General features: G+C 43.6%; 1 protein-coding gene across 1 annotated transcript; it reads left to right on the top strand.

Moving 5' to 3' along the window:
* The first annotated feature begins 51,011 nt into the window (after window positions 1-51,011).
* On the top strand, window positions 51,012-92,296 carry ZPLD1 (zona pellucida like domain containing 1). The gene is made up of 11 exons (XM_009896992.2): window positions 51,012-51,031; window positions 61,290-61,403; window positions 69,682-69,902; window positions 74,326-74,507; window positions 75,871-75,943; window positions 81,344-81,441; window positions 82,209-82,289; window positions 83,927-84,098; window positions 85,666-85,774; window positions 90,010-90,039; window positions 92,121-92,296. The coding sequence occupies exons 2-11, from the start codon at window positions 61,298-61,300 to the stop codon at window positions 92,294-92,296; spliced, it is 1,248 nt and encodes a 415-aa protein (XP_009895294.1). The 5' UTR covers window positions 51,012-51,031; window positions 61,290-61,297.
* Window positions 92,297-144,179: the final 51,883 nt, after the last annotated feature.

Below are 144,179 nucleotides of genomic sequence, written 5' to 3'. Positions count from 1 at the left end.
GGTGTCCCTGCCCATGGGAGGGGGGTTGGAACTAGATGATCCTTGTGGTCCCTTCCAACCCTGACCAATACTATGATACTTCTCATCCAGAAAAGGAGCAGAGCATTGGTGTCACTACCATTAAAGATTTTAAGGCAATGGGACTTCCTGGAGTACTCAGTTTCCAGAAGAACAGAAGTGTCTTAGATGAAGACAGAGATGGCACAGATGGGAATTGAATTCAGACTATTCATTAGTGGCTTACCACCAAAATGGGAGGACTTCTGAAGGCATGTTCTGGAGTCTATATTGTTAAAAAGCTAGGGAAGATGATTGTTAAATCTGCTGCTGTTGGATGTTAAATTTCCTGATCTCATGCATAGGTTAGAAATGAGAAATAGCTTGTGAAATTGGGAAAATCATGTGTGTAATAGAAAGGAATCACACAGGATGGGAAGAAAGAAGGAAAATTCAACTCAGCAGAACAAGTATGAGGTACTTCACTTGAGCAGGAGCAGTGAATTGCACAGAAGCAGGATGGGGGAGTAACTCAGTGGGCATAACTCAGGGACTGGAATAAATCTAGTCCTTTTTACTGAAGAGGATGCAGGGCATGGTAATGTATCACAAGTGGTGTCCTGGTTAGTGCCATGGCACTAGGAAAAGAGGCAAATATGTTACCAGAGTGTACAGCAGAAGGGATTAGAGTCCATCAGGCATGTGAAGCAGAATGTTTCCTTAACATTGCTCTGTCCCAGTAATGCTGAAGTGCTGTAAGCTCCTCTGCACAGAGTGTTCCAGGAAAGATGTGATCTCCTGGGGACAGCCCATCAGAGAGCACCAAGGAAGGTTCAGACATCTGGCAAACAACCTGTGACAGGATGGTGGTTAGCACAGGAAACATCATTCCTCTGTAGAATTAGGGCATGTCTTTAAATCTGCAAGAGGCTGTTGTGGAGAGGAGGGAAATGACCTGTTCTCTGTCTCTGTGATGGGTAAGATGAGACCTGATGGACCCGAATCGCTGCAGTGGAGATTTAGGTAAGGTGTTAGGAGAAACCTGCAGTGATTAAGATGGAAAGGATGGGAAGAGGAGATCCCTGTGCAATCTGAGCATTTGCACTCTTTGTAATTGGAGGTCTTCAAGAATAGACTAAACACCTGTCAAGAGTGACACCAGAAACCTCTGATCCTTCTGTTAAGAGTTTTCCTGTGGACTGTTTCCATTTTCTGTTTCAGTGCTATCTCCATCTTTCTTGATTTTTCAGTCTTGTGGGATTTTCTCCCTCCATTTGCATGTACACCTTCCCTAGCACAATCCATCCCTGCCTGCCAGAGTTCCCTCCTACAGCTGCCTACTGCTGCTTGCTGGATTTCCTCATCTACTCAGCCTCTAAGTGTCCCTATTAGGGTGACCTTAATTGCTCTAGCCCTTGGGGTGATTGCATAGAATCACAGAATGGTGAGGGGTTGGAAGGGATGTCTGAAGATCATTGAGTAAATCACTCAGGAGTATGTTGAGGCAGATATGAAATGCTTCCAGAGAAGCAGCTGCATGAAGACCTTGGAGTCTTGGTGGACAGAAAGTTATCCATGATGCAGCAATGTGCCCTTGTGTCTGAGGAGACTTAATGGTATACTGGGGTGCATTAAAAAGAGTATGGCCAGCAAGCTGGTCAAGAGAGGTTCTCCTGCCCCTCTGCTCTGCCCTCATGGGATCACATCTGGATTACTGTGTCCAGTTCTGGGCTCCTCAGTTCAAGAGGGACAGACAGCTACTGGAGAAAGTTCAATGGAGGCTATGAGGATGATGAAGGGATGGAAACGTCAGATGAGGAAAGGCTGAGAGACCTGGGGCTGTTTAGCCTGGAAAAGGGAAGGCTGAAAGAGGATCTGATCAATGTTTAAAAATACCTTAAATGTGGCTGTCTAGATGAAGGTGCTAGTCTCTTTTCAGTGGTGCCCAGTCATAGGGCAAGGAGCAATCATAGGCAAGAGGGAACATGGGAAGTTCAACCTCAACATGAGGAGAAACATTTTTGCTGTGAGAGGGCCAGAGCCCTGGACCAGGCTGCCTGGAGAGAGTGTGGAGTCTCCTTCTCTGGAGACTTTCCAAACCTGCCTGGACCTAATCCTGTGTGGCCTGCCCTAGGGGATCCTGCTTTGGCAGGGTGATTGGCCTGGATCTCCAGAGGTCCCTTACAACCCCTACCATTCTGTGATGAAGTTTCACTCTCTCTGTGATGAAGAGCAGGTGGAAGGAGCAGAAACTTCTTGAACCTGCCGTTCACACTCTTCTAAATGCACCCTGTGAAGCCCAGGTTGCCCTTCCCTCACTCCTCTTGCTCCCCAAACCTTGTTCAGAGCCAAGGAATCACAGAATGCTAGCGTTTGGAAGCGATCACCGAGTGCAACCTCCTGGCAAAGCAGGACCACTTAGGGCAGGACCAGATCCAGGAGCTGTCCAGATCTCTCTGTGGACGGATGCGTGCAGTGCAGACCTGGGTATTCTGGGGCACGCTGGGTATCTGCTCCCTTCCCATCCGCCAGGAGCCGCTGCCCACCAAGGAACACGAGAAGACGGGAGCGGGAGAAGGGGGTGGGGAGAAATTGCAGCGAGGTGGAGACGGGAGGAGCTCTGCCTCCGCTCCTGCGGAGTGAAACCGAGTCCGGGGAGTGTCAAAAAGGAGCGCCTGGAACAACAGCTCTCCCGCTGCTCCTGATCCGCCAGACAGTGGTTTACCCCCGGCGCTGAGGGGTCGCCGGAGAGCGAGCTGGCAGGCGGCGGGACGTGTGGCCGTGCTTGGGGTGGTCTCCAGGCTGGGCTCTGCTCCTCTGCTGTCAAGGGCTGGCAGTGCTTTTCCCTGCTAGTCGGTGTTCCGGTGCTTTGATGGAGCAAGTCAGGCCCGATCACTTTAGGGAAGAGAAGTCCATGATAGGGGAAGATAATAGAATCATAGAATCAATAAGATGAGTTCTTGATAGGTCTCCTGGGAATGACAGAATCGTTTTGGTTGGAAAGATCTATAAGACCGAGTCCAGCCATCAACCTAAGACCACCTCGGCCGTTAAACGATGTCCCGAATAGCCGAAGAGAAAGAGAAGGGAATAATCTACTGTCCGTATTTGTAGTGGCTGGGCAAGAAGTGGTTACTGAAGTTGCAGCAGAGGGTGTGTGGGTCATGTGCGGGAAAAACATTTTGGTGGCTGAGAAGAGCGAGGTACTGGAAGAAGTTCCCTGAGGCAGGGAGTGTGGGCCCTGTGCTGACAGGCATAGGTAATAAGAGCAGTGCTCGCTCACAAACGAAGGAGGGGAGTGCCTTTAATGTGCTCCTGGTGGTTGCTGCCTTCTGGCTTTTCCTTTTTTCTTTTTCTTTTTCTTTTTCTTTTTCTTTTTCTTTTTCTTTTTCTTTTTCTTTTATTCTTTTTTCTTTTTCTTTTTCTTTCCCGCCCCTTTTCTTCCTTTTCCTTTTCCTTTTCCTTTTCCTTTTTCCTTTTCCTTTTTCTTTTTCTTTTTCTTTTTCTTTTTCTTTTTCTTTTTCTTTTTCTTTTTCTTTTTCTCTTTTTCTTTTTCTTTTTCTTTTTCTTTTTCTTTTTCTTTTTCTTTTTCTTTTTCTTCTTTTTTTTTTTTTATTTTTCTTTTTCTTTCCCCCCCTTTTCTTCCTTTTCCTTTTCCTTTTCACTTTCCTTTTCCTTTTTTCTTTTTTATTTTTTTCTTCCCTTTTCCTTTTCCTCCTTTTCCTTTTCCTTTTCCTTTTCCTTTTCCTTTTCCTTTTCCTTTTCCTTTTCCTTTTCCTTTTCCTTTTCCTTTTCCTTTTCCTTTTCCTTTTCCTTTTCCCTTTTCCTTTTCCCTTTTCCCTTTCCCTTTTCCCTTTTCCCTTTCCTTTTCCCTTTCCCTTTCCCTTTCTCCTTTCCCTTTGCCTTTCCATTTTCCCTTTCCATTTTCCTTTTCCCTTCCCTTTTCCCTTTTCCCTTTTCCTTTTTCCTTTCCCTTTTCCTCTTATTTTTTTCCTTTCCTTTTCTTTCTCCTGTTCTTGAGCATCCAAAATTCCTTACGAATGCTAATCTCATTTTTACAATTAGCTACCCAGACTTGGGGAACTATTTGATAGCTCTGCTCCGGATTCTGAATTCTGAGCCCTTGAGTAGCTTACCATGTGGCAGTCTCAAATGCAATGTGCCACAATTAACTATGGTTCAATATGGGAAGATGTCATCTTTCCTTGTATGAGACCTTCCAGCTACTGTCACCTTCTCAAAGGCTGGAAGCAAATCTTCTGGAGTTACATTGTTTTGCTTAGGTTGCATCCTCTTAGGAAGAACACTTGGAATGTGCTGCTTGTCTCCCAGGGCAGGATTCTGCAGGGCTGACAGACCTTTTGATCTGCTTGCAAGCTGGTCCCAAACTGCAAACTAATCTGCAGACAGCATCTTGCTTCTTGCTCCCTGGAAAGGAAAGGAACCCTTCCACTGTCAATGCATTTTCAGCTACACTCAATATGAATAATAACGATCCCATTAAGGGCTGACAAACCTGTCCTTTTTGGAAACTTTATTTTAACATGGGATGATTTGAATTTCCATGGATAAATTAAATGCTAGACTTGAGTAAGTACAAATTTGTAGATAATTAAAATCAGGATTAGTGAGAGAAAAGGTGAAGAATGGGGGTCAGATGCAAACCACTATGGGTCAGACACTGTCAGTTTTACTCTTGCTTTTTTTCCCCCTTGTGCTGCTCAGAATAAAGGATTCTGCTGGTTAGAACAAGGTTTCTAATACTTTGGTGCACTGAGCTACTCATCTTTAAGCACAACCTTTATCTAGGTGACAGTGATAAATTCTCTCACTTAACTAAAAGGTTTAAGTATGTTCTTAGTGTCCTTCTAACTTTATGGGAAATTTCCAGACCCCTGAAATAGGTGCAAGGGGTTCAACTGAGTTTAGGGAATTTGTTCTTGGTGTTTTGTTGTGAGGGGACATATGTATTCCTCACAATTTGTGTGGGATTTCCTTATAGCTAATGAGATAACTCTCATTTTCATGTCTGTCTCTTCTTTCCTTCTTGCTGCCTATCTCATCTTCTGGCAACCATTTTGTGTGGGTGATAAAAGGGGGTTCAGCCTAATGCAGTTTGAAATGGAACTGTTATTCTTGGAATAAAGTAGAGTGCTTGAGGAAACATGCAAAATTCATGCAGCTTCGGCGTTCAAGGAATGAGATAATCATTTATGAGAAATCCCGGACTTAGAGGTTGTGTCAACCTCTGGCAAATTGCAGTGGTCACAGCTTGAGACCTTTCTGTGAGACAGTCAAGGGTAAATGCTAGAAAATGTAAGCTTCCACACTTCTCATCTGAGGAATAAAAAGTTTTTCCTTCTCACTGCTGCTGTGGATCACTGTTCATGCAAGTTTATCACTCTTTGATGTGCCTTTGTATTGCTACCGATGGCCTAGAATGGCTTGAAAATCCTGAACAGATCTGATCCATCTTAAATCATAGAATCATAGAATCAATACGGTTGGAAAAGACCTCAAAGAGCCTCAAGACCAACCTGTCACCCAACACCTCGTGACTATTAAACCATGGCACCAAGTGCCACATCCAATCCCCTCTTGAACACCTCCAGGGACAGTGACTCCACCACCTCCCTGGGCAGCACATTCCAATGGCTAACAACTCTTTCTGGGAAGAACTTTCGAGAACTTTCTAGAACTTTCCTCACTTCGAGCCTAAACCTTCCCCTGGCACAGCTTGAGACTGTGTCCTCTTGTTCTGGTGCTGGTTGCCTGGGAGATTAGACCAACCCCCACCTGGCTACAACCTCCCTTCAGGTAGTTGTAGACAGCAATGAGGTCTCCCATGAGCCTCCTTTTCTCCAGGCTAAACAATCCCAGCTCCCTCAGCCTCTCCTCACAGGGCTTGTGCTCAAGGCCTCTCCCCAGCCTCGTTGCCCTTCTCTGGACATGTTCAAGAGTCTCAAGGTCCTTCTTAAACTGAGTGGCCCAGAACTGGACACAGTACTCAAGGTGTGGCCTGACCAGTGCTGAGTACAGGGGCACAATGACTTCCCTGCTCCTGCTGGCCACACTATTTTCAATGAAGGCCAGGATGCCATTGGCCTTCTTGGCCATAAAGATATCTTTCTGCTTCAATCAAAACCTTCAACAGCTCATATTTCAGCAGGAGCTTGGAACTGTGCAGAATTGGCAGTGTTTGCACCCTGAGGTCTGCTGTAGGGACTCTCTCTTGAGTTTTGAGCAATGGGGTTCGGGGTTAGATAGCAGAACTTAGAAGAAACTCTATCTTGTGCTTTGAGTGAAGTAATTTCTGAACTTGGAAATAATGCCTAAGGTATCACTCAGAGCTGCTGGATCAACAGCAATATAACCTGTAAAGCAGCCCTGTCAGAAAGACACTAATGAAAAAAAGCATAAGGCCAGAGATGAAGGTTTCCCAGAGGGTGAAGCTGAGGGTCTCATGACAAGCAGTTTAATTGTGTTCTTTGAGTAGAAGTGAAGAATGCCTTAATTCCTGGGTGATTCCCGTGGACTTCAGCCTTTATGGTCAGCATCTGTATATACATATGCTTAGCTCTTGACCACCTTGATACTTGTTTGTGCTCCATAATTATAGCATCCATATGCTACCAGGGACTCTTCTGGTAACAGAAGATCAGCAAATTAAAGAGCCATTTGGGATATCTCCTTTTTATAGGGGCTTGTGGTGATAGGACAAGGGGCAATGTTTTTAAACTAGAGCAGGCAAATTTAGATTGGATATAGAATAGGGCAGAGTAGAATAGAATAGAATAGAATAGAATAGAATAGAATAGAATAGAATAGAATAGAATAGAATAGAATAGAATAGAATAGAATAAACCAGGTTGGGAGAGACTTTCAAGATCGTCACGTCCAACCCATCATCCAACACCACCTAATCAACTAAACCATGCAACCAAGCACCCTATCAAGTCTTCAAACTTAGAAAGAAGTTCTTTACTGTGAGGGTGGTGAGACACAGGAACAGGTTGCACAGCAAAGTTGTGGCCACCTCATCCCTGGAAGTGTTGAAGACCAGGCTAGGTGAGGTTTAGAGCAACCTGTTATAATGGGAGGTGCCTCTGCCCATTGCAGGTTGCCCATTGCAGGGACCTTAAAGGGATCTTTAAGGTCCCTTTCACTGCAAGCCATTCTATGGTACTGAGAGACATGAAGCTTCTGAGAATCCCTCATGAGATGTAGAGTAGAGTGAGACAAGCACTTGAACGCCATTATTGCAGACCTGTTTGTCAGCATAACTGGTTTGTACATCCTGCCCCCTAAGAATGAGAAGGCTTCAGGGATGGCAGGGAAGAGTTGAGGAATCACTCTGATGGGAGTGGTGCTCCAAAGAGGACAGGCTTTTTAGGAAGTACACCAATTCCTTCTGGCTTTACAGGTTTTTAAGGCTTCTCCAGCTGATGCTGTGCTGATGTATTCTGTGGAAGCTGGATTCCTTCTGGATTAGCTGTGTGTATTTATGCCCTTGTGATGACTTGCATATTTACATCTTTGGTGGAAAATAGCTAATGATCATTATTTAGAGTTATTTGACATCTTATGTAGCTATTGACCTTTTAAGATGTAGCTGAAATAAAGCCAGGGTATAAAAACAACACCGCAGGACACTCACTCCTCATAGCTTCTCTGGAGTTTCCTTGTCTTGTGCTGTTTAAAGCAGTGTGTGAGAGAGTTAGAAACCAATGATGTTTCTCTGTAGTGATATAGTTGGCACTAATTCCAGCACAACCAAAGTTCTCTGCAAATAAAGAAGAAGTTGACTCCTATGAATTTACTTCTTGTATTTTAAAGTTGCCACTGCAGTCATAAGTGCTTGGAAAGCAAGATCAGAACATTATCAGAAACGTGTCCCTTGGGGCATGTCTATTATGGTATTGCCAGCAGGAAGAGGTGACTGGGGAGGGAAGCATTTATACTGAAACAACAAGGTCAGAGAGTGTGTGTGTGTATATATATATATGTGTGTGTGTGTGTGGTGTGTTTGTATATATATAAAAGTAACAGTCTGCTGAATGTATGACCAGGTGCCCTTTCACTGTCACAGCAAATGGATGGCACTCTGCCTAGTGAAGGGGATTTCTGACTGGCACTCTGCCCACCCAAGGAGTTTTATATGTGCCCTCTTGCCTGTCTTATTTGTGCACTTACAGTATTTCCTTCTCCACCCCCCCCCCCCCCAATAATTCTTAAGGCATTAGGCATAATAGGGTCTCCAGCTGAACCTATTCAAACATGGCAAATATTTATGGATGTTCTGGAGAGCTGGGGTGTACTTTTTGGTGTTTCAGCATTTTCTCCCCTGGCAGTTTATTGTTGTGTGGCTCCTACAGAGAACTTTCTTCATCCCCCTGACAGTCCATATAAACCAGGCTTTCCATTCTCAGTTATTAGCTGCCTCAAAGTGAGTTTCCAGCAGCACTCCAGCTGTGAAAGCTTCTAGTAGGCTGTAAGATTGAAGAGGGAAGTAAGGGAAAGAATAGGCTGAGGAGGGGATGAAAGGAAGAGCATGGTGAGACCTATTCTGTGGTCTCCATGGTTCTTTCTTAACTGAGTCTGAGTGTTTCTTAACTGAGCTTGTGGAGTCCCCATCTCTGGAGACATTCAAAGCCCACCTGGATGTGTTCCTGTGTGACCTTCTTTAGGTGAACCTCTCTTGGCAGGAGGGCTAGACTCTATGATCTCCAGAAATCCCTTCCAACTGCTACCATTCTGTGACTGTTAATTCAAGGGGTGAGTATGGGCCTACAGAACTAATGTCTTTGCCTGCTGATGGGGATGGGGATCTGTCTTCTGACCCCAAATGTTTTCTGTTAGGTAAACATGGGTAAAACCTTCTAAGAGATGTGTGCTGGCTTGTGATGGACAGTGTGATCCTCATTGCTTGTTTTCCAGTAAAGCTGTGCTTTCCAAGAGGAAAAGCTTTCCCTGGCACTCTCTTTTGATCTAAAACTGTGTCAGTGTGTTCTCTATAACTGTCATTCACGAGGGCTGGAAATTCTCTTTGGAGAAATATGATTAGTTTGCTCATTTAGTTTAGTAAATCCACAGCCCTAGTCTAAGTGCTATACAGAAAGAGGTTGCCTCTCATCAGGTTCTTTCAAGTCTTCAGCCTGTGAAAAAGTGTTTTTGCATGCCCTTTCACAGAGTCAGAGGTTGTTAGGGTTTGGAAGAGACATCCATATATTGACTCCAACCCTCCCTGCCAAAGCAGGATCACCAAAGGAGTGTGTCCAGTGGGATTTTGAAAGCCTCCAGAGAAGGAGACTCCACAACCTCTATGGGCAGCCTGGTGCAGTGCTCCAGCACCCTCGCAGCAAACAAGTTTCTCATGGTGGGGTGGAACTTTCTGTGTTCTAGTCTGTGTCTCCTATCACAGGACACCACTGAAAAGAGACTGGCTCCTTCTCCTTGACAGCCACCCTTGAGATATTTGTAAACCTTGATCAGATCCCTTCTCAGCCTTCTTTTCTCCAGGCTAAATAGTCCCCCAGGTCTCTGAGCCTTTCCTCATCAGCTACATGGTACTGTCGCCAGTGGTTCCCTGTTCCTCTTGAGCTGAACCCAGTTTTCCAGATGAGGCCTCTCCAGCCCAGAGCAGAAGGACAGAACCTCCCTGGGCCTGCTGGCCACACTGTTATTGCATCCCAGGATACCCTTGGCCACAAGGACACATTACTGTTGCATGGATAACTTATTGCCCACCAGAATTCCAAGGTCCTTCTTTGTGGAGCTGCTTTCCAGCAAGTCAGCCACTAGCCTGTACTGGTGCATGGTGTTATTCCTCCCTAGGTGCAGGACTCTACACTTAACCTTGTGGAATTTCATTAGATTTCACTTTGCCCAGCTCTTGTGTCTGTCCTTATGTCACTGGATGACAGCAAGAAACAGCAACACAGCTATTGAATTTCATTGTAAATTTTTGTTTAAAAGGTGACTGTCCTAATACTGAGCTGAAAGAGCAGTCCAGTACTCCTGAAACACCAAAATAGAACGTGTCCAGAGAAGGGCAACGAGGCTGGGGAGAGGTCTGGAGCACAAGCTCTACGAGGAGAGGCTGAGGGAGCTGGGATTGTTTAGCCTGGAGAAGAGGGGGCGCAGGGGAGACCTTCTTGCTCTCTACAACTACCTGAAGGGAGGTTGTAGACAGCTGGGGGTGGGTCTCTTCTCCCAGGCAACCAGCACTAGAACAAGAAGATACAGTCTCAAGCTGCACCAGGGGAAGTTTAGGCTTGAGGTGAGGAGAAAGTTCTTCCCAGAAAGAGTTGTTAGCCATTGGAATGTGCTGCCCAGAAAGGTGGTGGAGTCACTGTCCCTGGAGGTGTTCCAAAAAGGATTGGATGTGGCACTTGAAGCCATGGTTTAGTTAGTCATGAGGTGTTGGGTGACAGGTTGGACTTGATGATCCTTGAGGTCTTTTCCAACCTTATTGATTCTGTGATTCTAGAAGCAAACTGGCTGGGCTAGCTCTGGGTTTTGTCTTGCCTCTACTCAGTGAAAATGTTTGCCAGTTTTAATTATGAGCATTGGATGTGCAACTTGAGGTTTGCAGCATCTGGAGTGCGGTGCAACGATTTCTGTTCTGCGTGAGGCATGCAAATGAGTAGCAGCCTGAACTTGCTCCCTGTTCCTGATGGTACCTGTGTCAGTTCTGCATGCACGCTGCCTCATCAGCCCATACAAATAGCTGCCTCTCTGTCTCCATGTGACAGAACATTTTTCTGACTCCCTTGGCTTCTAAGGCAGAGGGATGGATTCTTTTAGGGGCAAACCCTGCATGGCTTCAGTGCTTGACTTTTCAAATGAAATCAATATGTTCTAATTGGATAAAGCCTAGTGAGTCAAGCAGCTACACACAATAGGGGAGAGAAGACCTGAGCTGAAATGGTTTGTTTATTGCTAATATCATGAGTGATGTTCACCATAGTACCAAGTTTTCACTCCCACTTCCCCATCCCGTCCATCACTTCATATAGTGCTGAGGATAGCTCTCTAAATGGAACAGCTGTGCCATCTGCCTCCAGTATTATGTCTGTCCTCACTGTTTTGGGATAAATTTCATAAAGTGTATTGCAGATACAAACATTTAATTGAACAAATGGGAAGCCTCTCCAGCTAAGAAAGCTTTGCAAATGACAAGCAGTGTCCAATTTCCATTCTAATGGTTACTCTGGGGCTTTAAACTATGTGTGAATTCATCTAGCAGGGGCTGGTGGTGTACTGAGGCAGATGGCTTGGTTCTGCAAAGAAGAAATGTAAGTGGCTTTTACCATATATCTTTTTATTTACTTTTTTTTTTTTTTCCTTTGGCAAAAGTTTAACATAATAAAGATGTGAGCATTACTGAGAGTGCTCTTTAATAATTATGCTACCTTATGTTTTCCCTCAAGAATATGGTTAACTGACTAGAAAAATCTATTCTGAATTTTTATGCTTAACTATAACAAACAGTTTCAAAGCACTCTTTCCTGCCTCGAGTGCAAAGATTGAAGGCTGGGCACGCTATGAAGCAAAAAGGCAAACACCAGTCCGTGGTGTGCTGGGTTGAGGCAGCCCCCTCTCTCCCCACCACGGGCAGGAATAAAACACTCAGACAAACGGATTGCAAAAGTGATGAAAGTTTAAATAGAAAGCAGTGAATGTTACAGAAAACCCAAAGCACAGTGACAAAGAAAGATCCCAAAGCAAACCCAGAGGCATCCCATTCCCACCTGAGGGTACACCCAAGACCCTCAGGGCTCCTTCTTCCCCCTCCCTCTGCTGGGCTAGTCTCAGCTGGCCAGGCCTGAGACTGCCCATCCCCCCGTGGCCTTGGGCCTAGCCAGGCCCAAAGCCAGCAGACATCTCCCCCAGTTACTGGCTGGCGGAGGAGGAAGAAAAGAGAGAGTGCTAGACCCCGCACTGGATCTTATAGTGGTGCAAAGAATTATGGTAGGAAATACACACAATTTCCTGTGTCCACCCCTCTGGGCTGGACTTCTGGACACAGGAAGTGAACACACCAGGGGGCACCCAGCTCAAACTGCAACACGTGGAGAAACACTGCAGCCTTCTGGAAGGGTGTTGAACCTTGGGAGAAATGCAGCTCAGCTACACGTGTTGTCCTTGCCTATCACAGAACATTAGAAGTTGGAAGGGACCCCCAGAGATCATCAGGTCCAGCCCCCTGCCAAAGCAGGATCACCTAGTTTAGTCTGTACAGGAATGCATCCAGGCAGGTCTTGAATGTGTCCAGAGAAGGAGACTTCACAACCACTCTGGGCAGCCTGTTTCAGTGCTCCGTCACCCTCACTGTAAAGAAGTTTCTCCTCATGTGGAAGTGAAACCTTCTATGTTCAAGCTTGTACCCATTGTTCCTTGTCTTCTTATTGTGCACCACTGAAAAGAGATTGGTCCCCTCCACCTGACACCCACCCCTCAGATATTTATACACATTGATCAGATATTTATAGACACTGACCAGATTCCCTCAGTCTTCTCCCCAGGCCCCTCAGTCTCTCTTCATAAGGGAGATGCTCAAGTCCCCTGTAGCTGTTATCTTAGTAGTCTCCATCTCTGGAGACACTCAGAACTCACCTGGACATGTTCCTGTGTGAATCATCCTTGCCAGTGAGGGTTGGTCTTGATTTCCAGAGGTCCCTTCCAACCCCTACCATTCTGTGATTCTTCTGAGCTTTCTAATTGAGAACTTGTGAACACCTCCAGGCTAAGCAATCCCAGCTCCCTCAGCCTCTCCTCACAGGGCTGTGCTCCAAACCCCCTCCTCAACTCTGTTGCCCTTCTCTGGACACGTTCCAGCATCTCAACATCTTTCCTAAAGTGAGGGGCCCAGAACTGGACACAGGACTCAATATGTCTTGAATTGTAAAATATGCTGTGGTGGTTCGAAAGGAAAGGCTCCGCTTTCCCTCCCCCACTGAGAAAGAGACCACGGCTAAACCCAGTCGGAGAAATGAGATTATATTTTACAAGGAAACAGATTCTGTGTAACACAACAAATACAGGTATTTTACAATATATACAGGAATATACAGCAAATGAACTCAACCAGAAACCAGACCCCCCACAGAGGGGGCTTCCCCCTGTGCCCCCTTCACCCCCCTACCTCCCTTCTCCCCCAAAAGAGGTAGAAGAAGAGACGAAAAGGGAGTTAGTACAGCAAGCGGAGGCCTATGCACAGGGAGTTAGTCCTTATCTTTTGGCAAGAAGCCCAGAAGCAGATCCAGCCGAGAGGGACAGTGAAGGAAGGAAGACTGAGAGAAAGTTCCCAGCTCCCCCGGGTCCAATCTGACCTCCCACAATCCTTGGTCAATGAAATTCGTTTAGAATACCAAAATATTTTACAAACATTTAGCCAGTGTGCCCCTTTCTTAAAGGCACAGCGTCAAACGGCCACATATGCTTGTCAGAAGTCATTGTTTAAGAGCAGTCCTGATTAGCACACTTCAAATAGCTTGCCTTTTTTTTTTTTTCTTTCTTTTTTTTCCTGGGTCTTACTTAGGAATAGTTTTACTGGAAAAGAGGCAGACATGATGGAAACCTTGACAGACTCCCTGACTTGGGCAGCATTGGCAGGCACCTGCCTAGTGCTTGTAACTCTCCTCAGTCATTCGAACAGTAATAAGAAAGCATTGACTGCTGTTGCATTCAGCATCAAGAATCATTGACCCAAGAGGTAAATATCGGTGAGAGCAAACCCAGGGTCAATATGACCCTCAAGGGACTGTTAATCTTCTGTAGACTGCAAAGGAAGTCAATATTTGTATTATTACATGATTCCAGAGTAAAACTGTCTGTTGTGTGCACACACAGAGGAAAAGACAGGAAAAGAGCTACCAGAAGTGTAATCTAGGTATTTTGCTGGGCCCTGTGTATAATGTTCATGTCATAAAAGTTGATTGTTTTAATAAGAATATTCTGAAAGTGATGTTCTCTCATGGTGCACTCTGGTTTGGGATCAAAAGTAAATGAAGGTTGTCAGATTGAGTGAGAGGGAAATGGTATTTCCCAAGTACAGTTCCTCCACCTAACCTGGTGGATCTAACCCTCTGAAGTGCTAAACATCTAAATCTTCTCCTGCTGCCTGTGAGAGCTGCTGTTGTTCCTTGCATCAGAATAACTAATTAAGCTGATGAAAGGTCTGCAGAACAAATCTTATGAGGAGTAGTTAAGGGAACTGGGGGTTGTTTAGTCTGGAGAAGAGAAGGCTGAAAAGAGACCTCATTGCTCTCTACAGTTCCATGAAAGGAGGTTGGAGTGAGGTGGGAGTTCATAGAATCATAGAACCACTAAGGTTGGAAAAGACCTCAAAGCTCATCAAGTCCAACCTGTCACCCAACACCTCATGACTACTAAACCATGGCACCAAGTGCCATGTCTAGTCCCCTCTTGAACACCTCCAGGGATGGTGACTCCATCACGTCCCTGGGCTGCACATTCCAATAGCTAACAACTCTCTCTGGGAAAAACTTTCTCCTCACCTCCAGCCTAAGTATCAAGGATACCTCCCTAGTATCAAGGATAGAGAGGAAATGGGCTCAAGCTGCATCAAGTGAGGTTTAGGTTGGATATTAGGAAAACTTTCTTTAACTACAAGAGTGATGAAGCATTGAGACAGGCTGCCCAGGGAGGTAGTGGAGTCCCTGGAGGTGATAAAAAAATGTATAGGAATGGCACTTTGGGACATGGGTTAGTGGGCATGGTGGTGTTAGGTTGACCATTAGACTTAATGGTCTTGCGAGTCTCTTCTAGCCAAAACAATTCCATGATTCCTAAGTGCTTGCTGCTTTGCAGGCTCAGAGGCCACTTTGCCAACAAGAAGGCAGGATCTTATCTTAAATATAACTAGTGAACTGGTATGTGCAGTGTCTCCTGATCAGTCTTCCCAAACAGTTACAGAATCTTAACTGAATCTCAGTTTGGAACAGTACATCTTCCTCGTGTTCCCTTGCTCCCTGTTCTTCTCTCCTGAGGCCTCTACTCAGTTGACTGAATCACAGAATCACTGTAGCTGGAAAAGACCTTCAAGATCATCAGCTCTACCAGGGCCACCACTACACCATGTTCTTGAGCACCATATCTAGATGGCTTTGAAATACATCCAGGGATGGTGATTGGAGCACAGCCTGTTCCAGTGTTGTACTCTGATCACTCTCTATCTCAGCTTGGGTAGAGATTGTAGCAGCTAGCTTACTTGATGAATATTCCATAGTTCTGCATGCAGTGCTGTTTGAGAATGTGATGCATTTATTTTTGTGTAGTGACTTCTGATTCATGATTTGTATGGAACAACAGTAATACAACACAAAGAACTGTGGGGTCGTGGTGATGCCAAATAGCTGCTTAATGAATATATATGAGGTATGTAGTCTTGCCATTGCTGTGGAGAGGCTGGTGGTCTGGAAGCTGCTTCTGGCCTTCAGAAATTAAATACAAGCTGCCTTGAGAGTCTCATGCAGCATTGTGCTGGCTGTTTGTGTCTGAAATGGGACTTTCCTTTTGATGAAGCACGCTGTTACGGTCAATGAGTTCGGTCACATTCCCTGGTGTGCCTTCTGAGGGAGTATCATAAAATCACAGAGTGGTTTGGGTTGGAAGGGACCTTAAAGATCATCTATTTCCAACTGCCCTGCCTTGGGCAGGGATGCTCCCTATGTCATCACCCACTGCTTTTCACTAAGAAATAAAACTGTTCCAGAGTCATCATTTGTTATTCCTCGTCCGGATACAGCAGCTTAAAGTTTCACTCCTTCACTTCAGGAATAGAAACAGTTTTGTGTGATTTGGGAACCTGCTCAAACACACTGGATAATTGGTAGGGAACAGTAAAAACAAACAAGTTTGCAGACAAAGCCTCAGGGCGAATTTCCTTTTGTATAAATTATTCAGTGAATAATTCGCAAACAGCAAATGCATTGGGAAAGAATGGGTCTGGCTTGTGCATAACTCACCTACAGTGGGTTTGAAATCATCAGGCCTTTTATTCACAACAATGCAATTGGGCAGACTCCTGTTCTCCCTTAGAATCATAGAATGGAAGGGCTCTTAAAGATCATTCAGTTCCAGCACCCCTGCCGTGGGCAGGGACACCTCCCACCAGACCTGGTTGCTCAAAACTGTCCAAACTGGCCTTGAGCACTGCCGTGGAGGGGACATCCACAACCTCCTTCAGCAACCTGTTCCAGTGTCTTACCACCCTCACTAATGGCCACCCTTTCTAATGGCCAGTCTAAATCTCACCCTTTCCAGCTTAAAGCCATTGCCCCTTGTCCTATGCCAATAAGCCCTTGTAAAAACTCCCTCTCCAGTTTTCTTATAGGCTTGCTTCAAATACTGGAAGGCAGCTATAAGGTCTCCCCAGAGCCTTCTCTTCTCCAGGCCAAACAGCCCAAACTCTTGCAGCCTGTCCCTGTTGGGGAGGTGCTCCAGCTCTTTGATCATCTTCATGGCTTCCTCTGGACCAGCTCCAGCAGTTCTATGTCCTTCTTGTGTTGGGGGCTCCAGAACTGGATGCAGTACTCCAGGTGAGGTTCCATGAGAGCAGAGCAAAGGGACAGAATCACCTCTCTTGTTCTGCTGGCCAAGTTTCTTGTGGTACAGCACAGGACACAGTTGCCTTCTGGGCTGCAAGCAACCGTTACCAGCTCATGGTAAGTTTTTCATCAAGTGCTTCTCCCCCAAGCCTGATCCCAAGCCAGCAGGATAACCTGCAGCTTTAAAAATTCACATGGTTTTAGAGATACATAAAACTCCCTTTTTACAGTTGGTAACACCCCCTTACCTACCCATCACTCTGCACACACACTTGCTCTGTGATTGCTGTCTGCATAAAGATTTTTCATTCCACTCTTCAAGTAGGGATATAAAACAGAAATGCTGTGGATATGGATTAAAAGAAAACAAAAGCAAAACATTATGAAAAATAGAAACTGTGTCAGAGTGAACAATTTCACTAAACTAGATCTTCAACAGCTCAGAGGATGCAGTCTCAAGCTGTGCCAGGGGAGGTTAGGCTGGATGTTAGGAAGAAGTTCTTCATAGAAAGAGATTGGCCATTGGAATGTGCTGCCCAGGGAGGTGGTGGAGTCACCATCACTGGAGGTGTTTAGGAAGAGACTGGATGGGGTGCTTGGTGCCATGGTTTAGTTGATAAGATGGTGTTGGGTGATAGGTTGGACTCGATCTCAAAGGTCTTTTACAACCTGGTCTATTCTATTCTATTCTATTCTATTCTATTCTATTCTACTCTACTCTACTCTACTCTACTCTACTCTACTCTACTCTACTCTACTCTATTCCATTCCATTCCATTCCATTCCATTCCATTCCATTCCATTCCATTTGGTGGCAGTTTTTCAGGAGTGATAATCATGTAAAATATTCTGATGTTGAGGATGTGTTGGCTTTTTTTTTCATGAGAGGAAGAGGATGGTGTGTTTTCATCTAGCTCTTTCAAGGAGCTTCCTGACACACTGTGGTCATGGAATCATAGAATGGTTTGAAGGCAACTAGCCCCAGAACAAGAGGACACAGTCTCAAGCTCCACCAGGGGAAATTTAGGCTGGAGGTGAGGAGAAAGTTTTTCCCAGAAAGAGTTGTTAGCCATTGGAAAGTGCTGCCCAGGGAGGTGGTGGAGTCACCATCCCTGGAGGTGTTCAAGAGGGGATTGGAAGTGGCACTTGGTGCCACAGCTTAGCAGTCATGAGGTGTTGGGTGACAGGTTGGACTTGATGATCTCTGAGGTCTTTTCCAACCTTATTGATTCTATGAATTGGAAGGGACCTTAAAGATCATCAAGTTGCAATGGGATTATATTTCAGAATGTCAAAAACATGGGTATCCACAATTTCCACTATCATGACAGTGTTTCTACTGTCTGCCATGCCTGGTTAACAGTAATAACAATATATTCTGTTGCATTTTTTTTCCCCAGGAGTGGGGCAATCCATATTCCCTGAGTTAAAATTACTTGGCTTTTAGGCAAGAAAAGCTTGAGCACAAGGGTCATCTGCCAAAACATCCACTTTCAGATCAACCCTACATTAAGGATGCAGACATTAGTGGCAAGGAGTATATACAAAAAGGCTTCTGCACAAAAGCTTCCTAGGCAGGAAACTCTGCTCCAAGTGTTTATTGCTATGTCTGCATTTGCATGTGTCCTTCAGTGCTATACATTGTGAAATGCATGCCCTGTTCATCTGTCATCAGAAGATCAGTTTGTCAAAAATTGATCAGCAGCCCATTACGGATTCATCCATTTAGCTCTTGCTGTGGAAGGGTGGCACAGTGCTGCTTGAAAGATGGTTGCACATCCCAGGTTTCTTCCTGTTTCTTAAATACAAATGAGACTGAGCTGCGAATAACCTGGTAAAAGGGAAGAAGTGCTCTTTTTTTCCAAGAGCTCAATATTTCAGTGCAAACTGTTCATTTGTCCCAGGAGCTTCTTGCTGGAAATGTTGTTGCTGTTAACACTAAATGGATGTTCAATTTCCAGGCTCACAGCAATGGAGCTGAAGAATGTTGCGCCCATATGACAGTGTGAGTCAGACATGCCGCGCAGGACTAACAAATTCCTGTGCTGAGCTCAATGTTAATCAGCTTCTACCCTGTGGATTCCTCACATTTGCTTTTAAAGTACCTACTATCCATTCTGTGTAAAGAGCAGATGTGCATTTCCAACATATGCTGTAATCAGAAACGTCCAGAAGATAGTAGGGTAGACATTGCCCATATTTCATTCAGGTTTGCAGCCTATCAATAGCACATACAGCAACTCTTTCCATTTCTCTGTCACTTTGGAATGCCCCATCTCTTCTTGCACATCACAGTGAGTAATCTATAGCACTTTCATTTTGCTTCCATTTGTCAGAGACTCTGCTCTTTTCAGTTTTCACCTTCTCAGGTTTTTCATGAAACTAGAATCATAAAAATCACAGAATGGTTTGGATTGGAAGGGACCTTAAAGATCCTCTGGTTGCAGCTCCCCCTGCCATGGGCAGGGACACTAATTCAGAATGGTTTGGATTGGAAGGGACCTTAAAGATCCTCTGGTTGCAGCTTCCCCTGCCATGGGCAGGGACACTAATTCAGAATGGTTTGGATTGGAAGGGACCTTAAAGATCCTCTGGTTGCAGCTCCCCCTGCCATGGGCAGAGACACTAATTCAGAAGCTGTAGATGTCTCCCTGCCCATCTCCCATCCCTTGTTTTAGCTTTTGAAACAACGTAAGGTTGTTTTGTTTTCTTGCATGGAAGTCAGAAACAGCTTAGTTCTGTGAAGGTCACTTTGAAGGATGACTGCTCCTCACTGCTGAGTTTGCTTCAGGAACTAAGGGCAGATTGTCAGTCTCATAAGAGCCTTGCTGTGTGAATTCAGGTTGCTTGTGCTTTGGAGACAGCAGTCAGTATCAAAGCTGGTAAGATGTTGCCGTGTGGTAGGCTGTGTTTGTAGTGTGAGGATGATTAAGAGACTGCAACATCTCTGCTAAGAAGAAAGACTGAGAGACCTGGGGCTGAGAAGGCTGGGAGGGGATTTTATTAATGTCTATAAATATCTGAGGGGTGGCTGTCTAGGTGAAGGTGCCAGTCTCTTTTCAGTGGTGCCCTGTGACAGCACACAGGGCAGTGGACATAAACTGAAACACAGGAAGTTCCACCTCAGCATGAGGAGAAACTTCTTTCTTCTGAGGGTGCTGAAGCACTGGACCAGGCTGCCCAGAGAGGCTGTGGAGTCTCTTTCTCTGGAGCCTTTCCAAACCCACTTGGACACATAGTGGCCTGCCCTAGGTGATCCTGCTTTGGCAGGGGGGTTGGACTTGATGATCTCCAGAGGTCCCTTTCAACCCCTACCATTCTATGATTAAATCTAGGGCTGGATCCTTTGGCTATATTAAGTCACCTGCCTACAAAAGCTGTACCCTGAGGCTAAAATGCTATCCAATTTTTTGGGGGGTTGTTTGTTTGGGGCTTTTTGTGGATTATTTGTTTGTGGTTTATTCTTTGTGGGTTTGGGGTTGGGTTTTGGTGTTTTGGGTTGTTGGTTTTTTTTGGTTGGTTGGGTTTGGGGTTTTGGTTTGGTTTGGTTTGGTTTGGTTTGGTTTGGTTTTTTATAGGTTATCCTTGTCACAGGCTGATTGGGCTTTTACCCTTGCTATGCTCTCTTTGGGGCTTTCTCTTTTTCTCTTGTTTCTTTCTGCTCTGGACATGGAGAAAAACAGCAGAAGGTTGTGTGTGTCCTGAGACAACATTCACCTAGCTGCCCCTTCATTCTCCTGATCCAACATCTTGGAATAGGACTTGAGAAACCCTCATTAGGACTTTGGGGTTTTTATTGAAGAACTTCCTTGCTGTTCAACAAAATTAAGTGGCCAGAAGTCAGAAAAAGCTTAGTTAAGGTTGAAAAGCAATCCTTATGCCTGTAATATTTTGATTATACCTTGTATCAGTTTCTCCACAGGTAATGAACACCCCAAATACTTTTGGCAGACAGTGTAACTTCTAACACTTTTGAGTAATGAGCCAGTAATACATGGAAACGCTGAGTGAAAAGGTTATTTCCACAGCCTCATGGATGGCCATTGCCAAATGATGAGGTTAAATGGAAACGCATGCAGAACTGTGTGCTCATTATAAAGCTATGGACAGAGGAGAGTAGTTTGGCATGGCTCAAGGTCACCTTACTGACTCTGCTTGGAAAGTGGATCTAGTTGGGCATGTCTGGCCTTCTTCTACTTTGTTCTCCTTTGCCTCAGTGTGTTAAGGCGAGCGGATCAGAAAATTGAGGTATCATGACTTGAGGCTCTATTGGCTTGACTGTAGGAGGGAAACAGAAGGGAGACTTCCTGCAAAGCTGCTTCTGCAATGTCTCTGCAGTGCTATCTAGAATAGAATAGAATAGAACAGAATAGAATAGAATAGAATAGAATAGAATAGAATAGAATAGAATAGAATAGAATAGAATAGAATAGAATAGAATATTGGCACCAAGCAGCCCATCCAGTCTCCTCTTAAACACCTCCAGTGATGGTGACCCCACCACCTCCCTGGGCAGTCCATTCCAATGGCCAATCACTCTTTCTATGAAGAACTTCTTCCTAACATCCAGCCTAAACCTCCTCTGGCACAGTTTGAGACTGTGTCCTCTTGTTCTGGTGCTGGTTGCCTGGGAGAAGAGACCAACCCCCACCTGGCTACAACCTCCCTTCAGAGAGAGCAATAAGGTCTCCCCTGAGCAACCCCAGCTCCCTCAGCTTCTCCTCATAAGGCTTGTGCTCCAAACCCCTCACCAGCTCTCTATGCTTCTGCACTCAACTCTTGCAAGCAGCTAAAGTAGTTGCGACAGACTGATGAACAGCTAGAAGACTATCATAGAATGGTTTGCATTGAAAGAGACTTTGAAGTTCACTTAATTCCAACCTGCCTGCCACCTGGGACACCTCCCACTAGCCCAGGTTGCTCAAAGCCCCATCCAACCTGGTGTTAAACACTTCCAGAGATGAGGTGTCCGCAGCTTCTCTGGGCAACCTGTTCCAGTGTCTCACCACCCTTGCAGCAAAGAACTTAATGGGTAACTCATGCACAAATGCTGGCATCTAAGCTCCTGCTCCTGAGGCTTCTTCTCACACCACAAAGGGAGGAGTAAGGGCAGAGACAACAGGCTCCTGTGCCTTCTCCCACCATGCTTGTACATTGTCTCTCAAATACTTAAATGGGTATTCTGGGGCCTTGTCTGAAACATGTTTTCTCTCCTGTCCATTACCCAGGTACTGCTATTATGTCTGTATCAATTTTCACCTCTTTCATTTTTTCTTTGCAAACAACCTTTTATCCCAGGACATTTCTGCCTGTCTCATCGTATAGATGAGTGGTGGGAACCAACTGGCCTTTTGTGCTCTGCAGCTGGAAGGAATATGACACCAATGCAGCTTTCTGGGTCGTTACCAAAATTAACATGTTTCCTCCTCTGTGCCTCTCCCACCACATCAGTGGGGTGATTTGCCTTGTTTGTGGGGGTTTTTAAGTCTATGGCAGGAGGCATCAGGGAGAAGTATGTAACTAGATGTTCTGCTCTGGCCCAAAGCTGAGAGAAATGCTTCAAGGGTAATGTTCTCTTCCTAATCTAATAATACTCCATGTTCAGTTTTAGTAGAAAATGACTCTTTCTGCATTCCTTCATGTGGCTGTGTAATAAACAACAGCATAATACTGAAAATATGAAGTAATTTAATAAGTTCAGGCTTTGTTGCAGATAATGGATAACTATGCACAGGAGAACTGTAAATCCTGAATGACAGCTTGATTTGATTACCCAGCCTGAATGCAGTGTTCCACAGCACTGCTTTACCGTAATGCTGTGTCATGCTGTAGGAAGTCTGATTACCCTCAGATCCGACTGAGTAGTTCTTCTGTGGCTTCCTGCCTCATCACATCTGACAGGCTGTGCTTGGGCAGTGCCTGGGTGGAAGACCTCTGGAGAAGATTTATGTTTGGTAGGAAGAAGGTGACTCAAAACCTTCATTTCCCAGGACTAGGGAAATGAAAGGAATCCAAACTGAACCAAAGTCTCTGAGGTAGTGCTAAGTACGTTAAGGTTTGATGGAGGTTGCACTTTCAGATGTGATGTACTACTGAGACTCAGGCCAAATATTGAGTCTTTAAAGTAGATTCTGTGGTTTCACTTCATTTTGGTTTCTAGCTAAAGTTTTCATTATGTGTTATCACGTCCTGTGGCTGCATATGAAGGATCAGTGAAATATTCTGGCCCCTCAGTTTAGGAAGGATGTTGAGTTGCTGGAATGTGTCCAGAGAAGGGCAACAAAGTTGGTGAGGGGTTTGGAACACAAGCCCTATGAGGAGAGACTGAGGGAGCTGGGGTTGCTTAGCCTGGAGAAGAGGAGGCTCAGGGGAGACTTTATTGCTCTCTACAACTACCTGAAGGGAGGTTGTGGCCAGGTGGGGTTTGGTCTCTTCTCCCAGGCAACCAGCACCAGAACAAGAGGACACAGTCTCAAGCTGCACCAGGAGAGGTTTAGGCTGGAGGTTAGGAAGAAATTCTACACAGAGAGAGTGACTGCCCATTGGAATGTGCTGCCCGGGCAGGCGGTGGAGTCACCATCACTGGAGGTGTTTAGGAGGAGACTTGACAGGGTGCTTGGTTGCATGGTTTAGTTGATTAGGTGGTGTTGGATGGTAGGTTGGATGTGATGATCTCAAAGGTCTCTTCCAACCTGGTCTATTCTACTCTATTCTACTCTATTTTCTAATGGAGCATCAAGATGGCAAAGAGCTTTGCTGTATTACGCATGCTAGATCTTTCTTCTTTCTGTTAGAAAATCACAATGATCAAAGCAAATAAAAGGAGATCAGTTTCTATCAGACACTGCCAGGCAGATGGACTATGCTTCCTTCTTTCTTTCTTTCTCTCTGCCCATTTTTCCATTCAGTCTCTTACCACAGCATTACTTTGGCAGTGTGACTTTGAGCAAAGCGAGAAAAGACATTAAGCAGTTTTCTAACAAACCACTGACACTGTCCTTTAATGCTGCCCTGAGAGAAGTCATGGTATTTTGCTCTTGCTTGATAGGAGGCAGCCAAATGTTGTGGCATTTTGTGACATGCAGGAGCTGGAATGAGATTTTGTCCTTAGGCACTGAATTAGTGAACTATTAGATTTGTTTAGTGCCCCCAAAAAGTTGAGCCCTGGTTACTGAAAGCCAAAGCCTCATGCTTCTGGTTTGTTTTATTCCTCACAGGCAGCACCCTGTGGGGGTGGAAGGGACTTGCACTTTAGGCAGCTTGTGGTTTTGTTGATACCAATGGTGGAGGTTGCCAATTTTAACAATGGTTGTGTTGCACTTTGTTACTTTGTAGGATATGTGAACAGTTTGATAGTTTTGATTTGAAGAGGGGATGGTAAATTGGGTTTCCTAGTGCCACAGTTTTACCTAACTTTAATGAAGTACAACAGTAAATGGATTTTGAATGATTTTTTTTTTCCCTGTCATAGATTAGAATCATAGAATTGTTTTCGTTGGAAGAGACCTCTAAGAGTCCAACCTTCAACCTAAGGCCACCATGCCCATTAAACCGTGTCCTAAAGTGCCATATCCACAGGTTTCTTGAGCTCCTCCAGGGATGGTGACTCCACCACCTCCCTGGGCAGCCTGTTCCAATGCCTGGCCACTCCTGCAGGAAAGAAATTTTTGCTAATGACAAATCTAAACCTCCTCTACCACAATTTCATGCCATTTCCTCTCATTCTATTACCTGATACTGGGGAGAAGAGATTGATCCCACCTTACTCCAATCTCCTTTTAGGTAGTTATAGAGAGCAATGAGGTCTCTGTCCTGATCTCTTTGACTCAGATCATAGGACAGGAGGGGCAGAACCCAATTCTCAATTGAAGGATACAGTAGCATCTGTTAAGCCAAAGATTTGGTAGAGATCTTGCTCCATATTAATAGAATAGAATAGAATAGAATAGAATAGAATAGAATAGAATAGAATAGAATAGAATAGACCAGGTTGGAAGAGACCTTCAAGATCACCGTGTCCAACCCATCATCCAACATCACCCAGTCAACTAAACCATGCAACCAAAGACCCTATCAAGTCTCCTCCTGAGCACCTCCAGTGATATTGCTCTTGTGGTGAGACACCACAAGGACAAAGAGGTTGTTCTTCACTAGAGATAGGTTTGAGGCTGTATAACTCACTTGGATGTGCTTCAAATGCCACTGTGAATTCGTAGGACTGCAGTAAGCAGTACTGCATTAAGACTTTCAGAGTGTGTTGAAAATAGGAGCTTCATTATATTCCAGCCACTGGTAATAATTTTTTTTGACTTTCAAAAGGATTTTGTTATAGAAATTCATAAAAGACCAAGGAGGATTCCTGGGTAAAGAGTGAGAGGAGGAGCCCTTTGAGAGAGGGAACAAAGGCCAATAATAAATATCTAATTCCCAGTGTGGAGGGAGGTTAATAGTGGGGCAGGCCAGTGAAGAACTTGAAAGGAGTGCTGGTAGAGTGAGGGAGATCAGAGAGGAATCTGTTTTAGAGAGTCCATCACCTACTCTTCAACATCTTATTCACCACTGAAGCCAACTTAAACATCTAAGGAAACTTCTTTTGTCTTCCTAATTAAGACTGAAAGTTGAAAGCAGCTAAAAGTTCTGCAGCTAAACTGGGGTCAAGTAGATGAATATTGAGGTGTCAGGCTTCCATGAATGAAACAGAGACAGTGTGATGAGGGCACTTGTAAGACAGAGCTCCCACCTTCTCTTAACTCTTGTAAAGGGAATGCAAACTGCAGGATTCGAGTCTGTGTTTTATAATCCTACGTTAAGAGGTGCTTACATAGGACAATATCAGCCCAACTTTTTCTTTCTCTGTAAAATGGGTATTTCTGTATTCCTAGGCTTAACTTTTCTTGATAGAGACTAACTGAACTTCAGGCATTTGCTGTTCCCCACCATTACATGATGTGTTTCACTAGCTGATTTATTTGGATGACATCTGTGCAGAGAGCAGCCGGTAAAGGGACTGTGGAAACAGAACTCCAATGTGATCATTGCTCTAAGGAGCTGTAAGCCAAGCTGCAAAAAACCCAAGATGAGTGTCACCTTTTTATCTGCTTCTTCAGATGTCTCTCATGTGTCTCTTTTTATACCTGATGGGGCTCATTCTCGCAGAATGCCCCAGTATTAGGATTATGCATGTTGTGTGTATGGGGAAAGGAGATAAGGGCTGGAACAAAGTAAGGAGCAGAACCTGATTTACTTCTCATCCCATTAGGTTTGAATGATACTCCCTAAAGTTAAGTAACTGGCTGCAATTCACCTGGCAGAATGAGTTCTTTATAGTAAGGAACTCTGCATTATATACCTCAATATCCTTATTTGCAACCAACTATTGCAGTACTACAGAAGAGTAAATAATTCACAATCAGTGACTTTTTTTTCCCTGCAAATGGCATCTTATTTTTTCTGCTTGTGGAAAATCCATGAGCAACTCTTGATTTCTTGTAGTGATTAGTCAGTAAACTTTATTATTTTGTTTCTTTTCTTTTCTTTTCTTTTCTTTTCTTTTCTTTTCTTTTCTTTTCTTTTCTTTTCTTTTCTTTTCTTTTCTTTTCTTTTCTTTTCTTTTCTTTTCTTTTCTTTTCCTTTCTTTTCTTTTCTTTTCTTTTCTTTTCTTTTCTTTTCTTTTCTTTTCTTTTCTTTTCTTTTCTTTTCTTTTCTTTTCTTTTCCTTTCCTTTCTTTTCTTTTTTTCTTCATTTTGGTTTATTTAATTTAATTTAATTTTTTAAAAAATTATTTTATTTTATTTTATTTTAATATAATTTTATTTATTTTATCTTACTTTATTTTATTTTATTTTACTTTAATTAATAGACTGGACATAAGCCCAGGTCTGTTGGGATTTCTGTGCTGTTTGAGTTGGAAAGATGAGCTGCTTTGGGGTAAGTTATGTGGTGTTACTCTTCCTACATGAATGGATGAGCATGAAGCTTAAATATTTTTATATGGTCATCTTGGCACCAAGAATTCTTCACACATGACACATTTTGTGAACAATTAAGCACCTTAAATCCTGTGTTTTAAGCATCTCTACCCGTGGGACTGATTCAGAGATGTAAAGATACTGGGAAGTAAATGCAAAAGAGGTCCATGTGGTCAAGTCTTCTGTATATTTTCAGGCCAAAAGATCATAGAATTGTTTCAGTTGGAAAATACTTCTAAGATCAAGGTGATAGAGTCCAACCTTTGGTCTGAGACCACCATGGCCAGTAAATCATGTCCCAAAGTGCCATACCTCCACATTTCTTGGACGCCTCTAGGGGTGGTGACACCACCACCTCCTTGGGCTGCCTGTTCCAATGCCTGACTACTTCTGTAGGAAAGACATTTTTTCTAATATCCACTCTAAATCTCCCCTGTTGCAATTGCAGGCCATTCCTGATACTAAGGAGAAGAGACTGACCTCCACCTCACTCCAACCTCCTTTCAGGGAGTTGTAGAGAGCAATGTGGTCTCTAGACTAAACCCCAGTTCCCTCAGCTCAGAACACTTCTTCTCTAGACCCTTCACCAGCTTTGTTGCCCTTCTCTGGACATGCCCCAGCACTTCAATGTCCTTCTTGTAGTGGGGTGTTCAAAAGATGTGTGTGTCTATATACATATAATATTAATATGCAAAATAATACATATAGTGTTCAGTCTGATCTTAACTCTTTTACTCAAAGGAGCAGCAGAAGTTAATGCAGGTCTGCAAAGTACTTGATATTATGCTGCCACAATTAAGGCATACCTTTGGAATGACATATTTTTATCTAAACCATATACTTTGAGTCAGAAATAATAACAGGAATGTAGCCTGATGAGGTAATGGTTCTCTTGTAAAGTTCCATTGGTTGCCTGGAGGGCTACCTGCCTGTTGCAGGCGACAGAGCACTGCAGATACTCTTCTCTACTGCATGTATTTCACCACGGCTGTCTCTTTCTCTCTTCCTTTCTCATCTCTTTCTCTCTTCCTTTCCTCACAGCTTCAAACTGGTTTTAGAAAGAGGAGTTAAGCCAGCAAACCAGAGAGGGTAGCAATAAGCACAGATATCACTGTGTCCTGTGCATGTACAAGTAGAATTTCTCTAACACAGCTACATTTGCCTATAAGTACTTAATAATGTGAGGGGAGTAAGTCATGGCAAATCTTGTTCTTTTCCCTTCAAGTGACTGGAGTTTTCCTACTGCACAAACCACACAACATGCACAAAGAAGGCAGGATATGAGCTTGAGTGATGGAGGAGCTGTGGTATCGCTGTGGAACGTCAGCCAGAATGCTGCTAGAGCTCTAAATGTTGGCCTTTCCAGCTAGATCTGAAGAGTTGTATCCTGTGTCTGGGAGCTGGGTGATGGACTTTCTAATCCTTTGTGTGTTGGGTGTGTAAGGTGGGTGTGTAAGATGCACAAACAGTGCCTAGCCCTCACAGAGAGGTAAAGATGGCAAGCTTTCAGTCGAGTCCATCCTTATGCAAGTAGATGTTCCACGGGGAGAAAACTTACAAGCTATTCACCTAATGCTGTGCATACAATTAAACATCAGGCTGATTTTCAGCTTACTTTTTAAATTTCCTTATGACTGCACCTTCAAGTCACCCCTCTTCTGTGATTTTCCCTTGTTTTTTCTGGTTCACTTGTGTATAGATACAGTACCTTATGCTAGAATGTCTGAAATGAGACTGCCAAGACCATCCCATCTATATTACAGGGAGCTGACAAGCAGCAGAATACTAAGTTGCCTCTTCTTTGGTGCCAGTAATCTACACAACCAAACAGCCTGTGACTGCATTAAATTGCTATGATTTTTTGACAGAAGAGACCTTGTTTGCATAAATCCCTTGAATACTGTAGGGAGTGTGATTACAGCTTTAACAAAGGAGGAGGTTTGAATACAAATTTGGGAGGGCCAGAAAGTGTTTCGTATCTCTTATTGTTTTCATCAGAATTCTAAATCTTATTCATGCAGATGACTCTGATCTTTATATCAATGCACAAAAAGGGGTAGAACAGAGGAGCAAAAAGGCTCTTCTCTTTTTACTGAAACACTGATTTTGTTATCGTGTTACCAGTGAGGGTCCATTTGGGATATTGTTCAAGCACAGAGATCAGTGCTGGCCTTTTGTAAGAGCCCTTAAATGTTTGAAATACATTTGCCCTTGAGGGAGATAATCTACTGCAAAAAAAAAAAAAGTTAGATTCAGATCAGGAGATAGAGAAGGTGGGATTATGCTTAGCACATTGATGCTTGCTGGCAGAGCAGTTCTGCCTTAAGCTTATTACTACCTGCATTCTTTTGCAACCCTTTATACTTAATAGCTGGATTCTGTTTTCTGTGTTGGGTTTTGTTCATCAAACAAATTGGCAATTAGCCACTGGCTGAGGGAACAAAGGCTATCTGTTTGGAAAAAAAAAATGCAGTGATCAGGATGTGTTTTGCTATTTTGGTTTCTTTTGAGATCAAAAATACCAAGTGTGTGTTTCTTTAACCAAATAAGTTAAACAGACTGATTACTTATACTTAGACATTCACTTTTATTTTCTGTACCTCATGTTCTCTCTTGTCACTTCAGGGGTGGTAGTTTTGTACTGAGTGCACAGTTAGGTTGATTTCTGTGGGGTGAGCTTTTTAACCTGTCTTGTGCCCCATGTAATTTGGCCAACCTTCTACTTGAAAGCAGAGTTTCTCTTCCTTGCTAGCATCCTCCTTTCTGAAAGTGCATGAAGGTACTTGACTTCAGTACCTGAAGGGGGCCTACATGAAAGCTGGGAAGGGGCTTCTTACAAGGGTTTGTAGTTAAAGGAGAGGGGGAATGGATTGAAGCTGGAAGACTGAAAATGGGACCTGGACAGGTTTGAGAGGTGGGCTGAGGAGAACAACTCTCTTAGTGAAGAACTTTCTCCTCACCTCAAGCCTAAACTTCTCCTGGTGCAGCTTGAGACTGTGTCCTCTTGTTCTGGTGCTGGTTGCTTGAGAGAAGAGACCAACCCCTTCCTGTCTACAACCACCTTTCAGGTAGTTGTAGAGAGCAATGAGGTCACCCCTGAGCCTCCTCTTCTCCAGGCTAAACAATCCCAGCTCCTGCTGCATAGCAGGAGAATGCGCTTCAGTAGCCTGATACTCCTCTGAGCCCCCCATCACCAAGTGAAAGATGCACTCCTCATCTCTCCTCTCCACACTTATTTCACAGCTTTAAGACTTAAAAAAAAAATGTAGTCATTTGGTAGTGCTGTGAAAAACAGCAAGTATGGGTGCACTCAGCTGCACTGAGCAGGAGATTCATCTACCAGGCGAGAGACAGCTCCAAATTCCATTCCCACTTCATAATTACAGCACACAACTATGGAACAAAACATGAAACAACTGCCCACTCCACACATACACACACACACACACAACATTTGCAATCCTCTCTATTCAAGGAAACAAAGCCCTAAATGACCTAAAGTACATTTCCATATGTCAATAATGCATTCTCAATGGGAGGCTCCATCATCCTTCTCTAACAGCCCTTTTATTATGATTGCTATTATGATTGTTATTATTGAAGTACCCTTTTCCCAGGCTGGACAACCAGCAGAGGCACCAGGAGTGATGTGACAGCCCTACCCAAGCAGGGAAATGACAGCTGTGCCACATGCCAGCTAACAATGACACAGGCTTTTTGTCATCTAAAATGCCTGCAGCCATAACTACTTGCTGCAAGGTGTGAAGGCTCTATGATTCTATTTGCACTGGTAAGGGGCTTTCCCCCCACCCCTTTCTCCCTTAGAAGTAAAAACAAACCCACACAATGCTGCTTGCCTGCAAGATAGGCAGCAAAAGGCATTGATGTAACACCTCATCTGGATGCTCTGCTTCAATATTTATAACCTACATTTCTCCTACAACGCTCAGAGGATACAACAGCTTCCTTCCTCTCCTTTTATCCTACCTCCAAAACAAAGACAAAGCTGACTGTTACAAGGCCTTTCCCAAGGGCTTCAAAACATTGTTTTCTGCAAAAGATGCTTGCAAAAAGAGGACAGTATTTCCCTTACAGAGCTCCACCATAGGTAGGTTTTCATAGCTATTCCACTCTCCCTGCTGATTTAAATGCAATTCAGTGCAAGTTGAGAGCAAGCCAAAGCAGATGCAGACAATGTTTTGCTTTCCTGGGAAGATCCTAGCCCATATCAGAACTGCAAAGGCAATTTCTGGTAACTTTCAGGGCTGAGACCCACAGCAGTGTATAGTTTGCCATCAGCTAACCCCAGGTCAGATGCAATTCTTCGATCCACAATGGCCTTCTGTAAAACTCCTGTGAAGAAGTAAGCTGGCAAGATGGGCTTGTGTGCAAGCCACCATCACTGGAGGTGTTTAGGAAGAGACTGGATGGGGTGCTTGGTGCCATGGTTTAGTTGATTAGATGGTGTTGGGTGATAGGTTGGCCTCAATGATCTCAGAGGTCTTTTCCAGCCTGGTCAATTCAATTCAATTCAATCCAATTCAATTCAATTCAATTCATTTCAATTCAATTCAATTCTACTCTACTCTACTCTACTCTACTCTACTCTACTCTACTCTACTCTACTCTACTCTACTCTACTCTATTCTATTCTCATACATGTAACACCAAGAGTAAAAAAAGTGAGCAATATTCTGTCTCCAAGATTAAAGTAGGAGGGATCCTGCAGGCAACTCCCCCAACATGTTTTCACTCCACTGCTGAGTTTCAAGTCATAGCCATGTTTGGCACTTAGCTAGGATGTGATGTCAGGCATCAGCCTGAAGCATGTTCCTCAAATTGACTGATTTCATAGAATCATAGAATCAATAAGGTTGGAAAAGACCTTGTTGAACTTCATTGGGTTCCCCTTTGCACAGCTCTCCAGTCTGTCCAGATCTCACTGAATGGCTGTGCAGCCTTCTGGTGGATCAGCCAAGCCTCCCAGTTTGGTCTTATCAGGAAACTTGCTGAGGGTGAGCTATTCTTTGTCTAGCCCAGATCTGAACAGCTCCTGTGATTAACCTGCATATATTCAGGCAGTCCCAATCTCTCCACACAAGAAAAAGACATTAATCACTGCTTATATACTGTCTACAGACAATTATCAGGCTCCCCAACGAGCTAAATATTGATGCTCATAATTTTGCCTAGTTGTGGGTACTGAGAGGAGTGCTTTGGAATTCTAGAGGCTTTGTTTGCACTCAACTTATTTTGCTAGGTAAGGAGCTGAAAAAAGCCCAGAGCAAGCTAATTAAGGGCTGAATTCTGCCTTTGTATACACAGGCATCTCTCTGCTAAAGTCACTGAGAGCTCTAGTACTCAGGCATCAGCAGACCTAAGTTTTAACTAATGTCAGGACAGAATAGGTGCTCCTGGATCAGCAAAACAGATGGGAAATTATAAGCCTGGAGACCAGATAGTTTTACTCACACAAAAGCAAAGCCAAGACATTAGAAAGTCCAAACTGCAGAGCTGGTTCTGAAAGAAGAGAACCACTTTCAAGATTAAAAAAAAAAATAGTATTTTTAATCAAGGAAAAAAATCAACCAACCAAAAACAACAACCAAAAACCCCAAACAAGCAAAACCCACAAAAAATCCCCCACACAACCGAACCCAACAGACTACAGGCTGATATTTGAAGAGCCAGGAAGACCTTTCAACTTCCAAAATGAGAGTGTTAATCAGATGTGTGGAAGGTACAGCATTAACGACTAGAAATACAGAAGATGATGAGAGAGGAATGAATCATAGAATCAGTCAGGGTTCGAAGGGACCACAAGGATCATTCAGTTCCAGCCCCCATTGCCATGGGCAGGGACACCCCACACTAGATCAGGCTGACCAGAGCCTCATCCAGCCTGGTCTTGAACACCTCCAGGGATGGGGCCTCAATCACCCCACAGGACAACCCATTCCAGGGCTTCACCACTCTCATGGCGAAGAACTTCTTCCTCACACCAGTCCAGGACCTTCACAGATTCACAGAATGATAGGGGTTGGAAGGGACCTCTGGAGATCATGGTGTCCAAACCCCACCAGCAGAACAGGTTCACCAAGATCAGGCTGCAGAGGAACATGTCCAGATGGGCTTTGAAGGACTCCATCACCTCTCTGGGCAGTCTGTTCCCGTGCTCCACCACCCTCAACAAGAAGTTCCTCCTTGTGTTTAGATGGAACTTTCCATGTTCAAGCTTGTATTCCTTACTGCTTGTCCTATTGCTGAGCACCACTGAAAAAAGGCTGCCCCCATTCTCCTTCACTCCTGCTTTGTGCTAGGATGTAGGCTTCATATGGCTAAAATTGCTAAGAGAAGAAATCAAATGTAAGGAAGAGGAGGAGAATTCTCACCACACACCACTCTGATTCTTCACATACCCTGTACTCATGTAGGCACGTCTGCATGAGTTTCAACCTACAAGAGCTCTGCTGAAGCATCCAGCTTTGTCAATGCTGTCAACAGCAACAGCATAATCCATAACTGCGTCTTGAGCTGGACTGATGATTGACTTCCCCAGATATTCTTGTACCTGTGCTTGTGATCCCCAGGTAATATTGATGGGAATGATCCTATGAATAACAATGCCAGAGAAAATATGAAGGCTCAGACCAGCATGTACTGGAGGAAGTGGGCAAGATATATAACACTTGTGTCCCCTTTGCAGTACATTAGCTGCTCTCGCTGCTAATGCCTCAGAATCATTATGTGATACTAATCGGAGACATAAACTGATAATATAATTTAGAGTGGATCTTTTCTATGATGCTATTTAATGATCCATGCTAATGCTTAAAAAAAGGTTATTTGAATTATTCTGATCTTATTCCTTGAAGGAGAAATGCCAGGTTTTTGGCAGCTCTTCTAGCATGGAAATGCGCAGAAGGGATATAGGCAGGAGGAAAAGACAGACAGAAATAGGCTCAGTCCAACTGTGGAAGTCCATGGGAAAAATCTGTATGTCAGTACAATATATGATTAAGTACATCATTATATTGCCTACATGGAGAGGAACTTTGGATTCAGATAATTTCCAGGAATCAGGGTAGTTCTTAAACACCTTTAAACAATCAAATGGAATGGAATGGAATCGAATAGAATAGGTCAGGTTGGAAGAGACCTTTGAGATCATTGAGTCCAACTTATCACCCAACACCATCTAATCAACTAAACCATGGCACCAAGCACCCCATCCAGTCTCTTCCTAAACACCTCCAGTGATGGTGACTCCACCACCTCCCTGGGCAGCACAATCAGAGAACAGTTTGGGTTGGAAGGGACCTTAAATGTCATCTAGTTCCAACCACCTGCCATGGGCAGGTACACCTCCTACTAGACCAGCTTGCTCAGGGCCTCGTTCCACCTGGCTTTCAATACTTGCAGGGACGGGACATCCAGAACCTTCCCGAGCACCCTGTTCCAGTGTCTCATCACCCTTGCTCTAAAGAATTTCTTCCTAATATCTAATCCAAAACTGGTACTTTGCCTAGCACCTTTCTAGTAAGTACAGCTGTTAGAATTCTCTCTGGAGGTCATGCCTGAGCACCAGACTGATTTTAGTGTCTGTGTGCAACTCTGATGGTGTTTGAAAGATCCTGCTGTACAAAACTAGATTTAATGGCTGTGTTCTATTGTGAGGCTACGCTGTATTTCCATCATAGCACCAGAACAAGAGGACACAGTCTCAAGCTGTGCCAGGGAAGTTTAGGCTGGAGGTGAGGAGAAAGTTCTTCACTGAGAGAGTTGTTAGCCATTGGGATGTGTTGCCCAGGGAGGTGGTGGAGTCACCATCCCTGGAGGTATTCAAGAGGGGATTGGACGTGGCACTTGGTGCCATGGTTTAGTCATGAGGTCTGTGGTGACAGGTTGGACTTGATGATCTTTGAGGTCTCTTCCAACCTTGGTGATTCTGTGATTCTGTGATGCTGTATGGAAGTGTTTTGAATCTAGTTTTACAACTGGACAAATGTTATAGCATTGCAAGTTAGGCATGTCTCTACAATGACTGTTGGGTTTACAGAATTAATCTTGAGGCCTGGAAGGGCTTTGTAAATGTATCTTTTTCACCCACTGTGCCTGGCTGAGAGCACAATTTTTCATAGAAGTTAATGGAGTTTAAACAGGAACAAACAGAGGAGGATTTGCTGGCTCGTTTCTCACATCTTTTGCCTAGATAAAGAAACTTTATCCAAATTCAGGATATTTGTGCATAACATATTTAGGTTGTCTGAGCCTCAAATGTCTTGGCATTTCATACTGAAGTACAAGGACTTTTTTTTTACTAAAAAAAGAATCAGATTCCTTTACCTTGACTCTTTGATCTCGAAGCACTCTATGTACAAAGAGAAAACAAATTTATTTCCTTTCTTTCTTTCTGAGCTCTTGTCTCTTCCATGGAGCTGAAGTGTTTAATAATTGGTACCTGGAAAAAAAGAAAAAGTGGATTGAGTAGGTGCAACTAGTTCCAGCAGATAATATTTGATCCCCTTTTTATTACTGTAAAGATCAATCAGTTTTGTAATCAGTTCTTCAGCTGTGTAAACTCTGAGGCTGTGGTTTGCACAGTGCATTTAAATAAAGCTGTACATTAAATGCTTCTATAATGCTACTGAGTTAATCTCAGATTCTAGAGGCATAGCCAAAAACTGTAGGGAGAGATGCCATGCTTAAGCTTTTGCCTTTCTTAAGGGAAAGCTGCTTCAAATAGCACATGACACTGTTGGAGCTGTACTTCTAAAAAAGTCTGAGGTTTTTTTTTTTGCACTAACTTTTGCTCTGGCCTTTAATACTGGTTTGAAGTTGGAAGTAAGATTTATGGTGTTCTGAGGCTGAATCACAGCCTGGAGAGGAAAGATGCCAATGTTTCTAATTGTGGTAGAGATACCAATGATTGAATTCATGCTATTCTGAACAGCCCTTCCTCACCCTTCCTATAGGTCCCCTTCAGATATTGAAATGATTCTATGAGGTCTCCTTGGAGCCTTCTCTTTTCCAGGCTGAACAGCCCTAATTCTTTCAGCCTGTCTTCATAGGAGAGGTGCTCCAGCCCTCTGATCACCTTTGTGGCCCTCCTCTGGACCCACTCCAGCAAGTCTATGTCTCTCTTGTGTTGGGGGTCCCATAGCTGGACACGGCTATGAAATGAGCTATGAGACTGTTCTTGTTCTTATGCTCAGTATCTTATTCTAATAATGAGAGCTGCATCATTTTCTGTAGGGTTGCTGAGTGCCTTCATGGTGTGCTTGTATTCTTCTAGGATACTAAAAGCATGGTTTTAGCTAGCAGTGCCAGGCTGCAGGTATGGTGTTGCCTGTTTCTTTGACTTGCTGCTGCTTTCTTTTGCACCAATTTCTGTCTGTGCTCTTTGCCAAGGTCCTTCACAACTTAAGCTTTTGTAGCTTCTTCCTTTCTCACGCTCTCAGTACTGAGAGTGTTGTCTTCTCCCTGCAACCAGTGAGGTGTCCTGGTTAAATCTGTGAAAAATATCTTCTTCCTTTTCATTTCACAGAATCACAGAATGGTGTTGGAAGGGATCTCTGAAAATTGAGTCCAACCCCCCTAGAAAATGACTCTAAAGCTACTTCACTGTTCCTCTCCCTGTTAACTCTTTATCTGAAGGCTTGCACAAATCATGTCTGGACTGTTCGTGGTCTGAAGCATTTCTCTTCCATTCTCAGACTCTGTCTGCATCAGCATGACAGGAAGAGCATGGGAAGACTGAGAGTGAGGGGTTAGGGCTTTAAAGAGTTGGAATTGATTTATTTCCCCCATTTCCCCAAGAGAAGAGTCCAAGGAACCACAGCCAAAGACCACAACAACTCACACTGTCTAGTGGGATCTCTTTCTCTTTTTTTTTTCTTCTATCTGTACCCCTGTGTTCTTGTGTACTGCAAATATAGTCAACAAGTTTTATGGATATTAGAAAGAAATTCTTCACAGTGAGGGTGAGGAGACACTGAAACAGGTTGCCCAAGGAAGTTATGGATGCCCTGTCCCTGGAAGTCTTCAAGGCTGGGTTGGATGAGGCCTTGAGCAACCTGGTCTAGTAGGAGGTGTCCCTGCACATGGGAGGGGGGATTTGAGATAGATGATCTTTAAGATCCTTTCCAACACAAACCATTCTATAAGTCTATGTAAAGCTTGGGTATAGATGCTTGGTGTTTATGTAGTCTCTGCCTCAAATGCACCATTATTACAACTGAAACACTATGTAATAATGCACGGGTTTTATAAAGGAAGCTTAAATTAGATAAAACTTTTTAACTGGAGCTTCAGCTGGCAGAAAACACAACCACAAAACTGAAAGAATCTGAAAGCTTGGTGGTTATTTAAGGAAGAAAAATCAATTTAAGTGTTGTTTTTGTTTGGGGTTAAACTTATGCATAATGCTGCAGATTCCTTCCATATATTATTTTTATCCCTGCTTATAGTGTCTGGTATTAAACTAGGCAGTAAATTCTCCAAAGCACAATTGTTTTCCCAAATGTATTTATATTGCATGTAGCATGCTTTCATCAAGAAAGAGAAGCCTTTTGCACATAATAATAATAGTAATAATAAACCAACAATAATAATTACTTTTGCTTGGAAGTGAAGTTGAAAATTGCTGGGACTATGTGGAAAAAGTGTTTTCTTGCATGAAGTGTCTAAATGAGTTGCTTTCACTAGCTTAAATTCCTAGTGCAGTTGTAGTCTGTGGACATAGTGCTTTAAAACAGGCACAAGATCACATCCCGATGCATTTGTTCAGAGCTGTTTTCATCATCAGTGATTACAGATTTACTTGAATAGTTTTCATCTGCTTTCTTGGATTCTTTTTTTTCTTCTTTCTTTCTCTTTTTACTCTTGGTAATGTTGTTGCCATGAGATTACCTCTATTTTGACCTCAGAACAGCGATTCTTTCTCTCTTACGTGACTGCCTCTGAGGTTGCACACAGGTGCTGTAGAGGACAGAGTACTATATTTTTATGTATACAAGGATTGAGTCTTACTTGAGAGAGATTTTATGTATGTCTGATACATTTCTAAAACCTATGATCTTCAGTTTCTGTAGCTCTGCAAGGAGCTTTCTAGCTGTCTTCTGTATTTAAGTTCAGTGTAGGTCTGCAGCTCTCCTTTGTTACAAGGACACTCTTGAAGCTGTCACTTGTGTGTTTTATCAGGAAGAATATTGCTAAAGTTCTTGCTCCTTCTGTTTTGTGACCCACTGCTATTCTTTCTTTGTTCTGATTTTAACTCTGTCTGCATTCCAATTTAGCTGGAGCCTTCACTGTATTCTTTTTTACACAACAAGTTACTAGATATAAATATCTAGTAGTGGCTTGATTTCAGTGAGAGATGCAATGGAACCAGCTGGCTGTGAAACAGATCCCTTCATTTCACAGGAGAAAAAAAAACTCTCCCATTCTTATTGTAGGAAAATTATTTCCTTATTTCTCCAGCATCCTGATTTAAAAACAAAAAGCTCAAAATTTTCTATGGAATTCAGGTTCTGAAGCATCTGTCAGATAAATTAGGGTAAAAATCAAAACCACACAAACAAACCATGATGACCTTTTGATCATTATGTTAATATTTGCATAAGATAGTCTCAACTACCAGCAGACTAATGCTTTGACTCCTCTTAATCTGGCTTTGTTTTCACTGCTTCAAAATGTGGAGTGAAAAGAATCAGGTCCCTTCAGACACAAGATACAGAAAACTCTTCAACCACAATGTGAGAATCACAGAATCACCAATGGTGGAAGAGACCTCAAAGATATCAAGTCCAACCTGTCACCACAGACCTCATGACTAAACCATGGCACCAAGTGCCACGTCCAGCCCCCTCTTGAACACCTCCAGGGATGGTGACTCCACCACCTCCCTGGGCAGCACATTCCAATGGCTAACAACTCTCTCAGTGAAGAACTTTCTCCTCACCTCGAGCCTAAACTTCCCCTGGCACTTCCCCTGAAGCTAAAAATAGCCTCAAAAGTTAACTTAACCACTTAGCACAACAATATTTCTTTCAGCCAAATATGTTTTAAAACAATCTTGCTGTTCAAGATATGTTTTGTCAGGATAGACAAAATAGCCTCTCACTGACTGTGTTTCAGCCTGTCAAGACTGTTTCAAGCTACTTCTGAGGTGAGTATATAGTATTCATGTGCAATTTCTGATGACATGGATAGTTTTATTTGGGTAGGCTTTAGAAGAAATATACAACTACTCTTCACTGTAGTGTCCAGGCACCTCACAAATCCAAGGATTCATCTAAATATCCCTGGTTTGGGTAGGATTCTTTCCTTCCTACAGCTATTAATGAATCTAAGAAAGCCTGCAGCTAGCCCAGCATTGCTTTGGCTGCTGCTATTCTGCACTCAAAAGCAGTGACGTCTGCAAACTCTGCAACCACACCATTGTTTAGTCCATGCTAATATGCCACATACTTACCTGATTTTTGGGTAGGACTTTCAAAATTATTAGGATACCCTAAGGGGCTCCTCACAGGTAGGGTTGCACGCTTGAAATTTGCCAAAGCTGGATTGTTTCACCTCACAGACTAAAACTCTAAACTATGGTTGGTGGTGTAGCCTGGTCGGCGTGGATCCTGGGGGTCCAACATAAAGGGGATTCCTGCCTCTCACAACAGTGTTTCTTTATTTCAGAGAAAAGACATCTCCTTTTCACACCACAGAATTACTTTCTCAGCTGGAGCCATGTAAATGGGTCCTCAGTACAGCTAGATTTTGCTTTCTGGTTTTTTGTGCTGCTGTACATTCCTGTGGGCTGCAAATTGCTGGGATCGGTTACCACTGCATTTAGCACTGCTTTCTTTCAAAAGCAAATGGCTTCTGAGAGGCTATCTTGATTAAGACACTCAAACAATGCAGTAGACATAAAATTGAGGGAAGAACTAGATGAAATGGGGCTGTAATTCTTGAAAGGCTACAGTTTTCTCACGTTTTAAAATGGGTTATTTAAAAGAAGCATCTCTAAATCACAACGGGGTTTTGGGGTAAGATGTTCATTTAGTGTACTGGCCTTTGCTATTGTACTTAAAGAGCTGGGTATGTATCCTACAGCATCTTTCCATAATGCACAGGCTAATGAAGATTTGCAAGAAATAATATCCTCCATCTTTTCTCAAGAAAATGACTGTGAGGTTCAGAACTTCAACTCCTTAGCTCTTTGCACTGATCTTGTGTGGAGGAGAAGATAAAAATGTACATCTTGAATACTATACCACCAGCAGATCTAGGGTGGTTCTTCTCCCACTCTACTGTGCCCTGGCGAGACCACACCTGGAATACTGCATCCAGTTTTGGGCTCCCCAGTTCAAGAGAGACAGGGATCTGCTGGAGAGAATCCAACAGAGCCTACAAGGATGATTAAGGGACTTGAATGCCTCTCCTATGAAGAAAGACTGAGACACCTGGAGCTGTTTAGTCTGGAGAAGGCTGAGAAGGGATCATATTAATGTCTATAAATATCTGAGGGGTGGGTGTCAACATGAAGGCGTCAAGTCTCTTTTTGGTGATGCCCACTAATAGGACAAGGAACAACGCATATAAGCTGGAACGCAGAAGTTCCACCTCAACATGAGGGAAAACTTTCTTCTTGTGAGGGTGCTGGAGCACTGGAACAGGCTACCCAGAGAGGTTGTGGAGTCTCCTTCTCTGGAGACTTTCCAAACCTGTCTGGATGCATTCCTGCCCTAGGTGATCCTGTTTTGGCAGGGGACTTAGACTTGATCTCTAGGGATCTCTTCCAACCCCTAACATTTTGTGGTTCTATGTCTTCAGTCTTGAGCAGTTTACAGAGACTCAAACCATAACAACAATGAGTGGGCATAATCATGACTGTTTCTGAGAATGGCAGTTATACCAATTCAGACGTATCTGCTAAAATCTGGGGATGGGCATGGTCAGCTAATGAACTAAAGAAGAAAGCTACAGAATCTCCAAGTTGTCTTGATGCAGAGCTGGGAGTAGGTTGTTTCTTTTTCTGTGTGATGGCCTGTGTTATCAAAACCACATGTTCAAACAATACAAGGACAGAATGAGTAACAGGATTTGTCATAGATGTCATAACATCTCCCTGTACACAACTCAAAGACTGTCTCTCTAAGCAACTCAACCAAACCTCTTTTAAACAATCTTCAGTGACTTGACCACTTCCCTGGGCAGCCTGTTCCAGCGTCCAATGGCCCTTTCAAGTGAAGAAATTTTCCCTAATATCTAACCTGGACCTCTCCTGGTGAAACTTGAGGCCATTTTTTTCCTCCAAGGCATCTAGTCCTCCATATCTGGTCTTATTTTGCCAACAAGGTTTCTCATCCTTATTATCCATTGTGACAGAATGAAAGGAAGGATATATGCCGAGACCAGAGCCCCAACCTTTATAAGTCAGTTCCTTTTGCTTGAAGAAAGGAAAAGATCTTTAAGTGTTAATAAACTTTTGAGTGCGGGAGAAAATGAAACAAAAACCCAACCCCCAAATCTGTTCAGCTGCTCCAACCTATATTTATTAATTACTCTAATTTCTAGCAGAAGACAAATAGCTCCTGAAAGTAAGCAATGTTTTATTAATTGAATTTGGCCCTGGCAAACAAGTCACTTGGAATGCAACCAGGTCTTGGGATGAGGATAACTCTTAACAAGAGACAGCTTTACTACACAGTAAAGAAGTGAGGTAACAGGACATCAGTTAATACTCCGTGTAACTCACCCACAAGAGCAGGCTGCAACTAAACAACAGAAAAGAACTAGAGGGTGAAAGAGCTGAGAAGGGATTAACATTCAATTTTGTATCTGTCAGTGTAAACTGTAAATAAAATACAGAAAGGAATGAAAAGATCACCATAGATAGAGGTATCAGGTGACAGAACTGTTCCTTCAGATTCCAACCTTTCCCTCCTGAAAAAATCCACTCAGTCCTATCAGCACAGTGGTAATGGAGTGTGACCAGCAGGTCAAAGGAGGTTCTCCTGCTCCTCTGCTCTAGTGAGGCTTCATCTGGAATGTTGTGTCCAGTTCTGGGCTCCTCAGTTCAAGAGGGACAGGAAATTGCTGGAGAGAGTCCAACAGAGGGCTATGAGGATGATGAAGGGACTGGAACATCTGTTGGAAGAGGAAAGGCTGAGAGACTTGGGGCTGTTTTATAAATATCTGAAGGGTGGGCATCAAGAAGAAGGAGCCAGTATCTTTTCAGTGGTGTCCTGTGATAGGATGAGGGGCAATGGTTGTAAACTGGAGCACACAAATTTCCACCTCAACAAGAGGAGAAACTTCTTTGCTGTGAGGGTGCCAGAGCCCTGGACCAGGCTGCCCAGAGAGGTTATGAAGTCTCCTTCTCTGGAGACTTTCCAAATCAACCTGAACACATTCCTGTGTGGCATACCCTAGGTGATCCTGCATGTGGGTTGGACTCGATGATCTCCACGGTCCCTTCCAACCCCTGCCATTCAATGATGCTGGGAGAGAGGAAAGGAAACCAGGTCTGATTCACTGTAGCAAGGGTGCAGATGCAAAGCAGAAATCAAATGTGAACTTGAATCAAAGTACTTGTTTTTTTAATAACCTCACTCATGTGATATATAACAAATCTGGGATGCTATGTCTGAAGCCTGCTTACTCAGTAGATCCTCTGCTAGTTGATCCAGCTGCTTGACTTAGATGTAGAAGACTCAGGTTTAATACTCCTCTAGCCTGAAGGCTTGCTTTCAACTTCATCCTGCATCTCAGGACAGTGCTTTAGGTCCTGATCTCAAACATGCTACAGTGAATTTTCTCTCAGCTGCTGTAACTGATATTTAAGAGTCTTTGTGTGAACAAAGAGTTGGGGGGGACAAAAACTATTGTCTAATCCAGTAGTAGCTTTCATCCTTTGACTTAATGGTGCTGTCTACAAGGGGAGATGTGCTCCCATAAGCAGAGGAGGGACCTTCATTCTGCTTTCTTATGCACTGAATAAATGCCCTAATAATTATTGGGCTGGAGGGTAATGAGGACAGTGCCTGTGGGGTTGCTAAACCCACAGTGATGGCAGAACGACCCATGTTGTGACTATTATGATGAGCCCTTTGCTGTCTCTGTGAAGATGCACAAGAGGGGAAGAAGGATATGACAATACTTTCCTTCAGCGACCATGAAATATCCACCTTAAGCAGATCCAAATCCTTGGCCTTTTTACCTCATGCAGCCATTAGCCTGGTAACTCCTCCTTGAGTGTACTCATAGAATTATTTCAGTTGGAAAAGATCACTAAAATCATTGAGCCAATTGTCAATCTAAGACCATCATGAACATTAAACCAGGTCCTGAAGTGCCCTGTCCACAAGTTTACCTCCAGGGTCTGTGAGTCCACAGGTGAAGCCTGATCTGCCAACATGCCTCTCCTTAGTGATGGGGGCCTGGGGCAGAAAGGTGGTCTGATGGTGGATGCTCATAAAAGACCTGAAGACCAGTGAAAATCGATGCAACCTTGGCAAATTATGATTTGGGAGCTCATTATCTCTGTTTGAAACTAATTTTCCAGCCTACTGATTAAGCTTATAAAAGCACAGCTTTAATATGCCTCCTGCCTGGTTTTTAATTCCCCAGATGACAGTAAAGAAAATTCTGACCAACTCTCAGGACAATTTATGCTCTTCTCTTGTCTTGATGGCATATTGATCCTGCTGAACATTCCTTCTGCAAAATAATGAACATGAATCTGAAATCTAGTTCATAGAGGTCGTGTTGTGTGGGTATTTTTTCTTCCTAGGGGCAGTTTGATGGTTTTACATTCCAATAGGAGGTGCAAGGTAGGAGGAAAGTGTCAAAGCTCTCCCATGGTAAAAATCTTTATGATATCTGTCACTTTTTCTGTCTCCTTGATTAATGTTTCCTGACAGCTAAGATCTTGGTGGTTTGAAGTTTTAATTTCACATTAAAATCTAGAAAGCTGTCCTGGTCACCAAAGTAGTGGCTGCATTTACCTACAGAAAGCTCATGAAAAGTGGTCTTAGAAATCTGTCTGTGGCCTTAGAAATCTGTCTGTGGCCTGAATAAACATGGAAAGCTCTGATTTTATTCAAATAGCTCTAATCATCCTTCTTTTATTCCTTGAAGAAAAATACCTCTAAAAAAAAGCCCCAACTACTCCCCACAAATACCCCCAAAGGAAGCTTCCAGGGCAACGGAAAAGAAGCTCCAAACCAAACAAAAAAATCATCTTTGCACCAAAGGAAGGAGTGGCGAGAGCCCAGATGACTTGGGGAACTTCACTGGTGTATTAAAATATGTTAAACTTCGTCCTACCTTAGGCAGAGCTGACTTTCCTCCTTGGAGAAGCCCCAAGGTGTCTGCAGCAGTGCTTGCTCAGGCAGTCAGCCCTTTGCTTCGGTTCCCTTCAGACTCTTACGGAGTGAGAGCAGCAGCTGGGAGCCTCTGCACGTCATTTTTTTCACCATTGTGAGCAGGGCCTGAGTCTCTGAAAAGGCTTCAGGAATAATTCAGACTTCCCTGGAATAATGGCAAATTCAGGCATATTTCTTTGCAATACAAGCTAAACTTACCTGTATTTTTCAAACAAATAATTATTGCCTCACTCACCCTCCACTCTAGAGCCTAACAGGCTCCTGATCTTCTGAATGAGGTAATCTTTCAGCAACTTAACACTAAACTTGAGAACAGGTGAAATAAGGAAACCACTTAGAGGAAAATAACCTCTCTGTGCTGGCCCTTTCTCAGAAATACAAGATTTGCTGTTCAGCACCAGCAAGTGTGTAGGGAACCAGCTGAATAGGAGAATCTGTCCACTCCTCTAAGTACTTAATGGGACACTTATTTCCCTTTGCTAAAGAAAGGCTGGTGACATCTGCATTTAGCTGAAGAAGCTAATGGCAGAGGGAGACAAGGAAAGGCTATGCTGTAACACCAGAGGACCAGATTAATGCTCCTTTCAGGTCAAACCCCTCCTCTTTTTCTCATCTGAAAATCTGCAGACCACAGTATAAGAGAAATGCTTGAAGCACCGAAAGATTAAGTGTAATCTAATTGTTATAGGAAAGCAAAAGGGCCCGTGGGTTTGGTTAGGAGGTGGGAATGGGTTCACATAGGAGTGTGGAGGCTTCATCTAATAGGCTGAAGGATTAGATTCATAGAATTCATCTAATGCTAATAAAATGTAGGTGTATTTACAAATGATGGTCTTAAAAATAGCTTCACATCTTTTATGCGACCAGCGTAACTTTCTACAACTAACGACACGACGGCAAGTGGTAGCAGCTTCACTCTCTGTAGATATGGCTGAAAACATAATTTTCTACAATCCAAAAGGAAGTCTAATTCCAGTTTTATTTTCACAGCAGATCTGTTAAAGGCAACACAGAACCTCTTTTCTTTTCAGAACGCTTATGGGCGAAGCTCACCTGTGATACTAAGCGGAGATTCTGCCAGCGAGGGCCTTAAACATCTCAAGTAAAAAGGAAAAGAATCAAGTTTTGTTTCACAAATTTTGAAACCAGGAGGAATTTTAGAGCAAGAAATGAACTGGTTTTTTAATGCTGTTCTAATGCACTGAGGGAATACATTTTTCTTCCCCAGAAAGCAGGCAGGATTCTGTGTAGCCAGAGAAGCTGAGGAAGTCTTGCGTGTGGGTTTGTTTTGTGGGGTGGGGATTATTTCAAACCCAATTCACATTTTTTTTGTAACCACAGCCATTTCTTGTTCAAGTTTACCTCTGCTAATACTGAAACATGTTGGTCCTTTGATGTATTTTGTTGTGTTGCTAGTATGACTAACAGAGATTTATGTATCCCGCTCCTCAGGTCCGTACCCAGATGAAACTGATGCTAAGATGATTTACAATCTGTTCAGGTCATGGTTTTGCCCGTGGTAAAACTGCCTAAACTGGATTTTGGGGTTCTGTGTGATGTTTTTTTTTAGTGCAAATATAATTTCATGATCATTTTCTCTCACTTGTGCTCCCTCTTCTGCTAACAGTTTGCATTAGAGAGATTTAAATGACAGTTGCTTTGGCGAGACCAAAAGTGAACTGGTTGGTTCTGAGGCTGAATACGGTTCAGTTATTTAAAACTGGGGCACGCTCTCTCAAGGAGCCAATGATGTAAATAGCCATGACAATTTTGAAGCCATGTGCTTGTGTGAGTCTATTTGATTATAAGTAGGGAGCAATTTTTCATGCCATATTGATTTTTTAAGTTTTTTTCTTTCTTTCCTTGTGGCTACAGCAGACATTGAGTAGGTATAGTAAGAATGATATGAGCTGTTAATCTACATTAGCTGGGCTCTGAATTAAATCTGATCTCACAGAAAAGAAACCTGGGTAGTTGCATGAATTATGTATCCTGAGCAGCTTAATGTGCACTGAATACTGAGAAATTACTTCAAAAGCAAGAAAATATGAGTATGAGAAACAAAGCAAGTGGAAAGGCTAGGATGCATCCGGAGGGGTAGGGAGTGTTTGGAGGCTTCCAAAATGTTGTTGTAAAAGCTGAAGGTACTAACATAGGCTGGGCTGGAAAAGAGGCAGGTATATAGAGGTATATAAGAGGGGATATAATTGCTATACACACATGATGATAATGTCCAGAGAGGAAATCTATGAGGTGCCTCCAAAATAAAAGCCTGGATATAGCCCAAATGTAATCCAGCTTCTGTCAGGTCAGGTCATTTTGTGGTAAAGGTTTGCTTGTTTGTGCTTTGTCAGTTGGGCTTTTGCACCTAGCTATTTTTTATTCCTGAACTCTTTGGAAACATTTTGTGCTGAAGTATATTCCAGTCAAGGCACAAGGGTAGATAAACTACTTACCTAATCATCTGTAAAACTTCCTCTGTTCCTAAAGAATGGAAATGTTCTTTAGTTGAATTGTTCCCTTAGAAGGACATTTAGCTGCCGGATTCATTTCCCTGACCCTGCTGCAATCACCATGCACTTTCAGAACTCATTCCCCCCAAAAAAAGGCAGAGAGAAAAGCATTTCACTTCTGAACTAAGCATGGGAATTTCTTATGACTTATAAAATTGAAGAGTATTTTGTTTTGAAATAGCCTTATTTTTGTCTTACTGCTTTAAAAAAAAATCACCAACCCAAACCCTGGCAATCTGTCTGAGCTTTATGGAATTACAAACTGATTTTAAAGTTCTGATATTGACTTATATTTGGGAAAAGAAATTCCAGGATATCTCCAGAGCTCTGTACTAGATGACAATAGTGATACAAACTGAAAGATTATATACATATAGATATATTTCTGGTAAGTAATAAATGATAATCTTCTCTCTCTCTCTTTTGTTTTGTGTGGGTTTTTAAAACATTTCTTTTTATTTAGAGAAATGCAAATCTGGCAAATCCTGTAGTTATATCATGGGCAAAGCAGCAAATTAGCAGAGAAATTGGCTTGTAGATGGACTAGTTAATAAACTTTGGGCTTGCCCTTTTGTTTGGAATTTGTTCTCTTCTGTTACCATTTTCTATCCTCTCTGCCTCCTTACAGGGATTTTAGATATCAGCAGCAAGTTGTGGGTGAGCAGAGGCTTCCCAAACCCCGGAGGAGAGGGGAGGAGAAATAGTTTTGCTTTATGCATCATGTCTTTCTGCAAGAGAGAAAGCTTCTTACATGCTAATTGCCAAAACTTGTCATCAGGCTGTGTCCAAAACTCCTCTAAGATTAGTGTTTTGGAAGAATGGGCTTGCATGATCTCAAATAATATACAAAAGAGTGAGGCAGGCAGAGTAGGATTTGTGGGATGGAAACAAGCATTTTGGATTTGGAAACGAGCAAGATGGTCTTTCAGCAATAATGAGGTGCATTTGGAAAGCTCCTTATATGATCTATTCACAACAGCAAGGTCTTATATTTGTTCTGGCCAGAAGAACTGTTTGAAATCATACTGAGAGCTTGCAATGCTTGCATACTGAAGAGCTATTGAATGTTATACAGAGGGAAAATAATTTATTTATGAATAATCTGTGTGAGATTAGAGAATCAATAACTGGGGGCAGGTTCCTTTGAGAATGAATGGTGAAATACTTGGGTTTGTTTTTTCCATGCTAATGAAATTGGGGATTTCTTTTTAGTTGAAATGTGAAGAGTAGATAAATAGCACATTCTGCAGCAGTGCAATTACTGAGTTGTCTATTATTGAGAGAGAATTTGAAACAACCTTGTCTGTGTGGTGTGTCCTTCAGATCACTCCTATGTCCAGTGTGGTGCATAGATTCAGAGGTGATTGTCCCTCTGTACTCAGCATTGGTGAGGCCACACCTTGAGAACTGTGCTCAGTTTTGGGCACCACAGTACAGGAAGGACGTTGAAGCACTGGAACAGATACAGAGAAGGGCCAGTAAGCTGGTGAAGCACCTGGGGAACAAGTCCTGTGAGGAGTGGCTGAGGGAACTGGGGCTGTTTAGTCCACAAAAAAAGGAGACTGAAGTTAGCCTTATTGCTCTCTACAACTACCTGAAAGAAGGTTGTAGAGAGGTAGGCACTGGTCTCTTCTCTCAAGTAACAAATGATAGAATGAGAGGGAATGGCCTCAAGCTGCACCAGGGGAGGTTAGGACACCAGGAAAAATTTTTCATGGAAAGGGTTGTCAGGCTCTGGAACAGGTTGCCCCGGGAGGTGGTTGAACAGCCATCCCTGGACACGTGCAAAACCCACACAGATCTGGTGCTTGTGTAACGACAGACTGGGTGGAGTGGGCAAAATGGCTGGACTTAATGATCATGGAGGTCCTTTCCAGGCTGGATGATTCTGTGGTCTGTATTGGTCTGGAAGTGAGCAATTGACAGCAGTGCAGTTCCCCTTTCTACTAAGCACAGAGATTGGTTGATTGATAATTCTCCATAAATAAGAGTTTCTAATCACAGCTAGAACATCTTGGGGCTGTTTCTCCCCTTGCCTATGGAATTGTAGTAGATTGAGGAGGGAACTGCTGTTCCCCCAGGTTCTGAAAGCTGTTTGAGGTTGGGAACATCTAGCTAATTGCTCTTTGCCCAAGAAGCATGTGGTGAGTGAGGGGTATGTCAGCAACAATTCTCATAGGGTGCATGAAGAGCAACGAAGCTGGTGAAGCTGATTTCATGTGTTTTAATAATCTCACCTAAAGACCAAAAGGCAAGAGCTGACTTTTGCTATTATAAATGCCTTAAATAATAAAATCAAATTGAGATTCTCATTTTGGAAATCTGCCCAAGGGGAGGCTGTACTTTAAATACTTTTATTTTTGAAGCTGGTATGGCACTGAGGTATTTCATTGTGGATTTGGGTGATGAGGTATCAAACGTGGCTAAACACTTAATATCAAGTAAGACTGGAATGTGCCATTGCTACATATCTCTTAATTTATCTTTTTATTAGTTCAGGGCTGCCCTAGTCATGACTGCATTATGTTATTCATGTGATAAGGTCCAGAGGAGGGCCATGAAGATGATCAGAGGGCTGGAGCACTTTTTCTATGAGGACAGGCTAGGAGACTTGAGGCTCTTTGGCCTGCAGAAGAGAAGTCTCCAAGGATTCCCTATAACTACACTGAAGGAGACCTATAGGAAGGCTTGGGAGGGACTGTTCACAAGGGCTTGTAGTGATAAGACAAGGAACAATGGTTTGAAACTGGTCCTCAGCTCTTCTGGAGCTGTGCACAGTGCTGTTGGGTGATGAGTCCACTGATCTCCCATGTGTAGAAGAGACTAGCAGAAGATAGCTCAGGAAATGTCAAAGAGCATCTCTGCCTCTGGAGAAACTGGGAGCAAGAAAGGGGCATACAAACCTGTGAGCCCTCTGTGATTCCTCTAGGAGCTCCTTCACTGAAGCCTGTGCTTCTCTGGGATGGTTCAGTGTTAAAAGAGGAATCTTTCTTTTGTCAGTGCCCTGACGTGCTAAGATCAGGAGGAAGAGGATGGTCAGTGCATCTTATCACTGCTGCTTCTGACATGGCTGCTCTTGGGGGCCTGCCCATGCTACCATGAATGTTCACTTCATGCAGAACTGCACTTTCACAGAATCACAGAATTTTGGGGGTTAGAAGGGGCTTCTGAAGATAGAGTCCAATCCCCCTGCCAAGGCAGGATCAGCTAAAACAGATTACACAGGCACATTCCAGGTGGGCCTTGAAATTCTCCAGGGTTGGAGATTCCACCAGCTCTCTGGGCAGCCTGTTCCAGTGCTCTGCCATGTTGAAAACAAAGAAATTCCTCCTCATGCTTAGATGGAACTTCCTATATTCAAATTTATGCCCACTACCTCTTGTCCTGTCACTGGGCACTGCTGAGAAGAATGGGGCCCCACCTTCCTGACACCCACTCTTTAGGTATTTGTGAGCATTAATAAGATCCCCCCCTCAACAATTTTGCTGTTGAAGAGAAGCTGGCCCAAGTGAAGTCATGGCAGAAGCAGGGCTTTCCTGTCCTAAAAACTGTCCTAAACCCCAACAAGTCCAGGCATCTCAAAGCTATCTCTGTGCTGCCAAAGATTCTAAACTACCCTTCCCTGAGCAAAGGTGTAACAAAAGCTTCCAGGCAGAGATGGTTGCAATAGAAACTGAAAGGAGGGAGTGAGAGGAGGAAGAGGAAAAACCAATGTGACAAAAGAGAGTTAAACACCTCCCCCCCCCCCCCCCCCCCCCCCCCCCCCCTTCCAAATCCCAGAGCTAGGGGAGTAGATATTATGAAGCAGGTTTGGTTTCTAGCAGCTTGATCTTTGCCTTTGTGTGTGCTTGGCTTTGTGTGCATTGATGTCCTGTTGGTAATTATCATTCTGTTGTCACCTGCATTCAGGATGACACCCCCTATATCACATTTTCATCGCAGCGTGAAATGTTGCTCTTTTTGCCTTTGTGCTGCTTAGCACGAAGAATTTAGCCCAGAACTGGAAAAAAAAAAACCCAGCCCCAAACCCTACCAGACACTTCTCACAACACACAACGGGACATTGATAACCCTGCAGTTTAGTTACTGATCCTATCTCAGTGTTTCCATTTCTCTCCTCCCTCCTACCCCCTCTTTTTAAGCAGACAAGGTTTTTCCCTCAACAAGCCGATGACAGAGTAATTTCTCCAGGTTGATTGTTTTGCCCCACATGGTCCTCTGGAGATCTTCATACAAGTGGAGAGAAGCAGATCAAAAGGCTGCAGAGGAGAAAAAAAAAGACCAACAGCAACAACAACAACAACAAAAAAGGGCAGAGAGCTGAAAAGAGCCACCATAAAGATCACTCTCAGGTTTCAGACTGATGATGAACAGACTTGTAAAGCATTCTGAGACCTGTCAAATTTTCCCATCTCAAATCTAGACCTATTTTAAAAAGAATTTTTTTCATAATGAGTGTCTCTTTTCCCCCCCATCCACAGGCTGAGAGTGTTTTCTGAAAAAGTTCTGCAGGGCAGAGGAGTCAAACACTTGATCACATGCAGGAGCACAGGATAGATGGAGTACAGCTGACTCAACAGCTACAGGGGATTTGGGTAAGTGCCCACCGTGTCAGCCAGCTAGAACTTAGCTAAAATAGTGGGGAATGGCAAACTGTTGGTTGCTTTTTAAAGGAAAATTCTGACTTTTGTTCACCTGTGGGACAAATTTAACTTCCCTGGGAAGTCTCAGTGGGAGCTTGTCGGGGAAGAGCTTTGCAAGGAATGGGGAGTGAAAGCATGAAGATCCATCTGTGAGAAGAGGCGATTATTAATGTATTTCCCCCCCACCCCCAACTTAGCTTTTACCTATAGGTACCCAGGCCAGGCTCATGCGAGGGCAAGAAGGTTACAGAAACGTTGTGGTGCTGAGGCTATCAGCAGATCTCCAACGCACTCATGTTGCTTTCAGGAGGGAACCATGCAATTACTTGGAGGAGACAATGATAGCCAGCTTGTAGTGTCAGTCAAGCTGTTCCCACAATCCTTGCATTGATGGAAGAAAGTTGTGATAAGCGAGGCTTCTTCTCTGGCTCGGCGTCCATCAAATGACATGGGCTAGCTGACTGGAAATCACGTTGTCTCTGGTCACAAAGGTGCCTGGACATGATAATTGCCCCACCTTTGTTATTTTTAAAGTAATAAGAGCAGAAATATATTCTTGAATGAAAATTGCAGGGATTTGAAATCGAATCTTCAGTTAAGCTGCTAAGCTGATACAGTCCAAATTGACATAGTTACTATGATTGCTTTGTGCCCCGTGAGGGAAAGCTTTGTCGTGTTGGCCATCTTGATCAAACAAGATTTCCTACCAGTCCATGGCATTTTGTCTTCTTTCAGATAGGTCTCGAGCAGCACACCTTAAGCTTGCTTTAGAGATGGGCTCGAAAATCACTTCAGACCTTGCTTTAATTCCATAATGGCTGTGACTTAAGAAAATATCCATAAGTTAGTATTTTCTATTTCACAATAGATTTATTTTTTGGGGGTCTTTTTAGAACATAAATTGAAGAACAGTGCAAATGTCCTCTGATTTCACAATGTTTATGTGATCTGTGATGTTACATCCTTCCTTAGACCAAGATATTAGCAGCATCATTTCCTGCAAGCTCGTTTAACTTTGAAGGATTCTGTCAGGCCGAGCTGTACTGCAGCATTATTCTACAACTTTACTGCTTAATTTCTATTCCTAAAAGTAAGGAAATTGAAGTCATTATGGTGGCATAAGCTGTTGCTGATTTTTTGTCAGAGAAGTCTTATTTTACTGGTGATGTTTCAAGCCGCAAACAGATGGCTGCTGTATAATCTCCTTGCTAGTGACATCAAACATTATTTACTGAAGATTTATATTTATATTGCTCTCTTCAAAAGCGTAAAAAAGAGTAATTAAGTAGAATGATACTCATCTAGATCTTTATCTGCCCATGTGACTGCAGGCCTCTGGAGGCAGGCAATAGCTTTAAGAGCATTTCATCACTAGATCAGTGTGCTTGAATCCAGAACATGGTTAGAGGCTACTGGAGGCCATTACGATGTGATGAGTCTTCAGTGGCCTATAGCAAGTGATGGTTTCTGTAAATTTGCTAGCTGATGGAATCTCCATAATGGTCAGTGGTCTGAGAAAGAGATCTGTAGACTGAGTGGGAGTGTGTTGAGAATGTTATTCCAGCCTCAGAACAACCTCTTCATTCCAGAATTTAGGGACTGGAACTGGACTCTTTGTGCGCTCCCAGTACAGGGGACTGCACAAAACTGTTGGTTTTGTGTTTTAGTGCAAGACAATCCTGGGCTTCCTTTAGTCTCAGTGATCATCAAATTTCCAATGCCTCCCCTAAAAGAGGAGCACAATGTGAACCAGCTGCAGGAGAGAGAAATGAGTCCATTCTTTGCTCTGCGTTTTAAAACCGCCATTGCAGTGTTCGCTAGAGGTGCTTCTGGGTCATAGAATCGTAGAACAGTTTGGGTTGGAAGGGACCTAATTAATGTATAGTACCTGATGGTACTTTTTGGTTTGTTTGTGGGGTTTTGTGGTTGTATTTTTTGTAATAGGGCAGTTTTAACAGTTAAATAAGCAAAAACCCTAAAAATATAATATTTAGTTATAACAGTTTGGATCTGAAGTGAGAAACCCGAAATGACTTACATCCACAGTTATTATGTATGACTTGATCCACAATTATTATCTACAAACTCAACTCACATCAGTTTTGTTAAGTGTAAAACTGACTCACAGTAGTTTTGCAATGTGAATCAAATGTGCAGTGACTTTTAAGTTATTTTTATTAATAAAAGTTAATTTTCTTAATAAATCCACTATTGTTACTTACAAGACCAACTCACATCAGTTTTATGCTGTGAGTCAGGTGTGCAGTGGTTTTAAGAAGAAATCTACCTGATTTCAGTAGGTTCAGTAGGCATTTCATTTTGGATACCCCAAGTCACACCAAAGAATGCAACTTCTAGCACCTGAGATCAAAATGATGTTAAGCTAAGCACAAAAAAGCCAAATTTGATGGATTTTAATGATTAAGAAGGGGTTGTGGGGGTTTATTTTGTTTGTTTTGGGCTTGGGTGTTTGGTTTTGGTTTTGTGGGAGTTTGTTTAATTTTGTTGTTGTTGGTTTTATTCTTATTCTTTTGTCATGAACGTCCCCATTTGGGCTCAAACGATCTTTCAGAGCGCTGCAGTACTCTCCAAACCTTACACTGAATTTCCTTTCTTTTTTCTCAGGTCTCTTGTTGATGCCATTTTTTCTTTCTTTTTCTTTTTCCAGATGAAATAGACAATGTGAAAAGTATGAAAGAATTTATCCAAAATTCTTTAATTCAGGTCCAAAAGTTTTGACTATAAATCACTTAGCTTGGACCTGTTTCCCCCTCGAATCTGCTCTTGCTGACTTCGTTCTGCGCTCCGTATCTGCATGAATATCCCGCTGGAAACAGTGGTTAATTCATGCAGGTTGGAGGCACAGAATAAAACTACTTCTTTCCTGCGAGGCTCAGGGGATGTAATTTTGTGCAATTTTAGACCTGGAACTTTAAGCTCATTTGTGCTTTTATTGAGGTGTCAGTGAACCATGGAGCCAGAAACATAATTTCAGGTATCAGCTATACAATTCTAGTTTATTAGATACATATTTAGGTACTTTCATTGCGTTGTAGGCTAGGCATGATGTGCAAAATGCTAGCATTTCCTTAGCTTGATGAAATTAATGCCTGGAAGAATATTGGCAATATATTCTGTGGAAATGAATAAAGAAAGGTCTATATGTCCTATTGAAGTGATCTTTGTGGGACACCAGTCCAGGTATTTTGGCAATACTTCAGATGACATGCAAGTGTTCCATGACTAAGCACCACCACAGTAAAAATGATATGGAATGGGGTGAGGGAAGGTGGTGTATATGAAGACTATTAGTACTTCGTTATGTTACTATTTAATATTTAACAAGATCATCTTTAGGGTCCCTTCCAATCCAAACCACTAGTGGATGAAGGAGAATCATAGAATCAACAAGGTTGGAAAAGACCTCAAAGATCATCAAGTCCAACCTGTCACCTCATTGCTAACTAAACCAGGGCACCAAGTGCCATGTCCAATCCCCTCTTGAACACCTCCAGGGATGGTGACTCCACCACCTCCCTCGGCAGCACATTCCAATGGTGAATGACTCTCTCTGGGAAGAACTTTCTCCTCACATCAAGCCTAAACTTCCCCTGCCACAGCTTGAGACTGTGTCCTCTTGTTCTGATGCTGGTTGCTCTTGGCTCATGTTCAGCCTACTATCAACCAGTACCCCCTGGGACCCTCTCTGCCTGGCTGCTCTCCAGCCACTCTGACCCCAGCCTGTAGCACTGCACGGGGTTGCTGTGGCCAGTGTGCAGAACCCGGTACTTGGATGTGTTCAGTCTCATGCCCTTGGATTCTGCCCATCTGTCCAGCCTGTGAAGGTCCCTCTGCAAAGCCCCTCCACCCTCCAGCAGATCAACACCTGCCCCCAACGTGGTGTCATCTGCAAATTTACTGATGATGGACTCAATGCCCTCATCCAGTTGCACGAAATGGCACTATGGAGTCTGAAATCAGAGAGATCTGGGAGAAAATAAATGCTGTGTTTCAAAGCCTCAGCACTAAGAATTATCCACAAGCAGATGGAAATTTTACAGTTGAAATGTGACTTAAAGTTCTTCACATCTTAGGCAGCATTTTTCTGTAATAATCCCCTTGAAATAAAAAATAAATAGCAGCTATCACTGTTTTGTAGGCTTGTCCTCAAAACACATTTAAGATCCAAGTCCTAGGAATTTCATCTGCATCAGAAAAGTCAGGGTAAAGATGAAGTGGAAGGCAGTAGTGAAAATGTGAAATTAATGTCAATGCAGTGTACAAGCTGAAAGAGAAAGTTCCACTGAAGGACTTGAGGTAGAGAGGTACAGGTCACATCCTTCACAGTTATTCCCCACTTGAGTGCAGATGCAGAAGCAAGTGTGGCAGTGAGATGAATGTACACCAGAACAGTAAGGAACTATTGTGTCAGGAGATTCATAGATTAATAGAATGGTTTGGGTTGGAAAGGACCTTGAAAATCATCTAGTTCCACGCCCCCCACCATGAGCAGGAACACTTTCCACTAGACCAGCTTATTCAAGGCCTCATCAGACCTGGCCTTGAAGACCTCCAGGAAAATGGCAGCTATGACCAACCCAGGCAAACAGTGTCCCAACACCCTCACTGTAAACAATTTCCTCCTAATATTTCTAAATCTCCACCTCCTCAAGCTTAAATCCATTCTCCCTCATCCTATCACTAAAAGCTCTTGTAAAAAGCCACTCCCCAGCTTTCTTGTGGCCCCCTTTAGCTACTGGAAGGCCACAAAAGGTCTCCCCAGAGCCTGCTCTTACACAGTCTGAACAGCCCCAACTCTCACAGCCTGTCCCCATAGGGCAGGTGCTCCAGCCCTCTGATCATCTTCATGGACCTCCTCTGTCCTGCATCCAGCAGTTCCATGTCCCTCCTACTATGGGGGCCCCAGGACTGGATGCAGCACTCCAGCCGTGATCTCATGGGAGCAGAGTAGAGCAGGGAGAATCACCTTCCTTGTCCTGCTGGTCACACTTCTTTTGATGCAGCCCAGGACATGGTTGCCTTCTGGGCTGCAAGTGCACATTGCCAACTCATGTTGAGTTTTTCATTAGCTGACACCCCTAAGCCCTTCTCCCTGGGACTGATGTCAAGCCACTTTTCTCCCAGCCTATGTTTGTGCTTGGGATTGCCCTGAACCAGTGGAGGAGCTTGCATTTAGCCTTGTTGAACTTCATGGTGTTGGCATGGGTCCGTCTACAACCTCCCCAACTACCTGAAGGAAGGTTGTAGCCAGGTGGGGGTTGGTCTCTTCTCCCAGGCAACCAAAGCCAGAACAAGAGGACACAGTCTTAAGCTGTGCCAGGGGAGGCTTAGGGTGGATGTTAGGAAGAAATTCTTCACAGAAAGAGTGACTGGCCATTGGAATGTGCTGCCCAGGGAGGTGGTGGAGTCACCAGCAATTAAATTGGGGGCTGCACGTTGCAACTCTTAACCTCTGCAGCCTTCAGTGATAAGCAGCACACAGCAGCCAGACCTGAAGTTGGGTGCTGAACATGTAGACAGCTCCAATTCAGCAGAGATTCAAACCCTGACTGTTTCAGCATTCTGGAAGTTTAATTTTATTGTGCTGAGACTTGGATATGCTGGCCTACTTTTTAATTTGAATTCATTGTTTTAGAAATCTACATGAACCAGGCCCTGAAATTAATTATGTTTGATAGGTCTTTAAATCCCAGACTGATCCTTTGCCTATACCTGGCCTTTAAAGGTCTTCTGTTCTAGTAATATTTGAGATAGACTTCATGCAAACTTCATATTACTGGAAATCCTGCACGTGGGTCTTTACCTCCTCCCTCAAGTCAAGGGAAAGATTAATGCTAAATATGAAATACCAGGCCTTGTTTGGAAGAGTAGTAGAATTACTTAAGCGACTGAGAGGAATTTTTGAGGTGATTTCAGCATTTCACTATACTGTGATTGCCATAAGCATAACCTGGTAAATCATGTAAACACAGAGATCCTTGTAGATGCTCAGCTGAAAAAAAATTTAGAGGTGTGGTCTAAAGAACACAGAAGAGACTTCTGCATCAGTGAAACCTGGTATGCATTTGCCAGTTAAGAGTTTCAGAGAAAGGATCACATTTCCCTTGCAGAATGTGTTGGCACCTTTGGAATCATGAAAGTTTCTGTAACAGCCAAATAACATACAATTTCAGAATGCCAGGTTAGATGGGACCCCAAGGATCATCTGGTCAAACCTTTCTAGGTAGAGTTGAAGTGAGATCATAGAATCATAGAATCAATAAGGTTGGAAAAGACCTCAAAGGTCATCAACTCCAACCTGTCACCCAACACCTCATGACTACTAAACCATGGCTTCAAGTGCCACATCCAATCCCTTTTTGAACACCTCCGGGGATGGTGACTCCACCACCTCCCTGGGCAGCACATTCCAATGGCTAACAACTCTCTCTGTGAAGAACTTTCTCCTCACCTCAAGCCTAAACTTCCCCTGGTGCAGTTAGAGACTGTGTCCTCTTGTTCTGGTGCTGGTTGATATGGCCCAGCATCCTGTCAAGCTGAGTCTTCAAACTGTCGAGTGTAGGGGAATCCACTGCTTCCCCTGGGAGATTATTGCAATGTCTAAGTGTTCAATACATTTGCTGTTAGACCAAAGAAACACTTTGTTGGGAGAGCACCAAAGGTTTAGTGCTCAAAAAAGGCTGAAGAAAAAAAGAGAAATACCTCCCACTTGAATTTGTGGACTCCAAAGAACCACAGAATGGTGGGGGATGGATATTAGGGAAAATGGACAGAAAGGGTTATCATTCATTGCAACAGGCTGGAGGTATTCAAAAGATGTGTGGATGTGGTGCTGAGGGACATGGTTTAGTGGTAGTGGCTTAGCAGTAGTGGCAGGATTGTGAGCTCTAGGCAAGCATTTGGACTTCATGATCTCAAAGGCCTCTTCCAACCTCAACAGCTCTATAACTATTTGATTCTGGAGATCACATAGTCCCACCCCCCTGCCAGAGTAGGTTCACCTAGAACAGGTTGCACTGGATGGTACTTTCATAGTGCCTTCTTTTTAATATACCAGGAACTGATGCTTTGATTCTTGCTAGGCTGTGTTGGTCTCTCAAGGTGCTTTCCAGACCTGCAATTCCCTTGAGAAATGAAAAATAAGGCTTGTTCCTAGCTTAACTGAAATCAGCAGTAGTCAGCTCAGCTGGAGATGTGGATCTGCATGTTGATGCAAATGCAGATGAGTCAATAGCCAGAAAGCGAGTAGAACAGTATTGGTTGTCTTAAGATCTGCCTCGTTCTGAATATAGAAAGAGAGCTGAGGTTATAAATACTTAATGTCTTAATTCAGCTTTGTCTCTGAACAATCATCTCACCTTCCTCTGAAACACAGCAGCAGGAGTTAAGTTGAATAATTAAAATTTCAGGATTTATTCTAAATTCTGCTTTTACTCTTAATAGCTACAACTGTGCCAATGTCATCTGTCCTTACATTCTTTTCAAAATGTGGGGTTTTTGATAGCAAAAAATGGTTAGAAAATTGAAGTCAGGTTTACATGTTGGTAAACTGCCCCTGATTTAGGCCACTATAATAGACATCAGAAACAAGCTCCCGTACAACAGACTGGTAATAGCCACTTTATTGATGTAACTGTTGCACAAGCAGAGGTAAAGCTCCAGCAGAGTGGAGAAATGGCTGTTTTCCCAAGGAGCATAAATATTTCTTTCAAAACAAAGTATGAATTCTCATTCTAAACAAGCAAAACACCCCCTTGCTTCTCCGTTTGAGAATAATGGAGAACATGAGATGGTGACAATACAGAGGTTTCAGAGGAACCTGGCTAGACATTTGCTTTTCTTTCTTAGGATCTCATGATTTTTCATCAGCCTTTGCTGCAAGTGTGGTCAACCCCAACACGAATCTGATGGAAAAGGAGTAGAGAGGGTCAAGGAGTGCTTTCATTTAGAGTTTTGTAGCCGCCTGAAATAAAAGTTTAGGCTGGAGGTGAGGAGAAAGTTCTTCACAGAAAGAGTAATTGGCCATTGTAATGTGCTGCCCACGGAAGTGGTGGAGTCTCATAGAAGAGGAGGAATGTGCTGCCCAGGGAAGTGGTGGAGTCACTGTCCCTGGAGGGGTTCAAGAGGGGATTGGACGTGGCACTTGGTGCCATGGTTTAGTTAGTCATGAGGTGTTAGGTGATAGGTTGGACTTGATGATCTCTGAGGTCTTTTCCAACCTTGTTGATTCTATGCTTCTGTGATTCTAAAGGAGATTGTATTGTTGCACTTTGAGGAAGCTGTGGAGAACTTGCTAGCAAAACTGCCTTTGGAACAAAAGTTATACCTGCATGCTTAGCAGGAAGCTGGCATTATTCATTTTTATTCCATCTACTTCAAAGCAGAATTACACAGGAATGAGTGGCCAGACATTTGGATATGCCTTTAACTTTTTAGTAGAGTTTGGCTCTGTGTTCTGTTGTAGTTGCTTTGTTTGCTGACCAAGAGCACCTGGGAGTGTCCTTTATGGTTCTATCTTTCAAGACAAGGTTTTAAATTGCATACTAATCTACTGTATGACTCTGGCTTGAGAACTGGTTGTGGATGCCCCTCCCTGGAACTGTTCAAGGCCAGGCTGGATGAGGCTTTGGGCAACCTGGTCTAGTGAATGTTGTCAGTGCCCATGGCAGGGGGCTTGGAATTAGATGATCTTTAAGTTCTGTTCTAACCCAAACCATTCTATGAATTTGGGCAGAGTTCAGCTTGGACTGCTGTGTAGCCACGAGAGATTCAGTTAAGAGTGAAGGCTTGTCTCACACATTCTCTCCAAGTGCTGTTGCCAGCTCTTCTCAGCAGTACATGACAGTCACTTGCCATTGCAGATATGGTTGCATTTAGGTGTGTACTGCATCTATAGAATATGCAAATGTTCTTTGATGTCCACCCGGAGAAAGGTGGTCAGCATCTCTATAGCTATAGTCTTGGAAAACCCAAACCTCCTAAATCTAGAATTGCTCAATTCCTCTCTAGGTGGATGTAGATCATGACTGTATCCCTGGAACCATTCCAGGTCAGGTTGCTGGGGGCTCTGAACAACCTGCTCCAGCTGAGAATGTCCCTGCTGACTGCAGGGGAGTGGACTAGATGGCCTGCAAAGTTCTCTTTAACCCAAACCATTCTATGATTCAAAACACTTATTTGTTTTCTCTGTTTATAATTTTCAGGCTGCAAGGTCTGGGACATTATAAGAAACTTCTTCACTGAAAGGTTTCTCAAACCCTGGAACAGGCTGCCTCAGGGAGGCAGCTGAATATCCATCCCTGGAGGTGCTTAAAAGATTCAGAGATGCAGTGTTGAGGCACATGGTTTTGCATCAGACTTTCACAGAGTTAGATAACAGTTGGACTCAATGACCTCAAAGCTCTTTTTCCAATGAAAATGTTTCTACTGTTCTGTGATTTGAGGTCCTTATCAGCAGAGATACTATCTAGGAGCATGACATCTCAATATTTTGGGATAATTTTTTTACAAGAGGTGAATCAGATAATTTTTTTGGCTGTGCTAAATACCACCAGTAATACACCTTGGAGTTTTCCACCCAAGAGGAGTAATTACTTACTACTGTAGAAATCTGTGTGTTCCGATCCCCTGATCTGGTTGTCAGATACATTTCAAGTAGATGTGAGCCTCCCTGCCAACTCTGTACATATGCTGAAGGCAGCTGGATGCATGCTTCAAAGAACAGATTTTTTGGCAAAAAGATATGGATGGATTTTTATGCTAGGATCTTGACCCTGAGAATTGTTTAGCAAGGCATTTGTCTGTGTGCTTTTCAAGGACTTGGCTAAAATGAAATTCAGAGACGTTTTCTTCCCCAAAGTTTTGACACTGGATTGTCAAAAAAAAAAAAAAAAGTCAGTGGAGTCTAACTAATTAAGCAATCTTAATCTATCATATTTTGTGTTCTCCTTGAGTATCTCTTCTTTGCCACAAGTTATGGTTGCAAGCTGTAGAAGTTAATAGAAATTACACATTACTCAGAAGTAGAGAAATGGTCTCTGCTGCCTGTGGCCTCTTTCCCATAAGCTTCTGAGCTTTATCCCTGATTCCTTTGCTGGAGACCATCACCTCCTGAGTGGTTAAATGTCTGCACTGAGTATCTTTAATGCAATGAACAGATGTGTGTAATAACCACCTAATGTTTTGCTAGGTTTTGCAATGGAACAGGTATGGTTACTGCTCCTGCTGACGATTAAAGTGTTCTCAGTGACTGCTCAGTTCAATGGCTACAACTGTGATGCTAACCTCCATAGCAGGTTTCCTGGTAAGTGTTTAATAGACTTTTTTCCCCCCCTTTCCTTTCTCTCTTTTTTTTTCTTTCTAATGGCTTCTTTATTGTCTTGGTTCAAAGCAGGGCTTGTTTTTAAATACAGAGCTTTAAAACTGCCTGAAGCCTGGGGGTTAGAACTCCACATTGAGTATTAACTATCTCAGTGACAATGAAACTCCTCCACTCTTGCACTTTACTTTCTCCTTAATTGCACAGTGGGTCAAGTTCAGTCTGGTAGCAACAAATACAAGTCCCCTCACATCAGTGTGGTTTGACCTGCTTTTGATAGGGTTCTGTCTTGTCCAAAGAATTCACCAGAGGTCATGTTGTCGTAAATGATCTCTATAGAAATTAAGCACTTTTCCTATGGGGACAGGCTGCAAGAGCAGTGTCTATTCAGCCTGGAGAAGAGAAAGCTCCAGGGAGACCATATAGCAGCCTTGCAGTACCTGAAGGGGGCTGCAGGAAAGCTGGGGAGAGACTTTTTACAAGGACTCCTAGTGACAGAATGAGAGGGAATTGATTTGAGCTTGAGCAGGCTACGTTTAGAATGGATACTGGAAAGAAATTCTTGATGGTGAAGGTGGTGAGACATTGAAACAGGTTGCCCAGGGTGGTTGTGGATGCCCCTCTCTCTGGAGGTGTTCAAGACCAGGTTGGCAGAGCAGTTGAAACTAGATGATCTTTAAGGTCCCTTCCAATCCAAAACATTCTGTCACTCTATGATTTAAGACCCTGAAGCGACTATCTGGGTTTTCTTTCATATTTCCTCTGGGTAATTATGTTCTTTCAGTGAAATGACTAAATATCTATTTTTGAATAAAATGAAGTTGATTGCAAATTTTAGTGCCTGACTTTAGCATTAAGTGGTTGGCTTAGGTGAAGCAATGGCACATATGCAATGTACACCCATACCTGTGTGAGAAAATGGGAATTACAGAATCACAGAATCACCAAGGTTGGAAGAGACCTCCAAGATCATCAAGTCCAACCTGTCACCATAGACCTCATGACTACACCATGGCACCAAGTGGCACGTCCAATCCCCTCTTCAACACCTCCAAGGATGGTGACTCCACCACCTCCCTGGGCAGCACATTCCAATGGCTAACAACTCTGTCTGGGAAGAACTTTCTCCTCACCTCCAGCCTAAACTTCCCCTGGCACAGCTTGAGACTGTGTCCTCTTGTTCTGGTGCTGGTTGCCTGGGAGAAGAAACCAACCCCCACCTGCTACAACCACCCTTCAGGTAGTTGCAGTGAGCAATGAGGTCTCCTCTGAACCTCCTCTTCTCCAGGCTAAACAACCCCAGCTCCCTCAGCCTCTCCTCGTAGGGCTGTGCTCAAGGCCTCTCCCCAGCCTCGTTGCCCTTCTCTGGACACGCTCAAGAAACCAGCTCTCTGGAGCTGTTAATACAAGGAGAAATAGAAATGAAATTTCAGTCTTAGTGACATGTGCATCAGGGTTTATTCAGCTAAAAAATGCTTTTATTCTGTGCTGCATTGCTTACCCTTCCTTCCTCAGCTGTTTCTTGAACAGAATAATAATCATAATAATAAAGGCTGTGAATACATCTGGTGTTTGAGGTAACAATTGAATTGAACAGTGTAGTGATGAACTCTTTGTGTAGTATTATGCTGTAATACCTTTCAGTGTTGTTGCTTTCTGAAAAATAATAATAATAGTTTTGATTTTTATTATTTTGGTTTTTTTTTTTTTTTCTGGAAGGATCCTCTCTTTTATTAAACTTAAGTCAGCAGAAAGCTGACAGCCTGTTTATTGTCTCCTGTGTTTCCACCACACTGCTAGGTGCTTTGTTGGCAGGAAAAAAACCCACACACAACAGTGGGCTTGAATTTGATTTAATTTGATTTTTTTTTTTTTTTCACTTAATTGGTTTAACTATGAAAAGCAGAGCAATAAGGCATGCAGAGATCAAACATCCTGACAGGCTGAAAGAGTTGGGGCTGTTCAGTCTGGAGAAGAGAAGGCTCCCAGGTGACCTAATTGTGGCCTTCCAGTATCTGAGGGGACTACAAGAAGGCTTGGGAGGGACTTCTCAGGATCTCAGGTAGTGATAGGACTAGGGGGAATGGAATGAAGCTGGAGGTGGGGAGATTCAGGCTGGACATGAGGAAGAAGTTCTTCACCATGAGAGTGGTGAAGCCCTGGAATGGGTTATCCAGGGAACCCCGTCAACCATTCCTGGAGGGATTCAAGAGGGGATTGGACATGGCACTTGAAGCCATGGCTTAATTAGTCATGAGGTGTCAGATGAGAGGTTATCCAGGGAGGTGATTCAGGCCTCATCCCTGGAGGTGTTTAAGAGCAGGCTGGATGAGGCTCTGGCCAGCCTGGGTCTTTTCTCCCAGGCAACCAGCACCAGAACAAGGGGACACAGTCTCAAGCTGCACCAGGGGAAGTTTAGGCTGGAGGTGAGGAGAAAGTTCTTCACAGAGCGAGTCGTTTGTCATTGGAATGTGCTGCCCAGGGAAGTGGTGGAGTCACCATCCCTGGAGGTGTTCAAGAGGGGATTGGATGTGGCACTTGGTGCCATGGTTTATTCATGAGGTCTGTGGAGACAGGTTGGACTCGATGATCCTCGAGGTCTCTTCCAACCTTAGTGATACTGTGAACTGATCTAGTGTGGAGTGTCCCTGCCCATGGCAGGGGGGTTGGAACTAGATGATCCTTGTGGTCCCTTCCAACCCTGACTGATACTATGATACTATACTATGCTGTCTCCATCTCTGACAAAGTCACTGTTTAATAGGGTATTGCACAAATTATTTCTATATTCCCTTTCTCAGGTAAAGGTTTTACAGGCTGGTCTGAAAACTGTGTGGGTGAATTGTGCCCACCTGCCTCGGATCCACCTTTTGTAGTTTGTCATGTAATTGTTTTTCTGTTTCAGGCTTCTTGAGAGGATTGCAACAGCTGAAGGGAAATTTAGATGCTTCTTTCTCTGCTTTTAAAATTTTTTCTCTGGTCATTTATTTTTTTTTCATGAGGCCTGTGCCAAGGTTTTATATTTGCAATGTGATACCCATGAATTGACTCCAGCTCTTATTGTGGATATTTAGGGGCCTCTTGCAGTTCTGCCTCGTAAAAAAAAAGGGGCATATCAGATTCCATTCCTGCCAGATATCAGGGAGGGGTTTGGAACACAAGCCCTATGAAGAGAGGCTGAGGGAGCTGGGGTTGATTAGCCTGGAGAGGAGGAGGTTCAGGGGAGACCTTACTGCTCTCTACAACTACCTGAAGGGAGGTTGTAGACAGGCTGGGGCTGGTCTCTTCTCCCAGGCAACCAGCACCAGAACAGCAGGACACAGTCTCAAGCTGCACCAGGGGAGGTTCAGACAGGATGTTAGGAAGAAGTTCTTCATAGAAACAGTGATTGGCCATTGGAATGGGCTACCTGGGGAGGTGGTGGAGTCACCATCATTGGAGGTGTTTAGGAGGAGACTTGATAGGGTGCTTGGTTGCATGGTTTAGTTGATTAGGTGGTGTTGGATGATGGGCTGGATGCAATGATCTTGAGGGTCTCTTCCAACCTGGTTTATTCTATTCTAGTCTATATATATCTGACTCAGGAGAAAATCTCTTTAGGTTACAAGTACAGAGATCACCTTGTGCTGCATGTAGGAGCTGAGACTAGAGTCCTGCTTTTCACTCTCTGCATTCTCAGGTAGTAAAGACTCAAAAGCTGGAATTTAATCAACAGTCTTAGTGTGGCTTTTGAGAGCTAGGGAGAAAAATAATGCTTCTTGTCAGTCATGCACTTGAGATAGAGGTAAAAACCAGAAAACCATTTTATCCTGCCTTTGTTCACCTCTTCTATGAAGACTGGCTGAAAGAGTTGCATCTGTGCAGCTTGGCGGAGAGAAGGCTCTGTGGAGACATTATAGTGACCTGAAGGGGACCTACAGAAAGGCTGGGAAAGGACTGTTTAGAAGGGCTTGTGGTGACAGCATGAGGGGCAGTGGTTTGGAAATAGTTCAGGGTAGATTTAAGTTGGGCAGACAGAGGAAGTTCTTTACAATGAGAATGGTGAAATACTGGAATGGGTTGCCCAAACAGGTGGTTGTGGCCCTATCCCTGGAGACACTGAAGGTCAAGCTTGATGAGGCCCTGAGAAACCTGATTCAGTTGGAGATGTCCCTGTTCACTTCAGGAGTATTGGACTAGATGACTTTTGAGTGTCCCCTCCAACCTGATGCATTCTATGATTAGATTCGACAGGTACCATTTTTAGAAAGCACAGGGAACTGCTCTGTAATGGGCTGAGGCTAGTAGAGCTGAGTGAGGCTGCTGGAGCTCCTTTCTGTGGGTTCAAGAACTGCAGAAAACAGGTGAGAGAGCATCTACAGGGATAGGAGGCTCACTGTTCCTGTCCTTGCTTCCCCTGTGCCTGACTCATGCTGCAGCTTTGAGAGTGCTGGTCTCACTGCCTCCAGAGTTCAAGTGTAAGTGGAGTGGTGAGAGAGGTAGAAAAGGAGAAGAGTTTACATAAACCCCTCTCTGGGCTGAGGTACTGTTCACAGAAACTGGTATATCCTTTCTTCCCATTTGATATTTGTTCCACACAAGGACTCTTCATTGATTATTGTCATCTGAAATTCCAGGCATGGAGCAAGAACGAACTTTCTTGCTGAGGTCTGTGGGGTGCAGATACCAGAGAGGCCATGGATTTGGAAGTTGTCTGCTTTATTTCCCTTCAAATGTTGTGTAGAACAGAAGTCCTCTTCAGCAAAGATGAGAAATTAAGCCTTCCTGAAGCAACTTTGGAGCTCATCCATTTTTCATTTGTTTGTGGTTTTGTCATTCATTGCTTAGATGACTTTTTGCACAGGGATGGTTCTGCATAAGCAGGATGATAAATAATCAGGTGGGACTGCTGTTTCTGCAGTTTGCAGTTTTGTTTTATGGTCTAGGGATGCAACAGTCAGCAAGGATGAAGGAAATACCCCATATTTGGTAGGTTGAAAATTCTGTGATTTTATATCCCCAAATCCAGACATGTTCTAGAGAGGAGGTAATAAAGTCCTGCTGTCCTTCAGAGAGAAGAGAAGAAGCAGAGAAAGGCTTTAATTCTGTATTACAATAAAGCTGGGCTTTTAGAATAGGGCTTTTTGGAGCATGAAGCCATCTCAAACAGCACCAGAACAAGAGGACACAGTCTCAAGCTGCACCAGGGGAGGTTTAGGCGGGGTGTTAGGAGGAAGTTCTTCATAGCAAGAGAGATTGGCCATTGGAATGTGCTGCCCAGGGAGGTGGTGGAGTCACCATCACTGGAGGTCTTTAGAAAGAGACTGGATGAGGCACTTGGTGCCATGATTGAGTTGATTAGATGGTGTTGGGTGACAGGTTGGACTTGATGATCTCAAAGGACTTTTCCAACCTGGACTGGTCTGGTTTGGTCTATTCTATTCTATTCTATTCTATTCTATTCTATTCTATTCTATTCTATTCTATTCTATTCTATTCTATTCCATTCCATTCCATTCCATTCCATTCCATTCCATTCCATTCCATTCCATTCCATTCCATTCTATATCTGTCTTCAAATGGGAAACACACAGTTCTTTTTCATGTACACTGTGCATTTTAATTCCCTGTCAAAAAGGAGATTGTGCAAGAGAAGCTGGTTTTGAACTGTAAGTGTCTTTGCATGCCTGTTCTGGTAGGATGAATTTTGTCACAGAATTGGTTCCATTAGAAAAGGCCTCTAAGATCTGCTTTCTGGGCTGCAGGTGTACATTGCTGGCTCATCCAGCCTGTCCCCACAGGGGAGGTGATCCAGGTCTGTGATCATCTTCACGGCCTCCTCTGGAACCACTCCAACATTTCTATGTCCTTTTTGTGTGGGGGCACCAGAACTGGGTGCAGTACTTTGGAAGGGGTCTCATGAGAGCACAGCAGAGGGGAAGAATTTCTCTTGGTGCCAAGTGAAAAGTTTGCTGTGGTACCTTAACAGGTGAAGTGATATCCTGCTCTTTAAAAGGCTTGAAGTGAGTCAGAAAGCAGCTCAGTTAATTTTATGTTGCATCCTGTAATTTCTTACCATCTGACTGTGCATTGGTCCAAGGAAGTGGAAAAGCACACTTTGCCATTTGTTTTTTTTCTGTACTATTCTGTCTACCTTAGTTATAACCATTAAATGGATCATAACAATCATCATGTAGTGAAAACCAAGGCATGCTGCCTCTTGGTCTTTCTACCTTATATTAGTGGAATTATGTATGTATACAATTTCATGCCAAATCACTTCAAGTCCTGCCTTGCCTCCAGTACCTTCCTACCCAAATTTACTCCCAGTGAGTAATACTTATCACTACATTAGCTCAGGACTGAGTTTAGCCTGTTATTTCCTGCACTTGATTGTTTTGTTTTTAAAGCCACCATTAAAGCTGTCAAAATTAAACTGCTTGTGCTCCCGTACCATGGGAAGGGGAAGAGCTGGTTCCAAGGTAATGGAGGTTTCATTTCCTCTCTGTTGTGACAATACAGTGAAACAACTCATTTCATCAGGCTTAATGGCATAGTATTGAGTGAAGTTGTTCTGCCATTTTTAATAGCACTTAATCTTAAAGCAGATGTAAGAAATGAGTTATTACAGAAGGGAGTAATGTCTGTGTTTAACAGGATGCTCTGGGTCTTTTTGTGAACCACCAGGCATAAAAAGAAAGCAGAGAAGAACCTAGAGAAAACTTATGTTAGATCTCTAAAGCAAAACCAAACTTGCCTGTGCCCATGTCCTAACACGATGCTTTCCCATAAAAATCTGCAGAACTTTCAAATAAAAGGTTAAATTCACCCCAAAAGATATCTTTTCCCCCCCCCCACAGCTGTTAAAAAAAATAAACCACAACAAACAAAACCCAACAGTTACAACAATTGCAGTTTTCTGGGTCTTTTGTGTTGTCATAATGTAGAGAATGAAAGATTGCAGGCCGCTGTGTGGTATTGATCATTGTCTTTCAAGAGCCAACTGATTTTTCATTAAAGCTCGAGTTGATGGTTCTTAGAAAACCCCACAACTTTGAAGGTACAATGAAAAATTGCTCTGATATGCTGTTGATTGTACTTCAAAGTCTGCACAGGCTGAGATTGCAGTCTCGTACAAAGTGGACTCCGGACAAACTCGCCCAATTTAGTTGCCAAACTGGGCTGGAAGGCAAAGATCATCCTCCTAAGTTGCTCACAATCACTTCAGTTTCTCAAAATCATTTCTGTTCCAGGAAGGGGCTGTTTAAACAGAGTCCAAATATTTAACCATTTGCTGTTGTCCATATTGCAATGCTAAGATCTCCCCATGAGCTGCTAAATCATTTGCTAAGGGATTGTAGAAAAATCAGCTTTGTTGTCTAATAGAATAGAGTAGAGTAGAGTAGAATAGAATGGAATGGAATGGAATGGAATAGAATAGAATAGAATAGAATGGAATGGAATGGAATGGAATAGAATGGAATGGAATGGAATAGAATAGAATAGAATGGAATGGAATTAACCAGGTTGGAAGAGACCTCATCAAGTCCAACCTGTCACCCAACACTATCTAATCAACTAAACCATGGCACCAAGCACCCCATCCAGTCTCTTCCTAAACACCTCCAGTGATGGCAACTCTACCACCTCCCTGGGCAGCACATTCCAATGGCCAATCACTCTGTCTATGAAGAACTTCTTTCTAACATCCATCCTGAACCTCCCCTGGTGCAGCTTGAGACTGTGCCCTCTTGTTCTGGTGCTGGTTGCCTGGGAGAAGAGACCAACCCCCACCTGTCTACAACCTCCCTTCAGGTAGTTGTAGAAAGCAATAAGGTCTCCCCTGAGCCTCCTCTTCTCCAGGCTAAGCAACCCCAGCTCCCTCAGCCTCTCCTCACAGGGTTGTGCTCCAAACCCCTCCCCAGCTTTGTTGCCCTTTTCTGGACACCTTCCAGCAACTCAACATCTTTCCTAAACTGAGGGGCCCAGAACTGAGTTACAGAATGTTACCTTATTAAATTCTGTGGGACTTTAAAAAAGTTTATATTAATTTTGGGTTGCTTTTCTTTGGCTGTTCTTTTTCTTCTTCTCCTCAAACTGTAGAGTCAAATCTGTTCTTCAAACTAATGCAATTCTGACCTTTATATTCCAATATTTTGCTGTGACTGGGGTCTAAAAAATTGATTCGATCAGGATTCACATCAGGCAAACTGCCACAATAATTGCATGGTGATTAGTTAAAACAGAGCTTCTTACACTGTTTCCCCCTTTATTCTTCCTGCAGCTGAACGAGACATCAATGTTTTCTGTGGAGTGCAGACAATCACAATGAAGATCAATTTTTGCACAGTTCTTTTCTCCGGTTATTCCGAGACAGACCTGGCGCTGAATGGGAAACATGGGGATGCCCACTGCAGGGGCTTCATCAACAACAACACCTTTCCAGCAGTGGTCATTTTCATCATCAATTTGAGTACTTTGGAATCCTGTGGAAACACCTTAGTGGTAATGTAGTGAAATGGTTTGGGGTTTTTTGTTGTTGTTGTGGTTTTCATTTTTTTTTTAATAAGGTTGGAAAAGGCCTCAAAGATCATCGATTCCAACCTGTCACCCAACAACTCAGGACTAGTAAACCATGGCACCAAGTGTCATGTCCAATCCCCTCTTGAACACCTCCAGGGATGGTGACTCCACCACCTCCCTGGGCAGCACATTCCAAAGGCTAACAACTCTCTCGGTGAAGAACTTTCTCCTCACCTTGAGCCTAAACTTCCCCTGCCACAGCTTGAGACGGTGTCCTCTTGTTCTGGTGCTGGTTGCCTGGGAGAAGAAACCAACCCTCTCCTGGCTACAGCCACCCTTCAGGTAGTTGCAGAGAGCAGTAAGGTCTCCCCTGAGCCTCCTCTTTTCCAGGCTTAACAACCCCAGCTCCCTCAGCCTCTCCTCACAGGGCTGTGCTCAAAGCCTCTTGAACACCTCCAGGTCCTGTAATTCTGTGATATGAGGGAGGCTTGCTGACTGATCTTGCATGTGCTGTGATAAAGCAGCGACTTCAGGGTGAATATTACAGAGGAGACAGTCTGGCCAGAGGGCCCAATCTACACTGATCACCTCTGCCATGAGGGGTTTCACCCTCTTGAAAGATCTCAGCGCAGTATGAAACTGCTTGGCAACAAAACGAAGTTTTCCAGCAAATTTTGAATGTTTGACATTAAAAAAAGAAAATGTTTGTAACACCTACAGTCAATTCATGACAAAAATGTCAGAGTGTGAGACTGAAGTTGGGATTTGTATGTTTGGCTCTGATCTCTTAGAGCATGGGCACTCTGTGCTATGGTGTTTTACTCTTTCGCCTGGTGTTGTGGCTTCAGTGTCTCCATTTTATGTTTCATAGATTGGTTTAGGTTGGAAGGGACCTTGAATATCATCTAGTTCCAACCCCCCTGGCATTGGCCACCTTCCACATGGCCAGATAGCTCAAGGCCTCATCCAGCCTGGCCTCGAACACATCCAGGGAGGGGGCATCCACATCCTCCCTGGGCAGCCTGTTCCAGTGACTCACCACCCTCACTGTAAAGAATTTCTTTCTAATATTTAGTGCACATCTTTGTTCAGCTAATGACTAAATCTAAGACTTAGCTGTGGGTAAGGTTTTGGAACGAGAATCTGTTCCAGGAGCTGACTTCTGATCTCAGAGAGCTGGGCAGCCAAGTCTGTTTTGCAGCTGTATAATTTAATTTTCCTCAGTAAAGCTGTCTCCCTCTGGATGGGTGGAGTGTGGGAATTCAGGTCTCAAGCCTTCCAAACCCGGGGAGAGGAGAGCTGTACAGTTTGTGTGTATATCACACTGTGCAAACAGCAAGGAATTGTATCAAGGATCTATGAATAACTTGCAAGTCCAAAAATTTATTACTTTGAAGGCTCATATTCTACCTGGAATTCATAGTTGCACTTGATGATACCTGTCAGCTTTTATAGCCCCCTTGATTTGTTGCTAAGAATTTTGCCAAACCGGGCTGAAATATTTGATCTGCTCTGTGACCTTTTTGCCTCAGGCTGAGCTTTCTTTTAAAAATCCAGCAACAACAACGACAAAAAAACACCCCCAAACAGTTCAGCAAGTTTGAGGTTCTCTTTTCCTATTTTTCTCCCTGAAAAGTGGTAGCATCTCCATGACTTGCAGTCAGGATAATTTGCCAGGAGGTCACTTCTTCGTTTTCCATCACAGAATCACCAAGGTTGGAAGAGACCTCAAAGATCATCAAGTCCAGCTTGTCACCCAAGACCTCATGATTAAACCATGCACCAAGTGCCACATCCAATCCCCTCTTGAACACCAATCCAACACCACCTAATCAACTAAACCATGCAACCAAGCACCCTATCAAGTCTCCTCCTAAACCCCTCCAGGGATGGTGACTCCACCACCTCCCTGGGCAGCACATTCCAATGGTGAACAACTCTCATTCTGTGAAGAACTTTCTCCTCACCTCAAGCCTAAACCTCCCCTGGTGCAGCTAGAGACTGTGTCCTCTTCTTCTGGTGCTGGTTGCTTGAGAGAAGAGACCAAGCCCCACCTGGCTACAGCCTCCCTTCAGGTAGTTGTAGAGAGCAAGAAGGTCTCCCCTGAGCCTCCTCTTCTCCAGGCTAAACAATCCCAGCTCCTTCAGCCTCTCCTCACAGGGCTGTGCTCAAGACCTCTCCCCAGCCTCGTTGCCCTTCTCTGGACACTTTCAAGTGTCTCAATGTCCTTCTTAAACTGAGGGGCCCAGAAGTGGACACAGTGCTCAAGGTGTGGCCTAACCAGTGCAGAGTACAGGGCACAATGACTTCCCTGCTCCTGCTGGCCACACTATTCTTGATGCAGGCCAGGATGCCATTGGCCTTAGCCACCTGGGCACAATTCTGGCTCATGTTTAGGTGGCTGTCTCCCAGGATCTCCTGTTTACCACATTGTAAACTTGCTATTTGATGGTCAAACCATTAAAATGATGTTTAAAAAAAGCCCACAACCCAGTAAGGCCAAATGGTTGGAACTCCCTGTGAAGCCCCAGCAAGGCTGCCCAGGATGCGAAGACAAAGCAGCAGCAGCTAAAAATAGAACCAAAAATTCCACTCATCCTCCCTCTCTTTATGCATGCTGGGCCACAAGCAAAGTGGATAAAGGAGCAGGGAGCATTTCTTATCGTGTTCCCCACATTGGAGGAGTACAATCCTATGCATTTCTTGGCTGTGTTTCACAGCAAAGACCTTCAAACTCATTTGCAGTAAAAATAAACACAACAGTTCAGGCAGAACTTGGGTACAACTCAGGCCTGTCTGTAGATGCAACTTTTGATTCTTTTGGAGATGGGGTGGTGAGGAAGCTAAACAGAGGTGTGTAAGTGTTCTAGCCTATGTTTTATAGGCAAGGAATAGATACAGGAAAATTTAATTTTCATCATTTTCTTGAGTACTGTGTCCAGTTCTGGGCCCCTCAGTTTAGGAAGGACATTGAAACACTTGAAAGTGTCCAGAGAAGGGCAACAAGACTGGGGAGAGGCCTTGAGCACAAGCCCTACGAGGAGAGGCTGAGGTTGTTTAGCCTGGAGGAGGCTCAGGGGAGACCTTATTGCTCTCTACAACTACCTAAAGGGTGGTTGTGGCAAGGAGGGAGTTAGTCTCTTCTCTCAAGCAACCAGCACCAGAACAAGAGGACACAGTCTCAAGCTGCACCAGGGGAAGTTTAGGCTCGAGGTGAGGAGAAAGTTCTTCACTGAGAGAGTCATTTGCCATTGGAATGTGCTGCCCAGGGAGGTGGTGGAGTCACCATCCCTGGAGGGGTTCAAGAGGGGATTGGACATGGCACTTAGTGCCATGGTTTAGTCATGGGGTATGTGGTGACAGGTTGGACTTGATGATCTTTGAGGTCTCCTCCAACCTTGGTGATTCTGTAATTTGGTACTATTGACAAAGTGTGTAGCTGCATCTGTCTTCCAGCCATCTTTGCTGAAGACAAATCAAAATGCCTGCTGTGTATCCTGTACTAAGTGCAAGATATTACAATTTGTGCACCTCAGAATGATTATTCTGTAATGAAATGGCCTTTAAAGAAACTCTGTATTCTAAAGCTGTTGAAAGCATCTGTTTTGCCAATGCACTTACACAACAGAAATGTTGTGTTGGAAGTCCACTGCCATGTTAATTTGCCTTCTGTGCCCAGTGAGACAGTAATTTGCTGTTAGCAAACCTCCCCTGTATTCAGATCAGCAGCTCTAGACTGAGTGCAGCTGGGCTGTTACCAGGAGGACAGTGTCCTTCAGTTTTCTGGAGAGCTGCAGGTTATTGCTGGCTGTGTACACGGTGAGCCTGAGCAACACAGGCGAGCATGTGTCCAGGAACTGAATCACAGAATCAAAGAATGGTAGAGGTTGGAAGGGACCTCTGGAAATCACTGAGTCTAACCCCCCTGCCAAAGCAGTATCTCCTAGGGCAGGCCACACAGAAACATGTTTGGAAAGTACCTACCCAAAGAAGTTCTTCCAGGATCACAGAATCATAGAATCAATAAGGTTGGAAAAGACCTCAAAGATCATCAAGTCCAACTTGTCACCACTAAGCCATGACACCAAGTGCCATGTGCAATCCCCTGTTGAACACCTCCAGGGGTGTTGACTCCACCACCTCCCTGGGCAGCACATTCCAATGGCTAACAACTCTCTCTGTGTTTTAAGAACAGGGATATCCCTTGTGAGTTGTATGTCCATGATTTTGGGGAGGTGAAGAAAAGGACACAAGGAACATGTTATTAAACTAAATTAATTTTTGAAGGGTTTCCTGAAGATATCTCTGGGTAAATTATGGGATAAAGCATCAATGTCCTTAGGTATTTCCTTTCTGATCCACATTTAACTTTATGATAATAGTCATTTCCCATCTTCCTCCACAGGTATCCTCAGCTCGAGGTATCAATGCTTATGGAAATACCTCAATGGTACAGATAGGTAATGTCTCAGGATATATTGACACACCAGACCCTCCAACAATTATCAGCTATTTGCCTGGGCTTCTGTACAAATTTAGCTGTAGCTATCCACTGGAGTACTTGGTGAACAACACACAGCTTGCTTCGTAAGTGTGCTTTTCATTTCTATGTGTTTATTACCATCTTGTGCAAGCCCATATATATCTCTGTGTGTATATCTATTTATGCATGGGCACCTGAACAGAATAGAATAGAATAGACTTCCCCTGGTTGGAAGAGACCTTCAAGATCGTTGTGTCCAACCCATCAACCAATCCAACACCACCTAATCAACTAAACCATGCAACCAAGCACCCTATCAAATCTCCTCCTAAACACCTCCAGGGATGGTGACTCCACCACCCCCCTGGGCAGCACATTCCAATGGGCAATCACTCTCTCTGTGTAGAACTTCTTCCTAACATCCAGCCTAAACCTCCCCTGGTGCAGCCTGAGACTGTGTCCTCTTGTTCTGGTGCTGGTTGCCTGGGAGAAGAGACCAACATCCGCCTGTCTACAACCTCCCTTAAGGTAGTTGTAGAGAGCAATAAGGTCACCCCTGAGCCTCCTCTTCTCCAGGCTAAGCAACCCCAGCTTCCTCAGTCTCTCCTCATAGGACTTGTGTTCCAAACCCCTCACCAACTTCGTTGCCCTTCTCTGGACACATTCCAGCAAGTCAATCTCCTTCCTAAACTGAGGGGCCCAGAACTGGACACAGTACTCAAGGTGTGGCCTAACCAGTGCAGCTTACAAGGGCAGAATAACCTCCCTGCTCCTGCTGGCCACACTGTTCCTGATGCAGGACAGGATGCCATTGGCCCTCTTGACTGCCTGGGCACACTGCAGGCTCATGTTCACCCGTGGCAGCTTTCTCAACATTGTTATTTTTAGCTCTGCAAGAGTCCAAGGAAGGGAAAAAACACTGGAAAATGAAAAAAGGAAAGAGGTGATACACATGACATTTTGTAGAATCATTGTGTGAGAGAGCACAGTTTGTGAAGAGAGCCTCAGATAATGTAAAGCTTCCCTTAAAATTCAGGTGCTCTGATGACAAAGTGTCAGCAGAAATAAAATGGAAGTGCTTCACAGAATAGTTTGCAAGCATGTGAATGCAGAGTGCAACAGAAAATATTTCCATGAGTAACCCTTCTGCATCAAGAGGAGGGTGCTTCTTTTTTGTGTGTGTGTCACTTTGCCTCTCTGCTAATTATTTTTCTGATTTGTGGGTTGTTTTTTTTTCCCCCCACAGTATCCATTACTTTCTGCATAGTTAAGGTTGTCACTGTTCCCACTATAAATTCCATTTCCTGAAGTTTATCTCTCAGATGCATAAATTAAGTCCATGTGCTATGACTCATTGAGGTTGTGGGGTTTTTTTTTCTTCTTAATGATAAAGAGCACTGAAGTATGTAAACACAAAAATAAGCTACCTTTCCTTATGATGATTTTTGGTTTCTGGTTCTGTTGTAGGTCATCAGCTGCTATTTCTGTAAGAGAGAACAATGGGACATTTATCAGCACTTTGAATTTGTTGCTTTACAATGTGAGTATAAAACATGCCAGTATAACCTGGAATAAATTAATCTCTGCAGTGTGTGAGTACAAGCTGTGTTAGAAGAGCAAAGTGTAAACTCCTCTGCATTCTTTGATATTAGAATCACAGAATTAGGGAGGGTTTTTTTGGTTGGAAAAAACCTCTAAGTTCAACCAAAAAGCTAACACCCCCATGGCCATTAAACCTTGTCTCGATGTGCCATATCCACACATCTCTTGAACACCTCCTGGGCTGGAGACTCCACCACCTCACTGGGCAGCCTGTTCCAATGCCTGAGCACTCTTGCAGGAAACAAATTTTTCCTAATATCCAACCTAAACCTCCCCTGACAAATTTGAGGCCACTTCCTCTCTGTTGCTTGGTACTAGGGAAAAGAGTCCAACTTCCACCTCACTCCAACCTTCTTTCAGGGAGTTGTAGAGAGCAATGTGATCTTCTCTTCTTCTCCAGACTAAACAACCTTAGCTGTTGCTCATAAGACCTGTTCTCCAGACCCTTCACCAGCTTTCACACTCTTATCTGACCATGCTCCAGCACCCTAATATCCTGCCTGTAGTGAGGAGCCCAAAACTGAACCCAGTGTTTGAGATGTGGCCACACCAGTGCCAAGTACAGCAACACAATTGCTTCCTTACTCTTGCTGGCCACACTATTTCTGATCGAAGCCAGGATGCTGGTGGCCTTCTTGGCCACCTGAGTACACTGCTGGCTCATCTTCAGCTGGCTATCAACAAGCAGCTCCAGGTCCTTTTTCTTCTGGGCAGCTTTCCAGGCACTCTGCCCCAAGCCTGTCGTGTTCCATGTGGTGGTTGTGACTCAGATGCAGCACTGAGCACTAGGCTTTGTTAAAGCCTACAATTCCTTGTTAAAGCCTAAAAGAATTCCTTGTTAAACCTCATACAATTCTTTGTTAAACCTTATACAATTCCATTCCTACTCCTCCTGTTAACCAGGCCTTTCATAGAATTGTAGAACTGTTGAGGTTGGAAGACACCTCTGAGACCCCTTTCACCTGAGCATTTTTGTTTCTGAATTCCCATGTCTTTTTTGTCTGCATTTAACTGTTGTCTTGAATTTGTATGGCTGGTCTTGGGAGGGATGGAACACCTCCCCTATGGGGACAGGCTGCAAAAGTTGGGTTTGTTCACACTGTAGAAGAGAAGGCTCTGGGGAGAGCTTATAGTGGCCTTCCAGAACCTGAAGGAGGCTACAGGAAGGCTGGGGAGGGATTTTTTACATGGGCTCGTAATGATAGGGCAAGGGAGGATGAATTGAAGCTTGAGCAGGGTAGATTTAGACTGGATATGAGGAAGAAATTCTTTACAGCAAGGGTGGTGAGACACTAGAATATGTTGCCAAGGGAGATGATGGATGATGTCACCTCTCTGGAGGTTTTCAAGGCAAGGCTGCACAGGGCCTTTAGCAGCCTGGTCTGGTGGGAGGTGTCCCTGCCAATGGCAGTGGGGTTGGAGCTAGATGATCTTTAAGCTCCATTCCAACCCAAACCATTCTATGATTCTGTGATTCTGTGATACACAGTCTTTTTGTTCTGTGCTTATCTAGTTCCTTGATTTGCAGCTCTGGCTTTCAGGTTGTAAAGCCATGTGACAAATCAGTTGTAGTAGCAATTAGCATACTTCAGAGTGCATGCTTGTGTTTGCTTTTATTGTACTTATGTGTGTGTGTAGTGTGTCCAGTGTAGTGTGTCCAGTGTAGTGTGCCCCTCAATTTAAGAAGGACATTGAGACTCTTGAACATGTCCAGAGAAGGGCAATGAGGCTGGGGAGATATCTCAAACACAAGCCCTATGAGGAGAGACTGAGGGAGCTGGGGTTGCTTAGCCTGGAGAAGAGGCTCAGGGAAGACTTTATTGCTGTCTACACTACCTGAAGGGAGGTTGTAGCCAGGTGGGGGTTGGTCTAATCTCCCAGGCAACCAGCACCAGAGCAAGAGGATGCAGTCTCAAGATGCACCAGGGGAAGTTTAGTCTTGAGGTGAGGAGAAAGTTCTTCACCAAGAGAGTTGTTAGCCATTGGAATGTGCTGCCCAGGAAGGTGGTGGAGTCACCATCCCTGAAATTGTTCAAAAAAGGATTGGTTGTGGCACTTGATGCCATGGCTTAGTTAGTCATGAGGTGTTGGGTGACAGGTTGGACTTGATGATCTCTGAGGTCTTTTCCAACCTTATTGATTCTATGATATTACTGTATATATGTGTGTGTATAAGTACATAACACTGCTAGTGCTCTGCAAAATCCTGTAAAAATATTCCAAACCTGTTCCCTCAGCATGAAACTATCACTTTTCCTGGTGTATTTTTGCATTCAAGCCTCATCAGAGTCTTTTGATCAACTGTAATTGTAGCAAGGGATGTAAGATTCGTTCCAAATCTGTAGCCCACTGTACTCGGTTCCTCCTTTGAGGGGCTTTCAAGATTTTTTAAGGGTTAAATAATTTTCACAGCTTTCAACCACCACTTCTCCCATATGTTTTAGGTGATTTAAGTGGAATGTGCATTACTGTAAAACCTTTTATTACCTAAATATGGCTGGTGACAGTAAAAACATGAAAAATGCACAGACCTCTACTTAACATTAATCCAGGAAATTATGTTTTCATGTTGATTAAACCTTTTCTTCATACATTTTAAATACCTGATTTAAAAATCAGATTTTCAATCTATCAGGCATCATTATTGTAAATTATGAATCCTTTTTTTTTTCCCTCTTCCCCCCCCCCCCCCTTTGCATTATTATTCATGCCATCACGATGCAGAGTTATAATTCATGCATCTGATTTAAAAGTCAGTGCTTTTATGCTTTGAACATAATGAGCTATAAATATTGTAGCAGGACATTTTTTCCAACAGCATGGTTTAGGAAAGGGAAAAAAAAAAATCATGTTTGTTTGGCAGAGCACAGCTCCAAATAACAGCCTCTAATCTGTTAAAATGAAGATTATGCTTCTCTCTCTACAGCTACCTGAAGGGAGGCTGTAGACAGGCGGAAGTTGGTCTCTTCTCCCAGGCAACCAGCACCAGAATGAGAGGACACAGTCTCAAGCTGTGCCAGGGGAGGTTTAGGCTGGATGTTAGGAAGAAATTCTACACAGAGAGAGTGATTGCCCATTGGAATGGGCTGCCTGGGGAGGTGGTGGAGTCACCACCATTGGAGGTGTTTAGGAGGAGACTTGATAGGGTGCTTGGTGTGGTGCCATGGGTTAGTTGGTTAGGTGGTGTTGGATAATAGGTTGTACACGATGATCTCAAAGGTCTCTTCCAACCTGGTCTATTCTATTCTATTCTATTCTATTCTATTCTATTCTATTCTATTCTATTCTATTCTATTCTATTCTATTCTATTCTATTCTATTCCATTCCATTCCATTCCATTCCATTCCATTCCATCCTATCCTATCCTATCCTATCCTCATTTTTTTAAAATATAATCCTGGGACCAGAAAGGTGGAGCAGAAGGAGGGTAGCCAAATTTCTCAGTCTTCAGGACAAGCACTGGCAACCACGTTTGCTGTCTGTCAGGGTCCAATGCTGCAAACAGGTATCAATGCTATTGATGCTTGTACTGAGCACATTTTTTCCCTCAAATACCATGTAGAATCATAAAGTGGTTTGATTTGGAAGGGGCCTCCAAAGGTCATCTAGTCCAAGCCCCTTGCAGTGATCAGGGACTTCCTCCATTAGATCAGGCTGCCCAGAGACCTGTCGAGCATAGTTACAGCTCTCCAGCTGGACTTAGAATCATAGAATCAATTGGAAAAGACCTCAAAGATCATCAAGTCCTACCGTCACCTAAGACCTCATGCAGTGACTCCACCACCTCCCTGGGCAGCATATCCCAATGGCTAACAACTCTCTCTGTGAACAGCTTTCTCCTCACCTTCAGCCTAAACTTCCCCTGGTGCAGCTTGAGACTGTGTCCTCTTGTTCTGGTGCTGGTGGCCAGGGAGAAGAGAACAATCATTCTTGTTGCTGTCAGCTGTGACTCTTGGTCTTACCTGCCCCACTCTATCTGGTCAAAATTCTGTTTTAGAGAATTTATTTTATGTATTGATTCTTTTGACCTTTTAGAAGAGGTCCCAACGTGCTGAATCACTGTGCTTTCTGGATTCACAACCTATTTGACATAGGTGATGCTACCACAAAGTGCATTTTGCTGTGCTGAATTAATACTTGTCACTCAGATCTGTGTCATGCCTTTGTGGCTAAAGGGACATTAATGATTCAGCATTTGAACCAGAAACCAATAATCCAGGTGCATCTCTGTCATAGCATATGGGGAATTTGTTATATGCAGCTTCCTTGAAGCAGCTTTAGCTATTAGAATTTAAATGAAAAATTTGTTACTTGTAGTCTTCAACAAGCTAATCTTGATAGAAACTACACTTTGTATTATACAATGTATGGTAGAATGGCTTGAGTTGGAGGGAACCTTGAACATGACAGAATGGCTTGAGTTGGAGGGGACCTTAAAGATGACAGAATGGCTTGAGTTGGAAGGGACCCTAAAGATCATCTAGTTCCAGCCACCCCTGCCTTATGGGCAGGGTCAACTCCCACTAGACCAGGTTGCTCAAAGCCTCATCCAGCCTGGTCTTCAACACTCCCAGGAATGAGGCATCCACAACTTCTCTGGACATACCACTCCTGTGTGTCCACAGCTTCATATGTGTTCTCCCAGACTGCAGCTTAAAATGTATAAAACCTTGTGGCATTTTTATCCCCACTAAATTAAGCCTAAACTGTCACAAACCTTAACAACCTTTCCTGGGAAAGGATGAGCTGTGATAGCCCAGTTAACCCTCTCCTTTGGAAAACCACAGTAGCTGCTACATTTGCCTGTAGGCTCCAGGAGACTTAGTAAAGTATCAGTGAATGATGCAGGTGATAGGATGAGGGGAAATGTCCTGAAATTGTGTCAAGGGAGGTTTAGGATATTAATAAGGAATATTAGGAAAAAGATTTTTCCTGCAAGAGTAGTCAGGCAATGAAACAGGCTGCAAAGGGAGGTGGTGGAGTCACTACCCCTAGAGGTGTTAAGAAATGTGTGGCCATGGCACTTTGGGAAATGGTTTAGTTTTCATAGTTTTGGGTCAATGGTTGGACTTGGTGAGGTCTTTTCCAACCAAGACAATTCTGTGATTCTATAAAACAGCATCCACAAAGGAGTTTCATAGGATAAGGCCAGTCAGGTGTCATTATCTTTAAAGACAAACTTGTAGGCAAATGTCCTAGCACTGCATTTTGGTTCTCCCCTTATGGAGGTCAAAGTGAATTCCTGTCTTACATAGAAAGGCCAGAAGAATGGACATTCAGTCTGTGGATGCAGATGGGTGGCATTCCTGGTACACTGAAGCAATGTTTGTTTTGCAGGATTCAACCTACAGCCAGCAACTCCTTATTCCAAGTACAGGTTTACCTTTGAAAACCAAAATATACGCCGCTGTGAGAGCAACCAACCTTGACGGCAGGTACTCTGAAGGATGCTCTTTCCTTTCTTGCTTGCTCTTCAGCTCTTGGCTTTGCAAGTTTCTCCTGGTTTAGAAGCAGCTGTCTTTCTTCATAATATTTTGTCTGTCAAAATAATGGTTGGTATTGGATGATGACTGCTCTTAGCTGAAGGGTATCAGATCCTTGTTGCCATGGTTTAGTTGATTAGATAGTGTTGGATGATAGGTTGGACTCGATGATCTCAAAGGTCTATTCTATTCCATTCCATTCCATTCCATTCCATTCCATTCCATTCCATTCCATTCCATTCCATTCCATTCCATGATGGCAAATACATATCTTGCTGCTGTCCTCATTGCAAAAGTTTTCCCACATTATGCTTTACATCCTATAGTTCTGTTATTTAAGACTGGGCCTCTGTAAGATCAAGTGGGGCACTGCAGGGCTTTGCAGAGTGGCCTGGATTTGATTTCTAGTTCTATGTGGCTGTGACTTTTGAGAGGAGGTATTCAACATGTGCTGGTGTGGTAGCTAACTTGCACGGTTGACTGCTGTGCTGTGCTGTTGAGTTTAAGTGGTGGGAAGAAACAGATGATACACAGGGAATGCAGAATACCTTGTACATGGCCTGTCAAATGCAGTAGCACAGCTTCAGTGTCACAGCCTGCAGCCTGCATTACCAGTCTGCATGCTTGCCTGCACTGTCCTTTAATCTTATCTCACTCATTCTCCAACCCAATTATTATGTTGCCAGTTCCCCTCATCTATCACTTTGCTCTCTGTGCAGGTGGAATGTTTTGATGGACTACTGTTACACCACGCCATCTGGTAATCCTAGTGATGAACTTCGATACGATCTCTTTTTCAGGTAGGTCCTGTGAAAAGCCAATGCTCTGTGGGTCCTCCCTTTGAAAAAGCAGTAGTGTTCTGAACTGTCTGGAATGTCTAAGCTGGTGAAGGATCTAGAGAACCAATGTGATGAAGAGCAGCTGAGGGAACTGGGGTTGTTTAGTCTGGAGAAGAGGCAATTGAGGGGAGATCTCATTGCAGTCTACAACTCCCTGAAAGATTGAAGTGAGGTGGGGTTCTGTTTCTTATCCCTAGTATCAGGTGATAGGAAGAGAGGAAATGATAGGAAATTATGGCAGGGAAGTTTTATACTGGATACAAGAGTGGTCAGGCATTGGAATAGTTTTCCCAGGGAGGTGTCAGACACACCATCCCTGGAGGTATTCAAGCAATGTGTGGACATAGCACTTCAGGACCAGGTTTAATGGCTGTGGTTGTCTTAGGTTGATGATTGGACTCAATGTTAAAGGTCTTCTCAAGCCATAACAATTATTTTATGATGATATTAGAAGGGAGGAGAAAAGGCTAGGCTTACAAATAGCATGTCAGGACTTATCTTGTTTGTGAACATAATCACAGAAGCAAGTGCAAAATCGTAAGTATTAGGAAGGCAGAGAAGCATATCTTTGAAATGGTTCTAGGAGAGATACCATAAACACACTAACTGAATGGCTAAGCTGGCCTTTATTTTAGCAAAGGTACTCTTCTGGTGAATGACAGTGATATAAAACATTGTAGACTCCAGTTCAGGAAAGCAGTTAAGCAAATGATGACAGATAAATAGATGCTGCTGCTTTTACTCCCAGCCATAACATTTATTTGAGTTAGAACTTTGAAAAACATCTTGGCAGTATCTCAGATTAAATCCTACCTGTGACACTTGCTGGAGAGATACTGTCCTCACGTGGAGTTACCTGTCTACACCAGTTAGCAGACCTGATTACTTTTTGCTTCAGACCTCTTAGTTTCTTTGGGCACTGGAATTAAATGGTACCATGGTTGTAGCTGTTATTTTGCAAAACAAAACAGAATGGTTTTATAGGGGCAGTGGCTTTTAAATTGGAGCAGGGTAGAGGTAGATTGGATGTCAGGAAGAAGTTCATTCTTGCGAGGTTGGTAAGACACTGAAAGAGGTTACCCAGAGAATTTGTGGATGCCTCCTCTCTGGGAGTGTTGAAGACCAGGTTAGATAAGGCTTTCAGCAAATGGGTCAAGTGGAAGGTGTCCCTGCCCATGGCAGGGGGGTTGAAACTAGATGATCTTTAAGGTCCCTTCCAACTCAAGCCATTCTATGAATCCAGGCTCTGACCACAGAATATCCACCTCATGGAAAAGAGTTTGAGCCACACATTGAACTGTGAGGAATTATTGTTGACCCCATTACAGATGTGAGTAAACAAAAAAGGTAAAGGCCATATCTGACCTCTTGTCAAAGTCAAGCCTTCTACTATAGAGTCAGGTAGGGCCCTATGAATGCCTGTGCAGCCCAGCACACAGGTTGTTGCTGCCCATGTGACACATGAAGGCGCTGTGTCCTATTCCAAGGAGCTGAAGCACTGATCTTGCTGCTGAGGTTATCTTATTCTCAGCTAGGAGCTTCAAAACGCTAATACAGCTTCTTATCCTATTTTTGATCTTCTCTACACAAAACCCCAGCTGTGACAAGGACCCACAGACAACTATCATTGAAAATGGCAAGAGCCAAATGGGCCGTTTCTCCTTCGAGGTGTTTCGCTTTGTGAAGCACAAGAACCAGAAGATGTCTACAGTCTTCCTTCACTGTGTGACAAAGCTGTGCAGGGCAGATGACTGTCCCTTTCTTGTGCCAGTAAGTTTCAGTGGACAGAAGATGCTGCTAACTGTCTGTATCTAAAATAGGCAACACTGGAGTTACTCTGCAGACAAATACTATTGAAGATTGGATGGCATAGAATGAAGGTGACTTGTAAAGTAAGAATGTTTTGTGTGTGTCAGAGTGGATATTCTTAGTCTAACAGCTAAGAAACAAGGTACCCATGATCACAGTGGATGAATAGAAACATCTCAGAATAAAATTGTTTAGAATATCTTAGGATAAAATTCACTGCTTTCTTGAGACCCCACCTGGACTACTGCATCCAGTTCTGGGGTCCTCAACACAAAGAGGACTTTGAACTGTTATAGCAGGTTCAGAGCAGAGCCACAAAGATGACCAGAGGGCTGGAGCACCTCCCCTATGGGGACAGGCTGGGGGAATTCAGGCAGTTCAGCTTAAAAGGCTCCAGGGAGAATTTATAGTAGCCTTCCACTACTTGAAGTGGGCTGCGAGAATGTTGTGGAGGGACTTTTTACAAGAGCTTGTAGTCCAGGGAGGAGGGAAAATGGATTAAAACTGGAAAAGGGGAGATTTAGACTGGTTATTAGGAACAATTCTTTACAGTAAGAGTGGTGAGACACTGAAACAAGCTGCCCAGGGAAGTTATGGGTGCCCCTTCCCTAGAGCTGTTCAAGGCCAGGTTGGACAGGGCTTCGAGCAACCTGGTCTATTGGAAGACGTCCCTGCCCATGGGAGGGGAGTTGGAACTAGCTGATCTTTAGGATCCCTTTCAACCCAAACCATTCCATGTTAATTAATGGATAACTTAAAGTTATATTAAGTGCTGTAATGTTTAGAATGAAAACCTGAAAGAATTTCTGATAGCGAATCCACTTGCCTTATAGTTTGGAAACTGCTCTTTTGTTCCTGAAGTTGGAACTAGATGATTTTCGAGGTCCCTACCAACCCAAACCATTCCATGAATCTGTGAATCTATGTTAAAGATGACCTCCAGATTACAAGAAGGAGGAAAACTGTTTTACAAAGCATGTGGCCAGGGCACTTTGGCACACGGTTTAATGGCCATAGTGGTGTTAGGCTGATGGTTGGACTCAGTGCTCTTGGAGGTCTTTTCTCACCAAAACGATTCTGTGATTCGGTGAATGTGGATCAGAGCTATGCAGAACTCTCTGGAAGATGTGTAAACTTCAACTCACAAAGCTTGCTAGAAAAGGGATTGTAGCATGTTGCCTATCCCTAGTCAAGCAAAACACATTTCTTGGGGAAAACTGTCTGTAAACAAAGCTTTGGGAAATTAACTACTGAAAATTTAATATCCTATAAGACGGATCTTGTACACAACAGCAGTGTAGTCCTGTAAATGAAGTGAGGCAAAATACAAGAGGAAGCCAGGCATTTATAACATACACTTCTAGGGAATATTGCAACTGGGTTTATGGCAAAGTAATTTAATGTATGCTAAGAAATAAAATCTATGTTGCAGCATTGCTTATAAAATAGTTTGCATTAAAGCAGGAAGCATGGAAGAGCAATAATTTAATTCCACTCTGCAGCTGTGATTGTTTTATTAACCATGCAGATTTGCAGTAACAGAGAAAGAAGAGATGTTGGTGGGAGGACAACTTGGAGCCCTCAGAGCACCTCTGGCAATGCTGTCATCTCCGCCGGCCCCATCATTACGAGGAGTGGTAGGAATCACCAAACCTCTTCTGTGGACTTCAGGAATCTCAGAAACCTAGGGAAATGTTTTGCAGCTCAATGTGACTTTGCAGTGACTTAGAGAAAGGGTGGCTTCTCCAGGAGTTTGCTGTGTATCTTTTTTTTTTCCTTACTGTTGGGGTTTTTGAGCTGATATTTATGTTTGACTCTCACATCCTTCCTCTCTACCCCAGCAAGATCACTGTGGGATGCTGTCATGTATATAAGGCCATTATAAAAGCCCAAACTCAGTGGTCTGACTGGAGGTGGTGGAGTTGCCATCACTAGAGGTGTTTAGGAGGAGATTGGATGAGGTGCTTGGTGCCATGGTTTAGTTGATTAGATGGTGTTGGATGATGGAGAAATTCAAGGTCAAATCTGATGGGGGCAGCCTGCTCTGGTTGATGTCATGTCTGACTGCAGGGAGTTGGGACAAGATGACCTTGGAGGGTCCTTTCCAGCCTGATTCATTCCATAATGCATCTCTGGTACTATAGGCTTTAGCCTTCCCTAAACCTCCTCATATATAGCAGCCTGAGCAAGAGTTTTATGATGATGATGACCTGATGGTGTTGAAGAAAGGATTGGACGTGGCACTTGAAGCCATGGTTCAGTTGTCTTGAGGTGTTAGGTATTAGGTAATAGGTTGGACTTGATGATGTCCGAGGTCTTTTCCAGCCTGGTTGACACTATGATTCCATGATTCCATGATTCTATGATTCTAGATCTGATTACTGTGGGCAAAATAAGAGAAAGATAGATATGTGGAAAAGTTTAATACATTCTGTTAACAGATACTTGTATGCAGTTGCAGTTAAGCAATGGATCTCAGCAGTCTGACATGAAGACATTTGAGAGCAGTACTGGTTCCTACCTAGGAAAAGTAACTGAAAAGCCTGAGAATAAAATCTTTCTTCATGTGCAAAGTTGTTGTGCCCACATGTACAATGAGGACAACTAACACTTCAGAGTGGGGAACCATCTAGCACGAGGCCATTTTTAGAGCAAATACCCTCTGTTATAAGCAGCAATGAAAATCAATTGGATTTATTGGGGTGGAACTTTCTCCTCACCTCCCCTGGTGCAGCTTGAGACTGTGTCCTCTTGTTCTGGTGCTGGTTGCCTGGGAGAAGAGACCAACTCCCTCCTGGCTACAACCTCCCTTCAGGTAGTTGTAGAGAGCAATAAGGTCTCCCCTGAGCCTCCTCTTCTCCAGGCTAAACAACCCCAGCTCCCTCAGCCTCTCCTCACAGGGCTGTGCTCAAGGCCTCTCCCCAGCCTCGTTGCCCTTCTCTGGATACGTTCAAGTGTCTCAATATCCTTCTTAAACTGAGGGGCCCAGAACTGGACACAGGACTCAAGGTGTGGCCTAACCAGTGCTGAACACGGGGGCGCAATGACTTCCCTGCTCCTCCTGGCCACACTATTCTTGATGCATATACGATCCCACTTTGGTTACTGCTATCTGATTAGTCAAGGAAAAGTGAAAATAACAAACTTCAAAGTTGCATATGTGAGTACTTATGGGAAATGGCTGTTAAATTTGCTCAAACCTGTGTGCTAGAGAAATGCTGCCTTAGGCAAGGAATTGAAATTAGGTAAAGCTGGCTATGTGACCAACCCCGATTAGGTAATGCAGCTTATGGCTGCAATGCTGTGAAGGTTATTTTTACTATTAAAAATAGTAAAAATATTTCACTATTTGAAAAAAAAACCCAATGATACCCATCATCTACTTGCAAATACTGTGTAGCTTCAAATAAAGAGACCTACCCACAGGTGTTCAGTGACCTCAAGGAAATGGTGAATGCTTGTAGTATTTGTTGGCAACTGTTGAGGTTGTTGTTGGGCTTTTGAGAATAAAAACATAAATGGTGGAAAAGGAAAATGATACTTTCTAAAGGTGTCTTTTACTTGAAATATGTGGCTAGAGCTTTTAAGGACAGAAATAGGACTCTAGACATGACACTTGAGGGCATGGCTTGGTGGGCATGCTGGTGTTGGGCTCATGGCTGGATGCAATGATCTTAGAGGTCTTTTCCAGCTGAATGATTCTATGATAGTTCTGCATCTCCATAGCATGCTTTTGAGAAGCATCCCACTACTGTGAACAGAAGGATGCTGTGATGAGGAGTACTCTGATAAAAAACCCCAAAGCGATTCAGTGCTGAACTCTGCCACCGATGTCCTGAGTGGCATTGGGCAAGTCCCTTAATTTAACTTGCACTTCACTCTTCTGGAGTGGAAAGAAGGAATTAGTATCTCCTCCCACTGTCCCTTCCCATTGTGAAGAAAAACACAGGAAAAACGTGAGGTTCACCAATATTACAACCACAGAACCTCTTTGGCTTGAAGAAATCCTCAAGATCATCCAGTCCAACCTTTGACCCAGCACTGCTAGACTACCACTAAACCATCTCCCTAAGCACCAGGCCCACACACTGTTTAAACATCTCCAGGACAGATGACTCCACCACTGCCCTGGGCAGACCATGCCCATGTTTGCTAAACCTTTCAGTGAAGAAGCATTTCCTAATGTCCAGGGAAAGAAAAAGGGAAAGTCATGAAAGAACTTGAATAGATTTGAATGAGTAGAGCTGAGATGCAGTGCTGCCTCACTTTGGTATGATGCTGCACAGAGGTGCTGGTACTACTTTTGAGGGCAATTCTGGTCCAGATGTAGTACAGAAACATTTGTACAGGGCCCACCAAACCTGCTCTATCTGTTTCACTGTGGCATCTATGTCAGCATTAGGTCTGCAGTTGCTATGGGGAGGTGCAGCCCCTCACTTCCCTCTTCGAGGTTGCTGCTGGATCTGTCCCAGAGCTGGTCCTCTGCACATGGATGTCCGTGGAGTCACCTCAAGTTATCCATGTCTCCCCATTGCTCTAGTCACCAGTTGTTCTAGTAGCAGAGCCATTTATGCACTTACTGTGATAGTGCTACTGCACATGAGCAATGCTCCTCCTGTATGCTTCTGAACTGATTCTTAACATTTTCTTATTTTCTAGTTTTATACTAGAGCAGAATGGATTTAGATTGGACCTCAGGAGGAAGTTGTTTACTAGGAGGGTGGTAAGACACTGGATCAGGTTCCCCAGAGAAGTTGTGGAGGCCAGATCCCTGGACATGTTCAAGGTTAAACTTGATGGGGCTCTGAGCAGCCTGATCTAGTTGGGGATGTCCCTGCCTACTGCAGGAGGTTTGGACTAGATGACACTTAGAGGTCCGTTCCAACCCAGTGCATGCTATGATTCAAATATTTTATCCTTTTCAGAGAAACTCTATTCTTGTTTGTTAATCCAAAACAAGCAATTGCAGGAGCCATGCCCAGAAGAAAATGTTTTGGTCTCTGTGTTTAGAAACAAGCAGCTACCTGCTTGTGAAGGTGAAACCGTGAAGCTTTTGATAGATGTCTCACTTAGGTTTAGGAGACAGCTGCTCAAAACAAATGGCTCTGTGAGCTGTGCTTACAAGCTGCACCAAAAAAGAAAGCAAAAAGATTGGCAAGAAATGTAGTTTTGAAATGGACAATGGTAAACAAGCAAAAAACTGAGGACAAAATGAAGGTGTTTCCCTGAATGCAATACCACTGTGCACCTGGGAAGAGAAAAACAAGCATGGGGAAAGGGCATTTTTGATGCTTGTAGCCATTTCTGGTCACTGAGGTATTTTTTTGAAGTTGAAAAACTCATGTTATTTTTTCTTTCCCCTACATAGATCTCCTTGCAAGACAATTAACAGCGAAATGATTTGCATAACATATTATGGCTGATTTTGATTGAAAGACAGAACAGAACTGGAGATCTTTTCAGTTAGAATGGAATGGAATGGAATGGAATGGAATGGAATGGAAAGGAATGGAATGGAATGGAACAGAATAGAATAGAATAGAATAGAATAGAATAGAATAGAATAGAATAGAATAGAATAGAATAGAATAGAGACATCCCTGCATTGTGGTGGGGTTTGGGTTTTGTGGTTATTTATTTTTGGCCACAAAATCCTAGGTAGCTTTATATGAATGAAGCTAAACCATGTAATTAATTTTTTGGGGCTGCTCATTTTACCAGAGATGCTAAAAGCTACTGCACAACATTGCAAGTGTATCTAATCTGTTTTGAAGATAAAGCTAGGCCTACTGGCTTTTGTGTTGCAAGGAGGGGAGGAGGTTGACAGAGGTACTTGTGAAATATCATGCATCTCTCTCTTTGTTTTCTGCAGATGAGACACCAACCAACAACTCACAGCTTGGTAAGTTCATCAGAATCCCAAGAAACATAAAGAAAAGGCTTTATGAGTGAAAGAACTGAAGAGATGAATCATTTCAGTTCTGCTCTGTGCACTGAGCTGGAGTGTTGTTTTTTTTTGGTGGGATTGTTTGTTTGTTTTTTTGGGTTTTTTTGTATGTGGTGTGTTATTTTATATATATATATATATATATATATATATATATATATATATATATAATTTTTCTTTGTGCTTTCTTTGTCATCTGAATCAGTCAGTGCTGACATGCCAGCAAGAAAGCAATTAGTGAATTTGGAATGCTCAGTTTAATCGGAATTTAATTCATTTAATAGAAAGTTCATTTTATTAATGTCTACAAATATCTGACAGGTGGGTGCCAAGAAGAAGGTGCTAGTCTCATTTTGGTGGTGTCCTGTGATGGGACGGGGGGCAGTGAATACAAACTGGAAGACAGAAAGTTTCATCTCAGCATGAGGAAAAACCTCTTTCCTGTGAGGGTGCCAGAACACTGGGACAGTCTGCCAAGGGAGGTTGTAGAGTCTCCTTCTCTGGAGACTTCAAACCCTCCTGGACATGTTCCTGTGTGGCCTGCCCTAGGTGAAGGTGTGAAGACAAGCTTGGAGTAGCTCAGAAATCTGGAGCTTGACACCTGCTAAGGATTTTATCTACACTTTGTACAGAGATGTGAACAATTGTATCAGGGAATAGAGCCTTAAAACAACTTGATTAGGCCACAAATCCTTATACCACTGCCTTGATAGTTTTGGGACTTTTTTTGGTTTGTTTATTTGTTTATTTATTTTAAATTTTTTTTTAATATGTTTATTTATATATTTATTTAAGTCTTGTCTTACATAGCACAGGTCAAGGATGGTGAGAAGCCAATGAGAGATTATGCCCTAGAAGCATCCTTACTGTCTTTATCCCCCAGCATGGTGAATATTGAAAGAACTTTTCCAAGCACACTCAGATAAGCTTTATCCAAGGAGACATGTGCTCATTCTGAAGCACAGTTTTAGCTTCTTGTCTCAGTCCAGAGACAGAAAGAGCCTCAGTTCTTTTGAATATTCCCATGTTATGAAATTAAAGGCACAAACGAGGCCAAAATAGCAATATCAACAGCTAGACTATTTATTGCACAAATGAAGTGGATGGATCAGGAGGGGAGACAGAAAAAATAGAGAGGGAAAGAGAGAAGTGAGAGAGAGAAGAGGAAAAGAATTATTTTACCACACCCCTCACCCCCCAAGACAGTTTGAGTCTGTGGAGGAAAGGTGCTGGAGGAGATGTTGGGTCTGTAGAGGAGGGATGCTGTGGCTTTGGCTGTACAAGAGATGTTGTCCTCTGTGCAGCCTCTTCAGCTCCATGAGTTGCAGCAGGCAGAACTTAGGACATGGAGAAAAGGCTCCTCTTGGTCTGCTTCTTCCAGGCTCCATGGTGATGTCTCTGTCATTTTTTTCTCTCCTGGTGTTCTCTCCATTTTTCTTCAGAGCAGCATTGCCCCAGGCTTTCCCTTCTCTCCTGTTTTCTTTCTCAGAGGCATTGTCCTTCTCCTGTGTTTTATTTCATCTGTGTTTTCCTTCTCCCAGCCAGTAGTTGCTCAAGTCTTTTATACAGTTTTTAGCCCTTAGGTATGTGTCCAAGTATTGTCCCCCAGGAAATTGTCCTTAGATAAGTGTCCAGGTATTGTTCCCTAGGAAATCTTCCTGTGTATTCCTTTGTGTTTGGACAGGGGTCTGAAGGAAGGAGGGGGCCTCTGCCTCCTCCTACTCCATTTACCTGCTCACACACCCAACACATATCAGGGGCCAGGTGGTGAATCCATTGTCCACCATCCTCCCTTTCCGGGGTAGCTGATGGGTGGGGATGATCTTGTCAATGGCAGTGGCCCGTTGTTGTCAGGCCAGCTGCAAAAGTGATTTTATCTTTGTTGAGTCACATCAGGAGAGATAAGATTTGGTCTCTCACACTACTTCATTGCACTTATTCTGTATCTAGGGTGTTGTGATGGAAAGAAAGAAGGGTTTGACCCTGCTGAGGGCTTGGAGCCAGATCATAACTGCGCATTTCTCTTCTCCTTGCAGCTCACCCCAACGGACCTCCTTTCCAGCTGAACCCGGTCACCAGTGCACTCATTTCAGGCATCGTTGTCCTAGGAATCACAAGCATTTGCTTTTTTGTGTGGTCTCTAACTCTTCTGCACAGGAAGTGGCCCAACAGCTCAGTCCTGAGTGGCATCCGAAACCCAGTTTTCAACTGAAAGCGATGGTTAACTTGCACTTTTCCTCTGGAGCTGCCTTTCTTGCCCATGAGATATGGTTCCATTAAAGAAAACCAAGGCAACCCTCCAGCTGTATCCAGCTTCTCTTCCAGCTATCCTATATTTGTAGGTTTGCTAGATGTTTTGTGTAGGTGAAGAGCAGTGGTATTGGTAACAATCCTAGAAAATTATGGGAATCTCAATTGTGTTTGTGATCAGACTCTATGACATTAAGCCCATGGGTGTGCTGACAGTAGAGCTTGTGTCTCCAGCTTCCCAATAAGGTCTCAAAGCTGAAGATTCTATGATTCTATGATGCTGAAGGTAAGAACCTTTCCACGTAGGCCATTCTTACACACAACCTGACACGTTAAAGAGCATTCAGACATTCATAAACACCTGCTAAGATAAGCCCAATTTCTGTTTTGCCATGGTACCTTTTAGAAATGTGATAAAAGAATTGTCTCAGGAGGAACTTTGTTTCATCTATCTTCACTACAAATAACCCCAGAGAGACTTAGAGTACAGGACTTTCACTTATTCCTTTCAAAATGCTTTCTTGGCTGTATATTCCATCTCATTTTGGTGACATAATGTGAAGGACACGATTTGCCAAAGTGTCTTTGAGTCAGAGTTTAGAGCAAACTGCAGTTGGTCCCAGGGAGCAAAGCTGAAGTTCTTGAGGTGGAAAAAAAAGACATTCCAGCAGAATAATTGAGAATCAGTGAGAGTTTTCAGTCTGTCTAATGTTCAGCAAGAAGTTCATTCTGCACAGAATTGCCACAACTGCAAATTCTTCAGTCAAATTCTAACCCTGGGAACTGATCCAAGGGGATAAGTGTTCTTTTCCCCCACTGACTCCTTGAACAGGCAAGATAATACAAAGAAGGAATGCCCAAATTTTCCTCTCAAAACTGTACTTGTAGCATGATTTGGCAGTTGAGTCAAACTGTCCTTAATATCCTGATTTGTAAGAGCCAGATTTACCATGTGAGTTTTGCAGGTCTCTGATAAGGCTTTCCTTTCTACATAGAATTGTAGAACAACAGAATTGTTTCAGTTGCAAAAGACTTCTAAGATCATCAAGTCCAACCACCAGCCTAACACCAGCATGGCTGTTAAACCATGTCCCCAAGTGCCATGCCTATGTGTTTCTTGAACACCTCCAAGGATGATGACTCTACCACCTGGTTAACCTATTCCAGTGACTGACCAATCTTGCAGGAAAGAAATTTTTCCTAACCTCCAACCTAAACCTTCCCTGGCACAATTTCAGGCCATTTCCTCTCATTCTATCACCTGATACTAGGGAGAAGTCCACATCATTCCAACCTTCTTTCAGGGAGTTACTGTAGAGAGCAACGAAGTCTCCCCTCAGCCTCCTCTTCAGACTAAACAACCCCAGTTCCCTCAGCTGCTCCTTACCAGACCTGTTCTCCAGACCCTATGCCAGCTTTGTTGCCCTTCTCTGGACACACTCCAATGTCCTTCTTGTAGTGAGGGACCCAAAACTGAACCCGGTACTGGAGGTGCAGCCTCACCAGTGCCTTTTACAGGGGCATGATCACTTCCCCCACATGAAGAGCTGCAAGTCAATACTTATCTCTTTAGTAGATGTGCTGCATGGATTAGATTTCTCCACTACATGGATGAGGGGAAGAGGGCAACTAGAAGGATAGCAGTCCACAAGCAGGACCATACTGTTGGCTCTAGACATGATAAACATCAGAAGCATCTGAAGGCCAATCAGATCCTGGGCTGCATCAAGAGAAGTGTGGCCAGCAGGTCAAGGGAGGTGATTCTCCCCCTCTACTCAGCTCTGGTGAGACCCCACCTGGAGTACTGCCTCCAGTTCTGGAGCCCCTATTACAAGAGGGATCTGGAGGTGCTGGAATGTGTCCAGAGAAGGGCCACGAGGATGATCAGAGGGCTGGAGCACCTCTCCTATGAGGACAGACTGTAGGAGTTGGGGCTGTTCAGTCTGGAGAAGAGACAGCTCCAAGGTGATCTAATTGTGGCCTTCCAGTATCTGAAGGGGGCGACAAGAAGGCTGGGAAGGGACTTCTCAGGATGTCAGGTACTGATAGGACTAGGGGGAATGGAATGAAGCTGGAGGTGGGGAGATTCAAGCTGGATGTGAGGAAGGAGGTGTTTAAGACCAGGCTGGATGAGGCTCTGGCCAGCCTGATCTAGTGTGAGGTGTCCCTGCCCATGGCAGGGGGGTTGGAACTAGATGATCCTTGTGGTCCCTTCTAACCTTGACTGATTCTATGATTCTATCAATGACCTACCAGATGCCCTCAAGAGGAGCACAGGGCAGTGGCATTGCTGTGTAGGATAAACCCAAATGCTGGTCCTAGCAAGGCTACCAGAGACACAAGGTATATGAAGCTGGACTCAATAGCCAGTTGGGATATTTGGTCACACATACAGCAGTTAAATTGCATTTTTTGTGTACTGTACATGCTGGCCTAGAAACACCTCATTGATATTTATCATCATCCTGTGTTAACAGTGTCTGTGTTTTCATTGATGTGATGCAGTTGGGTGATCAGCAGGGTCGGGTTTTTTGTGGCTCTGAAGAATAAAGACAAATGCAGACTTGTTCTCACTTCTCTCTGATCCTGCAAATGCTGTATAAAGGCCTCTTGTTCCCAAAGTGTGCTGTAATGTGGTATCCCTAACAACCAATACTGTGCCTGTTTTCCTCCAGTCATAATACCTCAGAAACATTTTTGCACTTCAGGGGTTCAGTCTGATGACATGTAAAACATGATTGTTTAATAAAATCATTTGAACCATTTCAGAATGGGTGCTTTGTCTCAACTGTTTGCCTCGTCCTATCAAATGGTTACCATTTTTACCTGCTTTCAGTGACCTCATTTTACAACCAGGAAAATTAGGAGTCAGGGTGGACAGCAGTATGACCATGAGCCAGCAATATGCCCTTGTGGCAGGAATGCCAGTGGCATCCTGGACTGCCTAAAGAAGGCTGTGGCAAGCAGGTCTAGGGAGTTTCTCTTCAGCCTCTGCCCTGCCCTGGTGTGGTGGGTTGAAAACAGCCCCCCACAATAAAATTGCCAGACTAGCTCAGCTGGAAGCAAATGAAGCTGTATTTGCAAGTGAAACTACAATCTGGAAATATGGAATGCAATGAATATAGAATCATAGAATCAATCAGGTTGGAAAAGACCCCGGAGATCATCAAGTCCAACCTGTCACCCAACACCTCATAACTAACTAAACCAGGGCTAAAAGTGCCACGTCCAATCCCCTCTTGAACACCTCCAGGGACGGTGACTCCACCACCTCCCTGGGCAGCACATTCCAGTGGCCAATTACTCTTTCTGTGAAGAACTTTCTCCTCACCTCCAGCCTAAACTTCCCCTGGCACAGCTTGAGACTGTGTCCTCTTCTTCTGGTGCTGGTGGCCTGGGAGAAGAGACCAACCCCCACCTGGCTACAACCTCCCTTCAGGTAGTTGTAGAGAGCAATGAGGTCTCCCCTGAGCCTCCTCTTCTCCAGGCTAAGCAAACCCAGCTCCCTCAGCCTCTCCTCATAGGGTTTGTGCTCAAGGCCTCTCCCCAGCCTCACTGCCCTTCTCTGGACATGTTCAAGTGTATATATGTACAAAATATACAATATTTACAATTTATAAATGACACAAATACTGGACAACACCAGGGGGTTGCCAACAGCTTCTCCCTCCCTCCTCCCTCCCCCCACTGTACACAAGGTAAAAGTGAGAGAAGAGCAGAGGGTAACCTATCAGTAACTTAGCCACAATAAAGAGATGCAGCCAAGGTCAGCAAGCTAGCAGAAGCACCAGCTAGAGAGAAGAAGCTGAATAGGGACAAGGAGTTACACAAGTAACTTTATGTTGGTTTCCAGACCAATGAGATCATTTAGACCTTATCATTATTTTCCTTTTTACATCCCATAGCAATTCATTTACATTCTACCACCTTTTGCTCTGGATCTGTGGGAACATTTTCTAGGCATAGTCTAAATCTACCACACCTGGTGAGGCCACATCTGGAATGTTGTGTCCTGTTGTGGGTTTCCCAATTCAAGAAGGACAGGGAACTGCTGGAGAGGGTACAGCAAAGAGCTCCAAAGATGATCAGGGGACTAGAACATCTCTCTTAAGAAGAAAGACAGAGAATCAGGTCTTTTTAGCCTGGAGAAGAGACTGAGAGGGGCATCTCATCTATGCTTAGTAATATTTAAAGGTCAGGTGTCAGGAGGATGTAACTAGACTCCTTTCAGTGGTGCCCTATGATAGGACAAGGGGCAAAGGATACAAATGGAACACAGGAAGTTCCGTCTCAGCCTGAGGAAAAACTTCCTTGCTGTGAGAGTACCAGAGCCCTGGAACAGGCTGCCCAGAGAGCTTGTGGGGTCTCCTCTGGAGACGTTCCAAACCCTGCTGGACGTGTTCCTCTGTGGCCTGCCCTAGGTGATCCTGCTTTGACAAGAGGGCTGGACTCAGTGATCACCAGAGGTCCCTTCTAACCCCTACCATTCTGTAACTGTGTGCTTTTTAAAGTCAGTTTGTTAAGGACTTCTAGCATATAAGATAAATTAGTATAATATAGATTCAGTAGCCTTTAAAGGAGACCAATAAGCTTTGGAGATTTATAGACCAGTCTGGGGAATAAATAAATTCAGATAATCTATTTTAATTTACTCATAAAGGCTACCACAAAAATTCCATTAATGTAATTACTATTTCATAACCAGCAGCTTAAGCTGAAATTTTCCAGTGATGGAGATAGCCATTACCATCCACAGTAAATTGTTCCAACAGTTAATTGCTGCCTTCAGTACTTTAAAACAGATTATTTCTAATGTGGATGTGCCCAGCTTCACTTGCCAGCCTTTAGAAACTGGTGTGCTTTTGGCTGCTAGGCTAAGGGAAACATTTCTAACACAAATCTCACATAATTTGGTTAAGACCACAGCCGGGGGGGGGAGGGGGGGGGGGGGGGGAGAATAAAAAGGTGTTCCAAAGTTAAAATGGTCCCAGTTCAATCTCTGTATTACTGCAAAGACAGTTAATTGCCTTTAGAGAGAGAAATTTACAGTAATTAAAGACATAGTGACCAAACTTTTTGAGGCTTGGGTGCACAGTCTCAAGCTGCACCAGGGGAAGTTTAGGCTGGAGGTGAGGAGAAAGTACTTCCCAGAGAGAGTTGTTAGCTGTTGGAATGTGCTGCCCAGGGAGGTGGTGGAGTCACCATCCCTGGAGGTGTTCAAGAGGGGATTGCATGTGGCACTTGGTGCCATGGTTTAGTAGTCATGAGGTGTTGGGTGACATGTAGGACTTGATGATCTCTGAGGTCTTTTCCAACCTTATTGATTCTATGATTCTTATGACAAAAACTGTAGTTATTACCCAACAGTGTAACATGCAGTGTGGTTTTTTTTCTTACAGCAGTTAAAATTATGGCCTGAAATTGTGCCAAGGGAGGTTTAAATTGGATATTAGGAACAAAATTATTTACTGAAAGGGTGGTCAGGCACTGGGACAGGCTGCCCAGGGAGGTGGTGGAGTCACCATCCTTCCAGGTGTTAAAAAATGTGTAGGCATGGCCCTCTGGGACATGGTTTAATGGCCGTGGTGGTGCTGGGTTGACGGTTGGACTCTATATGGAGATCCTTTCCAACTGATACAATTCTATGGGTTGTCTTTGTGAAGAACCAGATAAGATATTCTTTGTGCAACTTTTCCTGAGTGAAAATAATTTGTTACCAAAGGGTGATTTTAGAACAGTTAAGCTAATGGGCAGAGGTCCTACGTTCATCTGCAGGAGTCATTACTGAGCTTGCTACACATTGAATGTATTTCTCTTCATCCTTCATTAAGGTCAGACACTGTAAGCACTACAGCTGAAAGACTGGATCTGTTGGAGAGGGGCCAGAGGAAGGCCACGAAGTTGATCAGAAGGCTTGGAGCAGCTCTCCTATGAGGACAGGCAGAGGGAGTTGTATCTGTTCAGCCTGGAGAAGAGAAAGCTCTGGGGAGCCTTACATCAGTCTTCTAGTACCTGCAGGAGGCTACAGGAGCTCTGGAGAGGGACTTTTTATAAGGGCCTGTGGTGACTGGACAAGGGGCAATGGTTTGAAGCTAGAGCAGGGTAGATTTAGATTGGACATTAGGAAGAAGTTCATTACTATGAGGGTGGTGAGACAGGAAGAGAAACACTCAAACAGGTTTCCCAAAGTAGTTGTGCATGCCTCGTGTGTGGAAGTGTTTCAGACCAGGCTGGATGAGGCTTTGAACAACCTGTTCTAGTGGGAGATGTCCCTGCCCATGGCAGCATTGTTGGAATTAGATAACCTCTGAGGTCCCTTTCATCTCAAGCCTTTCTATTATTCTAAATTAGATCAATACCTGTTCCTCCTTGATAAAACAACATGGAGATTCACAAGTGAAAATTATGTTGAAATCCAGGCTTATTCATTTGCAGATAGAATAGAATAGAATAGAACAGAACAGAACAGAACAGAACAGAACAGAACAGAACAGAACTGAATTGAATTGAATTGAATTGAATTGAATTGAATTGACCAGGTTGGAAAAGACCTTTGAGATCATCAAGTCCAACCTATCACCTAACACCATCTAGTCAACTAAACCATGGCACCAAGCACCCCATCCAGTCTCTTCCTAAACACCTCCAGTGATGGTGAGTCCACCACCTCCCCAGGCAGCACATTCCAATGGGCAATCTCTCTCTCTCTCTGAAGAACTTCTTCCTAACATCCAACCTAAACCTCCCCTGGCGCAGCTTGAGACTGTGTCCTCTTGTTCTGGTGATGTGGAAATTCATCCTGAGTGACTTTTACTTGGGAAGAGAAAACTTGAGCTAGGCTGCCCAAGCATTTTTTGCAGGGAGATGACTGACAGTATTGATTGACCAGTAATGTTCTAGTTTGTTTGCAAGAAGTATAGAGGTATTTAGGGACGCAGGGAGGTCATAATTGGTGTAGAAACAAGTTAGGTAAAAGCTGGGTGAATGTGCATGAAGGTTACACCATCCTTTTTGAAGGTGAGAGGGAAGGGGGAATGAATTGAACCCATAAATTACATGCAGTGGGCAGGCACTCCTGGCACTCGAGATACCAAGATTTAAACGCAACAGTGAATTAAGAAGACACTTTGTCCTCGGGATGAAGGAACCGTGGCCAGACCCATAATGGAGGTCTCACAGGTGTTAAGTGAATTACTAGAAGAATAGTTTCTCTGCTAATAAAATCTCTCCTATTAGGAGCGCCCATTATATGTATTTAAATGTAATTTTTTGCACAGAAGTCATAGTTCTGCAGGTAAGTACAGAGTACTGAAACGTCCTCAGGTCTGTGAACCAGGCAGGAAAGAAACCGAGCAAGACTTCAAAGTAAGGTCTAAATCCATTCAAATTTAATACACCTATGAAGAGGTGACAACACTTCCTGGGTCCCTGTTTTAGGAAGAGGTAAATGGCATGTCCAATTGGAGCTGTGCACACCAATGCTTCGGGTAAATTCAGCTGATATTTGAGGGATGGGGCTTGGAAGCAAGCCACATTTCACACTTTGTTCCCCAGGCAATATTTCTTTCTCTTTATGTCTTAGGCTCCACAAACACACATTACCCTGTTAAGCTCATCTCTTCATCTGGAGGAGACGTAGGCAGGAGTATTGTGATGATTTAGAAAACATTCCAAGCGGGGCAAATTGGTTCCTCCCCGGGTTAGTCCCAGGTTTTATTTCAGTGCCACTTGGAGCTTTCTCTTCAGGAAGATGATGGAGGTGGAAAAAACAGCAGAGAGCAGCTGTCCTGACTTTGCTGGGATAGAATCATAGCCCATCCATGATATGCAGGCTGCTAGCAGTCTTCAGTCATCCAGGAGCTCAAGCTGAGTGAGGTAAAAGCCAGGGCAGCTGGCCTGAGCTGGCTAAGCATGTATGTCCCACCCCATAAACATCATGCTCGTTGTAAAGGGGGAAGTTTACTGAAGGTAGGTGTTCTTCCTCCTCTCAGGGGTCAATATGCCTGGAGGGATTTGCTCAGGCAGACTTCTGCTGCTGATTGCTTTCCCATCTTCTGTGATCACTGGGCTGAGTACAGCTTTCTAGTAGCATTAATATTTTCATTCATTTTGCTGTTTTGTTAAATCTGTTTTCATTTCCAACCACTGCCTTCCTCTCTTTTTCCCTGTCTGCCTTCCTGGCTGGGGACAGGTGACTGGATGGTAGAGCAACTGTTGAGTTTAGCCCTGGATATGAGCTAAATGTAGACAGTAGCTCTGCACAGACATCAGAAGCTGGACTGGCTGTTTGATGTACCAATAATTTCAGGACTGGATTGTGGCTCTTGGCCAAAATGTCTCTTTTGAAAAGCTTTTATAACTTTTCTGTTATTTGCTACTTCATTAACTCTTTGCTAGTCTTTAAAAGGGAGATCATTCTGCCCCTGTTAGGCCACACCTTGAGTCCTGTGTCCAGTTCTGGGCCCCACAGTTTAGGAAAGATGTTGAGTTGCTGGAATGTGTCCAGGGAAGGACAACAAAGCTGGGGAGAGGTTTAGAGCACAGCCCTGTGAGGAGAGGCTGAGGGAGCTGGGGTTGCTTAGCCTGAAGAAGAGGCTGTCCTTGTAGGAGAAGTGTTCCAGCCTTCTGGTCATCTTTGTGGCTTTTCTCTGGACCCTGTCCAACAGGGACATGTCCTTCTTGTGTTGTGGGCTCCAGAGCTGGTTGTAGTACTCCAGGTGAGGTCTCACAAGAGCAGAGTAGAGCAGGAGAATCACCTCCCTTGACCTGCTGGCTACTCATCTCTTGATGCAGCCCAGAACGTGTCTGGCTTTTTGACCTGCCAGCGCTCACTGCCGTCTCGTGTCACGATCCTCATTCACCAGCACTCCCAATCCCTTTTCTGAAGGCAAATGAATGCATACAGCGACTAAGTCCAGAAAACAAGCTCTTATTTTAGTAAATGTCAAACTCACTGTTCCTCTGGGTAAGTCTTAAGCCAGTATATCTTGACACTCAACATATTAACCATGGTCATCTGCTGTCATACTGAAGAGAAGCAAGACAGCCAATGAGGAAGCAAGAAGTGTTAAGTAACAGCAAAACCTTATGCTAATATTTTTGCACTGACCTCAGTTAGAAACTGAAATTTATGTATTTCAGTAGTTTTTAATGGTCTGTTCTGTTTTGCCCTGGAGTTGTCACTGATACACTCTGATTTATGTAGGTGTGAAACAAATATGAAGGCCCTCTATGGTTAATAAAATCAAGCAAGATACTTCTGTTCTTTGAAGGCATCCCACTTACGGCCTTCCTTAGCTATTTGTTCATATGATTTGTGCAGGGTTTGCTCTGGTGTTGCACAGGCTGGTTGCTGTTGTCATTCCATTATGATTTTTGCAGTGGAGATAAACCTGCAGAGAGACTTAGATCCTACTTGCTGCTGTTTCTATGATTGACTGGTTAATTTGTGAGTAAGTGTGTTGGGACTGCCAATAATCTCTGTTAAGTTGGGTATAGAGATCACTTGTCTTTATCTGCCTGCAGACAAAGCAGCTGAGCTTTGCAGCAGTTGGGTTGAATGGAAACAGCTTCCCCCTGTGAGAAATGCTCTGTTATGATTCCAAGGCAGTGAAGCAGCCTTCCAGCACCTGAAGGGAGCTACAAGAAAGCTGGGAAGGGACTTTTTATGAGGGCTCATAGTGATAGGATGAGATGGAATGTATTGAAGCTGGAAGAAGGTAGAGTCAGACTGGGAAGAAATTCTTTACACTGAAGGTGGTGAAACACTGGAACAGGTTGTCCAGGGAGGTTGTGGATGCCCCCTCCATGGAAGGGTTCAATGCCAGGCTCAATATGACCTGGTCTAGTGGAAGGTGTTACTGTTCATGTGGTGGTGGGGTGGAACTAGATGATATTTAAGGTCCCTTCTAAGCCAAACCATTCTGTGATTCTGTGACAATGAATATTTAATGACATGTATAGATATTGATTCAATGTGGTAAAACCAGTCCAACTTCTCAGAGCTGCCTCACAGGCAGTTTCCTTTTGACTTGCTGAAAGGAACATTGAAATGGGTGTATTTTAGAGAGATGTGAATTGAACATTGAAATGGATGTATTTTAGAGAGATGTGAATTTTATGGTGTGAGCTGTATGCCTCCTTTCCCTCTCTTGTTTTGCTCCATATATGGTTACTTTCCTTTTGAACTTTTAGGGTGTTTTTTAACTCAGAAGCTCTCAGAAACCTCTTCCTTTCTCAAGTGTTTACCTTTCAACACCATGCTCAGCATTGCCAGAGTGGAGTTCTTCACTCTAACTTCTGCTATAACTCATTGGTGTTTATTGTGGTTGTTCTTCTGTTGTTCCCCCACCCCCTCCTCTGCTTTAGAAGTTGCTAAGGGCAGTAGGAAAGGTATCCATGGAGAAAAAAGAATCAACAGCATTCTGATTTGTTTTTTTTCTCTGTTGATTTTTGCAAGGTGTCCTTGACTAAGTGTTTGTTAAGATGTAGAAATGAAATCCAGGATTAGCCAAGTGTCCTTTGGGTATGCTTTTATTTAAAAACCAACCAACCCAACAGAAAATTCTGTGCATCCTTCCAGCTTGGCTGAAACAGAGTCCTATAATGGTAGGGACTGGAAGGGATCTCCAGAGGTCATACAGTCCAACCCCTTTGCCAAAGCACCTAGGGCATGTCATTGCCAGGTGGGTTTGCAAAGTCTCCAGAGATGAAGGACTCACAACCTCTCTGGGCAGCCTGTTCTAATGCACTGGCACCTTCACAGCAAAGAAGTTTTTCCACATGTTGATCTGGAACTTCCTGTGTTCCCATTTGTCTGTAATCCCTCATCATCTTTTCTGCAATTGGGAGAGTTGGCTGGTCAGGCTTTCTTCTAGTAACCTATACATTAACATTTTCCTAGTGAAACATAACTTCTAATTCTCACTATGGCTTTGGTTTAGTGGCTGAAAGGCAGCAGGAGCAGGTACTGGGAGCACTGATGTTATGTGTATGTATTCACCCCTGTCATGAAGACAGGCAGTGTAGGAAAGGCTATGTGTGGTCATGTTAGAGGATATGGGAAGCACCCATTACTTACCTCTGATCAGAGAGTGGGAGATAATTCACTGCCAAGTATTGCTGACATGAAAAATCAGGAAGAACATTCCTGCACCCTTCTTGTTCTCCCCTCTTACTCTAACTGGCCCTGAAATGAAGAAATAAATGTGTTTAGCCTCTCTAACCTGCAAGTCTGTAGTATGTTGTGGAGCACCTCCAGCAGTAAGGAGATGCTTCAAGCAGAATGGCAATGGATTTTCAGCTGGTAAAGTGTTACCACAGGCGCCCTGACAAAGAGTCAACTCACAGCAATTTCCTCTATGATGCCAGATATGGTTGTGACAAAGAAGCTCACTAGGCTCATCATTGGACTGCAAAGAGCAAGGAACTCCTGAACCCTGAGCTGCTTCTAATATGAGGAGGTATCCTTGTGGACTTTGGGTAATGATCTCTGGTTAGTCTGCCCTGGAATGGCAGAGGGTAACACACACATGAGCTTATTGCACTCAGCATTTTTCTCATGTTATTGGTGTCCTCTGATAACAGCAGGAAGCAAAGAGAGGGCTGGATGTGGCACTTGGTGCCATGATCTAGTCATGAGGTCTGTGGTGACAGTTGGACTTGATGATATTTGAGGTCTCATCCAACCTTGGTGATTCTGTGATTCTGTGAAAGAGTACAGTGCAGAGCCCTGTTAATATCCTGGTCTAGTAGGAGGTGTTCCTGCCCATAGCAGGTGGTTGGAAGTAGAAAAGGTTTAAGGTCCCTTCCAACCCAAACCAGCCTGCAATAGTCAGTTGTCCTTTGCAAATCAAGGAGTAACCTCTCTCTCCACCCGAGAGTAGACAGAAACGCTGGTTGATTTGTAAGATGATGGTAGGTGAAGTGTTGGAGGAAAAAAAGCATCAGTATGAGAGCATGAACTTAATCCATGCTTAGGAGTGAAAGTGAGGGTATTGTAGAAGCAAAAAGGAAAGTATCTTAGGGATATCTGACTCAAGGCAACAAACTCTCTAAACATCAAAAAAAAGTCTGAGAAACTCAGAACTGTTATTTGAAGAAAGATACACTCCCAGTGACATTCTTTCTACTTCTTATAACAATTATCTGTCACTAGATACTGCAAAGTCAGGACTGCTTTCATGAGGAGCCACTGATGTTTTAGGAAATTGCTTCTCTCTGGTGTTTTGCCCTTTGCTGGAGAGTTGCCTTTTATTAGCCCAGACCTAGCAGTGATTGATTCTTGGAAGTAAGGAGTGACATTTGAATAGTTGGAGCTGCAGTGACCTACTTCTTGTAATAGCTTGATAAGAAGCTGCACAATGGGTTGTTCCTCTGAACAGCTGTATCTTTCAAAAACATTTGCTTCGTGGGAATTTTAATCTCATCTCTGTCCCTCTGTAGTTAACGCAACGTGTGAAAACATAAAGATTTCCCAGGGAGTGAGCTTGCAAAACTGCATTGGAAATCAGTGAAATGGTGCAGAAAGTGGGTCCTGACTGATGGGTCAAAACCTGAGAAGCGCTGTAATGTCACAGCAAGTTAACTCTCATTAGGAACGGGGTGTGGAAGTGGTGCTGTGTGTCTGGGGCTTGTCTGCCTCCATCTTCTGCCTTTGGAGAAGTTTCTTAGCTGTCAGCACTGCTGCTCCTGGCCTTCCTTCGCTGTTCCTACAACTAGCTGAAGGGAGGTTGTAGCCAGGAGGGGGTTGGTCTCTTCTCTCAGGCAACCAGCACCAGAACAAGAGGACACAGCCTCAAGCTGCACCAGGGGAAGTTTAGGCTCAAGGTGAGGAGAAAGTTCTTCACAGAGAGAGTTGTTGGCTGTTGGAATGTGCTGCCCAGAGAGGTGGTGGAGTCCCCATCCCTGGAGGTGTTCAAGAGGGGACTGGACGTGGCACTTGGCGCTATGGTTTAATAGTGATGAGGATTTGGGGTGACAGTTTGGACTTGATGATCTTTGAGGTCTTTTCCAACCTTATTGATTCCATGATTCCTCCCTGCATTTCACAGAATCATAGCATTCTTTCTCTTGAAAAAGACCTCCAAGATCATCAAGTCCAACTGCTGACCCTTCCATCCTCACAGTCTTCTTCCCACTTCCTTCTCTCTTAACCATTGTGTACAGGGAGATGATAGGTTATGGTTGGGCTGGAGCTTAAGGTCTTTTCTAAGCAGTGATACTATGATTCTGCCTTCCCCACTGCTTCAAAGTCAGAGTACAAATGAATCTAGAGACCTTGTATTGACAACTTTAAATCATGTCTTAATTTTGAGATTAAAAACTGTGTTCTGAATTTTTCTCTGAGTAAACACATGCAACTGTACAGGCTATGGGTAGAGTGGCTGGAAAGTTTCCTAGCAGAAAAGGATCTGGGGGCACTGGTTGAGAGCTGTCTGAACAAGAAACCCTACAGCATCTGAGCCTGGATCAGGAGTACTGTGGTCAACAAGAGTGGGGAAGTGATAGTAACCCTGTACTCAGCATTAGTGAGGACTCAAATACTGGGTTTGGTTTTGGGCCTCTCATTACAAGAAGGGCATTGAGGTGCTGGAGCACATCCAGAGAAGGGAGGCTAAGCTGGTGAAGGGTCTGGAGAGCAACTGTGTAAGGAGTGGCTGAGGGAACTGGGATTCTTTAGCTTAGAGAAGAAGAGGCTGAGAGGAGACCTTATTGCTCTCTACAGCTCCCTGGAAGGAGGTTGGAATGAGGTGGGGGTTGGGCTATCTTCTCTTTAGTATCAGGTGATAGAATGAGAGGAAATGGCCTGAAATTGTACAAGGGTAGGTTTAGATTGGAAATTTTATTATCTGAAAGAGTGGTTAGGCACTGGAAAAAGTTGCCCAGGGTGGAGTCAAGAAATGTGTGGGCATGGCACTTTGTGGCATGGTTCAACGGCCGTGGTGGTGATTAGGTTGATGATGGGACCCCATGACCTTAGAGGTCTTTGCCAGCCAAACCAATTCTCTGATTCCCTATGTTGTCTATTAAATAGTTTACAGGGGATTTTTTAAAAAGGAAATGAAAGAATATAAAATCCTTACTTTCTCAGGTTTCTGATACCATTTTTTTGGTTTGGTTTGTTGGGGTTTTTTTTGGGGGGAGGGTCAAATGATGCTCAACAGATCTTCCTAGCGTTAACTTTCTATCAGTTTAACTTTGAGGCCACATCAATACCTTACTGTGATGGCACAGATTTGCAAGAGGCTCAAGACAATGATCTCTTTGGCTGCTTTTCAAATCAATGGGAAGAAATGAGGCATTTCAACAGTTATTTTATATTTTTTTTTGTTCATTGAAATAAAAGCTGCATTTCACTCAGGAATAATTTCACGGCGATAGGGCCGCTACAATTAGCACGAGCTTCAATTAGCGAGGATCCACTTGACAAAATCTTCCCCCCTCCCACCTCCCCAAACAAAATCAGAACAGAACAAAAACAGCCTCTCTTCAATAAAAATACTCAAAAAATATTAAAAATCAAAAATCTTTGTGTTTGTGTTTGTTCATCTGACTAGGGAGGACAGGAGGGGGGAACTGGGGGAATCAAACTCAATTTAGCATTAAAGCTTTTCTATCATAGTATCAGTCAGGGTTGGAAGGGACCACAAGGATCATCTAGTTCCAACCCCCCTGCCATGGGCAAAGACAACCCAACACTAGATCAGGCTGGCCACAGCCTCATCCAGCCTGCTCTTAAACACCTCCAGGGATGGGGCCTCAACCACCCCCCTGGACAACCCATTCCAGGGCTTCACCACTCTCATGGGGAAGAACTTCCTCCTCACCTCCAGCCTGAATCTCCCCACCTCCAGCTTCATTCCATTCCCCCTAGTCCTATCACTACCTGATATACTGAGAAGTCCCTCCCCAGCTTTCTTGTAGCCCCCTTCAGATACTGGAAGGCCACAACAAGGTCACCTCAGAGCCTTCTTTTCTCCAGACTGAACAGCCCCATCTCTTTCAGTCTGTCCTCACAGGAGAGGTGCTCCAGCCCTTTTTTGCATAAGAAAAAAAATCCACCCTCAACAGAATCAAGTTAGTGAACAGAAAAACTCTTTCTCTGCCAAGAGGCTGCATCATTAAACTGGGAATTATACAAATGAGATCCTAATGTGTTTTAATAATAACAATATATTTCTCCCTTCATTCTGAACCCCTGTGGTCTTGCATAATTTGTTGTGCTCTGGCTACCAGCTATGTGGAGCTACAGTTTTAATTGTTCACCTTATAGCTCCTTGTGACACTTACACCTAGAGCAGATTGTGTTACAAGAATGCACTCAGATACATTCTGAGTGCACAGAGTACTGTGGGGGCTATTCTAGAACTAAGTTCAAGAGAAATGATGATAATTTTGGATGGTTCTTCAACAAAAGTAGAAATCTGTTATTTTATGCACATCTTACTATTCTGCATTGTTACATGAAAAAAAAAAAGTGCATTTGGAAAAGTAATGACAGCATCTGGGAACAGTATTTTTCTGGTAACACTTCCGTTCCTTCTCCATACTGAGCCACGTTTCCTTTTGTGTGTAAAAATGAGTGTTATGACTTTTGTGTCCAATTTTAGGCCTTTCATGACAAGGAGGACCCTGAGGCATCAGAGCATGTCCAGAGATGAGAAACTAAGCTGGTGAAGGGCCATGAGCACAAGCCTTGTGGGGAAAAGCTGAAGGAACTGGAGTTGTTTAGTCTGGAGAAGAGGAGGCTGTGAGAAACCTCATTGCTCTCTACATATCCCTGCCAGGAGGTTGGAATGAGGTGGAGGTCAGCCTCTTCTCACACGTAACTAGACTAGAAGAAATGGCCTTAAGCTTGGATACTAGGAAAAATTTCATTACAGAAAGGGTTCTCAGGCTTTGGAACAGGCTGCCCAGAGAGGTGGTGAAGTCAGCATCCTTGGAGGTATTTAAAAGATGTCTGGATATGGTGCTGCAGGATGTGGCTTTAGCAGTAGTGGTGGGATTGTGAGCTCTAGGTGAGCAGTTGGACTTGATCTCAAAGGTCTCTTCCAACCTCAACAGCTCTATGCCCTGTATTTCATTTACTTGCAGCTACCATTGAATGATGAGCCAAATCCTTGTTTTGAGCCATTTCACTGCATTCAGCATTCAGGATGCACAGAATGTTCACAGGTAATCAGAGCATTGAAGTTCCTCTGCTATGAAGAAAGGCTTGGAGTTGGGCTTGTTCAGTCTGTAAAAACAAACAAAAAACCAAGCAACCAACCAGCCCAACCAACCAACCCAACCCAACCCACCAACCAACCAAAAAGGCTCCAGGAAGGACTTAGTGCAGATTTAAAATACTTGAGAAAGCCTACAGAAAAGCTGGGCAAAGTCTTTTTAGCAGGGCCTGTTGTGACAGGACAAGGGGTGATGGTTTTAAACTAAAAGAGGGGAAATTCAGAATCTTTGCTACCCTATTCCCCAAAGCTACAGAGTTGTATAAAGTATAATTGTGTGCTTCCCACAGTGAACTGTGGAACTTGTTTCTCTTGACACCAAGCCAGAGGTGAAGCTTTTTCCTTGCTTTGTCTGTCACGCTTTATCTATCACAATAGGACCCCCCCCCCAAAACAAGGTGTCATGGTTTTAATTCAACCCAAATATAAGCATGGAAATTGCCTGCTAATGACTATCAATGTCCTGTGTCTCCTATACAGTACTTATTTGTTTATCATGCATTTTTATTGCAGTCTTCTGAGCAGTGCTCATGATCAATACCCATAAAGGAAGGAGGTAGAAAATTCAAGGGCTGGACAGCAAAGCCTGGTTAAAAGTACTGTAGTTTAGTTCAGCCCAAGACATATAACATGAGAGCATTGCCAGTTTTGTTACCCTGCCCTAGGTTCTCAGATACAAAACTGTCCTGAGTGTCTGAAGGCTTTTAATTTGTGAAATAGTGTAAGTATATAAACCTGGAATAGGTCTTGGGATGGTGTTGTAATTCCTACTTCATTCGCTTTCTTCTGGTGCAGCTCTGCATGTGAGTCTCCCTCTTCACTCATGGTCTTTACCTATGAATCACAGAATGGTAGGGTTTGAAAGGGACCTCTAGACATCATTGACTCCAACCCTCCTGCCAAAGCAGAATCACCTAGGGCAGAACACTGGAATGCATCCAGTTAGGTCTTGGAAATCTCCAGGAAGGAGACTCCGCAGCCGCTTTGGGCAGCTTGGTCCAGTGCTCCAGCAAAGAAGCTTTTCCTTATGTTGAGGTGGAACTTCCTGTGTTCCAGTTTTAATCTGTTTCCCTTCATTCTGTCATAGGGCACCACTGAAAAGAGCCTGACCCCATCTTCCAGCTCTGGCCAGGCTGATCTAGTGTGAGGTGTCCCTGCCCATGGCAGTGGGGTTGGAGCTAGATGATCCTTGTGGTCCCTTCCAACCCTGACGGATGTTTGTAAACATTGAGCAGATTCCCTCTCAGCCTTGTCTTCAGGCTAACCAGCCCTGTGTCTCTCAGCTTTTCCTCATCAGACAGATGTTCCAGTTCCTTAATCATCCTCATAGCCTCTGTTGGACTCTCTCCAGTAGTTCCCTGTCCCTCTTGAGACAATTGCACAACAAAGCAGCTAAACAGTTTCCAGAGCATGGCATTGTAAAGCAAATGCCAAAGCCAACCCCTTGTGCACCGTGCAGCTGCTGAGGTGGTATGCCTTTCAGCTCCTTTGCCATCCCAACTTTTGGCTTGATAAATCCCTTGATGATCATTGGAAGAAAATGCTTGTGTCAGAGCAAATTATTATTACTGCTGACATGATAATAGAAGGTGAAACCAGACATTGCTCAGAAAATTGGATTCCTGCTATAAAGTGCCACTGTCAGGGCTGTGCACTGCACAGTACCTGCATTTGCTCATTTAAAGTAGGATGTCAACTCCAGCTCTACAGCTGGCTTTCCACTCTTCCCACCCCCTCTGTAATAATTGTCAAACGATGGGATGTGATTACATGGCCATTTTCAGCACTTATTAGCAGTTCATTTATAATGTTATCATCTAAAACTAACTTAATTTCCCTCTGTGTGTAAACATTTGCCTTTTTTGGTAAATGACAACTCCATTCACTTCCCTGCCACTGAGGAATACAGTGCATTGCTTCTCAAGAAAGAAAACACAGATTTGTCACGGGCTGCTACATCCACTGTATGTGAAGAAGAAAGAGCTTCAAAGAGGATGTGGCTCCTTGGGAGTACAGAGAAGGATAACAACATAATTTGCATGCAGATATTTGCATCTATGGTGCAGTCATTTGGCATGGCTTCTTTTGGTTTTTTTATCTCAGAGGAGGGAAGAATTGCAAGTTTTCTGCTTAGTCTCCCCACCCCTCCTCAAAAAAATCACAAAGTCTAGTGCTGGAGAAAGTATTTGCAAGAGCATCCATGGCCTTGTTGGTGTAGAATTGTTCCCAGTAGAATATTTGCTCAGTCTGCAAATAAACATAGCAATGGATGGCTTTGACATTCATTTCTCTTGGAGGATATTCCAGACTGGCAATCTTTATTTTCTTGGTGTTTAGCCCTACATTTCATTCCAGTTATCCTCTCTTCTTTCCTTGGTGTCTGGCCCTAAATTTCATTCCAGTTATCCTCTCTTCTTTCCTTGGTGTTTAGCCCTAAATTTCATTCCAGTTATCCTCTGTTCTTTCCTTGGTGTTTAGCCATACATTTCATTCCAGTGCATGGGTATGATCTCTGCTTCAGGAGATGTTGCTGGGATGCCCTGTCATCCTCCCTAAGAAGCCATCTGCATTACCTGAAACAGACACTGCCCTCCCTGCCTGAGGTGAGACAACACACAAATGGTGTCAGCCTTGTTTTTCCCTCCTCTCCTGCAGAAACCAGATAAGTTTGTACTCTTTTATCAAAGTCCAGCAATGCATATTTCCATGGGAGACAGAGCTAGCTGGCTGATGTCCTTTGCATCAGCAAGATTGTTAATTCAGATTTCCTTCTCCTGTCAGCTTTTGTCCAGAACAGTTTGATTCATTTTGATATCTTTCTTACTGACCTTGCAGGATAATTTTGTCAACTGTCTGTTAGGAGAGAGCATCTTTGGGAACAAACTGAAAATGTCATTACCATAGAATAGTTTGGGTGGGATTATACATGAGAACGTGCAGTCAGGATCTGAAGCACCTTTTTGATTGCTTTTGTGTTGTTTTCCATAAATGAATGAATATGGAAAAAAAATCTTTGAGAAAAAATATCTCACCTCAATCCTGGAGGTGTTTAGGACCAGGAAGGAGGCGGTGAGGAGAAAGTTCTGCACAGAGAGAGTTGTTAGCCATTGGAATGTGCTGCCCAGGGAGGTGGTGGAGTCCTCATCCCTGGAGATGTTCAAGAGCAGATTGGAAGTGGCACTTGGTGCCATGGTTTAGTAGTCATGAGGTGTTGGATGACAGGTTGGACTTGATGATCTTTGAGGTCATTCCCAACTCGAGCCTTTCTATGATTCTGTGATTGATTCAGGACATGGTTTAGAATGGAATGGAATGGAATGGAATGGAATGGAATGGAATGGAATGGAATGGAATAGAATAGAATAGAATAGACCAGGTTGGAAGAGACCTTTGAGATCACCGAGTCCAACCCATCATCCAACACCATCTAATCAACTAAACCATGGCACCAAGCACCCCACCAAGTCTCCTCCTAAACACCTTCAGAGATGGCAACCCCACCACCTCTCTGGGCAGCTCATTCCAATGGGCAATCACTCTCTCTGTGAAGAATTTCTTCCTAACATCCAGCTTAAACCTCCCCTGGTGCAACTTGAGCCTGTGTCCTCTTGTTCTGGTGCTGTTTAATGGTGATGTTAGGTCAGTGGTTTGACTTGATTGTGTTAGAGGTCTTTTCCAGTAGAAACAATTCTGTGATTCTTTGATTAGGAAGGGGATAAGAATATAAAAAGAAAGAGATATGAAATGAAAGAGGAAGGTGAAATGAAAAAGGGACACCTCCCCTATCCTTTCAACCAGTGGCACTTTGGAACGTGGTCTAATGGCCACAGTGGTGCTGGGTTGACAGCTGGACTTGGTCTTGCAGGTCTTTTTCAAACAAAACAATTCTGTGAGTCTAGGATTAAGAAAAAAAAATCAAAAATAGATGGAATAAATGTGAAATATTTAGTGATAGTGGCTTAGGAGTAATGGTGGGATTCACAGATTACATTGGGCTGGAAGGGACCCCTCCGAGGTAATTCTGGCTCAACCCTGCTGTGGCAAGCTCAAGACTGTGAGCTCAAGACAAGCAGTTGGACTTCAGAGTCTCACAGGACTATTCCAGCTGTAACAGCTCTATGGCTCTACGAAAGAGGAAAGAGAAAAGAAAAAGCAGCACCTTCCACCTCCTTTGCAACAAATGACAAATAGGGATTGCAGTGGTCACGTATTTCATGGCACATTCCTAAGGATGCACTGCCACCTGCCAGCCTTTAAACAAAGCACAACAGAATAAAAGGTGGATTCAATCCAAAAGTTCCACTTGGCCTGTATATATCCATTTTTAACAATAAATCTGCACTCAAGGATTTCCATTTGTGTTTTTACCCCTCTGCTGCCCATTAAGCAAAGCAGCAGAATACATTTGCAAGGTGAAGAGCCCTGACCCCCACTGGAGGTGGCTGTGCCTGTGAAGCAAGTCTGGGCTGCAGCAGGGAGCTGGGAGTTCCCAGAGCACCTCCTTCCCTGCACTCAGCTCAGGGTGATGAGCAATTTAGGGGGAAAGCCACAAATAGTGGAGGTGCTGAGAAGAGTGCCTTTTTGCTACTAGAAAAGATAAAAACTGCTGCATGTTAAAGCAGCTTTTCAGTATCTGAAGAGGGGACCTACAGGAAAGCTGGGGAGGGACTTCTTAGAAGGGCTTGTACTGATACGAAGAGGGGCAATGGTTGGAAACTAGAGCAGGGTAGATTTTGTTTGGATATTAGGAGGAAGTTCTTTACCATGAGGGTTGTGGTACGCTAGAACCGGCTGCCCAGAGATGATGTGGAGGCTCTCTCCCTTGAGACATTCAAGGCCAAACTTCATGGGACCCTGAGCAACCTGATCTAGTTGGAGATGCCCCTGCTCTCTGCAGGGTGGTTTGGACAAGATAGACTAGACTGGACTGGACTGGACTAGACTAGACTAGACTAGGCTAGACTAGACTAGACTAGAATAGAATAGAACTGGACCAGACCAGGTTGGAAGAGACCTCCGAGATCATCGAGTCCAACCTATCATCCAACACTATCTAATCAACTAAACCATGGCACCAAGCACCCCACCAGGTCTCCCCCTAAACACCTCCAGGGATGGTGACTCCACCACCTCCCCAGGCAGCCCATTCCAATGGGCAATCACTCTCTCTGTATAGAACTTCTTCCTAACATCCAGCCTAAACTCCCCTGGCACAGCTTGAGACTATGTCCTCTTCTTCTGGTGCTGGTTGCCTGGGAGAAGAGACCAGCACCTGCCTGTCTACAACTTCCCTTCAGGTAGTTGTAGAGAGCAAGATGACCTTCTGTGGTCCCTTCCAACCTGATGCATTCTATGATTCATATTAAGGGACTGTTGAATGGGGGCAGGAGGAATGGGTTTCTCAGACTTGGTGACAAACAATGGAAGGAAAGGAAATATGGATTTAGGGTGGGTGCCCAGGAGTAGTGGGCTGGAATTTCAAAGGGAAATAGGAGTGCTGTGTAGTAGGAGACTCTTCCTCATCCTGAGATCTAGCAAGCTGTGAATAATATCCCAGAGGAAGCTTCTTCACCCCAGGCACTTTTAAACTAGATGAGAATAAACAATATGAAATTATTATGGAGTGAAATGTTATAGTGGTAAGGGGGTGAAATAGATAACCTAATAGGGGTTTATTCTCAAATTTTTTTACCCTATGTTGTCCTGCATTATGAAGCAGCCACAACCTGTTCAAGTTTGCAAATCAAGAAGCATACTACTACTGCTATGCATACAAGCATCTGCTGAGTGTTACATCTGTTGTACAGCCCCTGAGAAAGGAGTACAGCTTCATCTTCAATTTGTTGTAAGTGGCAATGTAAAAGGTATTTTTAACCTTCAGTCTCTTAGTCCTGTTTCAGAGGTAACTTTTCATACAGTCATAGAACTATTGAGGCTGGAAGAGACCTCTGAGATCATCAAGTCCAACTGCTCACCTAGAGTTCACAATCTCACCAGTATTGCTAAGCATGTCCCTAAGCACCACATCCACATATCTTTTAAATACCTCCAGGGATGGTGATTCTACCACTCCTCCAGGAAGCCTGTTCCAATGCCTGGTAGCCTTTTCAATGAAGATTTTTTCCTAATATACAACCTGAATCTCTCCTGGCACAACTTGAGGCAACCAGCTTTAGCACACCAGGCTAATAATTCACAGGATCACAGCATCACAGAATGTTAAGGGCTGGAAGGGACCTTGAAAGATCATCTAGTCCAACCCCCCTGCCAGAACAGGATCACCTATGCCAGATCACAGAGGAACACCTCCAGGAGGTTATTGAATATCTCCAGACAGGGAGCTATGCTTGATAAATATTAGTAGGACTTTCTTCTGACTTGGTTATGTCAGTGTCAACTTACTCAGCAGACTGGTTTATTTGTAGTCTCTGCAGGTCAGGAATAAAAATGAATACCCACCTCATTAATTTTAATGCAATGTATGGAAGAGCTAAACAAACTTGTATGGTTCTATTTCCTAATAAACTTTTCATAATGATTTCTTTGTTTACCAACTTTACATTGGTTAATTGTCTGCATTGTTTTACTCTCGTTACATAGCCTGGAAGAATAAATTAAACTTAATCAGCCTTTATTAAAGTCCTTCTTAACAGTGGTGGTGTTTAGAATTTCCTTACCAGCTCTGTAAAGCTCTTCACGTTGCCAGGTTCTCAGACTGATCTCCCAGCATCTCTTGTGTTTGCCTATATGGGGAACTGAAAAAAAAGGGGAAAACCTAGTTCTCTTAGATATCCCCTCTGGGATTAATTACACTCATTTGACTAGACTAGCATTTAGATCTGAATTGTAGTCATGAATAAGTTAGATCCTAATTAAAAGTCATGTTTGGGTGCAAAAGGCAATGTCAGACATGCAAAGAAACGGCTTTGTAATGTGCAGAAATTAGTGTTAATAATAATTTGTGTATGGGATTTGGATTTCAATTCATCCTTCAGATTGCTCTCTCTGGCAGGATAACCTTCTTGTTCCATTTTCCATATTTCAGTAGTCTCAAAAGAGGTAAAATATGGCAAAACTGAAAAAAAAAAAAAAAAAAAGAAGAAAATGACCATGTGGGGCTTGGCCTCTTCTCCCAGGCAACCAGCACCAGAAGAAGAGGGCACAGTCTCAAGCTGCACCAGGGGAGGTTTAGGCTGGATGTTAGGAAGAAGTTCTTCACAGAAAGAGATTGGCCTTTGGAATGGGCTGCCCAGGGAGGTGATGGAGTCACCATCACTGAACAACATTGAAATTATTGTCAAGTGATGGGTGGTCTAAGATGCCAAAGGAGCACATGGATGCACCTTGCTGTGGCTTTTTTAGGCCCACCACACTTGCTGTGCTGGGAGTTCAGCTGCCCCTCTTCTTTGGTCTTGCACGTGATGATGATGTTCACACTTGTTACTCAAATTTAGAACCATGAATCTGTTGAGGTTGGAAGAGACCTTTATGATCATCAAGTCCAACTGATCACCTCTTTCAGATTTTAGTTTTATGCTTGTTTGTGGATTATCACATGATCACTGCCAGTAATGTATTTCCTTTTGTAGAGCTAGGTAGATCCTAGTAACTTCCTACACTGGTTTATGTATGCAAAACAATCTTCTGTCTGGAGATAGTTTAAGGGCAAGCTGTCTGAAATTATATAACTCCATGGAAGTAAGTTCTGAGATGAAATGTTGCCTACTGTACACATTTCTGTGAGTATTTTCTTCCAGAAACACTAATGGGGATTTTAAACTTATTTCTTGAATGCTGCCTGGTGACACTGACAGATGGTGCTACACTTTGGAAAGTCACTGGTGCAGAGGGAGTAACTGGAAAAGCTTTGTGAAGTTTTGTGGAACTTACCTTACCCATCAATAATTAAAGGGTAGGGGACAAGAGGATGAAGTCAGATTCTTTCCACTGGTGCCCAGCAACAAGGCAAGGAGCAGTGGGCAGAAACTGCAATCCAGGAGGTTCCACCTGAACATGAGGAGAAAATTCTTTGCTGTCAGTGTGCTAGAGCCCTAGAGCAGGCTGCCCAGATAGGCTGTAGTCTCTGTAGAGATTCTGAACCCACTTGCACATAGTGGTGCTGGGCATCTGCAGTGGGTGACCCTGCTTTGACAACAGGGTTGGACTAGATGATCTCCCAGAGGTTCCTTCCAACTCCACCATGCTGAGATTCTGCTGAGATCCACGGCTGTTTCAAGGTGCTTTGCTCCTGTTGGCAAAGGCAGAAGCACTGTGATTCCCATTCATGTGAATAAACCCAAAACACAGCTCAGGGGCTGATGTAATTAGAGCACATTCCTGCTTGTTTTCCAGCCTTGGTCTGCTGAACAGCAATTACTTTGAGAGAAAGGCCCTATGCCTGATGTATTTTGGGGTTTTATTAGCATTATTTTGCTTTTCCAGTCTTCCTTTTGTTCAGCCACAGTCTTGCAGCAGACAGATGGAGGGACCTGAGAGATACAAAGTGCTTTGCTATTTGTTGGTGAAATGAAAAAGAATACAACATACCCAATACAATAATTTCCAAGTATACAAAGATAGCTGCAAAGGGGAAGGACCTTGAATGGAAAAAAAATTCTCTGAGAGATGACTAGGAATAACAGGCAGATATTTCACCAAGGGAGATGGAGATTGGATATTTAGTACAAACTATCACTCCTTGAGGAAGACATTGGTTCCTGCCACTGAAAGTCTTTACAATATGTTAGACTAACTGATTGTGATGCTTGTGAGTAGTTAATTCTCCCCAGTCCAGAGCAATAAATCACAGAATCACTACAGTTGGAAAAGACCTTCAAGATCATCAAGTCCAATTGTTACCTAACTCTTCCAGGGCCACTACTACGCCATATCACAGAATCAGAGAATCACAGAATCACCAAGGTTGGAAGAGACCTCAAAGATCATCAAGTCCAACCTGTCATCACAGACCTCATGACTACACCATGGCACCAAGTGCCACATCCAATCCCCTCTTGAACACCTCCAGCGATGGTGACTCCACCACCTCTCTGGGCAGCACATTCCAATGGCAAACAACTCTCTCAGTGAAGAACTTTCTCCTCACCTTGAGCCTAAGAGCACCATATCTAGAGGGCTTTTAAATACATCCAGGGACAGTAATTCAACCACTTCCTTGGTCAGCCTGTTCCCATCTTTGACAACCCTTTGGGCAGAGAAAGTTTTCCTAACGTGCAACATAAACCTGCTATGGTGTAACTTGGTGCCATTACCTCTTGTCCTACCAGTTGTGACTTGTGAGAAGAGACCAGCCCCCACCTCTCTACAAACTCCTTTCAGGGCAGTGAGGTCTCTTCTCAGCCTTCTCTTCTCCAGGCTAAATGACCCCAGCTCTCTCAGCCACTGCTCATAAGACTTATTCTCAATAGAATGGAATGGAATAGAATAGAATGGAATAGAATAGAACAGACCGGACCAGGTTGGAAGAGACCTTCAAGATCATCATGTCCAACCCATGATCCAACACCATCTAATCAACTAAACCATGACACCAAGCACTCTATCAAGTCTTCTCCTAAACACCCCCAATGATGACAACTCCACCACCTCCCTGGGCAGCCCATTCCAATGGGCAATCACTCTCCCTATGAAGAATTTCTTCAAATGACCTCCCAAAGCCACCTCCTGTTTTCACGAAGAGGATGTAAGTTTCTGTTGCACTGGGCTTCAACCCTCTCTGCACAAAATTCCTAGAATCTAGTTGCTGTCAAGATCTGGCTGCTCCTGTGGTAATGCCAAACACTGTCAAACAGCAGAGCTTGCAGCAGAGCAGGAGATGACTCTTAACTAATTATAACAGTGATGACTACAGGGTTCACACACAAACAAGCCTACCGCACGCCATCTGCTTCAGCGACGTAGATATAAACGCTTTGTGCTGGTCCAGAGCTTTCATCTGAGGATCTCAAAAGTATTTTACAAAGTAGAAATAGAAAGTGACATTATCCTAATTGCCCAGTCAGATGAGCAGGGGTGCCACCTTCCTTAATTGCGTGACAGTATTGTAGCCTGCTGCCTTCTTGAAGAGATGCTACTTGCTTAGGGCTCATCCATGTGCAAAAGCTGTTTCGCTTAATAGTCCTGGGGATGCTTGGAGGTGAAATTGTTCTCTTGTGCCTCAGGCTGTATGCAAGTGTGTGTATAAGCACATTTACTTGCTATATGAGGAAAAGGTGAGAGGACTGGGTTTGTTCAGCCTTGAGAAGAGAAGGCTTATGGAGGACCCTGTTAGTGTGCACTAGTGTATCAAGTATGGTTACTAGGATAACTGAGACTCTCTTTTTACGAGGAGTCACATGAAAAAGACCAGGGGTGACTGAGTTGCTGTGGTTGGTTGGTTGGGGTTTTTTTCCCCCCTTAAATTCTAGCAGTTACAAGCAACTTTTGCCATCTCTGTACGTATGGAACTTTTCCTTTTTTTTGTCCTCTCTTTATATGTATTTATTTATTTTTACCCCAGGGAAACCAAGCAGTTTGTGCTCGTGGTAAAACAGGAGATTAGCTGCAGCAGAACGTGAAGTACAAGTTGACCCAAGGCAAAGCACAGCTGAGGAACAGCGCTGCAAACTTCCCCTCGGTTCTGGTGCCAAAGGTCTCCAAAGATAAAACTTTGGGGGCCATTAAGTTGAAATCAAGTATTCTGTCAAGGTTTTCTCTTTTTATTAAAACCAGTAAATATGGCTGAATATCTGATAGTAAAAAAAATTCCCTGCAACTCTCTGCACAAAAAGGAAGATTCTGAAGGGCAGCAGGTGCTTGCTCTCAGAAGAAACAGTTCTGAGGTGGTTGGAGGCAACAACTGCATCTGTGATCAGACAGGTCAGTGACATTAATAATGTTTCAATACATATTTAAAGGCTACCTGGCCTGCATACAAATATTGTGGACACCTCATCTCTGGAAGTGCTTAAGACCAGGCTGGATGAGGCTCTGAGCAACCTGGACCATGGGAGGTGTCTCTACCCATGGCAGCAGGGTTTGAACTAGATAATCTTTAAGGTCCCTTTTTCTACAGTCACTGTCCCCTCCTGGGGACATTTGGAAAAATAATGCTGTGGGATTAAAGCAGAGCCCTGCCAAAATGTCATAGAATCAATAAGGGTGGAAAAGACCTCAAGGATCATCAACTCCAACCTGTCACCCAGCACCTCATGACTACTAAACCATGGCACCAAGTGCCATGTCCAGTCCCCTCTTGAACATCTCCAGGGACAGCAACTCCACCACCTCCCTGGGCAGCATATTCCAATGGCTAACAACTCTCTCAGTGAGGAACTTTCTCCTCACCTCCAGCCTCTCCTCAAGGCCTCTCCCCAGCCTCGTTGCCCTTCTCTGGACACATTCAAGAGTCTCAATATCCTTCTTAAACTGAGGGACCCAGAACTGGACACAGTATAATGGCTGGAAAGCAAGAGGACAGACATGGGTGCAATACTGCAGGGCCAGAGAGAGCCATTTGTTGATCATATCACTGTACAATAAATACCACAGCATCTGAAAGCATACAGCATTGAAAAATGTAGCCACTTAATTTTATGTAATCAGTACTAATTAAAAGGCAAATTGGAACGGGGAGCAGCTGAAGAGCATCCAGCTTATTTCTGTGATCAGAGCTGCTTTCAGTAAAGGCCAGATGAATAAATGTTGTGTTTGAATTGGCAAACATTCATTGCAGAGCTTCAAGGCTGCTGAGAGAAATTAATTTGAAGTTTTTATTTTTTAAACAAAGATGCATTTATTATTCTTCCTGCTATTTAGTACCCAACAGACTTAGCACATGCAGCACAACAAGGGGGCTGCTGTATTAAACCCCAAATAAACCTACAATAGCCAGGTATTGTAACATGCATGTTTGAGTGGGACACTTCACTGAATAGCCCTCATGGGGCTTTTTTTATCTTCAGAAGAGGAGGCTGAGGGGGGACCTCATTGTTGGGAGACCTCATTGCCCTCTACAGCTACCCTCCTGAAAGGAGGGTGGAGTGAGGTGGGGGTTCATCACCTGTCTCGGTCCAGAGAGGAAAAGAGACTTGGTTCTTTTTTGAACATTCCTGTGTTATGATATTAGAGGCACAAATGAGGCCAAAATATCAACAGCCAGGCTATTTATTAACAGAATAAAGTAGACAGAACAGAAAAAGAGAAAGAGAGAGAAGGAGAAAATGGAGAGAGAAAAAATGGAGAGAGTAAGAAGGAAAGGAATTATATTATCACAAATTCTCCCCCTTCAACCCTCTTCCCCTCTCCCAAATGATATGGGTCCAAGGAAAGGTGCTGCCACTTTGGCTTGGAGGAGATGGCATTGGAAACTGTATGAGGCACTTGGTGCCATGGTTTAGTTGATTAGATGGTGTTGGGTGATAGGTTGGACTTGATGATCTCGAAGGTCTTTTCCATCCTGGTTAATTCTATCCTATCCTATCCTATCCTATCCTATCCTATCCTATCCTATCCTATCCTATCCTATCCTATCCTATCCTATCCCATCCCATCCCATCCCATCCCATCCCATTCCATTCCATTCCATTCCATTCCATTCATCCTTGTTGGCTTGTGCTTTCTGCCCTTGAGGAGGGGAGGGAGAGATCCCAAAGTCCAAGTCCTTCTCTGAGCAGTCTCCAACATGTGGTGTCTTCAGTAAAGATGTCCTTTCTCCATGAGTTACAGCAGGCAGAATTTAGGGCATGGCTTTGCTGGTGGTGCTGAAGAGAAGGTTCCTGGACTGCTTCCAGGCTGCATGGTGTCATCTTCTCAGTTTTTCTTCTCCTGAGCAGGCATTGCTCAGGTCTTTCATACAGTTTTTCAGTCCTTCATCATTGACCTGCCCATACACATCAGGGGTTAATCCATTGCCCCTTTCAGCACCCTCCCTTTCTGGGTTAGCTGATGGGTAGAGATGATCTTGTCTGTGCACATTCCAGAGAGTCATTATCCAGTGGCGTCTGCCCACTACACATTTCTGTTGTCTGGGAGCAAAGGTGATTTTGCCTTTCTTGATTCCCATCAAAAGAGACAAGATTTAGTCTCTTACAGCACTTCTCACGTGCAACAAATGACAGGACAAGAGGAAATGGCTTCAAATTGTGCCAGAGGATGTTGGGGTTGGATATTAGGAAAAATATTTGGATATTAGGAAAAAATTCTTCACAGAAAGGATTGTCAGGCATTGGAACAGGCTGCCCAGGGAGGTGGTGGAGTCACCATCCTTGGGTGTATTTCAAAGATGTGGGGATGTGGTGCTTAGGGACATGGTTTAGTGGCAGTGGCTTAGCAGTAGCGGTGGGGTTGCAAGCTCTAGGTGAGCAGTTGGGTTTGATGACCTCAAAGGTCTTTTCCAACCTCAACAGTTCTATGATTTTTATGCTCCATTTCCAAATGCCTGCAGCTAATGGCCCTGCAAAGTACCCACACTTAAACTGGCGTCAGCACAAAGTGGGTAGGGGGGGCTTTTGGCCAAGGGGAGACTCACTTCCTGTCTCCAATGCTGTGTGTAAATACAAGAAGTTTGGGGAGGAGTGGAAACCATGGTTTAGCAGCAAGGTGCAGCTACTATGGGACATGCTTCCTTTTAAAGCTGTGATTTTCTGGCATCACCACTTGCTTTTGTTGATGCTAGAAGCGTGTGGGAAAGTATTACACACCTTAATATTTGTGTCTTTGCTGAGGTGAACAGTGATGTACTGCAAGGGCTCTTTAACCTGGATTCTCTTCTGTGACTCTGCAGAGCTGTCTCCCTTAATCTTCTTCACATTATTTTTAGGTTCTGCCTGCAAAAAAGCTAGCAGTCTGCTGGAGTCAATTTTCAAGAACTGCTAGTGACAGAGAAAGAATTTCTGCCAGTCTTCTTAACTTGCACTGAGAGCCCTACAGTTTCATAGGTGGCAGTGGCACAATAGTGAGGAAAAAATGGCAGGCATCAAAGCATGCTTTTAATAGAAATGGTCTGCTAGATTTTGGACATTAGGAAGAGGTTAATTGCTATGAGGGTGGTGGGACACTGGAACAGGTTGCCCAGGGAGGTGGTGCAAGTCCCAGCCCTGAAGATATTCAAGATCAGGTTTGATGGGACTCTGAACAACCTGACACTTGAACATGTGCAGAGAAGGGCAACGAGGCTGGGGAGAGGCCTCCAGCACAGCCCTATGAGGAGAGGCTGAGGGAGCTGGGGCTGTTTAGCCTGGAGAAGAGGAGGCTCAGGGGAGACCTTATTACTGTCTACAACTACCTGAAGGGAGGCTGTAGCCAGGAGGGGGTTGGTCTCTTCTCCCAGGCAAGGAGCACCAGAACAAGAGGACACAGTCTCAAGCTGCACCAGGGGAAGTTTAGGCTGGAGGTGAGGAGAAAGTGCTTCACTGAGAGAGTTGTTAGCCATTGGAATGTGCTGCCCAGGAAGGTGGTGGAGTTCCTGTCCCTGGAGGTGTTCAAGAGGGGACTGGACATGGCACTTGGTGCCATGGTTTAGTTAGTCATGAGGTGTTGGGTGCTAGGTTGGACTGAATGATCTCTGAGGTCTTTTCCAACCTTATTGATTCTATGATTCTATGTCGTGGCACAGGGGTGGTCTGCGCTCCGAAGGTTCCTCAGTGATGGTCATGCTGTACATGCTGGTCTTGGAAAAGCTTGTGTGACAACTCAGGGTTCTGTAGTCACTGTGGCTTCTGCAAGGAGTTGCCTGCAGTGTGCACAGGCTCCATGCTCAAAACATAAAAAAATGGGTGCCATTTTACTTGGTTTGAATTGTTTTCAATGGTGTGGAAATGAGATGCTTAGAAATAAGTAAACTGCCTGCTAATGATGCCTATTTTTGCTTTTCTTTTTGTTTTAATGGCCTGTACTAATTAACTGGATCCTGCCTAATTTCTCACGAGTAGGAGTGACAGGAGCACAAAGATCACAGGATGGCGTTTGCATTACTCTACTTTGCTAAACAGAAGAAAGCTTCCCTTCAGCAAGAGACACCTCCAAGGAAAACAATGCCAGAGGAAACAAAACTCTTTCTGTGCTCCTGAGAAGAGGGTTTCAATCCAGCAGTCTAATTAAGATGGTTATCTACTGGTAAACAAACAGAGCTGACTTCTGTACAGTGGACAGGGGAATTTAAGGAGAAACTGTATTGATTGAGTCTGGAAGAAGAGCTACAGCTCAACAATCCACACATAACACTCTCTCTCTTTCTTTCACACTGAGAAGATCCAGCGTGCTGAGGAAAGTTATTTTTTCTCATCTGTGGCTTCCTTTTACTTTTGTTGGGGTGTTTTTTTTTCCTATCAGGCTTTTCTGTGAAAGGCTTTGCAGCCATGGCTTGGCAACATGGATCAGCCAGTTCAGCTCTTCAGTGAATCACTTGGTTTAGTTCCTTATCCTTCGATTCTGTCAGCCCTGCAAACACTGTTGGTGCAACCTTGGTTGAAATTTGCCTGCATGTCCCCGCTGTGAGAGTTAAGATTTGTGCATCTGATGGCTGTGCTGATAAAATGATGCCAAAAAGTTCTTCTCTCTTTTCTAAAGCTAAGCAATGGTCTCTTAAATGAGAAGTAGGCAGCTATTATGATTTTGATGGCTTTTATTGCTGCTCTGTACAAAGGTACAGAAACCCTTTGGCTGCCTCTTCCACTTGTCTAATTTGAAAAAAAATAAAGAAAGAAAGAAAATAAAAGTAAGACCTCCTCAGAAACTGGTGGGAGATATTAGAAAGAGGTAGAACTTAGACTGGCTATTATAAAGAAATTATTTACAGTGAAGGTGGTGAGACACAGGAACAGGTTGCTGAGGGAGGTTGTGGGTGCCCCCTCCCTGGAGGTGTTCAAGGCCAGGTTAGGCAGGACCTTGAACAGCCTGGTCAGTGGAAGGTGACCCTGCCATGGCAGTGGGGGAGGAACTAGATGCTCTCAAAAGTATTTTTTAATCTATTCTATTCTATTCTATTCTATTCTATTCCATTCCATTCCATTCCATTCCATTCCATTCCATTCCATTCCATTCCATTCCATTCCATTCTAAAAGCAACAGAATCACAGAATGTTAGGGACTGGAAGGGACCATATATAGAAGGTCTTTTCCAACCTGGTTAATCCTATCCTATCCTATCCTATCCTATCCTATCCTATCCTATCCTATCCTATCCTATCCTATCCTATCCTATCCTATCCTATCCTATCCCATCCCATCCCATCCCATCCCATCCCATTCCTATTCTATTCTATTCTATTCTATTCTATTCTATTCTATTCTATTCTATTCTATTCTATTCTATTCTATTCTATCTTTAAGGTGTCTTCCAACCCAAACCTTTCTATGACTATTATTTCAAAATCTCTTAGAAATCATAACTCTAGGATGGGACATATGTTTGGATGTGAAGCCCTATCTGGATCAAAGGCACTCAGGAATGTAAGGGCTGATGAGGCTTACCTAAGTACTGCTAGAATCTGATGGAGCAGTGCCCAGGCATTCCTGAGCAAAGCCTGGGTGAAGATGCTGCAGAAGGCAGCTACTGAGAAACCACCTCAATGATGGGCGCTTGGGAAACTGTCCCTGGAGGATTAATTTCACTTGGGAAAGGACATTTCCTGTTCTGTTCTAACTCAACAAAGCATATCACAGAATGACAGAATCACCAAGGTTGGAAAAGACCTCAAGGATCATCAAGTGCAACCTGTCACCACAGACCTCATGACTAAACCATGGCACCAAGTGTCACGTCCAATCCCCTCTTGAACACCTCCAGGGATGGTGACTCCACCACCTCCCTGGGCAGCACATCCCAATGGCTAACAACTCTCTCTGTGAAGAACTTTCTCCTCACCTCAAGCCTAAACTTCCCCTGGCTTTTCCTCATTATTTTAAAATAAACTGTAGCTATATCTGCATCATTCATCCAGATGTAGCCAAGCTGGCTCTGAACAAGGGGAAGTACACCACAAAGAAACAGGACATTAGTGTAAAAAGCATTAAACCTTTGTTTAATCAGGTCTTCCTCTACCCATAATTTGTATTATTGACTTTTAGATTATGGAATAGGTAATTTGGGTGTCTGCAGGAAATCTTTCTGGTCTGTGAACACAGGTAAGGCAGGGAATTGGGTTATTCTCAAGTTGTAAAGAGGGCAACATGAATCACCTCCACTTCCTAGTAGTCTGCTTTCCATAAGTTTCTTGCAATTGAGACCTCAGATCTAAAGCTGATTCAGTGAGATGTGTTGAACAAAGCTGAATAGAATTTCTGTGTGAGGAAGGGTAGGTTTAGACTGGATATTACACAGAAATTATTTACAGTAAGGGTGGTGAGACACTGGAACAGGTTGCCCAGGGAGATTTTGGATGCCTCCTCCCTGGGGGTGTTTACAGCCAAGAAGGTTGGCCTTGAACAACCTGGTCTAGTGGGAAGTGCTTTGCCCATGGCAGGGGAATGGGACTAGATGATGCTGAAAATGCCTTCCAACCCAAACCATTCTATGATTCTATGAAACTCAATGGTTTGGACTGAACATCCAGCCAAGGTGTGGGAAATGCTATGTTGGTCAATTGACCATTCACAGGCCATAACAAATAGGAGATCAAGGAGGTAGCTCCAGTGGCTAGCCCACAGACAGAGTCCATGTGCTGAAATATGTTTGCATTACTTTTTGCTGAAGAATAGAATAGAATAGAATAGAATAGAATAGAATAGAATAGAATAGAATAGAATAGAACAGAACAGAATAGAATTAACCAGGTTGGAAAAGAGCTTTGAGATCACTGACTCCAACCTATCACGCAACACCATTGAATCAACTAAACCTTGGCACCAGGTGCCTCATCCAGTCCCTTCTTAAACACTTCCAGTAATGGTGACTCCACCACCTCCCTGGGCAGCACATTCCAATGGGCAATCTCTCTTTCTGTGAATCTTGAATGAGAAGGAGATTAGTAAAAATCCCAGCTCTTTGTAATGAATTATGAAGAAGAACAGAATCAGGTAAGCTAGGTGTGGTGAGTTGGAATTTCCTCCCCCAGCATTAAATTTGCCAGACCAGCTCAGCTGGAAGCAAATGAAAGCTGTATTTACAAGCAAAACTACAATCTACAATGAAATGCAATGAATATGTATAAAATATATTCAGGATTTACAATATTTACAGGTATTTACAATTAATGAACACCCCAAGGACCACCCTGAGCAAAGACCAGGCGAGCTGCTAATAGCTTCTCCCCCCATGCCTCTCCCTTATCCCCTTGTACACAAAAAGGGACAAGAGAAAGAAACAGAGAGAAGTCAGAACTTAGCCCAAACAATGCAGCCAAGGTCAAGCAGAAGCCAGCAGAAGCACAAAGTTAGTATCTCCCAGAGCAAAGAGGCGAGAAGAGAGAGGAATTGTTTACATTGCTAGCTTGAGTCCATTATATCTTCCAATGGGATTGTTTGGAACTGTCATTTTTTTTCCCCCTTTTTGCACCCAATAGTGATTTATTTACATTCTACTACTTTCTGTTCAAGACCTGTGCAAAAAATTTTAAAGGCATGGCCTAAAACTACCACATTAGGAAACTGCTGATAATTCTCATAGCAGTCCTTGTTGGCCTGTAGAATTCAATCAGTGCCTAATATTATAGAGCTGCCTTTAAAAAACAAAACAAAGGAAAACAAAACAACTAAAAAACCACCAAGCCCTCCCCAAAATACAACTACAAAGAACCCCCTCCCCCTAAAAAACAACCCCAAGAAAAGGTGGTTTAAATACGTTCAATCCATCTGGCACAGCGAACGCCATCAAAGAGGCCGGATGGTTAAGAAAATGCCATGCAATAGCAAAGGGAGATAGCTGCATGTAAAAGCTCTCTGATGGTGCCTTTTTGTATCTTGTGGCATCTTTCAGTGTAAAAATGTGGGTGAGAATTGGCAGTGAGGAGGGAATAGAGAGCTGCCAGATAAAAAGGGCTTAGCGGATGCAATCCTGAGAACGCTTGTTAAATCACAGAGTTGCGGAATGGTTTGGATTGGAAAGGACTCTAATGCAGAGCCACAGGCATCCTAACTGATCAATTCTCTCTGGGCTTCTGTGGCACAAATTACATCTGTATCATCTGGGAGTCTTCAGCTCTCTGGTTTAGGCTGGATGTTAGGAAGAAGTTCTTCACAGAAAGACCGATTGGCCATTGGAATGTGCTGCCCAGGGAGGTGGTGGAGTCACCATCACTGGAGATGTTTAGGAAGAGACTGGATGAGGCACTTGATGCCATGGTTTAGTTCATTAGATGGTGTTGGGTGATACATTGGACTCGATGATCTCAAAGGTCTTTTCCAACCTGGTTAATTCTGTTCTATTTTAATACTCTTTGTCTTAAAATCATCTTATTCCAACCACCCTGACATGGACAAGGACACCTCCCACTAAATCAGGTTGCTCAAGGACCCATCCAGCCTGGCCTTGCGCAGTTCCAGGGAGGGGGCATCCACAGCTTCCCTGAGCAACCTGTTCCAGTGTCTCACCACCCTCACTGTAAAGAACTTCTTCTTAATATCCAGTCTAAATCTACCTCAATGAAGCTTAAAGCCATTGCCTCTCATCCTATCACTACAAGCCCTTGTAAAAAGTGCCTCTCCAGCTTTCCTGTAGCCCCCTTCAGGTACTGAGACACTGCTGTAAGATCTCTCTGGAACCTGTCCAACAGGATCTTGAGCTGTGATGAATGTTTTGCAGACTTGTGTGTGTTTCCTCTTTGGGGAAGTCCCACTTTTCCTCAAGTTTCCAAACGAGTTACACATACATAAAAGGATGAGAAAATGCTAAAAATCATAGATTTGCTCAGGCTGTAAAAGACTGCTAAGATCATCAAATCCAACCACTGACCTAACACTACCAAGCTAGCTGCTAAGCCTAAGCACCACACCTACGTGTATTTTATACAGGACCTCCTCTTCATATTTCACTAAATGTTCCATGCACTTTCACGTCTGCTGTACTCCAGGCAGTTTCTTTGACTCAGGCGCAGCCTTCTTTTCAATAATACCTGAGTACCATTCATTCATGGTAGAATAAAGAAGTATGAATCCAGGAGCAAGTCCTTCTGAATGTCTTCAACATCTCCTTTCTGAAGAGAAGCCTCCTGAAAATACAGATGTCTGACTTCTTCATTGTGTGCCAGTTCCTCTGACAACACTTGACAGAGTTCAGCTGCTTTGGGAACAGGCTCTGTGAGTTTGAAAGCTGTTGAGACACTTGGGCCCCTTTTGCTGAACTTCTGCTAACTTTTCACACCACTGCCATAGAATCATTTTTGTTGGAAAAGACCTGTAAGATCATCAAATCCAACCATTATCTAATTCTCCCACGTCTGGTGCTAAACTATAGTCCTCAGCACCACCTCTTTCCCTCTTTCAAATGCCTCCAGGCATGGAGATTCATCCACCTCACTGGGGAGCCTATTCCAGTGTTTGAGAACAAAACACAGTACTCATCATCCATTTATTGTCCATCTCAGCCTGAAAGAAAAACTTCTAGTCTGCAGCACAACTTTGTCTAGCCATATGCCCTTTATCATTGCACTGCATTGTCCTCTTTGGAAAGAAGGAGAAACAATCAGCCATGACAATGTCATTGACATGTGTTGGCGTGCTAAAGTAAATATATAGAGAGAGTTTTTAGAGGAAGACCAAAGGTGAGGCTCTTCAGGAAGAGAAGCAGCTGACTGAATCACAGTCTAAGAAGCAGGGTGAAAAAAAGGAATAGAGAGATGTGTGTGCTAAGAAAGAAAGTAGTGTTTTCAAATCTGTAACCCTGGAATTGGTGTTCTTCACCTTTGAATGACGGTGCCTGGAGCAGCGTGAATTGCATCAGGTGCCTGAAAAAGCAGTTTAGTCTTGTCTTGAGTGTGGTGGGAGGAACACTGCAAATTATGTAAACTTTGGGTCTATAAAGCCTGGAGAGAAGAAGACTCTGGGAGACCTTTTAGTGGTCTTCTAGTACCTGAATGGGGACTACAGGAAAGTTGGAGAGGGACTTTTTACAAGGATTTGCAGAGACAGGATGAGGGGGAATGGATTGAAGCTGGAAGAGGGGATACTTTGATGGGATATTAGGAAGAAATTCTTTACAGTGAAAGTCATGAGATACTGGAACAGATTGCCCAGGGAGGTTGTGGATAACCCCTTCCTAGAGATGCTTAAGGCCAGGCTGGTTGGGGCCTTGAGCAACCTGCCATAGTGGGAGGCGTCACTGCCCATGTCTGGAGACATTGGACCTAGATGATCTTTAAGGTCCCTTCGAAACCCAAACCATTCTATTGTTCTTATAATGTGCTTCATTAACATGTTTTATCACAGACAGCTCTAAATACTTGAGTCAGTAAATGAAAAGAGGTCTGATAAATGCATTTCATTTGTTCTGTGCTGTAGCAGACTGACATGTTGCATCACAGAATCACAGAATGTTAGGGGATGGAAGGGACCTCAAAAGATCATCTAGTCCAACCCCCCTGCAGAGCAGGATCACCTACACCAGATCACACAGGAACACCTCCAGGTGGATTTTGAATATCTCCAGAGGGGGAGAATCCACAACAACCCTGGGCAGCCTGTTCCAGTGTTCCATCATCCTCACAGTGAAAAAGTGTTTCCTCATGTTTCCATGGAGCTTCCTATGCCTCAACTTCCACACGTTGCCCCTTGCCCTGTCATTAGGCATCACTGAGAAGAGCCTGGCTCCATCCTCGTAGAAGAAAAAGATTGACAGCTTCATAGTGGAAGCAAATTGTCTTCAGCTATTAGACTGAGTTAATGAAAGAGGGAAAAAAAGGAGAAGAAAGTTTATATTAAGTGCGATGCAATCATTAAACTAATGAGAGGAGCATTATTTCGCCATTAGCTTAAAGACTAGGTATTTATAGCAAACAAATGTGGGAACTGCATTGAGTTGTGTTTCCATTTCTTGGTGAAGCAGGAGAAAAATGAATCTTCATCTGTAGGAACTTGCCTATTTTGTGCACCCTTGTGTGCTTGTATGGGTGCATGTTGGCTTAAAGGTATAATATTTACCTTAGACCTAGCTGTGGCGGGTTGAAGTTTCCTCATCACGGACTAACCCTGCTCCTATCCCACATTTATAGAATCACAGAGTCAATAAGGTTGGAAAAGGCCTCAAAGATCATCAAGTCCAACCTAGCATCCAAGACCTCATGACTACTAGAGCACAGCACCAAGTGACACATCCAATCCCCTCTTAAACACCTCCAGGGACGGTGACTCCACCACCTCCCTGGGCAGCACATTCCAATGGCTAACAACTCTCTCTGGGAAGAACTTTCTCCTCACCTCCAGCCTAAGCTTCCCCTGATGCAGCTTGAGACTGTGGCCTCTTGTTCTGATGCTCCTTGCCTGGGAGAAGAGACCAACCCCCACTTGGCTACAACCCCCCCTTCAGGTAGTTGTAGAGAGCAATAAGGTCTCCCCTGAGCCTCCTCTTCTCCAGGCTAAGCAACCCCAGCTCCCTCAGCCTCTCCTCACAGAGCTGTGCTCGAGGCCTCTCCCCAGCCTCGTTGCCCTTCTCTGGACACGTTCAAGAGTCTCAAGGTCATTCTTAAATTGAGGCACATTGAGACTCTTGAACGTGTCCAGAGAATAATCTTTTGTTTGCCTTTTTACACCCAATAGTGATTTGTTTATATTTCTCTACTTTTCTGCTCAAAACCTGCAGCTAAATATTAAAAGCATAGCCTAAAACTGCCCAAAGTGACCACAGAACTTACCATGTGGGTAGGGTGGCCACTTGGTGGTGGGTAGCCTCAGGATTCCTCACCTGCTTTACTAAGAGATATAGATATCTCCTAGTAAATATGATGAAAGATTAAATTCCAGAACCGTAGTAATGGTTACCATATCAGTATTAACCTCTAGACCTCTGGATCGTATAAGCAAATGCATATCTTGAAAGAGACCATTTTCTTGAGGGGAGTCACACTGAAATAAGGCAAAGAGCTGCAAAAATACTTTAGGTTCTGCCAACCTAGGTTCTGCCTATTGAGCCCCTCACTACAGGGAAGACAGGGAAGTGTTGGAGCATGTCCAGAGAGGGGCAACAAAGCTGGTGAAGGATCTGGAGCAAAGATCTTACAAGAAGTGTCTGAGGGAACTGGAATTGTTTAATCTGAAAAAGAGGAGGTTGAGGGAGGACCTCATAAAGGAGTTTGGAGTGAGGTGGGAGTCAGTCTCTTCTCCCTAGTATCAGGTGATAGAATAAGAAGAAATGGCCACAAACTGTACCAAGGGAGGTGTAGATTGGATATTAGGAAGCATTTCTTTCCTGCAAGAGTGGTCAGGAATGGGAACAGGCTGCCCAGAGAGGTGGTGGACACACCATTCCTGGAGGTGTTCAGGAAACACGTGGCCATGTTGCTTTTGGGTTTAATGGTCATGGTGGTGTTAGGTCTTTGACTGGACTCAATGATCTTAGAAGTCTTTCCCAACCAACCCAATTCTATGATTCTAAATATCCCATCAAAATGCTAGATACAAAATCAAATAAAATGGTAGATAATATCTCCCATCCTAATTAGATTTATTTAATAACTAATGATCAGGCATTGATAGTACAAGATTAGTAACTGAATTAATGAGTATCTGTCAATACTCAGCTGAATCCTTACTCTAGGTCTGTCTTGGTACAGAAAAAAGCATTTGACAAGCTAGGCTGACTCGTTCCTTTTATATAGATTTGGCTTATGGGATAATATTTCCACCTGGATTTTGTTGCATTAGCGTAGTGCATAATCACTCTGATTAAAAAGGAGGATAATTGATTAATTCTTAAAAGCTGTGCCAAAGAAAAGGGCATCCCCTTTCCCTTCTTTCATTTAGCATTGCCCTTGAAGTGTTGGAGCTAAAAATTAGGGCTAATCATAAGCTATAATGTGTGAAATCAGAAATGTGTGAGGTCAAACTGTTCTCTTATGCTGGCATTATACTTTTATTTATATTGGATGGGCCAAAAAAAAGAAAAAAAATCTATTCCTAATATATAGGCCATGGTAGTCAACTTTGGGAGATATTCCTGGTGTAAAATCAATTGGAGTAAATCTGAGGTGATGGCAATCTCCCAAAATATGAGAGAGAGAAAAAAAACTAATCAATAGCCCCTTTCAACAGCAATAGACTAGTTCTGAGTATTTGGATGCTCAGTTTCCCAGGAAAAGTAATGAACTTGTTAGAGCTAATCTTAATCCTTTAATTATGGAACTGACTAATGACTTAAACAGATGGTAGGCTTTCCCCCTCTCATTATGGGGGAAGGTTAATACAATTAGAACTAATATATTACCCAGCCTTCTTGCCATCCTGAGTGCATAACCGGTTTCTGTCCCCTTTCTTTTTGAATTTAAAGTTTCAAGTTCTTTGGGATTAGGAAAGAAACAAAACAGACAAACAAAATTGTCATTAAGGAAATGTGGATGCCTTATACTCCCCAATATTATCATCACAGGATGTCAGGGGTTGGAAGGGACCTAAAGAGATCATCAAGTCCCACCCCCCTGCCAGAGCAGGACCATACAATCTAGCTCAGGGCACAGAGGAACACATCACACAATCACAAAATCACCAAGGTTGGAAGAGACCTCAAAGATCATCAAGTCCAATCTGTCACCCAACACTTCATGACTACTAAACCATGGCACCAAGTGCCACGTCCAATCCCCTCTTGAACACCTCCAGGGATGGTGACTCCATCACCTCCCTGGGCAGCACATTCCAATGGCTAACAGCTCCATCAGTGAAGAACTTTCTGCCGTGGGGGCAGGTGCCATCATTTCTAAATCATTATTTTTTAGGGTCCTCAGTGTGGCAATAGAGAGAAGAGAATTAACAACTTCCTTGTATTTAAGGGGAATTTTGGTAACTTGTCTCCTCCAGGACATTCAGCATGTTTGAAAGCAGCTGGAAAGATCCTCTTTTCCAGGCAGAATTTTCAGCTTGGTTAAGCTGCAAATATCTGCTGCTCAGCCACCTCTGTTACAGGAGACTTGGCACAGAAAGTCACAGAAGTCTTGTGGAAAATGTTGGGTATATATCTGCCACACATCCCAAGGAGGAACACGCACTGAAGCATGCAAATTGTGGCTAATCATAAACTGTTATGTGTGAAATCAGGAATGTGTGAGGTTAAACTATTATTTTATGCTGACAACTTCCTTTTATTTATATTGAATGGACAAAAATACTTCTCTAATATATAGGACATGGTAGTCACCTCTGGGAAATATTCCTGGTGTAAAATCAATTAGATTTTACATTGATATATATATACAATGAGAGAGAGAGCAAAATACATGAGAGAGAGAGAGCAAAGCTTAAGCATGAAATTACAGTGTAGTTTGGGTCTAAATATTGTCATTGTGTTGAATCTTCCATAACCATTTTTGTTGGAGTTTTGTGGCCCTTTTTGGGCAGGATTAGAAATTCTCTGCATGAGCAGACAGAGCCTATGTATAAATCCAGTCCCTGGTGTAACAACTAACCTGTGTATCTCACATTATTCACTCTAAACCCGTGTATAGCAGAGTTGTTCTGACTTAGACATCTGATTGCCTTCACAGAAAATTACAAGGAATATGCACGAGAGGCACCTAAATCCTTCTAATCTGGTTCTCTGTGTAGCACTAATCATTGGTGCTGACTGTGAGGATGCTGAGGCAACTGGCAGGATTTTGCTGAGAATCCTCCTCTTAGTGATTCCTCTTCCTCCTTACTCCTGGCTGTTTATCTTCCCCTGCTTTATCTCCTCTTCATTTTCATTACTCTTTCTGCCAGCTAAATTTTTATGTGATGTGCTTAAGTTAATGGGCTTGGTAGTTTTAGTCATTATATGACAATTCCATGGAAAAAAAAAAGAAAGTAATTCAAGAAAAAGCAGGTGAATTAAAAAATAATATTTGCCTTATTTCTGAAAGTGTCTACATGATGTGGAGAAAGAAAGAATCGGGTGAAAGACAGCAGTGTCAGAAAAGCAGCAATCATATGAGGAAATAGTCCTGAGGTGTTGGGTGACAGGTTGGGATTGATGATCTTTGAGGTCTTTTCCTACCTTACTGATTCTATGATTCTATGAAAGGCTGAGAGAGTTGGGGCTGTTTAGCTTGGAGAAGAGGAGGCTGAGGGGGCATCTTATTAATATTTTCAAATATCTAAGAGGTGGCTGTCAGGAAGATGGGGCCATATGCTTCTCAGTGGCTCCCAGGGACAGAACAAGAGGGAATGGCATAAACTTGAGCATAGGAAGTTCCACCTAAACATCAGAAGGAACTTCTTTGCTTTGAGGGTGGCAGGACACTGCAATAGCCTGCCCAGAGAGGTTGTGGAGTCTCTGTCTGGAGACATTCAAGGTCTGCCTGGACATATGTTCCTTTGTGACCTGTCCTAGGTGATTCTGCTCTTCACAGAGAGAGTTGTTGGCCATTGCAATGTGCTTCCCAGGAAGGTGGTGGAGTCACCATCCCTGGAGGTGTTCAAGAGGGCATAGGATGTGGCACTTGAAGCCATGGTTTAGTTAGTCACGAGGTGTTGGATGACAGGTTGGACTTGATGATCTCTGAGGTCTTTTCCAACCTTATTGATTCTATGATTCTATGAGACGGGATAAGTATTCTTCTGGATGGAGAAAACATTGTGGCCCCACTGAACCCCACAGCAGTTCCTTCCTGTCAGAGAACCTGCAAAGGGCTTTGCTATACGGGTGATATCTGGGCTCAGTTGAGCTCAGTGGGACCTTCTACATGATCCTCATGGAAAATGGTCTGGTTTCTGCTTTCAGTCTGTGAAATATTAAAATATTCAGCCAGATGAAATATTAAAAGGGAATAAATAATAACAGGGGTAGATGAGTACCTCAGAAAGAATAACCACTCAAAATGTGAACCCACAACTTTTAAGATGGAAAGGGGCGCTTGGTGCCATGGTTTAGTTGATTAGATGGTGTTGGGTGATAGGTTGGACTCGATGATCTCAAAGGTCTCTTCCAACCTGGTTAATTCCATTCCATTCCATTCCATTCCATTCCATTCCATTCCATTCCATTCCATTCCATTCCATTCCAGAATATATTCTAGGCTGGATGTTAGGAAGAAGTTCTTCATAGAAAGAGAGACTGGCCATTGGAATGTGCTGCCCAGGGAGGTGGTGGAGTCACCATCACTGGAGGTGTTTAGGAAGAGACTGGATGGGGTGCTTGGTGCCATGGTTTAGTTGCTTAGATGGTGTTGGATGATAGGTTGGACTCGATTATCTCAAAAGTCTTTTCCAACCTGGTTAATTGTATTCCATTCCATTCCATTCCATTCCATTCCATTCCATTCTTATTCTATTCTAAAGGTGGGTTTATACGGGGTTTTGTGGAGGTGTACACATGGAAAAGGAAACAATGAATCATAGCTCAATGTGCAGAATTGTTGAATATTGATAAATTGTATTTTTCTATCCCAGTGGGGTAAGACTAGCAAAAGTACACTATGTGGGAGGCAGGTGGTTATATATAAAAATTAAGATTTACTTTCTTTTATCTCCAATTAAGGTTATTGAATTGAAGCCTACACCAAACACTTAGTCTTGGAGTGATAAACATTACTTTGCAAGTTTGGGTCATATTCAGGTCACGTAGAAAAGGAATGGAAGAAGCACTTGAATGTATACATTTTTTGTGACAATTTTCTTCTTTTAATGACAGAAAAAATGAACTCAAGAATTCAGCTGCAAATGTAAATGATTTTTTTTCCCCCTTCTTTTGAGTTTAACCCCCACTAATCTCTTTTTCCTGCACATATATATTTTAAGCTGTTGAAAGCTGACAGATGATTATTAAAATACTCTTAACAACAGCAAATGGATATAGCTAGTACCTGGGCAGAAGGAATCATAGAATCATAGAATCAATAGGGTTGGAAAACACCTCCAAGATCATCAAGTCCAACCTGTCACCCAACACCTCATGGCTACTAAACCATGACACCAAGTGCCACATCCAATCCCCTCTTGAACACCTCCAGGGATGGTGACTTCACCACCTCCCTGGGCAGCACATTCCAATGGCTAACAACTCTCTCTGTGAAGAACTTTCTCCTCACCTCCAGCCTAAACTTCCCCTGGAGCAGCTTGAGACTGTGTCCTCTTGTTCTGGAGAACCTGTCAAGTTCAGAGAATGGAATGGAATGGAATGGAATGGAATAGAATAGAATAGAAGAGAAGAGAAGAGAATAGAATAAACCAGGTTGGAAGAGACCTTCAAGATCACCGTGTCCAACCTATCATCCAACACCACCTAATCAACTAGACCATGCAACCCTATCAAGTCTCCTCCTGAACACCTCCAGTGATGGTGACTCCACCACCTCCTCAGGCAGCCCATTCCTATGAGCAATCACTCTCTCTGTGTAAAACTTCCTCCTAACCACCAGCCTATATCTCCCCTGGCACAGCCTGAGAGGTTAAAAGACAAACTTTAAAACGCTTAAATAGGAAGATTTTTTTTCATAGTCAGTGCTCTGAAGACTTTTGTGGCCAATCTGGATCAGTAGAAAAGGCCACCAGCCACTGTAAGAACAAAAGATTATTCTCTTTCATCTGGATTTCTATTGCTGGATTACCCACACCATTTGTTTGTTTGCTTGTTTTGGCCAAAGAAAGCACCACAGGTAGATGGAGAAGAGAAGGCTCTGGGGAGAACTTATAGCAGCATTTCAATACCTGAAGGCGTCGCCAGATAACTGGGGAGGAACTGTTTAAGAAGGACACTTAGTGATAGGATGAGGGGCAATGGTTTTAAACTGAGCCTGGTAGATTTATTTTGGATATCAGGAAGGTAGTGAAATACAGAAACAGGTTGCCCAGAGAGGTAGTGGAAGCCCTGCTCCTGAAGACATTGAAGGTCAAACTTGATGGGGCCCTGAGCAAGCTGATCTAGCTGGCTATATCCCTGCTCACTGCAGTGTAGTTAGACAAAATGACCTTTGAGAGTCCCTTCCAACCCAATGCATTCCATGATTTTACAATTCTATGGTGTTAATTGTAGAAGCCTTACAACTCCCCACTCTCCCAAGAGAAAAAAAGTGAGGTACCATCTGTGTTAAATGCTTGCTTTCCCCCCCAGGGTGTGTGATGTTTAACTAGAGGAAAAGGGAATTATCCTTTTCCTTGGAACCAGATGTTTCCCTATGAGAGGCAAGATCTAGGTGTTTATGAAATGACTTGCTGCTGAGAAGAGTTCCCTCCTGCACTAGTTAAGAGGTTGTTTATGCTCTGACACCTGAGGGTTTTACATTCTTTCCAGAATTCTGCTTTTTCAGGTGTTAAAGTGCACCATTTATCCAATAGAGAAAGAATCAGGCCACAAAACTGTAGGTAGCAAGATTGAAAGGAACCTCTGAGATGCTCATCTCCAGCCCTCCTCGTTCTGAGAGGTGATGTGATGGAGGCATAGTTCTGAGATGAATTTGCATTTCTTTCTGTTGACTGAACATGTCTACCTATCAGTTTCTGCTGTTTATAATCACACAGAATCGTAGTATCAATAAGGTTGGAAGAGACCTCAAAGATCATCAAGTCCAACCTCTCACCCAAGACCTCATGACTACTAAACCATGGTACCAAGTGCCACGTCCAATCTCCTCTTGAACACCTCCACCACCTCCCTCGGCAGCACATTCCAATGGCTAATGACTCTCTCAGTAGAAGAACTTTCTCCTCACCTGCAACCTAAATTTCCCCTGGCACAGCTTGAAACTGTGTCGTCTTGTTCTGGAGCTGGTTGCCTGGGAGAAGAGAACCACCCCCTCCTGGCTACAAATGTTTTTGGCTTTATCAGCCATCTTCCAACATTTTGGAGTTTAGCAATATTTTCACATGCCTCTACTATTTACTTCACCCATTTTACATCATTTGAGACTTCAGTAATATTTTTAAATGCCTGCACTATTTACTTGAACTATGTAAAATGTCTGTGTTTGCAAAGCATTTGATGAATGATGTTAGGACCACGGCAGAGATTGCACGACCTTGGTACCTTTTGATTTATTGTAGAGCTGCATTAATTCAGAGTTTGGAGCCAAACACCTATAATTTGTTTTTGCTTGCACTTTTCAGTTTTATAATGTATTAGACAGCTTATTATATTGCACACATCTCACAGGTATAATGGAGAGTTAAGGAAGTGATTAGACTTCCCTCAAAAGTTTGTGTCAGCCCCCTCTTTAACACTTTAAATCAAATTCCCTCAAAGGTTTAAATTAGTCCCCTGTTGCTGGGGAGGTGGGCAGAGTCCAACAGGATGGCATTTAACAAGTTCAAGTGCCAGGTGCTGCACTTTGGCCACAACAACCCCATGCAGTGCTGGGGACAGAGTGGCTGGAGAGCAGCCAGACAGAAAGGGACCTGGGGGTGATGATGGACAGCTGGCTGAACATGAGCCAGCAGTGTGCCCAGGTGGCCAAGAAGGCAAATGGCATCCTGGCCTGTATCAAGAATAGTGTGGCCATCAGGAGCAGGGAAGTCATTGTGCCCCTGTACTCAGCACTGGTTAGGCTACACCTTGAGTCCTGTGTCCAGTTCTGGGCCCCTCAGTTTAAGAAGGACATTGAGACTCTTAACATGTCCAGAGAAGGGCAACGAGGCTGGGGAGAGGCCTTGAGCACAGCCCTGTGAGGAGAGGCTGAAGGAGCTGGGGTTGTTTAGCTTGGAGAAGAGGAGGCTCAGGGGAGACCTTCTTTCTCTCTACAGCTACCTGAAGGGAGGTTGTAGCCAGGTAGGAGTTGGTCTCTTCTCTCAAGCAACCAGCACCAGAACAAGAGGACACAGTCTCAAGCTGTGCCAGGAGAAGTTTAGGCTGGAGGTGAGGAGAAAGTTCTTCACAGAAAGAGAGTTGTTAGCCATTGGAATGTGCTGCCCAGGGAGGTGGTGGAGTCACCATCCCTGGAGGTGTTCAAGAGGGATTGGATGTGGCACTTGAGGCCATGGTTTAGTAGTCATGAGGTCTGTGGTGACAGGTTGGACTTGATGATCTTTGAGGTATTTTCCAACCTTGTTGATTCTATGATTCTATGATTCTTTGTTAATTGAATGTGTAAAAAGGCTGGGAATTTGAAAGCAAAGATAGAACATGTTAGATGGAACTTGTTTCTTGAGGAAAAGGAAACCATTAGCTGGAAAGAGCTCCAGATCTAGCCAAATCAATCCTCATTTCAATAGAGATATCCATGATGTGCAGAAAGTCCATAAAGAATGGGAAATCTTGTTGGTCAATGACACGTGCACGACTGCCTTGAGAACTGATGAGCTCAAGTGGAGCTCTCATGGGGAAGGAAGCATTCTTCAAGCACTTCAAAATAAAAGAAGTGTGAGAGAAAGAAATAACTCCCAGTGTATCATATATCCTGCAGAAAACACTGGGATGAAGCAGACTTAAAAGAAAATATATGAAGCATCCTTCTCCTCCTTTCCTCCCCAAGTACACTGCTGCATTTTTTTAAACAGGCTAATGTTAGGGTTAAAAGGGCAAAAGCCTACAATTGCTGCTCTCAGGCAAACTCTTCCCTGTGACCTTGGAAGAACAGCACAAGAGTAAGGTTACTTAAAAGGAATCTGAACAACTATTCATCCTCTGGTGTGACCTCAAGCATGGGCAGAACATTTTAGACTGAGTCTGGAAAACTTTTCTACCATGTCTGGAAGAAAATTCAATGGGAGAAGGGAGGTTGGGGAGAGAGGTGGAAAGTCAGCCTGTATTCACTCACTAGGAAATTGAACCAACTGATGAATTCCTTTCCAGAATATAAGGAGAAAGAATGTAGTAGATCTGGTCTCTTGGACATAAAAATTAACATTTTTCTACTGCCTATTTGCTAGGAAAAGACCCTACCCTTGTTTGGACAGCTGTGGGTTACCCCGAGACCTATATGGCATGTTAAGACGCTAATTGAAAGGAAAATCATGGTGGTTAGGTTTAAACTTGCTCTAGGTTCAGGACTTCCCTTTTAATGAATCATCTCTCCTGCAACAGATAATTTTGAAGGTATTTCACTGCATTCCCTTATTAAAACATGTTGGGACAGGCCATTAAAGGCAGTAAAGTTTTGATGTGGAAAACATTGAGTGATCTTGGCAGTCTGGGAGGAGAAGAGTGCGATGAAATTTAGTAGCACAGTGTGTAAGACATGTAGCACTTGAGACTGAATAAGATTTTTGGCCATAAACTGGGGGCTTATGAGGTAAAGGTGACAAAAATGAAAATGGGTAGAGGCTGTCTGCGATTCAGAATATGATAAGAAAGACTAATGAAGTCCCAAAGTCTGCCAGAACAGAAAGGCAGGGTTTCCATAGTAGATCAACACATTTTAGTGCTGCTGTATGAAGCTCTAGTAGCACTTAGGGCCACCTGAAATACTGGTTCATGTTTGAGAGAGTAACTGAGGCTGGAGCACATTTGAAGAAAGGCCATCATCATGATTTCAGGAAAGTATGTAAGGCACTAGCATGATGTGATAAAGGGGACCGTGGAGCAGGCCTTCCAAAAGAAACAGTAAGATCAAGACATCTGCTGCATTCTTAAATGGATCTTACTACATTTATAGAACCATAGAAATGTTGAGTTTGGGAAAGACCTTTGAGATAATGAGTCCAACTGCTTGCCTGGGGCTCGCCATCTCACCACTACTGCGTAACCAATACCACTAAATCATGTGCTTAAGCACCACATCCACCCATCCTTGAAATGTCTCCAGGGATGGTGACTCCACCACCACCCTGGGCAGCCTATTCCAATGCTTGATAACCTTTTCTGTGAAGAAAGTTTTCCTAATATTCAAACTGAACCTTCCCTGGCACAACTTGAGGCCAGTTCCTCTTGTCTTGTCACTTATTGCATGTGAGAAGAGAGCAACCCCCACTTCACTCCAAGCTTCTTTGAAGTAGTTATAGCAGGCAGTGGCATCTCCCTTCTTCTGAAGACTAAATTGCTCCAGTTGTCTCGGTTGTTCTGCATAAGACTTTTGTTCAAGGTACTTCACCTGCTTGGTTGCTCTTCTCTGGACATGCTCCAGTACCTTCATGTACTTCTTGTAGTGATGGGCCCAAAACTGAACACAGTACCGGATGTGTGGCCTTACCAATGTCAAGTAGGGGGTGACTCTGTGTGATTCTCAAGCTGTGCCAGGGGAGGTTTGGGCTGGGTGTTAGGAAGAAGTTCTTCACAGAAAGAGAGATTGGCCTTTGGAATGTGCTGCCCAGGGAGGTGGTGGAGCCACCATCACTGGAGGTGTTTAGGAAGAGACTGGATGGGGTGCTTGGTGCCATGGTTTAGTTGATTAGATTGTGTTGGGTGATAGGTTGGACTTGATCACCTCTGAGGTCTTTTCCAACCTGCTCTATTCTATTCTATTCCATTCCATTCCATTCCATTCCATTCCATTCCATTCCATTCCATTCCATTCCATTCTATTCCATTCCAATATGACTGCCTGTAACAGCACACAACAGACTTGATTTCTCCAAGCCTGCTCCAGCCTTGTGTTTCTAAGCAACCCAGTCGAGAGGGATGGGGGAGGCTACTGTTTGTTGTTATTGGTGCACAATCAAAGGCAGAGCCTAAATCCACCCTTATTTTGCAGAGAAATGTTCCAAAAGTATTAAAGCTCACAAATTGTCACCGTAGACAAAGGTCATCCCCACACATTACCATCAGAGACAGTGAAGCTGTAGGCATCAGACACCGTGTGATCTAATCTGCAGCTGAAGGTTGAGGAGTTGTCAGTGTCTTCTCCTTTTATGCTCCAGTTTCTGATTCTTCAAAAATCAAAAGTTCAAACAGACTAGTATCTTGGCCAGCAAAAAAAAAGAAAAACCAAAGCAAAAAATAACCCAAAATCCCCAAAAACCACCCAAAGAGCAGCCTCCTCTGAGGATGTGTCAGAACTTTAAACTATAAACCAAAGAGGAATAAGTGCATAAATACTTAAAATAACTTATGGCAGTCAAGTAATATTCCTCTGCAGATAAGCACATGTTGTACTGTTCCAAGGCTTCAGCATTTTGTGTTCAGTAGGTGCCAGTGTTGTTGAATCTTCTAAATCACAAAGATGCTTTCAGAAAGTTCAACTGTGAAGGAATGGGATTGCAGAAGGATAAGAGCTGTTTGGCATCTTCATGTCCTCCTGAAGGTAAGTTTTTGTTGCTGTGCCCTGGGTCACAATAATTTAAAAGCATGCCTAGTGGAGGTCTGGCCATCCAGCTGAAAAGTTTCTAGGGTTTACTAGTATGAAAGGTATGAATCATGAGCATTTTTTACTGCAGGAACCCAGGTGCTGTCATGCAGGTGGAAAATTTCCAAGTAAATCAGGTAACAAACTTCATCAATAGATTTCACAGAATCATAGAATGGTGTGGGTTGCAAGGGACCTTAAGGATCATCTAGTTTCAACCCCCTTGCTTAGGCAGAGACACCTTCCACTAGACCAAGCTGCTCAGGATCCTGACCAAGCTGACCTTGAACACATCCAGGGAGGGGGCATCCACCACCTCCCTCAGCAACCTGTTCCAAGGTCTCACCACCCTCACTTTAATGAATTTCTTCCTAATATCCAGTCTAAATCTCCCCACTTCCAGCTTCAATCCATTCCTCCTTGTGCTATCACTGCAAGCCCTTGTAAAATTTCCCTTCCCTGCTTTCTTGTGTGCTCCCTTCAGGTACTTGAAGGTTGCTCTAAGGTCTCCCCAGATCTTTCTCTTCTCCTGTCAGCCCTATCTCTGTCAGCCTGTTGCCACAGGAGCTGTGCTCCAGCCTTCTGATGCTCTTTGTGGCCCTCCTCTGGACTGTCTCCAGCAGTTCAACACCCTTCTTGTGCTGGGGCCCCAGAGCGGGACACAGTATTGTAGGTGAGGTCTCACCCATGTAGAGTGCAGGGAGAGAATCACCTCCCTTGACCTACTGGTCAAGTTTCATTTGATGCAGCCCAGGCCATGGCTGCCTCCTGGGTTGGAAATGCACATTGCCAGCTCATGTTAAGTTTTTCATCAGCTGACACCCCTTTAGCTGACTTCTTTTTCCAGAGGAGAAGCCTAGAGGCAAAGTTTCTCTCCAACACCAACTTTTGCATTCGAGAAAGTTCTACATGAATATACAAAACTCTGTGGCAAGCCATTGCAAAGAATTTGTCTTCTGTCATCTGCAGCCTAAGAAATTGGAATGGAGAATCAAATTCAAAGAAAAAAAAAAAAACCCAAAACATTAATGATTTGGAAGGTTTCATTGCTATTGATGTAGGTTTTTCAAATGATCAATATCTCCCTGTAGGGAAAGTTGTTTTCATGCTCGAAGCAATACAGAGCAAACATTGCAGTCTGGGGACTCCAGACTTCAGTAAGGGATTGAATAACTGTAGAAAGAAGCAAGAATCTGTTTCTAACATAGCCATAACTAAACAATCTGTGAAATAAAGGGACAGGAATGCAAAAGACAGGAAATGGGAAATAGTCTCTAGTGTGGACTGTTGATTTCTTGCCATTCACTGCATGTTTTCTTCCAGCCATCTCTGCTGGTAACAGCTCTGAACTCAT

This window comes from Dryobates pubescens, chromosome 8, assembly GCF_014839835.1.
Source record: "Dryobates pubescens isolate bDryPub1 chromosome 8, bDryPub1.pri, whole genome shotgun sequence".
NCBI classification, from domain to species: domain Eukaryota; kingdom Metazoa; phylum Chordata; class Aves; order Piciformes; family Picidae; genus Dryobates; species Dryobates pubescens.
This window is presented reverse-complemented; position numbering and strand designations above follow the sequence as displayed.

Excerpts from the sequence above, each read along its gene's own strand:
- ZPLD1 (XM_009896992.2), top strand. The coding sequence starts at position 61,298 with ATGGAACAGGTATGGTTACTGCTCCTGCTGACGATTAAAGTGTTCTCA. Across the intron at positions 84,099-85,665 it reads ACTGTCCCTTTCTTGTGCCA|ATTTGCAGTAACAGAGAAAG; the intron begins GTAAGTTTCAGT and ends TTAACCATGCAG. Across the intron at positions 90,040-92,120 it reads AACCAACAACTCACAGCTTG|CTCACCCCAACGGACCTCCT; the intron begins GTAAGTTCATCA and ends TTCTCCTTGCAG.